This window comes from Corylus avellana, chromosome 3 (assembly GCF_965113065.1).
Source record: "Corylus avellana chromosome 3, dhCorAvel1.hap1.2, whole genome shotgun sequence".
Classification (NCBI taxonomy): domain Eukaryota; kingdom Viridiplantae; phylum Streptophyta; class Magnoliopsida; order Fagales; family Betulaceae; genus Corylus; species Corylus avellana.
Genome location: NC_142492.1, coordinates 3,311,030 through 3,447,286, shown reverse-complemented (window position 1 = coordinate 3,447,286; position 136,257 = coordinate 3,311,030). Strand labels below are relative to the sequence as shown.

General features: G+C 35.0%; 9 protein-coding genes and 2 pseudogenes across 16 annotated transcripts; 4 read left to right on the top strand and 7 right to left on the bottom strand.

Annotated features, from left to right (window-relative positions):
* Nucleotides 1-2,167: 2,167 nt before the first annotated feature.
* Nucleotides 2,168-4,154, bottom strand: LOC148586694 ((-)-germacrene D synthase-like; annotated as a pseudogene).
* Nucleotides 4,155-9,681: 5,527 nt separating this feature from the next.
* On the bottom strand, nucleotides 9,682-12,526 carry LOC148586693 ((-)-germacrene D synthase-like). 7 transcript variants are annotated; one of them, XM_088514078.1, is made up of 7 exons: nucleotides 12,362-12,526; nucleotides 12,000-12,231; nucleotides 11,023-11,395; nucleotides 10,721-10,939; nucleotides 10,456-10,591; nucleotides 10,063-10,311; nucleotides 9,682-9,975 (listed from the first exon to the last, which is right to left on the bottom strand). In XM_088514078.1, exons 1-7 carry the CDS (start codon nucleotides 12,524-12,526, stop codon nucleotides 9,682-9,684), a joined length of 1,668 nt encoding a protein of 555 aa, XP_088370204.1. The 7 variants fall into 7 exon arrangements, with proteins under 7 accessions (XP_088370204.1, XP_088370199.1, XP_088370205.1 ...); XM_088514073.1 differs by having other exon boundaries at nucleotides 12,000-12,264; nucleotides 12,374-12,526; XM_088514079.1 differs by having other exon boundaries at nucleotides 12,374-12,526.
* A 24,161-nt stretch (nucleotides 12,527-36,687) lies between these two features.
* On the bottom strand, nucleotides 36,688-51,660 carry LOC148586692 ((-)-germacrene D synthase-like; annotated as a pseudogene).
* A 2,330-nt stretch (nucleotides 51,661-53,990) lies between these two features.
* LOC132161853 ((-)-germacrene D synthase-like) lies at nucleotides 53,991-57,231 on the bottom strand. 2 transcript variants are annotated; one of them, XM_059572055.2, is made up of 7 exons: nucleotides 57,084-57,231; nucleotides 56,671-56,950; nucleotides 55,691-56,066; nucleotides 55,381-55,599; nucleotides 55,116-55,251; nucleotides 54,718-54,966; nucleotides 53,991-54,605 (listed from the first exon to the last, which is right to left on the bottom strand). In XM_059572055.2, the coding sequence occupies exons 1-7, from the start codon at nucleotides 57,210-57,212 to the stop codon at nucleotides 54,312-54,314; spliced, it is 1,683 nt and encodes a 560-aa protein (XP_059428038.2). In that variant the 5' UTR covers nucleotides 57,213-57,231; the 3' UTR covers nucleotides 53,991-54,311. The 2 variants fall into 2 exon arrangements, with proteins under 2 accessions (XP_059428038.2, XP_059428039.2); XM_059572056.2 differs by having other exon boundaries at nucleotides 55,691-56,063.
* A 4,751-nt stretch (nucleotides 57,232-61,982) lies between these two features.
* LOC132175347 (chitin-inducible gibberellin-responsive protein 1-like) lies at nucleotides 61,983-63,790 on the bottom strand. The gene has a single exon (XM_059587262.2). The coding sequence runs from the start codon at nucleotides 63,776-63,778 to the stop codon at nucleotides 62,582-62,584; it is 1,197 nt and encodes a 398-aa protein (XP_059443245.2). The 5' UTR covers nucleotides 63,779-63,790; the 3' UTR covers nucleotides 61,983-62,581.
* A 5,707-nt stretch (nucleotides 63,791-69,497) lies between these two features.
* LOC132175548 (scarecrow-like protein 21) lies at nucleotides 69,498-73,198 on the bottom strand. The gene is made up of 2 exons (XM_059587516.2): nucleotides 72,891-73,198; nucleotides 69,498-71,719 (listed from the first exon to the last, which is right to left on the bottom strand). The coding sequence occupies exon 2, from the start codon at nucleotides 71,589-71,591 to the stop codon at nucleotides 69,849-69,851; it is 1,743 nt and encodes a 580-aa protein (XP_059443499.1). The 5' UTR covers nucleotides 71,592-71,719; nucleotides 72,891-73,198; the 3' UTR covers nucleotides 69,498-69,848.
* Nucleotides 73,199-89,777: 16,579 nt separating this feature from the next.
* CRLK1 (Protein kinase superfamily protein) lies at nucleotides 89,778-94,780 on the top strand. Its single transcript, XM_059586360.2, has 8 exons — nucleotides 89,778-89,974; nucleotides 90,766-91,133; nucleotides 91,652-91,805; nucleotides 92,116-92,242; nucleotides 92,896-92,981; nucleotides 93,098-93,169; nucleotides 93,400-93,603; nucleotides 94,166-94,780. Exons 2-8 carry the CDS (start codon nucleotides 90,820-90,822, stop codon nucleotides 94,499-94,501), a joined length of 1,293 nt encoding a protein of 430 aa, XP_059442343.2. The 5' UTR covers nucleotides 89,778-89,974; nucleotides 90,766-90,819; the 3' UTR covers nucleotides 94,502-94,780.
* Nucleotides 94,781-95,466: 686 nt separating this feature from the next.
* RPL24 (Translation protein SH3-like family protein) lies at nucleotides 95,467-99,070 on the top strand. Its single transcript, XM_059586362.2, has 4 exons — nucleotides 95,467-95,658; nucleotides 97,468-97,506; nucleotides 97,951-98,181; nucleotides 98,593-99,070. The coding sequence occupies exons 1-4, from the start codon at nucleotides 95,554-95,556 to the stop codon at nucleotides 98,791-98,793; spliced, it is 576 nt and encodes a 191-aa protein (XP_059442345.1). The 5' UTR covers nucleotides 95,467-95,553; the 3' UTR covers nucleotides 98,794-99,070.
* A 2,023-nt stretch (nucleotides 99,071-101,093) lies between these two features.
* On the top strand, nucleotides 101,094-104,707 carry LOC132174529 (NAD(P)-binding Rossmann-fold superfamily protein). Its single transcript, XM_059586168.2, has 6 exons — nucleotides 101,094-101,247; nucleotides 102,574-102,741; nucleotides 102,846-103,066; nucleotides 103,143-103,302; nucleotides 104,229-104,436; nucleotides 104,522-104,707. The coding sequence occupies exons 1-6, from the start codon at nucleotides 101,094-101,096 to the stop codon at nucleotides 104,676-104,678; spliced, it is 1,068 nt and encodes a 355-aa protein (XP_059442151.2). The 3' UTR covers nucleotides 104,679-104,707.
* Nucleotides 104,708-107,652: 2,945 nt separating this feature from the next.
* Nucleotides 107,653-109,921, bottom strand: LOC132174713 (zinc finger protein-like protein). Its single transcript, XM_059586359.2, has 2 exons — nucleotides 108,634-109,921; nucleotides 107,653-108,455 (listed from the first exon to the last, which is right to left on the bottom strand). The coding sequence occupies exons 1-2, from the start codon at nucleotides 109,322-109,324 to the stop codon at nucleotides 107,824-107,826; spliced, it is 1,323 nt and encodes a 440-aa protein (XP_059442342.2). The 5' UTR covers nucleotides 109,325-109,921; the 3' UTR covers nucleotides 107,653-107,823.
* A 10,791-nt stretch (nucleotides 109,922-120,712) lies between these two features.
* On the top strand, nucleotides 120,713-121,940 carry RAT5 (Histone superfamily protein). The gene is made up of 2 exons (XM_059586363.2): nucleotides 120,713-120,996; nucleotides 121,431-121,940. Exons 1-2 carry the CDS (start codon nucleotides 120,808-120,810, stop codon nucleotides 121,644-121,646), a joined length of 405 nt encoding a protein of 134 aa, XP_059442346.1. The 5' UTR covers nucleotides 120,713-120,807; the 3' UTR covers nucleotides 121,647-121,940.
* The last annotated feature ends 14,317 nt before the right edge of the window (nucleotides 121,941-136,257 follow it).

The window sequence follows — 136,257 nt, the reverse complement described above, 5'->3', positions numbered from 1 at the left end:
ACTTCAATTCTGGTGTGTTTATTTATTGTTCTAATTATCATTTCCATTCTACAACCTCGTCAACTTAAAAGGTCAATCCAGGCCCATTACAAGAACCCCAAATCTGTAAGAAAGCATGCAATAAATCACCATACATATATATATATATATATATATATATATATAACAATCTACCAATTTTATATATATATATATATATATATATTGAAATGAAAAGAAACCCTCTGCCCAAGAACATGCATGCTTATAATTAGACATCGGCTAGCCTAGGATTATTAATTGGTAGATTGTTTTCAAAGGTATGGATATTGGGTGGGTCCTCTTAGAGTCACATTGTGCGGTTGAAATGGAAGCCAGCGAATTATAAATTTCTGATACTGCCAATTAACAAATTTCATTGGGGGCAAAATTTTGTATTTTAAGTAGGAGTGAAAATGCGGATGCAGATAATAGTAATATTTATATTTGCATTTGCAAAATGCGGATAATGATTTTTTATATCCGCATCCGCATTTGCATTATGCAATTACTATCCACATCTGCGCGTTTAATGCGAATATTATCCGCTATTCACATTGAGGTAATGAGTGTTTTGAGTAATGCTATAAGTCTTCTTAGAGTCCTCCTAGAGTCATTCCAAATGTGATGTGGCTTTTAAAATTACCGTTGAATTTGATATTTAATTTATTGACTTTTGATCTATTTGTGATTTTAAAAGCCACATTACATTTGAGATCATGACTTTAAGAGTACTCCAAGAAGACTTATAGCATTACTCGAGCATTTTAAACCTTGAAGTTGTCAGTCACTAATTATTGCTTCTAGTAAATACGAAAAAAAAAAAAAAAAAAGGCATTATTTATACTTAAACACTATTATTCATATCACACTTGCTAATCATTTTGCCAATAAATTTTCATCACATATATTATTTAATATTTAGCTTCAAGTAAATCTATAGCGGGTGACGAGAAAAAAAAAAAATTAAATGATAATAATAAAGGAATAACATATAAGGCAATTAAATCAGAACAAATCAGAAGAGTTTCCTAAAAGTGAAATCCTACAACATAATCCAGCAAATATAAGAAACATAAATAATATATATATATATATATATATATATATATATATATATATATATATATATAAAGAAATGTAGATGCAGATATTATCTGCATACCCTAAACCCGCTATTCGCATCCGCATCCGCATATGCAGATAGCGAACAGCGGATTGCAGAGAAGTGTGGATAGCTGATGCGGGCGGTTATCATCCTCCCACATTTTCAAGCCTAATTTTAAGCAGGCATAGAGAGGATTGGAGGAACGGACTCGCTTGATAAGAATAAAATTCATTTATGATAATTGATAATTAATAGTGATTTAAATCACCATATTGATATATATAATTAGGGTTTCAACCGCGTGCAACTACATAACATATCTCTAAGAAAATAAAAAGAAAAACTAGTCATTTTCAACCCCAATACTCTTAGAGGAATAGGTGGAGCTTTAAGAGTATAATAGAGGCACATTTTCCTTATTCTTGTACGAATGCATCCATTTCTGTAAAAAATTGTCCTTTTTTTTTTTTTTTTTTTCATAAGAGTTTCAATTCTACATACAAATGAAATTTTTTTTAAAATGTGGAAGTAAAAAATAAGAGGGGGGTGGGGATGGGGTGGTTAGGTGGGGGTGATAACTTATGGTGAAGGGTAGCAGTAGCTATACCCCTCAAGGAGTCTCCAGCCAACTCTCTTCTTGTGCTGCCTCACAAGGATTGATTGGCCTCCCTTACAGGAGAGGTGCGGCCAGCCCCCTTTGAGTTGGAATTGGAAGGAAGATCAATTTCATACAAAAGGCTTCTAACTGCAAGGAGTTTTGAGATTTTATATAAATATATAACAAGGCTTATAAAGGCTTTCCCAAAATCGATGATTAGTTTAGTAATTTTCTCAAATAATCTTCCTTTCGCCAATTATTTAATCCATTTCACTGTAAACGTCTAGGAGTGCCCGGTAACACACTTTCATGTACTCCGGAAGTTGATATGTGGCACCAATAGGCAATATCCCTCGTGTAAAGTGGGTTGATTTTATGAATTGACTTTTCCAATTAATGTAACAATGGAAAGAATAAAGAAATGGTAATAACATATGTGAACTTCACCCAAAATAGCTAAAATGAGAGAGTGTCAATCTCAACCTCTCGATTGCTTGAGTAAAGAGCTCAAGTTCTTCAAATGTGCCATGCACATCATAGATGTCATCAATAACGGAGGTCATGGCTTTGACTTTGGCTAGTATCCTCCTTGAAGAAATAATTAGCCTCAAATTAAAGCACACTCCCAATATCCAAAAGTAACATTCAACCATTCTGTCTCTAATAAACGGTAGCTTACTTGTAACATTTAAGTCTTTCCACCACCAATAAACATAGCCTCATAGAATCATATTAACATGATGTACTTATGTAAAAGCTTAAGCTGATAATAAGATGTAAATTTAATCTTTTAACAAATACATGGCTTGATACCTAACCATGTAATGTCAGAAAGTTCTTTCTGGTGCAATTTCTGCAATAGGTTAAAATCCAACTTTGCGAAGGTAAGAAGCACTTTATTATGTGAAGCATCTTGTTGGTAGATAGAAAAGTAATGTCTTGCCTCTAACCTTGGTAGTCCTTTGCGGATAGACTGCGTTAAGGCATGGCTTACTTGTGCTGCAAGAGGATCGAGGGCTTAAATGGGATGCTACTGACTCAAGATGCGTGGCAATAAAGACAAGTGCTTCGTCAAGTATATCTTCATCATGCACCCTGAGATGTGTAGCTTCATACAAGCTTAACATTCCTTGAAATTCCCTTTGTTGTCCTTAAAGTTGGCGTACATATCTACTTCCTGATCCAAGCATGCACATAAAATGAGTCAAGCATATAATGATATAGAAAAGAGTAATATATATTACTATTTACACAAATTTATTTTACTCATTTGATATAGACGGTTGTCATAACATGTTTTAAGGTGCTTACACTTCTGTTATTTTTAGTATCTTATATGGGAAGCCACTTAGACTATGCAAAGTCATTTATATAACATGAAGGTAATAAATCGATGTAAAGCGTAGCATTACTCGAAAAATTATGCCCTTGGCTCATGTTTGAGCTCATATTGAAGTATGTACTATGTTAAATGAAACACCGATTCTACATAAAAGTATTGTTTGTGCAGATTAAGTTTTCCTAATAGAAATGAAAGAAGAGTTGTCTAAAACAATAAAAAGAAACAAGCACTCGTGAAGGAAAAAAAAAAAAAAAAAAAAACATACCATGCGAAATTTAACATCCTTGTTGTCGGAGTAATTGTAACCGAAGAGCAATAGTGTAAAGGTCATCATCATCATCATCTTCATGGTGATCATAGTCAGGAAGAGTGTTGTGCAATTGTTTCAAAATTTGTTGAATCTCACTTTCAAAATGGAATCTAAGCGCTGAATTGCGTCAATGAATTTCAGTTTTTGTGAAGACTTTTCACCTGGAGCCATAAGCATCTTCCTCACTTCTTCCTTCAATTCCTCAACTTGTTGCTTTATTTTCTCATGATCAGTTTCTTGTACGAGCAAATTGAAGAATAAAAACTAGGACCGAGTAGGATAAATAAGATTAAAATAGTGTAAAAAATTATTATATGAAATAGAAAAGCTTAATGTTACTGTAAAGTAAAAAATTTAATAAAAAGTTTAATTGTGCATGAACATGTAAACATGTTAGCACATGCAGACGTACATATTGATTGATATGCATATATTTTTACCAAGAAGTCAGAAGCATATGTGAGGAAATGGTTAATTACCCCAAATGCTAGGATGAAAATTTGCTAGCAGTTAGGGATGAAGCAGTTAGAGCTGAAACTTGAACAGACATTTTCTGCTCTTAATATTTGAAGTAGCTAGGCTAGGCACCTTAAATATTATGTGCTTTCTTTGGGGGGCTAGTCTGAGAGAAAGGGTTTTACGTGGGCAGCTACTTATAGAAATACCCAAGGCGTCTAGATCGCACAAACTCGAATCATATACCGCGAAAACGAAATGATTGGCTTAGCTTCGAACCGACACTTCTTGTGGCTAAGATTGGAGGAAGAGCCAGAGACATACGCGGGAGGGAGCTAGAGAGAGAGTGATGAGTAGCTAGCTAAGTTGTTATACTAAATTAATGGCATTGAAATATCTTAACATATAAGATTTACACAAGAATAAAAAGAATCGTACATAATATTTGGTGATTATTTTGAGAATAATATATATATTTTTTTTAACTTTCTTTACAAGTTTTTTTTTTTCAGGAGAAAGTCCACTTACTTTCCTCAAACTACCACTCAATTGATAGTATCCCTCTAAACTTTCAAGTGCGACATTTATAGGAGTATTTTTTTCTTTTTACAAAATTTCAGGATTATTTTTGTCTTTTTGTTAGTCTAGAAGGGACATTGGTAATTTTTGTAGTTTTGTGAAACATTGTCAATTGAGTAGTAGTTTAAGGGGTATGCAAATTTTTCCGTTTTCTTTTATCTCCAGTTTAGGGCTATTCCGTTTTTTTATAAAGGCATGTCTATTATTTTGCAATTAGTTTTGGAGTAACAATAATAACAATAAAATTTCATTCTTTGAGTGTTATTCTCTATTTGCTTCTTTGAGGGAGTAGGGTCCTTTTTTTTTTAACCGTTATTCTCTCTTTCTGAATTTACTTTTAATCATTGTAGGGTTGGTTAAATGTTATCCTAAACTTGCGATGCTAGCAGTGTTCGAGAGTTTTCTCAGATATGTTTGAAATATTAAAGTAACAGAAACAATATAATACCTTATTGTCTTCTATGCATGAACTTGATATTTTTGAAATGAAGAGATATTTTGGAAATGGAAGTGCCAATTAGTCAAATGAAGTACTGCATGATGGATCAGCTAGATATTTTTGGACAGAAACACTTTCTAAATTTTTAGACAACGACCTGGCTTGGATTATTAATTCCAAATGTTACACTTTCTAATTTTTTTTTTTAAAAGTTAATTCTCAAATAATGTGTCATCTCATGAGATTTATTATTGTTAAAAATATGTCACCACCTCATGAGATGTTGACACAATATTTGAGAACCAATCTTTAAAAAAAAAAAAAAAAATTTTAAAAGTGCAACATTTCTTTGTTTCCTAAGGCCCAAATCTACAAGAAAAGCAGGCTTTAGCGACAACTCAAACGCTGTCGCTAACGACCTTAAAGTGGTCGCTAATGACTATTAGCGACCAAAACCATCGTCACTACGGTTGTTGCTGATACTCCATTGTTAAAGACTCATTAGCGACAACAATCATAGTCGTCGCTGATTAGTAATCACTAACGACGACAATTGTAGTCACTGATGACGCTAAAAGTGGTCACTTAAATACCTCACAATCTCCCATGAGATGGCTTGTCGTTGCTATTACCACATCATCAACGACGATAATTTTATGTCGTTGCTAATGACGATACACATCAGCAACGACATTGTCGTCGCTAATACTATGTTCATTAGCAACGACCATACTATGTCGTCGCTAATGGTAAACGCTGCTTTTATATATATATATATATATCAATTATGTCTTTGCGGGCTTCGGCAACTATTAGAAATGAAGACAAAAATTCTATTCACAAAAGATAATCAAATACATACAATGTCACAAGGGGCTTGCATATTCAACCTTAATGAAGGGATACAAGTAAGAAAAAAATTCAAAAACACCAATATTCTTTAGATAAGTTCCAATATGAACAAATTTCACTGTCGCTGAGTATTGGGCACGGAACAATCAAGCACATTTACATGCAATAACCTTTCGTGGAACAAGTTCAACAGGGAAAAAACATATTTGAGTTTATACGCTTTTCTCCCTTAACGGTTACAATCATACACATCAAGCTTGGTATGTTTTTTCTTGTTCCTCCTTCAAACGCTAGCACTGGCAAAAATGCTAATGTAGGTCCTTTGACTCCTTTTATGTCCACAAGGAAGTTCTGCTGCTGACAAGAAACCCTTTTTTTTTTAAAAAAAGGTTCTCATTAATTATGTCATATATATCTCATGTATCTGATTAAGAAGGCAATATAAGTGTTAAGCTTTTACTTATAATAATTAAGTCAGAACATGACAGCAAACTGATAATTAATGCAACTCTTTAATTAACCGGCATATAGAGATTAAATCGCCTAAAGACTACCACCCACAATGATATTCGAAAGATTCAACTTGTCTAACAATATGGAACTGTCCAGGTGCTTAATTAATACTAAAGTAACATAAAAAAAGAAGAAGAAGAAGAAGAAGAAGAAGAAGAAGAAGAAGTTAAGATTGCATTTTGCATTATCTGTTGAATTAGCATGCATTCATTAAGGCAACTCATAAATGGAAGACCTAACAAAAATAAGATACTGACTTGGCATTTCTTACCAACAAGTTTGATGTGGGTGTTCTCCACCAACCCATCTTGCCCCATTCTTCATAAATCCCACATAACTGCCATTAATAACCCCTTGGTGTTTAGTGATTGGAATTTTTCTAGTGTTGTGGATGATATCTTTCTTATTTTTTTCTACTTTTCAAAGTTGTATGGCTTTGAAAGTGTCACGTTGTACCAATTTTAGGGTACATTAGTTTGCTAAGTGGGCCGCTTCTAATTTTGTGTTCGGAAGCATTTCCATAGGATCTATCATTCTCTCTTTCATTAGGATCAAGAGTGGGAATGATTCTCCCTTGTAACATTTTCCCGCATTTGATAAAAAAAAAAAAAAAAAAAAACTCCTTTTTAAACATAAGCAGCCTGAAATTGCAATAAGTTTCAACTCAACTTAAAATGTACAATTTTTTTCCCCTCTACTACACATAAGCACTTCATCCTAATTAATAAGATAAGCCATGGTCTCATTTGGTATGCACATGGCTCCCTTGCACTGAAAATGGAACCCTGAAAACAGGATGGCCAGTAACAAACTAGAAAACTTGCATGATACATCTTTTTTACCTAGAAAACATCACAATCACTGCATAACAAAATTCACCAACTCGAATATTGAAAATGATCTTGGTCAAGTGATACCATTTAACATCTTTTGAGCAATAAAATGATTTCACCAGCAAAATCTATATAAGAGGTGGAAGAATGAGATTGTCAATGAAACTAGCTAGAAACTAGATTGATCTAGTTTCTCTATGTATATCTTATAGAAAATAACAAACAATAAAAAATGTATTCTGGATGATTCTTGGAGTGATAACCAAACACTAAAGAGAGTATTTTCAGTTGAAAACACTTTTCGTCCGAAACGCTTTAAGTCAACCTCAATACAACATTCCAAAACCTAAGGCCTTGTTTGGCTAGGCATGTTTTTGTTTTTTTTTCAAATTCATATTTTTTGATTTTGTAAACAGATTTGGCACAAATTCACAAACTCAAAATTTTGCCCAATGTTCTAAAAATCACACAACACATATGCATCGATTTTTTAAAAAATCCAAAATAAGAATGAAATTTGACTAATCCTAACAATACATCTGCATCGATTTCTTAAAAAATTCAAAACAAAAATAAAATTTGGCCTATTAGTGTGGAGAAAAGAACAAGCATAAACATATGGGAAATTAATTTATATACCTGACTTTTTTATTATATGAAAGGTGTAGTTGATGGACAACATCTCAATATTCCTGTCCTGCCCTAACAACCATATCTCTAACATCTGAGTCTAAAAGCAACAACCCTGTATATTTGCTCTTTTTCACTTATTCAACCCTCCAAAGGGAAAACGAATCTTTCAATCTACCACTATCAAGCAGAAAATAGTTTGAATGGATCTACATCCTAGCCTTCAGGCGTCAGCTCTGGCAGGGCAGCCTGTTGCAATTCTCCCTCTATATTGTGTAGATTAACATCCTTGAAAGCAGTAAAATGGTTTCATGGTACCACTTAGTTTCAGCATCATGTGAAGGAATGTATATGTTTATATATTTTAATTTCTCAAACCTCTTAAGATTAGTAAAAATTACACCCCTTCTCTGAGAAACCAAGAGATCAGAGAAACAGAAAAAGAAGAACCTCATCTTTCTATTCTTTATCCTTGGGACAAGAAGTGAAAAGACAACTAAAAGAAAAGATTCACCTATTCCATGTGTATACCAGATCCAATGAAAAAGGAAGTATATATCGCAGAAACAAAAAATGAGAAGCAGATGCTAACTGATTTCCCCATTTACGCCATAGGTCCCATTTCCATTAGATACTAGATTTGATTTCCCCATTTTCGGTTCTCACCCTCAAATCCCCAAATCAACTGAATATTAGCTATAATAACCAATGGATATGCCAAAGGGAGCATTAATTTCATGAGAGATAGAGAAACTTTCTACTCTGTAGCCATGGCTGAAACTTAGTCTCCCTATACCCTCTCCATGGCAGGGTCTCCATAAATAGCCATCTTTCTCAAATTGAGTTAGAGGATAGTTGAGTAAGACGAAATGAGAGAGAAAAGGATTTTGTGCGAAATTAGAAGCGCCAAGAAATCCAGCCTAAAATTTTTCGTTTACATCTGCGACAACTTTTATTGTCGCTAATGCCTTTGCTCAAAATTTATTTACACTTTTAGCGACAACATTAAGTGTCGGCGCTAATGTTCTATTATTAGCAACCACCACAATAGCAGTTGCTAATAACTTTATTATTTGCTACTAGTTGTCGCAAATAAGCAAAACCTCGTTGCTGATGCCTTTTTGTGGCTTTTCATGCATAAAATAAAATAAAATAAAATAAAAAATTATGCTTCAATATTAATGATGACATATCAGTGACCACAAAATGTCGTTATTGATAGCAAATTTTTCTATGACATTAGCAATAACCACAAAATATCGTCGCTGATAAGTACCATTTAGCGATGACTTTTGGGTGGTTGCTAAAAATTTGGTCGCTGAAAACTATTTTTCTTGTTGCGGTATAGCTATTTGGTGGGACCGGTTAGAGTCACATTGTGGCATTGTGCGGTTGAATAGGAAGTGCCAATAAGTGACTGACTTCTACAAGCCACCTAAATTCATCTGATACTGCCAACCAATTTCATCGTATTTGTACTTTAGGCATAGAATATGTGTGTCATTTCTGAACAGGCCCTTGTTCGGTGGTAATTAATGCTTTTGATCAAAATTTGTAAAGTCACTTAATAATTGTTCTCTGCCAATATTTATTCACGGACTTGATTAAATAAAGATACAACCAACATATTTTCATGGGGCCGTGATATATATAACGCCGGCTGGGCAAAAACAAAATTTGTTATTAAAATATTAAAAAAAAAAATTGCCGGCGTTCTCTTTTACTTCACCCATTTTGATGACTTCTACTTTAAAGCAAATTCAAAGAACATGTGTCAACAAGGACTCGATTCAAAAGGGAATCTAACACTGAGACATCTGAAGAAGATGTTCTCTTTTTATAGCAAATCCTACTACAATTAAGATACTTGAAAACACCCAACTTAATTAAACGACTTCCAAATTAATACTAAATAGATTATTGCAACAGTTTCCTTTATTCTTCTCCTAGATATAACTGTGTCAAATGCTTGCCATTACAACCCACCATGCAAGGGTTCACGCTTATAAAGGCACAGGATCGACCAGCAAGGAAGCAACAAAATCTTTGAGCACAATCTCAGCATGCGTGTACCCATCTGCATCCTTATAGACGACATCCATCACACGTGTAAGGTTGTGAATTCGCATCACAACGGGCATGGGGACAGTGGTTGGATAGCGACACTCTTCGTTTATATCTTTCCATGCATCTGAAATTTCTTTTCCGAATTCACCGATTGCTTCTTCTTCTGTAGCACCATGTTGTTTCGTGTAACATTCAACAGCCGAGGCAACATGTCCTCTTTTTTGCTCAAACTACAAAAACCAAATCTTTATGTAACATTCATATTGAATTGGTTTTTAGGATTACAATCATTACTAAACAGACATAACATATAATACCTTATGTGACACAATGTCGTCCATGAGTCGGCAAACCACGGCTGAAGCTCTTACCATTTTAGGGTCGCTGAACAACCACTCAAAGGAATCTTTTGTAACAATGTCTCCCATCCCAACCAAGGATGTGGTTGCTAACAAGGGGTATCCAGAGGTAACTAGTGCAATGCGCATATACTCATCCATTGTTGGTATGTGCTTCTTGTGGAACCATTTGGCTTCATGGAAGTAGGCTCTAACTTGATTCTTCATCTGAGACAAGCAAGCAAGTAAAATTAGATTACTATTATAACACGTACAGTAAACACTTTCTTGCTTTCTAATTATTTTTTTCTCGGCGTGACAATTTTGATTGGGCTATGAAAAATCTTCTAAATTTTTATGTGTGGTGCTTACTGCTTCTCTTGCATATCTAGCACGGTATGATCTTCCTTCACCTATTTTTTGATCCATTTCACTGAAAACATCTAGGAGTGCCCGGTAACACACTTTCATGTACTCCGGAAGTTGATCTATTGCACCAATATCCCACCTGTAAAGTGGGTAGATTCTATGAATGGAATTTTCCAATTAATATAACAATGGGAAGAATAAAGCAATGGTAGTGACATGTGAATTTCGCTCAAAAATATCTAAAATGAGAAAGTGTGTCAATTTCAACCTCTCGATTGCTTCAGTAAAGAGCTCAAGTTCTTCAAGTGTTCCATACACATCATAAATGTCATCAATAGCAGAGGTCATGGCTATCACTTTGGTTAGCAGCCTTCTAGCAAGAAGATATTCAGGCTCGAAGTACACTCCCAATATCCAGAAGTAACACTCAACCACTCTGTCTCTTATAAAGGGTAGCTCCCTTAAAAAGTTGCAGTCTTTCCACCACCTATAAACATAATTTAGCATTATTATATTGTCAATTTAGAGTTATGTACAAACTGCTCACACTTAACATGGTTGATAACTAACCTTGCAATTTCAGAAAGTTCTTTCTGGTGCAATTTCTGTAATAGGTTGAAATCCAACTTTGCAAACGTAAGAAGGACTTCATTATGTGAAGCGTCTTGTGGGTAGATAGAAAAGTAATACCTTGCCTCCAACCTTGGTAGTCCTTTGTGGATAGGCTGCTTTAAGGCATGGCTTACTTGTGATGCAAGAAGAGGGCTTAAATGGGTTGCTACCAACTCAAGATGTGTGGCAGTGAAGACAAGTGCTTCATCAAGTATATCTTCCCCATGTACCCTCAGATGTGTGGCTTCATACAAGCTCAACATTCCTTGCACATCATTGATAAGTGATTTCTTAAAATTCCCTTTGCTGTCCTTGAACTTGGTGAACGTATCTGCTTCACGATTCAATCACATAAAATGAGTCAGCCACCCCCTTGTTGAGCTTTCTGTAATTTGTTGTGGACTAATTAAGGATAGACCCAATTTGTTTTTGTCTTTGAGTTTGCTTCTTAAGAAATTTTTTATTCATGGGAAAAAAAAAAAAAAATAGTTACATTAGAGCTAGCCAAGCTATATATATTTTATGGTCCAATTCTCAAATGGGTTGGTGAAAGTAAGTCAGTGAAAGATAAGTAAATATGAAACCTGGGCTGAAGTTCAAGCATTCTTTATATATGTTGTATATATAGGAGTACGCTGTGTACATGTGAGTGTTTACCATGCAAAAAGAGAAGAAAAATGCCACTGTCTATAAGGAATAAGGGACCTTAGGTCTATAGAAAGGCAATAGAGACATAAGGGACCACTCTATAAAAAAACAACAGTATCACATGCATGGAATGTTCTCCTAGGATATTCAAGTATGTGCGATGTTAAATGCAACACCGATTGTTTGTGCAGATTAAGTTTTCCCAAATAGAAATAAAAGAACACTTTTGTTTAAAACCAATAAAAAGAAACAAGCCCTTGCAAAGTAAAGAAAAAAAATAAAAGTACCAGACGAACTATAATAACCATGTTGTCTAAGTAACCGAAACCGAAGAGCAACAGTGTAAAGGTCATCATCTTCATGGTCATGAGAGTCATGAAGAGTTTGCAAAATTTGTTGGATCTCATTTTCAAAATGGTAAGACACGCCTAAGCGATGAATTGCATCAATGAAGTTGAGTTTTTCTGATGACTTTTCTCCTGGAGCCATTAGCATTTTCCTCACTTCTTTCTTCAATTCCTGATGTAGTTGTATTTTCTCATTATCAGTTTCCTGTACGAGTAGATTGAAGAAAACAAATTAGTATATTAAATAGGAAAAATTAATCTAAAGCTTAGTTGTGCATGCACATGTAATTAAATATGTTGGCATGCAGATCCACACACTGAGATGCATATATTTTTACCGAGAACTCAGAAGCATATGTGAGGAAACGGTCACCCCAAATGCTAGGATGATAATTTGCAGAGCGGCGAGTGGTTTCTGGCACAGGATTTAGGGATGGAGCAGCTACTACCGAAACTTGGAAAGACATTTTCTTTTCCTAAACTTTAATTGAAGGTGTCTTTTAAGTGCTTTGAGGTGGCTAAGCATGAGAGAATGGTTTACGTGCTCATGTTATTTATAGAAGAAATGTTGAAAATAATTTTGGATGGTGCACAAAATTCTTTTAGTAAAATAAAAATAAAAAAATGCTTAAACAACTAGAAAAAACTTAAAACTGAAAAAAAAAATAATAATAATAATAATAATAATAATAAAATCAAAGGAGTGGCCAAATTGAAAGAAGAAAGAAAAAAAAAAATCCTTTTTATAAGAAAAAAAATTAAAAAAAAAAAAAAAAAAAACTATGGCCACTCTTTTATAGTGTGTTCCCCAACCTCCACACCTGGAATCCGATTTGATAATTCTAATAAATGATCTTCTGTGGCCTGTGGGTTATTTCATAGTTCATACTGTTAATAGAAGCAGCTTTTTCACGTGTCATCTCGATCGCTATCCTCACAAATAAATCTTCTTGGTATATGTTATTCACACAAAAAAAAAAAAATACTGCTTGATATATGTAATGTGGTTTCACTTTCAACCACGTGGACGACAGACTTTCTCATCCTCGCCTTGTGGTTGGAAATTTTCCGCTCTATCATAAAATAGATATATATTTTTTTGTTGTTGTCGGTGGAAATTTAGCTCCAAAATTACCAAAACAATGATTATGTATCCAAATTTTAATAAAATACTTAAGTAAAAACAAAATACTAAAATTTATAAAAAAAGAATAAAATAATAAAAAAAATAAAAATTAAAGCAGGGGTGTCGGACCAGTACCCCTTGGTAACTCGAAATGGTCCGGCCACCCACCAGGGGGTAGATCGGCCACCCTTGAGCCATTTTCGGGGGTGGCCCCAAAAATACTTCTTTAACACCCAAGTGGTGTTTTTGGGGGATGGCTGATGTTTGGTCGAACCACTCCTGAGTTGGTTCGGCCACCCCTATTATATTCAGTGGTGGCTAATTCACCACCCCTTGTTTTTTTTTTTTTTTTCAACTTTTCTGTTTTAATATTTAATTTTATATATGTTTAATTGTTTTTTTTTTTTTTTTCAAATTTTTAGGGGTATTTTTGTCTTATTGAAATTATATATGGATACTTTTGTCATTTTGCTAGTATTAGGGGTATATTGTCATTATTTTAAGAGTTTGGAGTGTAAATTGTCGCAATTGATAATTTGAGAAGTAGATTATTATTTTGGTAATAGTTTGAGGGGTTAAGTGGACTTTACTCATTTATTTTTCTACACCTAGTATTTCTTCCCGGTAGAAGCGGCTGCACACCCATCCTATGGGATTTTGGGTTTTGAAAATTATTCAGATTTTCTGCACCATCTGTACGTGCTCTATATATGTTGAGTGCCTGTTGAGATTGCAGTGCATTGGCTTGTGATAGAAAGACACATTGGGCTTTGACACTTTGGTGATTCTTTCTCAAACATCTTCCCCAGCACATTGACAGATCCCTACTTTCACAGAAAATACCAATAAAAATTGAACTTCAAGTACCAGTGAAGATTCCAAACAAAAAATCCAAAAATTCCAGTGTTCGGTGCACCCATCCTTACTTTCACAGAAAATTAAAACCCAAAATCCAATACGATGGGTGCGTCGCTGCCTCTACCCGGAAGAAATAGCAGGTCTAGGTAGAAAAAGAAAATAGAGAGAGAAAGAAAGAAAACGTTTAAACAGAAAAAGATAAAAGATGGATGGGAATTAGTGGAATAAATTGCCATTTGTTTTTTTTTTTTTTTTTTTTTGTACACGTTAGTCTAAATAAGGAGTAATTTGCCCTTAGAGAATCTCAGCCCTCAAACCAAACAACCGCAGGCATGAAAGCCAATTCCATTTACAATAACATTTAAAACTCGTTTTTTCTAAGCCATGGTCAAAACTGTAAAACCATTTAAAGATGATTTCAGTCCTTTTTTTTTTTTTTTTTTTATAAAAAACTGGTTTAAGATCAAACGGTTAAACAATAAATAAAGTTCGTAACATTACAACAAGAAATAGCTTAGCCCTACGTTGGTGGGAAGTACCCTCTGTTAAGCATTTTCTTTTCCAAAAATATTGAAATAAATATTTCTTTCCTCTGATCATAGTGAATTGCCGACCAACTAAATTCAAGATTATTAATTAATGATCATGAATTGATTATATCTTTCCTCTGATCATATCAGAAAATGAAGTGGTGCACCACAACTGATCGAAGGACATGCTAACTAGACACCAAATTCTAAATTTCTGAGATTGCCAACCAATTTTATCGTACGCAAAATTTGGTAGTTTAAGCGGTCATAGAGTGTGTTGCATTTCCGAACGGACACTTGTTTACTAAGAATGAAGGAAAAAAGAGAGACATACAATAGAGAAAGAGAGGGATTGGAGGAACGGGGGCCTTTGTGGCTTGGTAAGGATGAAAGTTATTTATGATAAACTATGATTTAGTTACCTTAAATTAAGTGATAGTTACTTAGTTTAAGACATTTATTTGTATTTAATTTTCGATTCATTATTTTATTCAGAGTTAACAATAAAAGATGAATTGGAGCTTATTTATGTGATAAATAGGTTTTACAGGACTCACCTCCTACACAAGGTTGCTTAATATTTATTCATGGTACAGCCAACATATTTTGAAGATTTCTACTTTAAAGCAAATTCAAAGAACGTACACGTCAACAAGGACTCGATTCAAAAGGGACTCTAAGAAGATGTTCTCTTATTATTAATGTGACCACAACCCATCAAGAATGGTCCCCTTTCTTGCTCAAAATGTATCCAACAAAACTACAAAATGGAGTAAATTAATGGCAGGAAGTATCAAGCAAAACTACAAATGCTACGTCTAGATGGTATCCTATGATAAGTATTTTCGTTTTCTAATATTAGAAAAATATTACGAATTTTTCTGGTGTTCTCTTGATCTTATGTGGATATTACTTTCTAAAAAAAAATATGAGAGACCAGTGTGATATATTTGTTCTACTTTTTTAGAAAACAATATAAACGTAACATCATGAGAAACTAGACCAAAAAAAAAAAAAAACAGAGTAACATTCCTCTCATCTAATTAAGAAAATATATATTTAATAAAGTTTCAAAAGGTATATAACTGAAATTTTCGAAACAAACAGAAATGCACTCCTTTCAAACTGCGCATGAGCTAGATGGTGAGATTATCATTTAAGTTTATCGTCCCAATTCAAGCACCATGATTATGAACATTTTCCACATGTTTTCGAGTTGCCTTTGCACCACTTAAAGGTTTGAGACAAAAATGTAAAATTCAATTTCAACCCTTAAAAAAAAAAAAAAAATTAGGATTAGTTCCGGTTTATTTGAAGTGAAGTATATCCCATTAGTAATATTGGAGGGGTAATTTTGTCCATCAAAAAGTGAAAAAACAAAAATACCACTCTAATATAACTAGATGAATTGGAGAGAATACGGTTCCAACTAAAAAAAGTACACAACACTTTAATCAAATCCAAATAAGAGAACCCATTAGGTAGGTAGGTACCCTCTGATGGTACGATAACAGCTATGGACTTTTGGCTTGCTCAGGGCTAGCTGAATGCCTAGGCAAATTAGACAATTGTCTAAGAGCATTTATATTTTGCAATGTACATTTTAGATAAAAATTAAATTTAAGGAGAAAATTTTATTTTATCAAATTTAGAGAGTTACTTTTAGAATGAATTAAACATAAAACTTCCTTTACTTTTCTTTACTTTAGTAAAATGTTGTTTTTATTAGTTTTAAACCAATCAAGGGAGAGGAGACTAAAAAATAAGCTTAAAAAATTAAATAACTTTAGCTTTTTGGCTCTTGAAATGTAAGGAGCATTTATGACAATAGTTAAATATAAAATAAGGAATGGAGCTTGTAAAATTAGTGTTTTTATAACTTTTGTTAGATTTTTTTACTTAAAAAAAAAAAAAAAAAAAAAAACTAAATATAAAGACCCCCTTGTGAATGCTTTAAGGCCCTTAATAAAATGGATCATTTTCTTTGATCAGTAACCCAAATATAGAGAATATCGTGTCAAAATCGAAATTTTCACCTGAGACTGCATATTGAACCACAATTTATCTTGCAAAATTTCATCAAACACTTATTAATTGATTACTCTTAAGTTGAAGAAAGTTTCATAAAAAAAAAAAAAAAAAAAAAAAACAAAGGTGCGTGATGTGGTATTTTTGTGACAAAAAATATCAATTATAAAAATAACCACTCGCAATATGACGAATGCCATAGGATAGGGCTATATTGAGGGTGTCGAACCTCAAGGACTACAGGGGTTTTATTATCAAAATTTGAAATATTAAAATTAACTTAATTAAAAAGAGAATTGATTTGATTTTCTTTAAAAGTAAAGTGTATGAAAATAAAAGAGATTTAAAATAAAAGAGAAAGTGTAGGGTATTGACTTCACCTCTATCCGCACAACAATGGCTAATTATAATTAATCCCAGAAATTCATTCTATGCATGTTATAAATAAACAAGAAACTACCTTATTAAAGAATAAGCATAATCTATCTTCGGTTGGCATGGATCGTTCACCTAACCACTAAGATGCGGTACGACCCGTCTTTCCTAGGTATAAATGATCAAATTCTTTAACAGGATACATACAATCAATGAATAAGTGTAACCCATCTTCGGTTGGCACGGACTGTCTACCTAAATTACACTAAACTAGGATGTAGTACAATCCGTCTTCCCTAGGCATGACCTATCAAATCCTATTGATCATATGTCAATTAAATCCATTGTATAACCATTATCCTCATAATCACAGAAAACAAGAATGATTTGATTTCAATAAAAGTAAAATACTTTTTAAGACGAGAAGAATTTCACAAATATTGATTTTGGAATTTAAGAACAATTGCATTTAATATGAAGAACAGAAATCAATTGTAGCAATCCTCATAGTTATACAATCAATATGCATAAATTGAAAATCTAGAAATTAAATACAATCAAACCATTGTACTTGGATAGGATTACATCAACACCCTACGAAACGGTTTAGCCGCTCATGATCTTCTAAGCTCCAAAAACAATTTTCTGATTTCTAGCTCTAAGAAGCGATGTGTCTGTTTACAATGTTTAGAGCCCTATTTATAGGGATTAGGAAAACCCTAAAAACCCTAGAAACCCTCAAAAAATCGGAGGTCAGTCTCCCAGTCCAATTGGGAGACTGAAAACCAAATCCACGCTGGAAAAGGATTGCTGCAGTGCAATACATGCCTGAGTGCGCTCGATCCGAAGTTTTGTGCGCTCGAGCTCAGGAGTAGCTGCGCTCGATCCTAGATCCAGAATGCTCAGCTTTTTGCCATTTTAAGCCCAATTTTCAATGGTTTGTCAAATAAGACATGAAACACAAAAACAAAACAAAATCAAACAAATAACAATGCTAAGGAATTAACATATGTAAATTAAGGGGCTTGAATGTGCAATATTCGGCGCTTATCACACCCCCCAACTTACATATTGCTAGTCCCTTAGCAATACAAACAGAAAATAAAGTAAAAAATAAAAAGATAAATCCATCTTTCGTGGGATGTACGGTTGCATTTAGCATATGCAACAAGCCTTTTAAACCCCTAGGAGTTCCCTAGAGGACGAGTGAAGTCTCGTGAGAGTTTTCCAGAATGATACCCACAAACATTTTCATCATTATGTCATTCAAAAGGATAAAGCATCACAAAAATAATGGTTCTCATTCATTAGCAAGCTTAAAATTATAAACTCCATCTTCAAAATTTCAAAGAATTTACAAGTCAAATCACTTACAAATGGCAGATTGAGATACACAAATTTCAATTAGTGCAAAGTGAACTAACACATAGTCATGAGGCTTCAAAATAATTTCAATATGAATGAATCACCATCTCAGAATTCATTGGATTTCATATCAAATGAAACAACCAAGGCATACATTTTTTTTTTTTTTTGTAGGCTTTGCAATGCTTAGCTCCCATAAGCTTTCTAGTTGACCCATGTATCGAGTGTTAAGTCAATGTCTCCCAAACCAAATGGTTTTAGGGCATTAGGTGTGAAGACACCCCTAAGGACTTACTAACTTGAGTCAAAAAGGCTAAGAAGCTAAGCTAGCCATTTTATTAATCAACCCAAAATTTTCATTTTTTGACACGAACACTCACTACTTAATGAGGCAAGAGGTCCGGTTACTCAGCGAAAAATTCAAACTTGATTTTATTTTATTTTTATAGCATGCCAAAGTTATTCACCCAATATGTCACCCAACAGAATTCAAGACATTGAAAACAAACATAATTGGTCTCAAAATTCATACCTCACAAACATGTGCTAGTGTGCTCAAGATAGATTTAAATTGAAATAAGAAGCATCTCATGTTGCCGAAAGTAAGTAACAAGACTCAAAATTCCTAAGTCATATGATCGTGTGTTCATAACTTTAAGCCTATCAATGAAATTTAAACCAGAATCAAAGCTCAACCATATGCTTAAGAATGACATAACAACAAAAATGGACCGTGTTTTGTTTTTCCATACCCCCCAACTCGAATCATACATTGTCCCCAATGTATGTATAGAACTAAAGAATAAGATCAAGAGTATCGGAATACCTGAATGAACAGGTGGGGGCGTATTATACCCTCAAACTTGAATGCAAAAACACGTCCTAAAAAAGGTGATACTCCAACCAAATACCAATCAAGTGCATACATTGTTGTAAAAATATAATCAAATAATGAAGCAATAATGGATAAAATAAGCCTGGATGGAGATCATATACCCTGGTGGAATGAGGAGTCAAGCCCACAGGGCCTGCGCTTGATCCTATAAGGTATTTCTCAATGTAAGTCCGAGTCCCAAAGGCTCTTACCTCGATCCTTCAGAAGTCCAAGCAAGCTCTTCCATGCCTTCTTCTTTATGATCATGTAGCACTCCACAAGGAAGAGGATTCCTCTTAACATCCCGAAACTGCTTCTCTCAGCTAATAGGTCTTGAGGCTCCCCATGGCTATGTTCAGGGTGTTTGTCCTGAACTGGTTTCATGATCAACCTCTTGTCTTTATGGGAGTTCTCAAAAACTGAGGTAGCCATGAAATTTACCAAAAAAATTTCCACCCCAATGAAATCCACTTCAGCAACCTTTGAATGAAATATGTCCCCTGTAGGGTTGTCATCAGGTGGTGGAATACTTGAAGTGAGAGGCATAGGCTCCGGTGGGTTGCTCCATGATTGAACTTCAGATAGAGGATCAGGAGGTGGGTCTTCAATAGTTTCTCCAATGTCATCCAAGAAGAAACATGCATTCTGATCGGGTGCATTCTGGAAGGCATTGAAGATGTTCAATCTGATCTTCATATTCTCAAAAGAGATCTTCATTACTTTGGTCTGGCAATTAATGCATGCATTGGCTGTGGCGAGGAAAGGACGCCCAAGGATGACTGGAATCTGCTTCTCTAGATTTAAGACCAGTTCTGTGTTCAGAACTATAAAGTCAACTGGATAGTAGAACTTGTCCACCTTGATAATGACATCTTCCATAATCCCACGGGGTTTCTTGATCAAGCGGTTAGCCAATTGCAAGACAGTACTTGTCGGTTTCAATTCCCCTAAGCCCAGTTTCTGATATACCGAGTATGGAAGCAGATTAACACCAGCTCCTAAGTCGAGGAGAGTTCTCTCAATCGCAGTGTTTTCGATGACGCAGGAAATTATAGGTGCTCCAGGGTCTTTGAACTTTGGAGGAGTGTTATGTTGAATCAGAGAGCTTACTTGCTCAGTGAGAATGACCTTCTTGGGAATGTGCTTCTGATTCTTCCTCTTTTGAGTGCACAAGTCCTTGAGAAATTTCGCATAGGCTGGAATTTGCTTGATGGCCTCAAGGAGTGGGATGTTGATTTAAACCTGCTTGAAGGTTTCCATCATGTCTTGTATCTTCTCTCCTTGTTTCCCGAAGTGGGAGGGTGCCTTAAGCCGCTATAGGAATGGGGCCTTAGGCTCATATGGTACCTCAGGAGTGAGGGCGGATGATGAAGATGCCTCGATGCTAACTTGTTTACCCTTGTCCTGATGCAGATTTTGTGGGGCCTCAATTTGCTCATCCTTCTTTTCTTCCACATGATTGTCAACCAGTCTTCCGCTTCGCAATGTGGTGACAGCTTGGACTTGCTCTAGATGAGGTGTGCTTTCTTCTACCATGTATAGTCCCCTAAGGTTGGTCACTGTCTGACTTGGAAGCTTTCCTTCATCCCTCCTGTTGAGGGCATTGGCAAGTTGTCCTACTTGAGCTTCTAGCTTGGCAATGGATTGGGAATGTGAATTTACTATTTCCTCTTGAGATTTGACTGTCTGGTTTATCTCGCCCGCCATCTCACTCATCATTTTTAGCATCCGATCCTTAAAATTAGAATCTGAGGGAGCTGGTGCGGCCTGGTATTGCTGCTGTGGAGGCCGGTAAGTGGAATGAGGTTGGTAAGGCTGAGCATGATTGTGTGGCCCTGGGGCTGAGTTGCCCGAATTTGGATTCTTCCATGAGAAATTTGGATGATTTCTCCACCTGGGGTTGTAGGAATTGGAGTACGGATCATTACCCGGTCTAGAGAAAGCTGCATTAACCTGCTCATTAGCAATATCAGTATAATGTTCAGTAACATGGCAGTTATTTACATGATGCATAGGATTAGAATAGAATGAGCATGATTCAGGTAGTGTGTGCGTGTGAGCAGCATTAGAAGCAAAACCAGCAGTCATCCATTGGTCTAGCTTCTTGGTGATAGCCTCAACTACTTGGTTGGCTTTGTTTGGGGAATGGCCTACTTCATACAAACTCTCTATCTTGAGTGCTTTAGATGCTGGTGCTCTTTGTCTAGTGGAAACCTGCTGGAGAGAATTGTTACTCAAATTTTCAAACATAGACCATGCTTCATCTTCGCTTTTTAACATGAATGTTCCTCCACATGATGCATCTACCATTTTTCTATTGGACTCGGTCAAGCCATCTGTTGATCAAAAATCTACCTAAATTAATAGGTAAATATTTGTACGTTTTACCTGAAAGTGCACAAGGTCAACATAGTAGTATATGGTGCAAGTACAGGATCATTCCCATGAGGATTGCTGAATTTCCGTTTAAAAATAATTTCCTTAAGTAAATTAGAGATTGAGTTGATAATAATAAAAAGAGTAGAGCTTTGATATACACCACTAATTATATTTAATTAATATGACAATATGACAATGCTTTGATCATGTTATGCATATCTAATGTTTGCCAACCTAAGGGCATGGGTTTATACTCCTTAAGCTATAGACTTTCCTAAGCAACGAGTTAGGCATGGGTGTATACTCTAACTCTTTTCTTTCCTAAAGGATTTAGCATGGTATATACTAAGTTGTTCTTTAGAAAAGCATTGGTTCTATGAAAATCGACAAACACACGAGGCCTAGGGCATGGGTGTATACTCTCGGTTCCTCATGTTAATTAACCCAAGAATCGCGGTGTGGATTCTTTTGTTACTTACGTTAAGCCCAGGACTCGGTCATCTAAATTGATCTAACTAACTAGTCCATACCACATGCATATGTTGATCAGGCACACATATATGAGGAATTCATGCAAACAGGTATTAATCAAGTTAAATAGCACAACAAGATCATCACAAGGCGCCAATATTGAAATATTAATCTAACATAATTAGGACTTCAATCTAGCCCTACTAAGTAAATTAGCTACACATAAAGTTGATGTTAAACATCTTCATAAAATAAAGGAAAAGAAAAGAAAAAAATAAACCCGAAACTTGAACTTGAAGAGCTCCTCTTCTTCTCCTTTTTCCATCCCTTATTCTAGAGGCTTAAGGGTCTATTTATAGGCTTTAGAAATCTTAGACAAAGTAGTAAACCAAGGGAATTCGTAGGGTTTTGAGACCTATTACAAATTAGAATTGGAAAACCCTAATATGGAAATATTGTCAATCCAACCGCCACTTGATAAGTCTCCTGCGCACGGGTGCGCTCGATCGCAGCCCGTGTGCGCTCGATCTAATGTCTGTGATCGTTCCTTCTTTTGGCATGCGCTTGATCGCTCCTGGCCTATTTGCCGCTATGTCCTCTTGGGTATTGCGCTCGATCCCAGGTACCATGTGATTGATCGCAGTACCAGGGAGCTCCAATTGTCTTCATTTCCTCTTTTGAGCTCAAATTACCTGGTTTTACTTCTTTTTCTTCCAAAGGCCTGTAAAAGTATGAAAAACACAAAAATGAATTAAAATGACCTAATTAAGTAAAACCAAAGGAATAAAACATGCAAGATAAAGGCTGAAAATATGAATATTTTAGCACTTATCACACCCCCAAACTTACATATTACTAGTCCATTAGCAAAACAAAACTAAAAACAAGAATGGAAAAACAGAAAACAAGAGATAAATCCATCTTTCATGGGATGTACGATTGCATTTAGCGTATGCAACAAGCCTTTTAAACCACTACGAATTCCCTAGTGGACGAGTGAAGTCTCGTAAGGGTTTTCTAGAAATGTTACCCACAAACATCATGCAAGAGTTCATGTTATTCCCAAAAGTTAAAGTATCACTTCAAGATTATAATTTTCATTCATCAGCAAGTTTAAAAAAATGAACTCCATCTTCACAATGACTTGGAATCTCAAAGTGCAATTACTTAGAAAGGACATGCTAAAGCATCACAAGTTCGAAAATTGTGTACAGTGAACTAGTACAAAATTATGAGGCTTCCAAATCTTTCTAATATAAAATGTCTCCTTATCTCAGAATTCACTGAAGCTCCTATTAGAATGACACACTGGCATTTTTCTTTTTCTTTCTTTTTTCTCTGGTTTTTTTTTTTTTTTTTTTTGGGTCAGGGTGTGCAATGTTGGTTCCCTTAAGCTTTCTATTTGACCCTTGTAGCAAGTGTTAAGTCAATGACTCCCAAACCAAGTGGTTTTAGGGCATTAGGTGTAGAGACACCCCTAAGGACCTACTAACTCGAGTAAAAAAGGCTACAAAACCAACTAACCATGACATTGATCAAATTCAAATTTTTCACCTTTTGACGTGAACACCCAATGCTTTAAGGCAAGAGGTCCAGTTACTCAGTGAAAAGCTATCAATGATCATTTATTTCATATCTTTTTTTTTTTCTTCTTCTTCTTTTTTTCTTTTCTTTTCACTACTATATATTTCATAGTGTCATCTAATAAGTCATCCAATTTCATCCAAGATGCAAAAACACACATATCAGACCTCATGTCATACCTCACAGATTATGTGCTAATGTGCTTGTGTGATCAGATGAAACATGTGATTTTTCAACTGTTCTAAGCAAGTAACCAACCTAACAAATTCACTCATCAGATCATGTGTTCAAAATTTTAAACTCACTGATGAATTCAAGCCACAATTCTTTTAGATCAACTTAAAATTTTTAGACCAAACATGAACATGCATAAACTTTCTTTTTTTAAAAAAAAAAAAAATAGACAAACAAACACAAAAACAAATAACATGAAATTGGGACAAGGTGTGTGTAAACAACATGTGTGCCCATACCCCCAAGCTTAAATGACACATTGTCCCCAATGTGTCTAAGCAAAGGAAAGAATGTACCCGGGAGATGATCGACATAGGCTTGGAAAGCATGGCTTATAGCATACTCCCAAACTTAAATTGAAGCACACTTTGTCCCTGCAGAAGAATAAAACACACAAACAAGTAAAAAGGAACAAAACGAAAATGAAATAAAAATTGAACAAAACAAAATAAACAATAACTATGGAATGCTGCCAAGTGTGCTCGATCGCCCATGTTGTGCGTTCGATCGCACTAACAGAGTGCGGTAGGCTCACATATGGAGACCTACACTCGATCACATGTGTGGTGTGATCGATCGCAGTAACAGAATGGAAAAGAACGATATAACACAAAAACAACACCAAAAAGATACTAAAGGAAAGCACAGCAAAATATAAATCAAACAAAATAAATAAAGCCAACAACAAAATAAAAGGATATGCTATGGGGTGCCTCCCATGAGCGCTAAGTTTTACGTCTTCAGCCAGACGATGGTCCCCTCTCAGTGTTGTCTAGAAGTAGATGCTCCATTTTGGATGGATTTGAGTGTTAAATCTTCATCTCTGGGTACCAATTTTACTTCAAGATATGGCTTGACTCTGTGTCCATTGGCTTTGAATGACTGGTCGGTCTGGGGGTCGTGAATTTCCAAGCCTCCATGAGGGAATACTTGTGTAACAATGCAAGGCCCAGACCATCTTGATTTAAGTTTTCCAGGGAAGAGTTTCAATCTTGAATTATAGATCAAAACCTTTTGTCCTACTTGAAACTCCTTCCTGATCAGTTGTTTGTTATGGTATGCTTTGGTTCTGACCTTGTAGAGCTTGGCATTCTCATATGCATCATGCCTTAATTCCTCCAGTTCATTTAGTTGGAGCTTCCTCTTGTCACCAGCTTGCTTCATATCGAAGTTAAACTTCTCGATGGCCCAATACACTTTGTGTTCTAATTCCACTGGTAGATAACATGCTTTCCCAAAAATCAATTGATATGGAGACATGCCGATAGGTGTCTTGTAAGCAGTCCTATAAGCCTATAGTGCATCGTTTAAGCGCAGTGACCAATCCTTCCGATTGGGGTTCACTGTTCTTTCAAGGATGCTTTTGATTTCTTTGTTGCTGATCTCCACTTGACCTCTGATTTGGGGATGATATGGAGTGCCAACCTTATGAGTAATGCCATATTTCTTCATCACAGAAGTAAAAGCATAGTTGTTAAAGTGGCTTCCCCCATCACCAATGATTGCCCTAGGTGTTACAAATCTAGCAAAGATGTTTTCCTGCAAAAACTTCACAACCACTTTGTGATCATTAGTCCTTGAGGGGACAGCCTCAACCCATTTAGACACATAATCCACACCCACAAGAATATACGAATAACTGAATGAGTTAGGAAATGGTCCCATGAAGTCAATACCCCAAACATCTAATAGTTCTACAACTTGAATATTTTGCAGTGGCATTTGATTTCTGGATGAGATGTTAGTTGTCCTTTGGCATTTATCACAAGAGCTGCAAAACAAGAAAGCGTCTTTAAATATGTTAGGCCAATAAAAACCAGATTGTAATACCTTAAGTGCTGTTCTCTTGGCCCCAAAGTGTCCACCACAAGCAAACTGGTGACAGTACTGCAAAATACTCAAGTGTTCATCTTCTGGGACACATCTTCTAATGATTTGATTAGGGCAGAATTTGAATAAATAAGGGTCGTCCCAATGGTATTGTCTAGACGTAGATATTAACCTCTTCCTTTCTTGGCTAGACATATCTGGAGGAAAGACCTTGGCAGTGATGTAATTCACTATATCTGCATACCATGGGAGTTGGATATCAACTGCAAACAACTGCTCATCTGAAAAATTTTCATTCAGTGGGAGCTCATCTCCTTCCTCCTTACGGAGTAATCTAGATAAGTGATCTGCCACCACATTCTCACTGCCCCTCTTGTCTCTAATCTCAAGGTCAAACTCTTCTAGTAATAATACCCATCTAATCAATCTTGGTTTGGCATCCTTCTTAGTAAACAAATATCTCAACGCAGTATGATCAGTGAATACAATAACCTTAGAACCAATTAGGTACGACCTGAACTTCTCTAAAGCAAATATGACAGCTAATAATTCTTTCTCAGTAGTAGAATAATTTAGCTGGGCATCATTTAATGTTCTAGAAGCATAATAAATGGCATAAGGTACCTTCTTAATTCTTTGACCCAAGACTGCTCCCACGGCAAAGTCACTGGCATCACACATGAGCTCAAAGGGTAGGCTCCAATTAGGTGCTCCCATAATTGGTGCAGAAGTGAGCAGCATTTTTAGTGTGCTGAAGGCCGCCATGCATTCTTTGGTCCAGTCAAACTTGGCTTCATTCCCAAGCAATGCACAGAGGGGTCTAGAGATCTTGGAGAAATCCTTGATAAACCTTTTATAGAATCCGGCTTGTCCAAGAAAACTCCTTACCCCCTTGACTATCAGAGGTGGGGGAAGTTTGGAGATGATATCTATTTTGGCCTTGTCCACCTCAATACCCTTGCTTGAAATAGCATGACCCAATACGATGCCTTGTTGAACCATGAAATGGCATTTTTCCCAATTGAGCACTAAATTGCATTCTTCACACCTCTTGAGAACATTCTTCAAATGGTGGAGACATTCATCAAAGCTAAACCCAAAAATGCTAAAGTCATCCATAAATACCCCAATGGTTTTCTCCACCATGTCTGAAAAAATGCTCATCATGCATCTTTGGAATGTAGTTGGGGCATTGCACAAGCCAAATGGCATCCTTCTGTAGGCGAATGTGCCAAAAGGGCATGTGAAGATGGTCTTCTCCTGATCCTTTGGTGCTATTGCAATCTAATTATAACCACTATATCCATCCAGGAAGCAGTAGTGGCTATGGCCAGCTAATCTCTCTAGCATTTGGTCAATGAAGGGTAATGGAAAGTGGTCTTTTCTTGTTATCTTGTTCAGTCTTCTGTAATCAATGCATACCCTCCACCCAGTGGTTACTCTTGTGGGTATCAGTTCATCATCTTCATTCTTCACCACTGTGATCCCACTCTTTTTTGGCACTACTTGGACTGGACTAACCCATTTACTACCTGAGATGGGATAGATGATGCCCACATCTAGTAATTTTAATACCTCTACCTTGACTACGTCCTTCATATGTGGGTTGAGTCTTCTTTGTGCATCCCTGGTTGGCTTTACTTCATCTTCAAGGAAGATTTGATGCATGCACTTAGCTGGACTTATTCCTTTGATGTCAGCAATGGTCCACCCCAAGGCGGTTTTATGTTCTCTCAAAATTCTCAATAGCTTTTCTTCTTCCTCACAACTCAGATTTGTAGCAATGATGACTGATAGTGTCTTGTTTTCTCCCAAGTATGCATATTTTAGGTGCTCCGGCAATTGCTTCAATTCCAGCTTGGGTGCATGTACAATAAAGGGAACAAGAGAGGTGTTAGTGGGCTCAAGAACTTCAAAGGGATAAGTATACTTACTTGAGTATTTTGGAGAGGCCTCAAGGTGATGCACTGTTTCATTGATGTCATCAGTAACATCTTCAGGTTTTGGCTCAATATCTTGCCTTGTGAAACTATGGGTGAGGGTGGCCTCCAATAATCTTTATGTTGGTCCTACAAAACTGTCTTACCGACATCTTGGATCATACAAACATCAAAACATTCTAAATCTTCTTAAGGTAATTTTAATGCATTGAATATTTTGAACTCTATTGTCCTACCGTTTACCTTCATGCTCACAATACCCTTCTTTACACTTATTGTAGTATCAGCAGTTCTCATAAAGGGTCTTCCTAAGATAATAGGTAAATGTGATGGCATAGGAGATTCTTCCACATCCAACACAATGAAGTCAGTAGGTAGAATAAATGTACCTACCTTTACCAAAACATCCTCCAGTATACCTCTTGGTCGTTTGATGCTTTTATCTGCCAATTGCAAGGTGATAGAGGTTGGTTGAAGCTCCCTCAATCCTAGCTTTTCATATACAGTGTGAGGCAACAAATTCACCCTTGCTCCTAGATCCAGTAGCGCCTTTTCAAAAGAGTGGCCTCCTATCCTGCAAGGAATGGTAAAACTACCTGGATCTGTTAGCTTTGGTGGTAATTTCCTTAACAAGACTGCACTAACCTTTTCTGTTAAGGCCACTGTCTCATACTCCTGAAACTTCCTTTTGTTAGTGCAACAATCCTTTAAGAATTTAGCATTTGACGAAATCTGTTTAATTGCATCTAATAAAGGAATGTTGATTTCTACTTTTCTCAAAGTTTCAAAGATATCCCTGAGTTGCTCTTCTTTCTTTGGTTTGATTACCCTTTGAGGAAAGGGGGGGTGCATTTACCTTCTTCATTTTATTTACCTTAGACGTTGATGGTCCTTCTGGAGTTACTTGAGGTGGCTCTTCAGTTCCAATGACCTTGCCATTCCTGAGAACGGTGATTGCTTCCAGCTGCTGATGATCCCTTGGATTGGGTATTGTCTGGGCTGAAAATTCTCCCTGCTTCGTCTCACTCAGCTCCTTTGCCATCTGACCCATTTGCACTTCCAATTTTTGTATGGCTTGCTCAGTTTTTGTATTGACTTGTTTTTGATCAGCCATAAACTGCAGTTGTGAAGTCACCAATTGTTGTACAAGATCCTTCAAGTCATCCTTCTCTGGCTCTTGAGCTGGTGTGTCCTACTGCAGAGGTGAAACTTTCTGAGCAGTCATGGCCTTGACAATCATTTTCAACTTCTTTTCTACAGTAGACATCTGATTTTGTATTTCGCTATTTTCGTCATTCTTGTCTTTGCTCCTTACATCTTGCCTCCTTCTGGATGGGAATTGTTGAGTATGTTCACTCAACCCCTCAAAGATCCCTATGGCTTCCTCGCTGCTCTTATCCATTAGCATACCTCCATAAGCTGTATCAACCATCCCTCTATTAGTATCATCTAAACCTTCATAAAAAATTTGTACCTGATCATCTTGAGGAATGTTGTGATGTGGACACTTTAGAAGCAAGGTATTGAAGTGATCCCAGGCTTCAAAGAACAAATCTCCGTCTCGTTGTTGGAACAATTAAAGTTCCCTTTTAAGTTGCATTGTCTTCTGGGCTGGGAAAAACCTCTTCAGAAACTTGGTGGTCAATTCTTCCCAAATATGAATGGACTCTGCAGACAAGGAATTGTACCGCAGTTTAGCATTATCTTTCATGGAAAAAGGAAAGAGGACTAACCTGAGTCTTTCTGGAGTTAGGCCTTGAACATGCTGCAACTTGCATAGGTCAAAGAATTCCTTAAGATGCAAGTTGGGGTCCTCAGTAGCTGTGGCTCTGAAGTAAGTCAATGCATTTAAGATTTGGGGAGAAATATAATAGCTGTCATTCACCTCTGGTTGATATGCTATGCAAGAGAGTTGATGGAGGTTTGTTGGCACATATGCCTGCTTCATTGGTCTCCTCACCCGTAGTGGATTTGCTTCTAAGGGTCTTGGCCCAATTGGATTTTCTTGCAAATCTTCCATTTCAACTTTTTCTTCTTCTTTGTCTCTAGGTCGTTGTCGAATTGTCTGCTCAATTTCAAGATTGAGTGGAAGAACGGTTAAGGCTTGAGATCGACGACCTTGCATGAACTAGATTACTTCCTCAGTTAAGCAGCTTCAGTACTGCTTGGTCCAAATGCTCCATGGAACTGCGCTCGATTGTAGGTTGGTGCGTTCGATCGCACTTGGCTGACGATTGATCGCAATCACAGAATTCCAATCCGCAACCTGAAACAGAAAACAAAAAAGTTAGGGAAAACACGAAATTCTTTTTGATTTTTTTTTTTTTTTTTTTTTTTGCTAACACTAAATTAAAATTTGAAAAATAAAAATAACAAAACTAAGGGAAAATAATTTTTAAACAAAAATTCGCCGCAATCCCCGGCAACGGCGCCAAAAACTTGTTGATCAAAAATCTACCTAAATTAGTAGGTAAATATTTGCACGTTTTACCTGCAAGTGCACAAGGTCAGCATAGTAGTATATGGTGCAAGTACAGGATCATTCCCACAAGGATTGCTGAACTTCCGTTTAAAAATAATTTCCTTAAGTAAATTACAGATTGAGTTGATAATAATAAAAAGAGTAGAGCTTTGATATCTACCACTAATTATATTCAATTAATATGACAATATGCCAATGCTTTGATCATGTTATGCATATCTAATGTTTGCCAACCTAAGGGCATGGGTGTATACTCCTTAAGCTATAGATTTCCCTAAGAAACGAGTTAGGCATGGATGTATACTCTAACTCTTTTCTTTCCTAAAGGATTTAGTATGGTATATACTAAGTTGTTCTTTAGAAAAGCATATATTCTATGAAAATCGACAAACACACGAGACCTAGAGCATGGGTGTATACTCCCGGTTCCCCATGTTGATTAACCCAAGAATCGCGGTGTGGATTCTTTTGTTACTTAAGTTAAACCCAGGACTCGGTCATCCAAATTGATCTAACTAACTAGTCCATACCACATACACATGTTGATCAGGCACACACATATGAGGAATTCATGCAAGCAGGTATTAATCAAGTTAAATAGCACAACAAGATCATCATAATGCGCCAATATTGAAATATTAATTTAACATAATTAGGGCTTCAAGCCAGCCCTACTAAGTAAATTAGCTACACATAAAGTTGATGTTAAACATCATCATAAAATAAAGGAAAAGAAAATAATAAACCCGAAACTTGAACTTGAAGAGCTCCTCTTCTTCTCCTTTTTTCGTCCCTTATTCTAGAGGCTTAAAGGTCTATTTATAGGCTTTAGAAGTCCTAGACAAAGTAGTAAACTTAGGGAATTCGTAGGGTTTTGAGACCTATTACAAATTGGAATTGGAAAACCTTACTATGGAAATATTGTCAATCCAGCCGCCACTTGATAAGTCTCCTGCACACGGGTGCGCTCGATTGCAGCCTGTGTGCGCTCGATTGCATGTCTGCGATCGTTCCTTCTTTTGGCATGCACTCGATCACTCCTGGCCTATTTGCTGCTATGTCCTCTCGGGTATTGCGCTCGATCGTAGGTGCCCTGTGATTAATCGCAGTACCAGGGGGCTCCAATTGTCTTCATTTCCTCTTTTGAGCTCAAATTACCTAGTTTAGTTATTTTTCTTCCAAAGGCTTGTAAAAGTATGAAAAACACAAAAAAGAATTAAAATTGCCTAATTAAGTAAAACCAAAGGAATAAAACATGCAAGATAAGGGCTAAAAATATAAATATTTTAGCACTTATCACCATCATAGAAACACTACACTAGCTGGCATTTTGGGACAGCGTGGTGTGGACATGATCTAAGCAAGCTCTGCAGCCTATCCCAAGTCTCATGGAAATCTTCTCCCTCATATTGGGTGAAGTAGTGATAGCTCTCATAGTGTCATTGGTCATTCTTGCTGTAATTGAGCCCAAGAAGTGATAGAGTTGGGTGTTAAGGACTGGAACCAATGTTTAGCTTTTCTCTTGAGGGAGAAAGGAAAAAGATGCATCCTTAGGGCATCCTCAGTGAATCCATTCATTTTAGTAGTATCACAAATTGCTTCGAAATTACTGAGGAAGTCATAAGGATTTTCAGTGCTAAGCCCTAGGAAAGAAGGTAAACTTTGTATAGTGTTGGGCTTAATTTCATAATGGGTTGCCGTAATTTTCGGTAGCCGAAGACATGTGGGAGTAGTTTAAGTGGTAGGAAGATAATGATCTTGCAAAGCTACGTGGTTACCGTCTCCCATGGACTCAGTGGAACGCTCTTCTAGCAAATTAGGGGTCCTTTGGTATCTAATTTGTCTAAGAGTGCGTTCAATTTCAAGGTCGAAAGAAATTAATGGAAAAGACAAAGAACGGCGACCGAGCATAAACAAAACAGAAAATAAAGAAAAACTAAGCTAAAACAGAAAAGTAAAGCTCACAACGGCCCTTAGATGCGCTAGGGTTTTGGATGCAGGCTGCTGCAAGTGCGCTTGATCACACGGCAGGGTGCGCTCGAGCGTACTACCGCAGATGGGTGCGAGCGTAGGCGTGGAGGGATCGAGCGCTGCTAGCTTGATTTCTGCTGAATTGCGTCCATGCGCTCAATCGCACGTGACCTGCACTCGATCGCAGTCACAGAGAAAGCAGTTACGGACCTGTTTGAGAATTCTAAAAAAAATAAAAATAAAACACAAAAACATAACTAAAGTTAGCAACGGAAAACAGGAAATTAGATTATTAAGCTAAAATTAATCCTTAAAATTTGACAATAAAACCGTTAAGCAGTCCCCGACAACGTCGCCAAAAATTGATGTGGTATTTTTGTGATAAAAAATATCAATTACAAAAATAACCACTCGCAATAGGACAAATCCCGTAGGATAGGGCTATATTGAGGGTGTCGAACCTCAAGGACTGCAAGGGTTTTATTATCAAAATTCGAAAGATTAAAATTAACTTAATTAAAAAGAGAATTGATTTGATTTTCTTTAAAAGTAAAGTGCATAAAAATAAAAAAGATTTAAAATAAAAGAGAGAGTGTAGGGTATTGACTTCACCTCTATCCACACAACAATGGCTAATCATAATTAATCCCAGAAATTCATTTTATGCATGTTATAAATAAACAAGAAACTACCTTATTAAAGAATAAGCATAATCTATTTTCGGTTGGCACGGATCGTCCACCTAACCACTAAGATGCGGTACGACCCGTCTTTCCTAGGTATAAATGATCAAATTTTTTAACCGAATACATACAATCAATGAATAAGTGTAACCCATCTTCGGTTGGCATGGACTGTCTACCTAAATTACACTAAACTAGGGTGTAGTACAATCCGTCTTCCCTAGGCATGGCCTATCAAATCCTATTGATCATATGTCAATTAAACCCATTGTATAACCATCATCCTCATAATCACAAAAAGCAAGAATGATTTGATTTCAATAAAAGTAAAATACTTTCTAAGACAAGAGAAGAATTTCACAAATATTGATTTTGGAATTTAAGAACAATTGCATTTAATATGAAGAACAGAAATCAATTGTAGCAATCCTCATAGTTATACAATCAACATGCATAAATTGAAAATCTATAAATTAAATACAATCAAACCATTGTGCTTGTATAGGATTACATCAACACCCCACGAAGGGGTTTAGCCGCTCATGATCTTCTAAGCTCCAAAGACAATTTTCTGATTTCTAGCTCTAGGAAGCGGTGTATATGTTTACAATGTTTAGAGCCCTATTTATAGGGATTAGGAAAACCCTAAAAACCCTCAGAAAATCAGAGGTCAGTCTCCCAGTCCAATTGGAAGACTGAAAACCAAATCCACGCTGGAAAAGGATTGTTGTCGTGCAATACATGCTCGAGTGCACTCGATCCAAAGTTTTGTGCGCTCGAGCCTAGCTGTTATGTGCACGAGCGAAGGCATGTGCTCGATCCTTGGCCGCAAACGCTCGAGCGCAGGTGCGCTCGAGCTCAGGAGTAGTTGCGCTCGATCCTAGATCCAGAATGCTCAGCTTTTTGCCCTTTTAAGCCCAATTTTCAATGGTTTGTCAAATAAGACCTGAAACACAAAAACAAAACAAAATCAAACAAATAACAATGCTAAAAAATTAACATATGTAAATTAAGGGGCTTGAATGTGCAACATTCGGCGCTTATCAATGCGGAAAATGCATAACATAAAAACCCTTAAGCAAACTTGCATGGGCTAAACTATCCTTTTGAGTGACTAGTGTCAAAGTCTCTCATGTTCTTATGAGGAGGATTAGTGCAAGAAGAAGACGAATTACTACTACTTTCAAACGGCGTCGAAAATCTTAGAGCTTTTAGAAGCTCTAAGAACCGGAGATACTTTGACACTAGTCACTCAAAAGGATAATGCAATCCATGCAAGTTTCCTTAAGGGTTTTTATGTTATGCTTTTTCCACACCTTTGTTTTGTTTTGTTTTTTTTTTTTCAACTTAAGAGTAATCAATTAAGAAGTGTTTGATGAAATTTTGAAAGATAAACTGTTGTGAAAATTTCAATTTTCACACGATATTCTCTAGATTTGGGTTACTGATCAAAGAAAAGGAACCATTTAGCAGAGATGCAGCTCCATAGACGCACACATATGATTAATTCCGGGTGATCGATCTCATTCCCCACAATGCACGGTCAACCAAACTCCGTAATGCGTGCACTTTGTCAGTTGATTCTCAACCGTCTAAAATGTTTCGATGATCTAATAGCCGTTGGATGATATTAATGGATGACAACTATCAAGGTGGACACGTCTAGGATTCTCTCAACATGAATCACATGGTGAAAACAAAATGATACGGACGTTTAAAAAAAATAATGGTGGGAAGCAGTAAGCATTTTGTTTTCCTAATTTATATTGAAAGATATGTTTTGTTGCCCAAATATATATAGTTATATTCGAAAGCAAGTGATGTGAAAGTAACCACGCATCTTTATCGTGGAAATACATATTTGCAAATAAAGTTTCAAAATTTTTAGAAACAAATAGAAATGTGTTCCTTTCAAACTTCCGATGAACATTTTCTTCGTGTTTAATTTGTGGTCTCAATTCAAGCACCATAAACATTTTCCTCTTTCAAATTGCCTTTGAACCACTTAAAATGTTGTTTTTCCTAGGTTATGATCAGTACGAAGAAAAATAAGTGAACCTGCTGAGAGCTAGGCATCGATATCATATATATATATGGATCAGGAGCACAATCATTTTCCCATGTTTTTTATATATTAAAGTGAATTGCCGACCAGCTAAATTCAAGATTATTAATTAATGATGAATTTATCATATCACAAATATCTTCCTTCTGATCACTTTTTTTTTTTTTTTAATCTGCCCAACACCTTAAGATAAACAAAAAGCAATAAAACTTCGTTGCTCATGGTCTAGCTAGCTAAGATGGCCACAAATAAGATTTGGAGGGACGAAACTCAAGCTTGTATCTGTGATATTGTTTCGATCGAGCATTCCGCTTCATCTAGTGGTTAATGAAAATCAAATATTAGTAAAAAAAAAAAAAAAACAATAAACCAATGGGAAACCTACTGCGATAATTGGACCTTATGCCTTCGTGTTCTATGCAAATTAATGCATGATCCATGTGATTTAAAAGCGAAAAAACTGAAGGCCTAAATTAAACTTCTCTTTCCAACAGTATTTATGTAATAATCCCAAATACTTGGTATGCATGTGTCGTTTAAGGCTAATATATACGAAGAGGTAAATTATTCAATTATTTAATCAAATACTTTGACACTTCTTGTCACATGTGAAGCTCAAACTCCCAATTAAACACGTGAAATATTTAATGTAAATGGCAGGTGAATAGATGGAGTCAAGCTTCGAACTCAAGATTTTTGGCTTTGATATCATGCTAAACTACTATTTATCCCATAAGCTAATGCTGATATGATGAAATAAATTTAATTATTTAATCAAATACTTTAATAACAACCAGCTTGTGACAATGCTTGTAAACTAGAGTTGTGAGGAAGACATCCATTTTCTTACTATTCTCAAATGTCTAAATTATATGCATGATAGAGAATGAAAACAATGTAATGGCTGTTAGCACAATTCAAAGCGTAGCTCTTTCTTGCTTCTGTCAAAGTATTGATTAAATGATACATTTCCTATAATATTAAGATTTTAGGACAAGTAGTGGTTTAATTAATGTGCTGAATTCACATGTAAAATATTTAATTAAAATGAAAAGTAATTGATGGTGCCAGGGTTCAAACTCACGACTTCTTGCTATAATACCATGTTAAATCACCACTTACTTTTATGCTAATGTGTCTTAATATATGAAAATTTTAAAGATGGGTATATTGATCAAAACCAGAACCATTTATTTTCTATAAAAACACATTCTTAGATATCGTATGATTTTATAAGAGATGTTTTCGTTTTTTTTTTTTTTTGGGGGGGGGGGGGGGGGGGGGGGGAGGGGGAAATCCAACATAATCACTACAAAGCAATTACAAAGGTTGCAAGATTTTTTTTTTTTTCCCTTTATTTCTTTCTCACGCCACACAAACTCTCTTTTTCCTATGCTCATGACATCTAAGAATATATTCTAAGAGATTCGAGGTACCCTGGACCTCCAAGCAAACTGATGCAGTTTGTAGGATAATTTATCATACTTTATTATTCCAAGCAATCCGCTAAATAACCTTACAAACTGTCCCACATAAGGATGGACTCTTCCTTAATTAAGTGATAATTAATAACATTAATTACGTGACAACATAGATAACTAGATGACAAAGAGACTTGCATAGCTAACTAGATAACATAAGAGACATGATAACATCCAAATACTAATGAGGATAACATCCTCTTATTAATTAACTGCTGTCCATCCCCAAGTATAACTCTTCCTTGTTGCCGTTTGCTTGTCTTCTTAGAATCCTGCGCACGCCTTCCCACTACTGATACGTAAAACATTTCAAATTCTTGCTATTGCAAACCATCCATGTAGGGGTCCATGATCATAAGGGCACAGGTTCAATGAGCAATGAAGATACAAAATCTTTGAGCCCATCCCCAGGATTTGTGTAGTTATCTTGGTCCTTGCATATGACATCACTCACACGTGTAAGGTTGAGAATTGGCATCACAGGGGGCATGGGAATGGCGGTTGGGTAGAGGCACTCTTCATTTACGTCCTTCCATGCATCTGTAACTTGTTTCCAAAATTCTTTGATTGCTTCTTCTTCTGTGGCACCATGTTCTATCAACATTCAACAGCCGAGGCAACGTGCCCTCTCTTTTGTTCAAACTATAAGTATTGAATCATTATATTAGAAGGGTGTTACATGTTTAGAATATTGAAGAAATCAACTAAGGGAATTTTGAAATTACAATAATTGTGTATAGAAATAAAATAATACCTTATGTGACATCATGTCATCCATGAGTCTAGCTATCACTGATGAAGCTGTGACCGCTTTAGGTTGGCTAAACAACCACTCGAAGGAATCTTTTGTGACAATGTCCCCCATTCCAACAAATGATGTGATTGCTAATAGTGGGTAGCCAGAGGAAACTATTGCAGTATCCATATATTCGATAACTGTTGGTGTGTACTTCTGGTGGAACCATTTGGCTTCCTTAAAGTAAGATCTAACTTGATTTTTCATCTGAAACAAAGCAATTTACAATGGTATTAATTAACTAGTATAGATCACAACATACTCAACACTTTCTTTCTTTTACATCTTTTCTTTTTGGACTGGGGGATAAGGGGGTGGAGGGTTCCTCAAATAAACGACGTTTTTAAATTTGTCTTTATGATACTTACGGCTTCTCTTGCATATTGGACGCGGAATAATTTTTCTTCAGCTATTTTTTGGTCCATTTCAGTGTAAACGTCCAAAAGTGCCCTGTAACACAATTTCATGTATTCAGGAAGTTGATTTGTGGCACCGGTATCCCACCTGTGAAGTAAGTAGACTTGGTGAATTAACTGCATGTTCGAATTAATGTAACAACGAGAATAATAAATCAATTAATGATAATAGATTGTAAATTTTCATCAAGTGTGGCAATTTCAACCTCTCGATTGCTTCAGTAAAGAGCTCAAGTTCTTCAAGTGTTCCATACACATCATAAATCTCATTAATAACGGAGGTCATGGCTATCACTTTGGTTAGCAATCTTCTAGCAAGAAGATATTCGGGCTCGAAGTACACTCCCAATATCCAAAAGTAGCACTCAACCACTCTGTCTCGTATAAAGGGCAGCTTCCCTGCAAGGTTCAAGTCTTTCCACCACCTATAAACATAATTTAGCACAATCATATTGTCAAACTAGAGTTATGTACAAGCTGCCCACACTTGCAACTTTGACATGGTTGAATAACTAACCTTAAAATTTCTGAAAGTTCTTTCTGGTGCAATTTCTGCAATATGTTGAAGTCCAACTTTGCAAACGTAAGAAGGACTTCATTATGTGAACCGTCTTGTTGGAAGATAGAAAAACAATACCTTGCCTCCAGCCTTGGTAGTCCTTTGTGGATAGGCTTCTTTAAGGCATGGCTTACTTGTGCTGCAAGAAGAGGGCTTAAGTGGGCTGCTACCGACTCAAGATGTGTGGTATAGTGAAGACAAGAGCTTCTTCAAGTATATCTTCCCTATGCAGTCCACCTTGTTAGTCAGTTTATAACAGCGCCATGCTCAGTTCATTATGCGGCTGTTCTTCGCATCCTTCGCTACGTGAAGGGCACCTTGTTTTATGGTTTGCATTTCTCTTCTCATTCATCATTAGACTTACATGTATATTCAGATGCTGATTGGGCAGGTGATCCCACTGATCGTCGTTCCACCACGAGTTATTGTTTCTTACTTGGTGATTCTCTCATCTCTTGGCGTAGCAAGAAACAATCTGTTGTTGCCCGCTCTAGCACCGAAGCTGAGTATCGTGCTCTTGCTGACACCACTTCTGAGCTCCTCTGGCTTCGCTGGCTCCTACATGATATGGGTGTTTCTCAGACCTCCAGTTCTCGTATCTTTTGTGACAATCGAAGGGCGATTCAAATTGCGCATTATGATGTATTTCATGAACGTACTAAACACATTGAGATCGACTGTCATTTTGTGCGCCATCATCTTTTACAGGGAACTCTTCGTCTCTGTCCCATTGCTTCCTCTGATCAGTTGGCCGATGTGTTCACCAAAGCACATCCACCTGGACGGTTCCGTGATCTTGTTTCCAAACTCAAGTTGGCATCTACATTACCACCTTGAGTTTGACGGGGATGTTAGAATATAATAAGAATATATTCTGATTATATTTTGATAATCACCATAATTGCTGATTTGATATATTTTTCCTGTATATACATTGATATTATTCTATAATATTGTCCATTAATTTCGTGATTATATTTCCTATTCTGTCTGGCCTTATTCAACTATAAATAGGCCTCATTGCATACAGTTCTAAACACACAAAAATACAATATTCAGTTTATCCCTATATTCTCTAGTCTTCTTTAGTTATTTTAACAGTTAGGAAGAGTGTTGTGCAATTGTTTCAAAATTTGTTGAATCTCACTTTCAAAATGGGATCTAAGCGCTGAATTGCGTCAATGAATTTCAGTTTTTGTGAAGACTTTTCACCTGGAGCCATAAGCATCTTCCTCACTTCTTCCTTCAATTCCTCAACTTGTTGCTTTATTTTCTCATGATCAGTTTCTTGTACGAGCAAATTGAAGAATAAAAACTAGGACCGAGTAGGATAAATAAGATTAAAATAGTGTAAAAAATTATTATATGAAATAGAAAAGCTTAATGTTACTGTAAAGTAAAAAATTTAATAAAAAGTTTAATTGTGCATGAACATGTAAACATGTTAGCACATGCAGACGTACATATTGATTGATATGCATATATTTTTACCAAGAAGTCAGAAGCATATGTGAGGAAATGGTTAATTACCCCAAATGCTAGTAGGGGTGCAAAGGCGGGCGGTTTTTAACCGCCCGCTAACCGCTAACCGCTATAACCGCCAACCGCCTAACCGCCTAACCGTTTAACCGCATTAACCGCTAACCGCCTAACCGCCATAACCGCCTAGCGGTTAGCGGTTAGCGGTTATTGGGTCTACTAACCGTAACCGCTAACCGCTAACCGCCTTTTTATATAATATATTTTTATAATTATACATATAACATAATCACTTGATCATTAAATCACAATTTTTTTAAAAAATAATTAAATCACAATTTGAGTATTAATATATTATCACTATAATTTATATGATTATATCATATAATCACTTGATCATTAAATCACAATTTTTTTAAAAAAATAATTAAATCACAATTTGAGTATTAATATATTATCACTATAATTTATATGATTATATCACATGAGATTGATTATTAAATCATTTGATTATATAATAACAAATTATACATATATAATATGACATAACTCATAAGTATACTAATTCATACTAATACAACAATTAAATATCTAGAGACTTATTTCCAATGTATGTTATAAACCTATAAGTCTATATAAGTCTACATATGTATATGAATAATATAAATGTATAATATCAATAGTTAATCATATGATTCAATGACAATTCAAATACTTTATTCAAGACTTCAAGTGAATCATATTATTAATGTACAATGATGATATGATTCGTATAATATCAAATTAAGTAATTGACATTGGATTAAACAATGGCCAATGTGTTACTTATAAACATAATTTAAGTATTAATGTATTATCATTATAATTTTAGTAATTTATATATTATCACTATAATTGATATGATTATATCACATGATGACTTGATCATTAAATCATGTGATTATATAATAATAAATAATACATATATAATATGACATAACTCATAAGTCATAAGTCTACAAGTTAATCATATGATTCATGTACAATGATAATCACAATTGATTCAATTGAATTAAACAATATGTTACTTATAACTACAAGTCTACAATTTAATTAAAGCATTATTAGATACTTTAGGAATTTAGTTTTTAGGAGTTTGAACATTACCATTTACCATTAGATATTAAGTTCAATTCAAAGAAAAAAGATTATAAGTAAATATGATAAGAATTTAAATAATTAATCATATGAATCATATGATATAATTTAATGAGACTATATGATTATATAATATCAAATTAAGTAATTGACATTAGATTCAACAATGTGTTACTTATAATCACAATTGAAGTATTAATGTATTTTTTGAACATTTTTTAGAAAAAGAAATTTAACCATTTTTTGAAAGAAAAAAAAAAAGAAAATTAACAATTTTGAACAATTTTGAATTATATATATAATTGCTTATAGTTATATTATATGCATATTGAATAATATAAATGTATAAGATAAATATTTAACTATATGATCCAATTACAATTCCAATACTTAATCAATTATTCATGTACAATGACAATGACAATGTGATTCATATAATATCAAATTAAGTAATTGACATTGAATTAAACAATGTGTTACTTATAACTACAATTGAAGTATTTTTGTTTGTTTGTAAGTTTATAAGATCAACACTTAATTATATGATCCAATGACAATTCAAATATTTATAGCAATTGGGCCCAAGAAGATATTAAAAATACAAGAAAAAAAATGAGGGTAAAAAAAAGCCCAAAAAAAAAAGCCCAATTTTAAAAAAGCGGTTAGCGGGCGGTTATCTATTTCACTAACCGCTAACCGGCCACTAACCGCTAACCGTTAACCGCTAGGCGGTTAGCGGTTGCGGTTAGTGAAATTTACTAACCGCTAGGGCGGTTACGGTTAGCGGTTATTGCCACTAACCGCTAACCGTAACCGCCTTTGCACCCCTAAATGCTAGGATGAAAATTTGCTAGCAGTTAGGGATGAAGCAGTTAGAGCTGAAACTTGAACAGACATTTTCTGCTCTTAATATTTGAAGTAGCTAGGCTAGGCACCTTAAATATTATGTGCTTTCTTTGGGGGGCTAGTCTGAGAGAAAGGGTTTTACGTGGGCAGCTACTTATAGAAATACCCAAGGCGTCTAGATCGCACAAACTCGAATCATATACCGCGAAAACGAAATGATTGGCTTAGCTTCGAACCGACACTTCTTGTGGCTAAGATTGGAGGAAGAGCCAGAGACATACGCGGGAGGGAGCTAGAGAGAGAGTGATGAGTAGCTAGCTAAGTTGTTATACTAAATTAATGGCATTGAAATATATTTACATATAAGATTTACACAAGAATAAAAAGAATCGTACATAATATTTGGTGATTATTTTTAGAATAAATTTTTTTTTTTTTTTTTACTTTCTTTACAAGTTTTTTCTTTAGGAGAAAGTTCACTTACTCTCCTCAAACTACCACTCAATTGATAATATCCCTCTAAACTTTCAAGTGCGACATTTATATGGGTATTTTTTTCTTTTTACAAAATTTTAGGATTATTTTTGTCTTTTTGTTAGCCTAGAGGGGGACATTGGTAATTTTTGTAGTTTTGTGAAACATTGTCAATTGGATGGTAGTTTAAGGGGTATGCAGACTTTTCCGTTTTCTTTTATCTCCAGTTTAGGGCTATTCCGTTTTTTATAAAGGCATGTCTATTATTTTGCAATTAGTTTTGGAGTAACAATAATAACAATAAAATTTCATTCTTTGAGAGTTATTCTCTATTTGCTTCTTTGAGGGAGTAGGGTCTTTTGTTTTTTTAACCGTTATTCTCTCTTTCTGAATTTACTTTTAATCATTGTAGGGTTGGTTAAATGTTATCCTAAACTTGCGATGCTAGCAGTGTTCGAGAGTTTTCTCAGATATGTTTGAAATATTAAAGTAACAGAAACAATATAATACCTTATTGTCTTCTCTGCATGAACTTGATATTTTTGAAATGAAGAGATATTTTGGAAATGGAAGTGCCAATTAGTCAAATGAAGTACTGCATGATGGATCAGCTAGATATTTTTGGACGGAAACACTTTCTAAATTTTTAGAGAACGACCTGGCTGGGATTATTAATTAGAAATGTTGCACTTTCTAAATTTTTTTTTTTTAAAGTTAATTTTCAAATAATTTGTCATCATCTCATGAGATTTATTATTGTTAAAAATGTGTCACCACCTCATGAGATGGTGACACAATATTTGAGAACTAACCTTTAAAATAAAATAAAAAAATTTTAAAAAGTGCAACATTTCTTTGTTTCCTAGGGCCCAGATCTACAAGAAATGCAGTCTTTAGCGACGACTCAAATGCTGTCGCTAAAGACCTTAAAGTGGTTGCTAATGACTATTAGCGACCAAAACCGTCGTCACTACGATTGTTGCTGATACTCCATCGTTAAAGACTCATTAGCGACAACATTCAGAGTCGTCGCTGATTAGTAATCATTAGCGACAACAATTGTCGTCGCTGATGACGCTAAAAGTGGTCACTTAAATACCTCACAATCTCCCATGAGATGGCTCATCGTCGCTATTACCACATCATCAGCGACAACAATTTTATGTTGTCGCTAATGATCGATACACATCAACAAAGACATTGTCGTCACTAATACTATGTTCATTAGCAACGACTATACTATGTCGTCGCTAATGGGTATATCATCAACGACAACATTGTCGTCGCTAATGAATGCCGTCACTAATGGTAAGTGCTTCTTCTTCTTCTTTTTTTCTTTTTTTTTTTGTTTGTATCAATTATGTCTTTGTGGGCTTCAGCAGCTATTAGAAATGAAGTCAAAAATTCTATTCACAAAAGATAATCAAATACATACAATGTCACAAGGCTTGCATACTCAACCTTAATTAATGAAGGGATACAAGCGAGAAAAAAAAATTCAAAAACACCAATATTCTTTAGATATGATAAGTTCCGATATGAACAAATTTCACTGTCGCTGAGTACGTATTGGGCACGGAACAATCAAACACATTTACAATAACCTTTCGTGGAACAAGTTCAACAGGGAAAAAGCATATTTTAGTTTATACCCTTTTCTCCCTTAACAGTTACAATCATACACCTCAAGCTTGGTATGTTTCTCCTTGTTCCTCCTTCAAACGCTAGCACCGGCAAAAATACTAATGTAGGTCCTTTGACTCCTTTTATGTCCACAAGGAAGTTCTGCTGCTGTACATCATAAATGTCATCAATAATAGAGGTCATGGCTATCATTTTGGTTAGCATCCTTCTAGCAAGAAGATATTCAGGCTCGAATTACACTCCCAATATCCAGAAGTAACACTTAACCACTCTGTCTCTTATAAAGGGTAGCTCCCTTGAAAAGTTGCAGTCTTTCCACCACCTATAAACATAATTTAGCATTATCATATTGTCAATTTAGAGTTATGTACAAACTGCTCACACTTAACATTGGTTGAATAACTAACGTTGCAATTTCATAAAGTTCTTTCTGGTGCAATTTCTGCAATTGGTTGAAATCCACCTTTGCAAACGTAAGAAGGACTTCATTATGTGAAGCGTCTTGTTGGAAGATAGAAAAGTAATACCAATTGCCTCCAACCTTGGTAGTCCTTTGTGGATAGGTTGCTTTAAGGCATGGTGCTGCAAGAAGAGGGCTTACGTGGGATGCTACCAACTCAAGATGTGTGGTTGCGAAGACAAGAGCTTCTTCAAGTATATCTTCCCCATGCACCCTAAGATGTACCGCTTCATACAAGCTTAACATTCCTGTCACATCATTGATAAGTGATTCCTTAAAATTTCCTTTGTTGTCCTCGAACTTGGTGAACATATCTGCTTCACGATCCAGGCATGCACATAAAAAGAGTCAGGCGTAGAATGACATAGAAAATTACACATTGGCTCATGTTTGAGCACATATTTAAGTATGCAAGTAATATGTAAAATGCGACACTGATTCGTTCTACATAAAATTAAAGACCAATTATGGAAAGCTATTTTATTTGGATAAGATCATAGTAGTACCTACTCAATCGCTAAGGGCCGCACAAAAGATGCCTAGATAATAGAACTCACAAGCATTCCTTCAAGTTCGACTTAGCCATAGTTTGACCCAGTTCCACTACATCAATGAGAACTTAGGTGGTTTATACTAATCAGACATGGAGATTCTCATTGTGGAATTCAAACTTATATCTTAGTGAGTACCTATTCATTTTGAAGATTTTCTTGGATCAATATTGAACCAACCATCACTCTGGATAGTGATTCTACATAAAATTATAGTTTGTGCAGATTAAGTTTTCCCAAATAGAAATGAAAGAAGACTAGCTTGTTTAAAACCAATAAAAAGAAACAAGCATTTGCCAAGGAAAAAAAAAACGCACCACATGAAATAGAATAACCATGTTGTCTAAGTAATCGAAACCGAAGAGCAACAGTGCAAAGGTCGTCATCATCATCTTCACGGTCATCACAGTCATGAAAAGTTTTGTGCAATTGTTGCAAAATTTCTTGAATCCCATTTTCAAAATGATAAGCCACGCCTAAGCGCTGAATTGCATCAATCAAGTTCAACTTTTGTGAAGACTTTTCACCTGGAGCCATTAGCATCTTCCTCACTTTTACCTTCAATTCCTCAACTTCTTGCTTTATTATCTCATGATCAGTTTCCTGTACGAGCAAATTGACAAATAAAAAACTCCGATCGAGGAGGATAAATTAATAAGATTTAAAATAATAAGATTTAAAAGAGTGTCAGAATTATATATATATATATATAAACAGGAGCATATACCGTTAGTATTATTGGAACAGTAATTTTGTCCCTAAAAAAGTGAATAGACGAAGATACCTTTCTAATATAACTAAATGAATTAGAAAAAATACTCTTCAAACTAAAAAAAGTATACAACACTATAGCCAAATCCAAATAAGAGAACAATTTAGGTAGATAGGTACGCTATATTAGTACGATAACATCTATGGACCACATTCGTGTAATATTGGACTTTTGGCTTGCTTAGGGCTGACTGAATGCCTAGGAAAATTAGACAATTATCTAAGAGCATTTATATTTTACAATGTACTTTTTACATAAAATTTAAATTTAAGGAGAAAATTTTATTTTATTAAATTTAGTGAGTCATTTTTAAAATGAATTAAACATCAAACTTCCTTTACTTTTCTCTACTTTAATAAAATATTATCCTTATTAATTAGTTTTAAACCAATCAGGAGAAAGGAGACTAAAAAATAAGTTTAAAAAATTATATAATTTTAACTTTTTGACTCTTGAAATGTAAGTAGCATTTATGATACATGTGAGACAAAATGTGAAATTCAATTCGAATCCTTAAAAAAAAAGGAAATATAAAAAAATAAGTTGCATTTTTAATACATTTTGATAGTTTTTGAGGCTACTTTAGTACCTTTTGAACATTGAAGGTCTATATTACAAACGACTGATAGTTTGTGATGTTTTTTATATTTTTTCCATATATTTTTTTATTTTCCGGAGCAAGATAACAAATAAAACTAATAGCAATATATCATGCACAATTAATAACAATCTTTGAAGCCCGTATAAGAACTAATGGCTTGTGATTGCTTTAAGCGAGGCCCGGAACGTAGCTGGAGCAAATCCACCGAAATTCAGCCCATTTTGCATCTTCTATTTTCGGGCATTGAATTTTTTTTTTTTTTTTTGGTGAGTTAATTTAATTAATTGATGTACAAGATTTTTCTCTGCTGGTAAAAAAACACCGGCCCATTTACTGGACGTAATTTTACATTTTTCCCTTTTGATTATATACCAAAGAGTATGATTGAAATCTGATTAATTAAATCTAATAACATTAATCAATCGTGATAAACGAACTCCCATTCATGAAAAGGACTTTTACTTTATCATATATTTTACCAGATGCAATGGTGATTATTTTCTTTTGCTTCTTATGGTGTTCAGGCTCGCATGAGTCAAATCTTAAATCTGGATATTGTTGACATTTATTGGATTTGTTTGATCATATAGAGACCAATTATGATACTCAAGTTCTAAAAGTCTGTATGCGCCAAAAACTAACAGGAAAGTGGACTCCAGAGGCATTTAATGATACAAAAATCTCACTAAACAAGTAATGACGTTTGAGTAATGCTGTTTACTAGTAATGGTGTTTGAGTAAACGGCATTAACCTTCCGAACATAAATTAATTTCCTGACATGCAAACGACATTAATTTATGCCATTTAAACAGTAAACGACACTAAATACATTAATGTCGTTTACTGTTCAAGGCTTCAAGCAACATCAATTTTAATGTCGTTTCAATAGTAAACAGAAATAAATTTTATGACATTAACCCTTCAAATGTCATTAAATTATTTTATATATTTAAAAATTATTATTATTAATTCATTGTTTTTACGGTATATATATATATATATAAACAACGGTAAATATATTATAAGTTCTTGAGTAGCGTCAAAACTGTAAAATGTCTAAATTTTTTTTTTCAAATTTTTACTCCCTTGGTCAATCTAAATTGAAATAAAATCTCTACCGTTCGGAAAAATAGATGTCAATCTCATTGAAATGTTACGTAAACATATTAATTTTTTATTAATTAAATTTAACAATTAAATCTTAAAAAAAAAAAAAATTGAAGGGTGGCCAGCGGTGGGCTGCCACCATGGCCACCCCATGGGCTGGCTAGGCCTTTTGCTTGATGCTAAGCCCCTAGACCATCTTTTTCCTAATTGAGACGTTCGACGATGAAGGAGGCCGCACCTCCGGGCTTGGCCTCGCCGGCTCTTCTCCGACTCCACCATTTCCAGAAACACAGTTATCGTGAGATCTTTTCGAGAGAAACACACACGAAAATGATTTTCAAAAACAAACAAATCTCCGAAAACAAAAACACTTCGCCGATTTCAATTACCCGAGCGAGCCTTTCTTGGAACCGGGATGTTCATCATCTCGTCGGCGACCTTCCACTGCCTTGAGCCTCTCGCTGGCGGGAAGTTCCGGCGGTGGTACCTAGAATTCTTCTTCTTCTTCTTCCCCCACTCTCTTTCGTGCTTTCCTCTCCTCCTTCCCTGTTAGGCGGCTTAGGCCCTCTCCTCTTTGATTTTCACCCCTTTGATCTTCTTCTTCTTCCCCCACGCATCGAAGGCGGCCAGGGGTTGGCTCCTTCTTTATTTTTTATTTTTTATTTTTGTTTTAGTTTTTTAATATTTTGATCTTTTTTTAATTATTGATTTTTTAATAATTTAAAAAAATTAAATATATTTATTTTTAAAAAAAAATTTAATGGATATGTTTGTCTTATTGAAAATTTTATAGGTGTAATTGTGTAATTTTACTAGCATTGGGAGGTGTATTGTCATTGCTTTAGTAGTTTGGGGAGTAAATTGTTGCAATTGATAGTTTGGGAGGAAATTATCATTAAGGTGTATATTGTCATTGCTTTGGTAGTTTGGAGAGTAAATTGTTGCAAATGATAGTTAAGGAGGAAATTATCATTAAGGTGGTAGTTTAAGGAAGTTAAGATGACTTTACCCTTGTTTTTATTTTACTAAGGGTAGTATAGTCATTGGGGGTGGATATTAATACTGTTTTTGTAGTTTGAAGGGGACATTGTCACAATTAAAAGTTTGGAGAAACATTGTCAATTGGATGGTAGTTTGAGAGAGGTATGTAAATTTTCTCTATCTATTAATTTACAGCATCTAATACAACTTTGACATTTCAGCTCATTTTACCAAATAGAATAAACACAAAACACTGGATCATCCCACCCAAAACCAGACTCAATACCACAAATCAGACTGTTCAATCAACCAAAACTAGATCTTCCCTTTCTTGCAATACACAAAATACCAATCTCTCTATGCCGACAATAGCGTCACTAAAGCCACAAAATCCAAGAACCCCATTAGAATAGCAAGCGTTGCAGTTAGGGGTGTTTGCGAGCGAAGCCGCTCGCTCGCTTGGGATTGGCTTGTATAAGCTTAGCTCATGCTCGACTCAATTATTAAATGAGGCGCTTTGTGAACACAAATCCTGGTTCGAATATTAAAAGAAGCAAGCTCGACTCGGCTTGGTATAAGGCTCGACTCACATATTTTTTATTAAGTAACAAATAAGAATATATAGCCAATATTACTCAATAATAACAAATATACTACATGACTTATATATATATAAATTTTTTAACAAAAATTTAGTGAGCGAGAGTGAGAGAGTGGGAAATAAGAGTTTGGGTGAAAAATGAGAGTTGAGGCAGAAGATGCGTTGTGAATGGTGAGGGAGATTGAGAGAGAGACGTTGAAAAAATATTTTTTTGTAGGGAGCGTTGTTCCACTGCAATCTGACTACAACCTGTTAACTTGTCTCGCATTACTAAGAAAACACAAATTCCCAAGTTTGTTTATCTATAAAATGATGCATATCTCTTCGAAACCAAGTATCTTGCTGTATTGACTCAGACTCCATACTCCGACTAGCTAGACTAAGCAAATGCTCATATGCAAGCTAGCTTCTTAAACCGTTTAATAGTACTTGAAGTTTAAATTTATAATAATAAATAAAAATAAAAACATTAAATATAAGAGCCAGCTCGCAAGCTGGCTCGACTTATTATGAGTTTGAGCTCGATTTTTTTGCTTGTTCTTGAGCTCAGCTCAAGCTTGAGTAAAATTTAAACGAGCAAAGCCCAAACAAAGGAAGCTCACTCAGGGCACGACTCGTTTACACCCATACTTGCAGTACACAAAATATCCCTCCCTTCTCCTTTTCTTGCTAGCCTTGCAGTACACAACATACCCCTCTCTTCTCCCTTTCTTGCAGTACACAAAATTTCCACCTCCCTCTCCACCGACTACGGCGTCACTGGAGCCACTGTGGCTTCGGAATATGCTGTTACCGTACACAACAATGATGAACAATATATAATCGAAAAGAGAAAGATTAAGAGGGGTTGAGACACAGATTTAATATGGTTTGGTAATATGCCTACATCTACAGATAATGCAACTGTATTTTGCTATTAATGATTTAGGGTTACATCATAACATATATATATATATATAGGAAAACCCTAAACCCTAATTGTACAGACATATTTTGAAAATTTCCAAAATACCTCATATCGTACTTGGCCTTCCACTATGTTCTAATATGAGCCACTAGTTTTAATATAATAGCAAGCCACAAAACCCAACAACGCCATCGGAATAGCAAGCCTTGCCGGCTTCTTCCTCTTCAGAAACGTATGCCGTTAGGAAGATTAATGATTTAGGGTTACATCATAATATATATATATATATAGGAAAACCCTAAATCCTAATTGTACAGACATATTTTGAAAATTTCCAAAATACCTCATATCGTACTTGGCCTTCTACTAGTATTCTAATATGAGCCACTAGTTTCAATATAATAGCAAGCCACAAAACCCAACAACGCCATCGGAATAACAAGCCTTGCCGGCTTCTTCTTCTTCAAAAACGTATGCCGTTAGGAAGAAAGAAAATTTTCTCCATCTTATGTGTGATAAAGACAGTGGTTTTGTGTTTGTGATTAAGATTGTGGTTTTGGTGCCCAGCAGAGGAGTAGGGTGGAGGGTGGAGGTGATCCGGTGATTTTGTTGAAGGGAAAAGATGGGTTTGCTAATCCTGTATTTTTCATGCTTATTTTATTCTGTTTTAAGTTGATGTGCTCAATTTTTATTGAATGCTGTAAATAAATAGGTTTACACCATAACCTGATATCAGGAGCTTTCTTTTGAAAATCTAGTGTGAGGCCATTATATATATATATATATGTTGCAGAGGTCAAGTGCGCAGCGTGGGTAGAGAGAGGCGTGGGGGCCGGGTGGGAATTTCAGGAGAGAGAGGGGGGTGCATTGGGAAGGAAATTAAATGAGGTACAGTGGGTAGTTGGGGAAAAATACACAAATTTTAATGTTGTTTGTGCCGGTTGTACAGTAAACAACAATAAAATTTGCATTATTTATCGTAAAACCGACACAACTTCAAAATTTAATGACGTTTATATATTAAACGTTATTAAAAAAGTATGTCATTCACTGTACAAACGGCATAAAGTTTTAAATTTATGTTGTCTAAATAGTAAACGGTGTAAAATGTTTTAAATTTATGCCATTTGTACGGTAAACAACATAAAAACTGTGTTTTTGCGCTGATTGAGTGAAACGACATTAAAAAAAAAAAAAGGGCATAAACTTGACAACAAATATGGATGATCTTTAAGAAGACTTTGGGCCTGGTTTTTTTAATTAAGTTTAGGAGCATATTAATGTTTTCAAATCTGTTGAGATGTTTTAAGTTTTTTTTTTTCGGATAGCGGTTATTGGCTAAAAACGCTAATCGTGACGGTCTAGAAGGAAAGAAAAAATTAAAAAAATTAGAAGAAAAAGCCAAAACGACGTCGTTTCTATGGTACGATAATACCCTACTACATACGACAACATTTATAGATTTTTATATATATTTAAATATAAAAATGACGTTTTATTCATATATAGGTATATAGGCGGTTAACAGTTTTTCCTAACCGCCTTCAAAAGAGATTAGCGGTTAGCACGATTAGTGTTTAGCGGGTGGTTAATAATCGCCTGCCTTTTCACCCTTAGTTTCTATAATGTAAAAATGCAATACAAGAGAATCCTAACTGCTAATAACCGCCTTTTCGCCCCCTTATAATTGGCTCAATTCTCCATTCCAAGATTTCGTCACCATAGCACTCAAAACCTCTGCACATATAATAAACAAATAAGGTGATAACGGATCACCTTGCCTCAATCCCTGTTTCGGCTTAATATGCCCACATGGTTTCCCATTCACCAAAACTGCATATTGAACTGAGGTGACACACATCATCATGAGTTGTATCCATCGCGGAGCAAAACCCATCCGACACATTACAGCCTCCAGAAACCTCCATTCCACCCGATCATAAACTTTGCTCATATCCAACTTGACCGCCATGAAACCCTTCTTCCACGTCATCCGTGTATGCATTTTATGAAGAGTTTCATATGCAGCCAACACATTATCAGTAATTAGTTTCCTTGAAAGAAAAGCACTTTGGACAAGCAAAATAATATTGGGCAGAATTTTTTTCAATCTATTCGCAAGAACCTTGGAAATCAACTTATACATAACATTGCAGAGACTTATTGGCCTAAAATCAGTGACACAAGTTGGATCCTTCACTTTCGGATAAGAGCAATATTAGTCAAATTTAAAAAAGAAGGCATACTACCAGAGTTAAGAGTACCAATGATAGCTTGACAAATATCCTCCCCCACAATACTCCAATTCTTCTGGAAAAAATCGGCAGTAAATCCATCCAGACCCAGAGCTTTTAATGGGGCTATATTGTAAGGGCACCGACAACTTCCTCAACAGTAAAAGCTTGAGGCAAAGCAATATTCATAGAATGAATCTTAATTTTGGGTTGCTTTTGTGATAGTTTCTATTGCCGCCAGTGAGAGAGAGGGGTACAGACCGACATCGTCTTCGGCGGCAGGTTGGTGGCTAGGGTGGTTTTGGAGAAAAATATGAAAAGTTTATTCTAAAAGGTGTTTTGTCTTAGGTATTCTAGAAAAAAAGATTAGGTGGAATACCATATTTTTGTTATAGTATTCCACGCTGATGTGTCGCCTTCTTATTAGAGGGCACAAAAGCCTTAGTTTATGTCAAAACCCTATAGAAGTAATTCTCATATATAGTGCGTTTATTTCATTTTTGTGCAAAAAAAAAAAACAGAATAGAAACTCTTTTGAAATACTAAAGAGATAATTAAACATTAAACCTGAGAGGATTTATCTGATCGCGTTAAATGCTGAATGCAATATTATTAGGTAATTATAAAATAAAAAGATTTTGTTTATTTTGCACTGTATTTGATTCTGTCTAGGGTTTCTATTTAATTGAAAATTTTGTTGCTTGGATTTATCTTTGTGTATCTATATATAAATTTTTCACGACTGTAAATGGATTATATATTTTTATGTTTGTTTCTCTAGAAAGTTTCTTTGTATTGAAATATAATAGGTATCACACCAATAAGATTTTATGTTTTAATTCATTTGAATATTTTATTGGATTTTTTTTTTCGGTTTTGTGATTTACTCAAATTTTCTAGCATTTTTTGAAAGTGTTGAAAGAAATTTATTTGATTGAATTAAATATTGAGTTATGTGTTTTATTTTGTATTAAAAAGAAGAGAGAAGATTTATTTTATTTTATTTTACATGTTAAGATTTTAACATGTTTTGATTTCATTAGCAAAAATAATCTTTATTAGTAAAGAATATATAGGTATATATTCGATGTCTAAACCAAATTAATGTTTTGATTAAGCAAAATTCAAGTTTTCCTCTTGCAATTATGAAAAGTAAATTTCATAATACTTAAGAAAAGTGCGATTATAATATTTTTAAATTTTATAATTAAATTGTGGGTGAGGCTTAGGTGCGGTCCAACTAAACTAACGCAGATTGCGGTAGTTAAGTTGGACCGCACCTAAGCCTCGCCCATCATGCTTGACCAAAGAGAGCTACTACTATTAATGGGTAAAAAATACTTTCAATGCATAAATTATTATTTTAATTATGTATGTGAGTTGTAATTTTTCGTTTTAATAAGGATTATGTTATCCTTTTTTATTAGGATTAATTAGGTCTTTCTTTTTCAATTAGGATTTGTTAAATTAGGAGTTGTCTAGCCTATATAAAGGCATTTAGTCTTTGTTAATTTTTAATTCAGTTTGAACTATCAATTAAATTTAAGCTTTTTAGAGTTATTTCTTTGGTTGCTTATTAATTTGAGGCAATTAGGGTATTTCTCTTCCATATTTGTTATTTTCTCTCTTCCTGAATTTCCTTTCAATCTTCAATTCTTAATTTCTTCTGTTATCATACGCTATCAGAACAATTTTAGTTCTGCTCAGCGTCAACTTTTAATACCTAAAAACCTATACCAAACCAAAAGTTAGTATGTTTGGTAAAAAATTTCAAAAGTACTTATTTGACTTTTTTACTCTAAAAATGACAAAAACTCATTTTTGAAAAAAAAAAAAAAACTTAAAAATGAAGCTTTTAACAAAAAATACTTTTTGACTTAAAAACTTTATTTATCAAACACAATCTCAAACATGATTTAATATAATACAATCCAATGTAGAAGCTATTCAATCTTCTAGAACTCATAGTAAACCAACTCACAATAATTGATGAAGAATTAAGAAAACACCATAACCGAGATAAGAAGAATGGGTCTGCTTTAGGCAGCCCCAAGAAGGGGAAGAAGAGAAATAAGAGTGGAGTCAAACCGCACACAAGAGAACATAAATTTTATAACTTCAAATTCTGATTATTTCATTGAGTGTATATCGACTAAGATACACTCATAATTTGACAATGAAAAGGTAAAACAAAACAAATCCTAATTGGAAAAGGAAAACCCAATCCCTAATGGGAAAAGGAAAAACCCAATCCTTATTGGAAAAGAAACTAAAAAAAAAAAACACATGCATAAATGAAACACCAACATAAGTGTCAGTGCTGGATCAGCTACGCGTTTCCTTATCAATCAATTTATTCTATTTCCTTGGCATCACAACCCACCATGCATAATTGGCCCATCATCAATGCCTATGAAGGCACAGGATCAACGAGCAAGGAAGTAACAAAATCTTTGAGCACAATTTCAGCATACGTGTACCCATCTTCATCCTTATAGATAACATCAATCACACGTGTAAAGTTGAGAATTCGCATCCCAACAAGCATGGGGACAGTGGTTGGATAGAGGCATTCTTCATTTATATCCTTCCAGGCACCTGTAATTTCTTTTCGGAATTCATCGACTGCTTCTTCTTCTGTAGCACCATGTTGTACCGTGTAACATTCAATAGCCGAAGCACAGTGCCCTCTCTTTTGCTCAAACTACAAATAATAAATCTTTATGTCATAAGAGTATCACATGTTTAGGACATTAAAGTACTTGAATTGATGAGTTTAAGCTTACAATTATTATTACACATAAATAACATAATACCTTATGTGACACAATGTCGTCCATGAGTCTACAAACAACTTCTGAAGCTCTTATCATTTTAGGGTTCTTGAACAACCACTCGAAGGCATCTTGTGTAACAACGTCTCCCATCCCAACCAAAGACGTGGTTGCTAACATGTTGTATCCAGTGGTAACTAGTGCAGTGCGCATATACTCATCCATTGTTGGTATGTGTTTCTTGTGGAACCATTTGGCTTCTTGGAAGTAGGCTCTAACTTGATTCTTCATCTGAGACAAGCAAGCAAGTACAATTAAATTAATATTATAACACGTACATTAAACGTTTTCGTGCTTTCTAATTTCTTTTTTTTTTTTTGGGGTGACAAAGTTTGCTAAGGTTGTGAAATATCTTGTAAATTTGTATTTGTGGTGCTTACTGCTTCTCTTGCATATCTAGCACGGTATGACCTTCCTTCACCTATTTTTTGATCCATTTCACTGTAAACATCTAGGAGTGCCTGGTAACACACTTTCATGTACTCCGGAAGTTGATCTATAGCACCAATATCCCACCTGTAAAGTGGGTAGATTCTATGAATGGAATTTTCCAATTAATATAACAATGGGAAGAATAAAGCAATGGTAGTGACATGTGAATTTCGCTCAAAAATAGCTAAAATGAGAAAGTGTGTCAATTTCGACCTCTCGATTGCTTGAGTAAAAAGCTCAAGTTCTTCAAGTGTTCCATACACATCATAAATGTCATCAATAATAGAGGTCATGGCTATCACTTTGGTTAGCATCCTTCTAGCAAGAAGATATTCAGGCTCGAAGTACACTCCCAATATCCAGAAGTAACACTCAACCACTCTGTCTCTTGTAAAGGGTAGCTCCCTTGAAAAGTTGCAGTCTTTCCACCACCTATAAACATAATTTAGCATAATCATATAGTCAGCTTAGAGTTATATATGTACAAACTACTCACACTTAACATAGTTGAAGAATAACTAACCTTGCAATTTCAGAAAGTTCTTTCTGGTGCAATTTTTGTAACTGGTTGAAATCCAACTTTGCAAACGTAAGAAGGACTTCATTATGTGAAGCGTCTTGTGGGTAGATAGAAAAGTAATACCTTGCCTCCAACCTCGGTAGTCCTTTGTGGATAGGCTGCTTTAAGGCATGGCTTACTTGCGATGCAAGAAGAGGGCTTAAATGGGTTGCTACCAACTCAAGATGTGTGGCAGTGAAGACAAGTGCTTCATCAAGTATTTCTTCCCCATGTACCCGCAGATGTGTGGCTTCATACAAGCTCAACATTCCTTGCACATCATTGATAAGTGATTTCTTAAAATTCCCTTTGATGTCCTTGAACTTGGTGAACGTATCTGCTTCACGATTCAATCACATAAAATGAGTCAGCCACCCCTTGTTGAGCTTTATGTAATTTGTTGTGGACTAATTAAGGCGAGACCCAATTTGTTTTTGTCTTTGAGTTTGCTTCTTAAGAAATTTTTTATTCATGGGAAAAAAAAATTGTTACATTAGAGCTTGCCAAGCTATATATATTTTATGGTCCAATTCTCAAATGGGTTGGTGAAAGTAAGTCAGTGAAAGATAAGTAATTATGAGACCTGGGCTGTAGTTCAAGCACTCTTTATATATGTTGTATATATAGGAGTACGCTGTGTACATGTGAGTGTTTACCATGCAAAAAGTGAAGAAAAATGCAACTGTCAATAAGGAATAAGGGACCTTAGGTTTATAGAAAGGCAATAGAGACTATGTTTCCATAAGGGACCACTCTATAAAAAAACAACAGTAGCACATGCATGGGATGTTCTCCTTGGATATTCAAGTATGTACGGTGTTAATTAAATGCGACACCGATTGTTTGTGCATATTAAGTTTTCCCAAATAGAAATAAAAGAACACTTGTGTTTAAAACCAATAAAAAGAAACAAGCACTTGCGAAGTACAAAAAAGAAAAAGTACCAGGCGAACTATAATAACCATGTTGTCTAAGTAACCGAAACCGAAGAGCAACAGTGTAAAGGTCGTCATCATCATCATCATCTTCATGGTCATGAGAGTCATGAAGAGTTTGCAAAATTTGTTGAATCTCATTTTCAAAATGGTAAGACACGCCTAAGCGATGAATTGCATCAATGAACTTGAGTTTTTCTGATGACTTTTCTCCTGGAGCCATTAGCATTTTCCTCACTTCTTTCTTCAATTCCTGAAGTTGTAGCTGTATTTTCTCATTATCAGTTTCCTGTGCGAGCAGATTGAAGAAAACAAATTATTATATTAAATAGGAAAAATTAATCTAAAGCTTAGTTGTGCATGCACATGTAATTAAACATGTTGGCATGCAGACCCACACACTGAGATGCATATATTTTTACCGAGAGCTCAGAAGGATATGTGAGGAAACGGTCACCCCAAATGCTAGGATGATAATTTGCGGAGCGGCGAGTGGTTTCTGGCACAGGATTTAGGGATGGAGCAGCTACTGCTGAAACTTGGAAAGACATTTTCTTTTCCTAAACTTTGAAGGTGTCTTTTAAGTGATTTGAGGTGCCTAAGTATGAGAGAATGGTTTACGTGCTCATGCTATTTATAGAAGAAATGTTGGAAATAATTTTTGATGGTGCACAAAATTCTTTTTGAAATAAAATAAGGAAAAGTTCACATACCTCCCTCAAACCACCCACAGTGGGTACTAGAGGTGGTTTCGGCCACCCCCTAGGCTCCATGGGGGTGGCCAAGCCTAGACCACCCCCAATTTTTTTTTCTTTTTTTTTTAGAAAAAAAAATACATTATTTTTTAATTTTAAAAAAATAAATAAATAAATTTAAATATATGCCACGTGTCAACATTTGATTGGTCCACGTGGATTTTCGTTTAGTCAACTGACAGAGAATTAATTTGGTCTATTATCAAAACCACAGGGACCTCCTGTGATAAAAATCAAACCCTAAGAGAAAAAAAAAATAAAACAACAAAACCCCAAGGGGTATTTAGTATTTAACCCTTTTATCTTATTGAGAAATATACAGATGCATTTTTATCTTTTTGCTAGCTTTGGGGCGGATATTGACAATGTTTTGGTAGTTTGGAATGGACATTGTCAATTGAGTGGTAGGTTGAGGGAGATATGTGGACTTTACCCAATAAAATAATAACAATATGAAATTAACAAAAAAATAAATAAATTACAAAAGATGAAAAGTAGAGTATGAAAATATCACACAATGCTATAAAATGACGCAAGAAGGTTATCATTAAATGTTGATTCTGTAGGAAGTCAAGCAAATCAAATAAATGCATGAGGACTTTGTAGTCATTTAATGCTATGTTTGTTAGAAGTCACACATTGCCTGGATATTAAGGAGATTGTCCATTTATAAGGTGAGGGGAAACCTCAACTCTTGAGTTAGCTTTTGGATTGAGTTAGGTCCTAGACACATTTCTAACATGGTATCAAAGCCTAACCCAATTAATTTGTTGTGGTCCACCGTCACCCATTGTCACACGTGTTGGCTTGGATGTTCTCCCGCCACACGTGAGGGGGCGTGTTGGAAGTCCCACATTGCCTGGGTATTAAGAAGATTGTTCATTTATAAGGTGAGGGAAAACTTCAACTCTTGAACTAGCTTGTGGGTTGAGTTAGGCCCAAAACCCATTTCTAACAATGTTGTAGGCCAGGTGGCTGATTTTTGTACTTGGCTTCCATGCCGTATACGAAACTACAGTAGATATACGGTAGTTTGGTTTAAGGGCTTAGATAATAAATACATGTGGACTTTGTAGTCATGTAATGCTATATTGTAGGGTGGCTGATTTTTGGCCCCGGCTTTCATGCTGACTTTTGATTTTTGTGGTAGTTTGGTTTGAGGGTTGAGATTCTCTAAGCGCAAACCACCCCTTAATGAGACTAACATGTACGAAGAAAACAAATCACCACAAAAAGAAAAAACAAGGTTTAGCGACATGGTTACTTGGGGCATTTTTGGCTAAAAAAACATCCTTATTAATTTCGTAACGCTTGATTAGGAGCACTTGGGACACGCCGGTTTTTATGGCGACTAGAATTTAAGATTGAGAGGTTTTTTTACGAAAAAATGCCTCGAAAAGGGGACGTTTGGAATAAAGCGCCCCCTTTTTTTAAAGGGGGCGCTTAGTTGTGAAAAACGCCCCCTTTTTTAAATGGGGGAGCTTCCTAGGCATGCGCCCCCTTTTTTAAATGGGGGCACTTCCTAGGCAAGCGCCCCCATTTAAAAAAGAGGACACTTCCTAGGCAAGCGACCCCTTTTAAAAATTGGGGTGCTATTTTAGTACCTTTTGGAGCTACTTTAGTACCTTTTGAACATTTAGAGTCTATATTGCAAACGACTGATAATTTGAGGGGCTTTTTTATATTTTTTTATTTTCCGGAGCAAGATAACAAATAAAACTAATAGCAATATATCATGCACAAATAACAATCTTTGAAGCCCGTATAAGAACTAATGGCTCGTGATTGCTTTAAGCGAGGCCCGGAAGGTAGCTGGAACAAATCCACCGAAACTCAGCCCATTTTGCATCTTCTATTTTCGGGCATTGAATTTTTTTTTTTTGGTGAGTTAATTAATTGATGTACAAGATTTTTCTCTGCTGGTAAAAAAAAACACCGGCCCATTTACTGGACGTAATTTTACAATTTTCCTGGCCTTTTGATTATATACCAAAGAGTATGATAGAAATCTGTTCTAAAATACGACAATCTAACTCTAAGCGTATCAAATGCTTTGCCATTACAACCCACCATGCAAGGGTCCATCATCCATGATATATATAAAGGCACAGGATCAACAAGCAAGGAAGTAACAAAAGCTTTGAGCACAGTTCCAGCTTGTGTGTATCTATCTTCATCCTTATAGACGACATCAATCACACGGGTAACGGGCATGGGACAGTGGTTGGATAGAGAATTAGTTAATTTGATTAATTAAATCTAATAACAATCAATCGTGATAAACGAACTCCCATTAATGAAAAGGACTTTTACTTTATCATATATTTTACCAGATGCAATGGTGATTATTTTCTTTTGCTTCTTATGGTGTTCAGGCTCGCATGAGTCAAATCTTAAATCTGGATATTGTTGACATTTATTGGATTTGTTTGATCATATAGAGACCAATTATGACACTCAAGTTCTAAAAGTCTGTATGCGCCAAAAACTAACAGGAAAGTGGACTCCAGAGGCATTTAATGCTACAAAAATTTCACTAATGACGTTTGAGTAATGTTGTTTACTAGTAATGGTGTTTGAGTAAACGGCATTAACCTTCCGAACATAAATTAATTTCCTGACATGCAAATGACATTAATTTATGCCATTTAAACAGTAAACGACACTAAATACATTAATGTCGTTTACTGTTCAAGGTTTCAAGCAACATCAATTTTAATGTCGTTTGAATAGTAAACAGAAACAAATTTTATGACATTAACCCTTCAAATGTCATTAAATTATTTTATATATTTAAAAATTATTATTATTAATTCATTGTTTTTATGTCACTGGAGCCACTGTGGCTTCGGAATATGCTGTTACCGTACACAACAATGATGAACAATATATAATCGAAAAGAGAAAGATTAAGAGGGGTTGAGACACAGATTTAATATGGTTTGGTAATATGCCTACATCTACAGAGAATGCAACTGTATTTTGCTATTAATGATTTAGGGTTACATCATAACATATATATATATATATAGGAAAACCCTAAACCCTAATTGTACAGACATATTTTGAAAATTTCCAAAATACCTCATATCGTACTTGGCCTTCCAATAGTGTTCTAATATGAGCCACTAGTTTCAATATAATAGCAAGCCACAAAACCCAACAACGCCATCGGAATAGCAAGCCTTGCCGGCTTCTTCCTCTTCAGAAACGTATGCCGTTAGGAAGATTAATGATTTAGGGTTACATTATAACATATATATATATATATATATATATATAGGAAAACCCTAAATCCTAATTGTACAGACATATTTTGAAAATTTCCAAAATACCTCATATCGTACTTGGCCTTCTACTAGTGTTCTAATATGACCCACTAGTTTCAATATAATAGCAAGCCACAAAACCCAACAACGCCATCGGAATAGCAAGCCTTGCCGGCTTCTTCCTCTTCAGAAACGTATGCCGTTAGGAAGAAAGAAAATTTTCTTCATCTTATGTGTGATAAAGACAGTGGTTTTGTGTTTGTGATTAAGATTGTGGCTTTGGTGCCCAGCAGAGGAGTAGGGTGGAGGGTGGAGGTGATCCGGTGATTTTGTTGAAGGGAAAAGATGGGTTTGCTAATCCTGTATTTTTCATGCTTATTTTATTCTGTTTTAAGTTGATGTGCTCAATTTTTATTGAATGCTGTAAATAAATAGGTTTACACCATAACCTGATATCAGGAGCTTTCTTTTGAAAATCTAGTGTGAGGCCATTATATATATATATATATGTTGCAGAGGTCAAGTGCGCAGCGTGGGTAGAGAGAGGCGTGGGGGCCGGGTGGGAATTTCAGGAGAGAGAGGGGGGTGCATTGGGAAGGAAATTAAATGAGGTACAGTGGGTAGTTGCGTGAAAAATACACAAATTTTAATGTTGTTTGTGCCGGTTGTACAGTAAACAACAATAAAATTTGCAATATTTACCGTAAAACCGACACAACTTCAAAATTTAATGACGTTTATATATTAAACGTTATTAAAAAAGTATGTCATTTACTGTACAAACGGCATAAAGTTTTAAATTTATGTTGTCTAAATAGTAAACGGTGTAAAATGTTTTAAATTTATGCCATTTGTACGGTAAACAACATAAAAACTATGTTTTTGCGCCGATTGAGTGAAACGACATTAAAAAAAAAAAAAGGCATAAACTTGACAACAAATATGGATGATCTTTAAGAAGACTTTGGGCCTGGTTTTTTTAATTAAGTTTAGGAGCATATTAAGGTTTTCAAATCTGTTGAGATGTTTTTTTTTTTTTTTTTTTTTTTTTTTTTTTTTTTTTTTTTCAGATAACGGTTATTGGCTAAAAACGTTAATCGTAACCGTCTAGAAGGAAAGAAAAAATTAAAAAAATTAGAAGAAAAAGCCAAAACGACGTTGTTTTTATGGTAATACGATAATACCCTACTATATACAACAACATTTATAGATTTTTATATATATTTAAATATAAAAATGACGTTTTATTCATATATAGGTATATAGGCAGTTAACAGTTTTTCTTAACCGCCTTCAAAAGCGATTAGCGGTTAATACGATTAGTGTTTAGCGAGTGGTTAATAATCGCCTGCCTTTTCACCCTTAGTTTCTATAATGTAAAAATGCAATACAAGAGAATCCTAACCGCTAATAACCGCCTTTTTCGCCCCTTATAATTGGCTCAATTCTCCATTCCAAGATTGTTGAAGGCCATTAATAGGCATAATTGTTATAAGAGAATCCCCTTCTAGAATTAGAGGCTTGAATCCAACTCATGAGGAGGCTAACTCAATTGCTAAAAAAGTTGCCTTATAAGCTTCTCCTTTGTTGTTAACTAGAATTTAACTTAGAGGTAGAGGCTGCTGCTATCAGTACCCTTACAGAAGAATCACTGATCACAGCGGCAATAACTGAGAAAGAAGGCCTTAAAGCAACATCAAAATTTGCTTTGATATACCAACAATTCCAGAAGAATCCAATTTATCCCTACAGACATATCAATTCCATGACACACAAAATTATTCAATGCATCCTCCATTGGCTGATGTTACAGCTTATGATCAAGTACTTCTGCAGCATGTGGCAATGTCAATACATTACAGAAGTGCTTATTTCTGTGGCTACCTGATCAATTTATCATTGCCAGGCAGAAGCCGAGATCAGGTTCCTGTCCCTCCAGCCCAACAGCAAGGCCTCATCCTTCTCCACAAGCATATAATGTTCTGAATAACACCTCAGCAGGCTCTTTATCACACTGTTGACATAAGAGCTCAAAGGGTATTGGCGGAACCCCGCCATTGTCAATCTAGATTTCCATTTGCCAAACAGTTCGTGGCGCTCCACCCTTTCCTTCCCCTCGCAAGCAATGACATTCACAATATCCCTGGCCACACAATGCTGCTCCACATTTATCCGATCCTTGTTGTCTCTTGGCATGGTGACATCAATGGACTCAAACAACGCCAAGTAGTATTCTAGAGCTTCTACAAACCTATGGAAGAAAGGGGCTGTGTTTGTGTTTGATTCTTGCTCCACCAAAGTGACAACCTTTGGAGAAAGTGACTTCACCATTCTCAGAAGCGCATCCCTCGGATTACTCACTTCAACACTCTCATCTGGGATTTGGTGGAGCTGCAGAGGGAAGTTTACAGCCAGAGCCTCCCCAGGCCTTACATTGAGGATATCCCTTGTAACATCTTGAGCAAAAACTGGGATTCCATGAAACTCAACTGGGATGTTAAATTTCTGAGAAATTGCTGCCAACCGTTTCTCTACTGCCTCCAAACCATCTCCACGGGGATAATTGGAAACAGGGTCATCAATCCCTGTAATCCGCACATGGGGAGGCCCTCCATGTCGAGCTGCGAGTGCTTCAACGAGAGTCACCCACTGGGTTCCCTGAGCAATCTGAAAGTCTATGATGTGGATGCGGTGCTCGTTTTTGCATGCATCAGCAATGGCCCCATTGGCTGCCATGTAACCAAATTTTATGTAGGGGCAGATTTCTGACAGGATATGCATGTAGGAAAGCAAGTCTTTGCTTTCAGGTTCTGTACGCTTAAGGGCGCGGTAAATGTTGGCGCCCGATGCGTTCTTTCTTGCCACCAGCCCTTCAACCATGTAAGCACCAAGACGCTGGATTGGTTCTCCTGTGATTGACACATCATCTCTAGCCTTTTCAGTCAACCTTTCAAAAACATCCATTCTGTTATCGGACACAGCTTTAGCACATTCAATCAGCAATTGCTTCAGATTCCCTGTGGGAAATTCCTGGCTCCATGATCTACAACTTTGCCCTGCTTTCTCTTGTTCATCATCATCATCAGACCCCATTAAAGCAGTCTCTTTTTTCTTTCTATCTTTCTTTCTTTTTTTTTCTTATGAAATAATGAGAATCTTTTATAAACAACCAAACTCTTTCCAAACCTGGGTTAAGAACAAAATCAAATCCAAGCAACTAACTTCTCAAACAAAGAACAGACAGCTCTATATCAGAATTGTGAAATAATGAAATAATGTTTTGTGAAAATAATGTTTTACTTTCCGTATATTCCATAATTGTGAAGAAAATAACAGTTCATATTTCCGTATCATCCTAATTTCAATTGAAAGATTCTCAGTGGAGCTGAACAAATAAGAATTTAAGTAAAAAAAAAAAAGAACAAATATGAATTTGGAGTAAAGCTGAATAAATTAAGCTGACAGAGACAGGGTTGTGCCCTGAAGTGTGACAATTCATCATTATATTAAAGATATTAAAGGTGACAGGCTCACAGCTTGGGCCCGCGAACTGTGTGGAGCTGAGAGGTGATTTACTTGAGAGGTCATCCACACATATTGTTGTTGTAATGGTATAATTAGTGGACAATCAAATCAGGATAACACCGAATATCTCATGAATTCGGTTATCAAAAGAGCTCATCTCCTGTAAGGGGCATTGTTGGAAAAATTTGTCTCGTTGCAATGATTAGCCATGATCAATATAAAGTTTGTTCTAACAGAAGATTAAGGTAATTAACAAAAGAACAATATCTTTGATTCTGCAAAGAGAAACATCTTGAGAAAAAATTTTCTGATTTAATAATAATTCAATGAATGAGTTTTACATAATAAGTTAGCTTATTTATAAAAAATAAATACTTATAAAGAAAGTAAACATAATCTGTTTACTCCAAATAACAATACTAAACTTAATCGTAGTATGAAAAAGAAAATAATTAAAACAAATTTAACTCTATTAAAAAATAAAATAAAATCTTAATATAAAAATTGGCAATGAGCGTGACAATCTTTGCTTATGTATTTTTATTATTTAAGAATGAATAAAATTATGATGAATTGGCGCTATTTAATATTAATTTTGATATTTTTTTATTTTTTTTAAAACAAAAATAAATGTAAATATCATCCTACATCAACTTTGCGGGGATACTATTATGCAAGGGCGGAGGGAGGAGTCGAGAGGGGTCAAACGCACCCCCCTCCCGTCAACCTCCAAAATTTTTCCTTGTTGCAATAGAAAATCCACCTGATGTCATGGTTGCCCACCCTCAACTGCTAATGAGGGGCGATCGACATCCACTCATCAAACATCAGGGCAAACGATTCAAGCAGGACGTCTGGAATTTTTTCCGCCATTGTTACAAGGTTTCATCCATTTAGGTTTAGGTTACATGAAAAGGGGGAAGAAGACAATCACAAAGATGACACTTTTATTAAACTCACCGTTTAAATAACTGTGATTCATTTGACTGTTGGTGGACCACACAATCAAGACAGTAAAATGTGTTAGTGGGCTTAGAAAATAAAATCTAGTGGACCAACTTACAAAACAAAAAGCCTATATATATATATATTTTTTGTGAAGTCAAAAGCCTATATATATATATTTTTTTTGTTCTGAAGTGAACAAAAGCCTATATACTTTTTTGAACAAAAGCCTATATACTTTTTTTTTTGTTCTGAAGTGAACAAAACCCTATATACTTTTCTTTTTTTTTTGTCAAATCCTTAAGGTGTCAACTTTAAAAACAAAAGCAAGAATATAATTAAGGTCTCAATCTAGAAGAAAAGGCCGAGCAAGAGAGAAAGGGCATTCACATTGAAAAGTAAAATTACAAATTGCTATTTAGACTTTAGCAAGATTCTAAAGTTGTTCATTCAGTTTCTCAATTTTTTTATTTTTTTTTTCCGAGCCTTCAACAATTCAGATCAATTGCTTTTTCGTAAAAAATTTCAAGTGTGTACTTAAACTTTAATTTTGATTAAGCTTTTATATTTAGATTGCTTATTAAATTAATTATTTAATATTGATTAAGCTTTTAAAATCATCAGTAAATCAAAATTCAATAATGATCATCTCAAGTTTGATGGTGATTTTAAAAATTACATCATATTTGAGAGTACTTAAAAAAGACTACGTTACTCAATTCTAAATGAGCTCGTATCGAGATAGGTTTAACAAATCTGTTAATAAAACCTTGCGTAACGAAGAAAATAAAATAAAATAAAACTTTGGTTACCATCATAATATTAGAAATCAAATCTGAAGACCATCACAAAATAAATTGTATGTTACATTTATAACAATAATTTAATTTTGTTAAATTATGTATTTATTTCATTAGTTATTATTTTTTAAAAAATTTTTAATAAGTTTATGTTCAATTTTAGTTTTTTTTTTTCATTCATAGAAAAAAAAAAAAAAAAATCTTGACCCCCTAAACCAAAATTCTGGTTCCGCCCCTCCTATTATGCATGTTAATCATAGAGGGATGTCCATGATTAAGTAGAAGGGATGATTTTCTACTAATAGTACGCATGTTAATCATGGAGATGATGTCCATGATTAAGTAGAAGCAGGGCCGGCTCAGGCCCTAGGCGAGTTAGGCCCTCGCCTAGGGCCCCCAATTTAATAAGGCCCAAAAAAAATTTTTTTGAATTAAAAAAAAATTTAAAAAAAAAAAAAATTTATTTTGGACCCAAAAAAAAAAATTGAAGGCCCAAATTTTTTTTAGTAGGGCCTAAAAATTTTTTTATCAAAATTTAAGGCCTCAATTTAATAAGACCTCAATTAATAAGTTTATTATAAATTTTAAAAATAATTCAAAAAATAAATTAAAAAAAGACAAAACATTAAAGCCTTTTGACATCATTAAGGCCAATTCCCTATAGCTGACGCTACAGTACCCTAACCCTGACGCTACAGTACCCGACGCTACAGTACCCTATACATGCCTACCTCATTCATTCATCATCATGGCCATTGGCCTCTCTCTAGAAATTTTTGTTTTTGATGAAAATATAAACATTAGAAGAAATAAAATATTATTATTTATTTTTTATTTATTATTTAGTCATATTGAAAAAGTCAAAAGCCAAAAATATAAATTGCTGTCACCATGGGCATTTTAAATATCAGTCTCTATATTTGCCACTTTACCTCTCCTCTTTGCTTGCACTTTTCTGAGTTTTTCTTCTCTACCTATCTCATCATTTTCTTTTCCTCTCCGACTCCGAGTGACTAAGTCTCTTGTCCTATCTTCAAGAACTGCTTCATAATTCCTTTGCAAATCAGGTTTTATTGTTCTATTTTTGTCATTTATTTTATTATAGTCATAATTTATTTTTGATAAATCGTGTTTGTTTAATTTGTTAGTATTCTTAATTAAACATGTCTACTAGAAAATATGCATCTGGATATGAAAAACTTAAAAAAAAAATAGATAAATTGATTGAATCTCAAAGAGGAGCTCTAAATAAATTTGTTATTAACAATAAACAAAATATTGAGGATAATTTAGGTGAAAAACTCATAAATGAACAAAAAACTCTTCAAAAAGAATTAGAAGATAATGAAAATGTTATTGATGTATCTAAATCTATTGCTACAAATATTTATGATCCTGGCCAATGGAAAAATATTGATGTAAAATTAAGGGATTTGTTAGTAGAAAATGGTCCAATAAGATACAATACTATAGATTTTCCTAAAGATGAGAACTCTAGGCATTTTTCTAATACATATTATATACGAAAATTATCAAATGGGGAGCAACATAATAGAAAATGGCTAGTCTATTCAAAAGATGTAGATAGAGTATTTTGTTTTTGTTGCAAGTTGTTTAATTCAAAACCTAATAGAATGCAACTAGCTAATGAAGGGACTAATGACTGGAAAAATCTTAGTGCTAAACTAAAAAGTCATGAAACAACCAATGAACATATTACTAACATGAATGATTGGATTGATTTAGAAATGAGATTGTTAAAAAATAAAACAATTGATAAAAATGTCCAAGAACAAATTAATAAAGAGAGTAGAAGAATTTAGAAAAAAAGGTATTAGAAAATCTTGAATATAAAAATTTAATCAGAAATTTTGCATCTCAAAAAGCGAGTAGAAGAATTTATATATATAAAATTGTTACTTAAAAAAAAAAAAAAATTAGGCCCAATTTCAAAGTTTTGCCTAAGGCCCCAAAATATATTGAGCCGGCCCTGAGTAGAAGGGATGATTTTCTACTAATAGTATGCATGTTAATCATGGAGATGATGTCCATGATGAAGTAGAAGGGATGCTTTTCTACTAATAGTATGCAAGCTATCAACTGAAAATTTTGAAAATGACGAGGAGTTTGAACTAGTGGCCATAGTAGCTAGAATAATTTGGCTCCACATAAATGCAGCTGTCTCTGACGGATAGATCTGACCCACCCCGAGTATAATTCAGATATGCCATGATTACTTGTTCAATTCAAATGTTAGATTAGTTTTGACATGGACTGATTATTGCCACAAAGAAGAAGAAGAAGAAGAAGAGAGCTGAGATGGGCAATTTTCTACTCAAGATCCATTCTATTCTGCCCATGTCTTTCCATTTTCTGGTTCTGTTTGCTGTTTTTTTTAACCTTAAAAGTAAAACCAAAATTGGTTTTGGATGGTAATCATTTTTTGGGTCAAAGGAATAAGCTTATTGGTGGGTTTTCAGCTGCTCCATTCTTTGAGGATCCTAATATAATTACCAAAGTGAGTGATGATGGGTGCTTGTTATATTCGATCTCTTTTTTTTCTGATTTGCATGACACAAAACAAAGCAGGAGTTGAATTTGCTCGTAATTGGGTGCATGGTCATTCCTATGATAGGGATAACATCCATGTGAGCCAACAGAGACACAGACAAATTTGGATTGGACTTGTTGCGAGGTACAAAGTACGGAGTACAGTTAATGAAATAATTTAGATTCTGGAAAATGATTGATTGTGATGTGGAAGAGGGGTAAAAATCAGACATGCATGCCCCAATTCATCCTGAAGTTAAACTCAAGTTCCACACTTGAGTGTTGTGATACAATGTATGGAGTCGAGATGCCAAATTCATGAGTAAATATTAAATATATTTCCATGGTTGAAGTTGGTGCTGCTAGCTTACTACTAGATTTGGTGTCATTAGCATCTTCCTCACTTTTGCCTTCAATTCCATGCTTATTTTATCATCAGTTGATGTACGAGCAAATTGAAAAGACATTTTATTTCCTAATAATTTAATGTGACACCTTTAGTGCTTTGAGGGGCTAGTACGAGAGAAATGGTATTTATAGAAATTCTCTAAGCTTGAATCACATGGTGAAAACAAAAAGATTGGCTTAACTTCACTCCAGTGACTTTAAATAAAAATAAAAATAAAAAATTGGTGGGAAGTACCCCTCTATTAAGCATTTTCTTTTCCTAACATTGAAATATATATGCACCTACCAAATCAGACAAACAAAAACAAATATTTTATATTCTCATTTCACTTAAATTTTATAGGGTTGTTGATATGGCGGCACACCGTGCATGCCGGTCAATTGTTACTTTCTTTTACTGTTAATAGCTGATATAAATACTGATGAGCATGAACCAACCAGTTATATGACACTCTGATTATTGCATCCAACTTGGGCCGCTTTTGTTAGCAAGTGGGCATACAAGCTAGCTTACTGAAATACAACATATTGTAATCCAACATAGGCTAGATTGGGCTTGTGAGATGTGTTAATTTGGGCTGAAATGAAGCAAAATATGTACGCCCTTCATATTTGTATACCAAAGAATGTTATAGAAATTTGTTCTTTATCTCAGAATCCTCACCTACTGACATAGACTACAACTCTAACATACAACAAAAGATCTATAGAAACATTAACACTGGTGAGGAATATCTATAAAATAAAAGCTGCGATAGCCTCAGTGGTGTCACTGGTATGTGAACATTAGATCATCAGCAAAGTCAGCTATTGGATCGCCACAAGATTATTCAATGTATCCATTGGCTGATGTTACAGCGTATCACCTTCTGCAGCATGTGGCAATCTCAATACATTATAGAAGTGCTTATTTCTGTGGCTACCTGATCAATTTATCATTGCCAGGCAGAAGCCGAGATCAGGTTCCTGTCCTTCCAGCCCAACAGCATAGCCCCATCCTTCTCCACAAGCATATAATGTTCTGAATAGCACTTCAGCAGGCTCTTTATCACACCGTTGACATAAGAGCTCAGTGGATATTGGTGGAACCCTGCCATTGTCAATCTAGACTTCCATTTGCCGAAGAGTTCGTGGCGCTCCACCCTCTCCTTCCCCTCGCAAGCAATGATATTCACAATATCCCTAGCCAAACAATGCTGCTCCACATTTATCCGATCCTTGTTGTTTCTTGGCAGGGTAACATCAATAGACTCAAACATTGCCAAGTAGTACTCTAGAGTTTCTACAAACCTATGGAAGAATGGGGTTGTGTTTGTGTTTGATTCTTGCTCCACCAAAGTGACCACCTTGGGAGAAAGTGACTTTACCATCCTCAGAAGCCCATCCCTCGGATTCCTCACTTCAACACTCTCATCTGGGGTGTGGTGGAGCTGCAGAGGGAAGTTTACAGCCAGAGCCTCCCCAGGCCTGACATTAAGCATATCCCGTGTAACATCTGGAGCAAAAACTGGCACTCCATGAAACTCAACTGGGATGTTAAATTTCTGAGAAATTGCTGCCAACCGTTTCTCTACTGCCTCCAACCCATCTCCACGGGCATATTTGGAAACAGGGTCATCAATCCCTGTAATCCGCACATGGGGAGGCCCTCTCGGTCGTGCTGCAAGTGCTTGAAGGAGAGTCACCCACTGGGTTCCCTGAGCAATCTGAAAGTCTATGATGTGGATGCGGTCCTCGTTTTTGCATGCATCAGCAATGGCCCCGTTGGCTGCCATGTAACCAAATTTTAAGTAGGGGCAGATTTCATACAGGATATGCATGTAGGAAAGCAAGTCGTTGCTTTCAGGCTCTCTACACTTGAGGGCTCGGTAAATGTTGGCGCCTGATGCCTCTTTTCTTGCTACCAACCCTTCTACCATGTAAGCACCAAGACGCTGGATTGGTTCTCCTGTGATGGACACAGCATCTGTAGCCTTTTCAATCAACCCATTAAAAAGGTCCATGTTGTTATCAGATAGAGCTTTAGCACATGCAATCAGCAATTGCTTCAGATTTCCTAGGGGTAAACCCTGCAAAGACGCTTCCTCCATCATTTTGTGACGCTTCTCTATACGAACAACTTCACCGGATGGCCTATGCATAGGAACAAACGATGCCCGAGGCTGAGACACATGTACGCCTTGAGGTTCCTTGCTCCATGACCCAGAACTTTGGCCTGGTGTCTCAGGTGTGCTAATTTCCCGTCTGGTGACTTCTTCATCATCATCAGGCCCCATTAGAGCAGACTCTAATTCCAGTAAAGCGTGTTTCATGTTCTTGCTACAATTTGCATCCTGTCTGGAAGAAGACCCAACAGTATAGAGCTGTAGACTGTCTTGACGACAGTCTACAGGAGGGCTTAACCGATGAAAATAACTGTTGGTTTCAATTGAAGAGTTACAGGAAGGGCTGACTCCTGAGAGATTTTCTGTGGAGCTGTGCTGCTCCTGGCTGTCACTTAAAGCAGTGAGGGTATCACAATCAAACTGAGTCAAGAATGGCAAATTAGGTGAATTTCCTATATCAAATTTGAAGGACTCAAGCAGTCTATTAGGTATTGATGGAACAGTGGGATAAGAAGATGTGAAGGATAGGCCCGCACCAGTGACTCCAAGTCCAAAAAAGTGGTGCGAGTCCATGCTATGGGGTTTGCATTAGCTGATTTATGTAAAAGCAATTCTTAATACTGGTGCAGCAGATCAGAAAATAATCAGCCTTGGCTCTTCTCCAAAGAAAAACAACCTCTTTTACCTTCAAGATTTTCAATCTGAAACACCAAGCAGAGAAAAACAGGTAAGCTCTTCGACATATTTTATGTTAAAAAATATATATATATATAATAAGACAGCAGTTAAAGCTCTGATTCAAACTTTGACACCATAACAAAATTCAGAGAGCTTCCATATACTAACAAGCAGAGAGGAGAGAGAGAGAGTATGATAAACAACAAAGCTGAAAGGCATATCTAAGGCCATATAGTTGATGCAAAAAATAGATTTATCCTTGTAAGATGAACTATTCAGCAGAATATTTAATCATGGGTGTCATGACATGTATGTTAGCAAAAGAAAGGGGACATGCCGCCAACCAATTGAACGTCCCAGCTTACGTATAAGAAACAAAGAAATCATAACAAAACGAAAGTCCAAGACTAAGAAAGAAATTTGCTGGGGGAGGGTCATTTGATGTATATCACAGTCGTCCTATCCTATACTTGAATATTTGTATATTCATACCCTGGCAAACTAGAAAATCATCACCGAAGCACGAACTTTCTTGCCTAAATGTTTTCTTATTTGGCACCATAAATACCCCATAAAGAATTTTGCTGTAAAGCTTCAAGATTTCAGGTGACTAATAATTTCTGTCAAAAACGCCTACAGTGAAATCTGTAGCGAACTTCATGGTATGATTCTTTGAACTTACAATTTCAGAAATGAAATGAATATCAAACTTCCCTATGTGGTGTTTCCAACAAGTTAAATTGAGATTCATCCTAAAACACACTTACACACTGAGACTCGATATTCAGGGTTAGCAAGAGGAACTGACAAGTGCAGGATAGGAAATGAAATATAACAACAACAAAAAAAATATAAATACAGAAAATCTACACGAAAAAAAATACTATGCATTCTGAGCCAACTCGCTCAATCAAAACCCAATTCTGAGTATCACACAAAGAGTCTTTCCCCATCTTAAAAACACTTAATTTCAACCCAAATACGCTCAAAAATCCCCTCACCCCCTGTTTGTTTTCCCAGAAATTGTATAAAAACAACTAAAAAAATCAACAAGGATTACCTCACTTCAACCTAAGCTTAAGATTTACTGATCTCCCACAACACAAACCAACATACAACCTTCACAAACAAATCAAACAACAACAACAACAACAACAACAACAAAAACATAAAACATAAGACATACTAAATTACCTTAAATTTGTATTGCATCAGAAAATAGTGTGATTTTCGTGTCTGGGTCTTCGCTGGTGCTTTGGTCAAAGAAATTTTCCGTTGATTTGTGTGTTTCGCTTTGGGGTTCAAAGAATTGTTTCAGAAGCACAAGAAGCGGAGATTGGATGCTATTTATAGGAAGAGAAGGTAGGAGCTGAGGCAAGTATCGTACGGACGGTAACGGTAACGGCGAGAGAGGGAACAGGGGTCGTTGATGTACTGCGCGCGTTGACGGAGCCTTTGCACGTGGGATTAACGGCCGAACCCGCCGACCATATTTTACCTCGTCCTATGGAGAACATTCCTCGCGTTTTCTAGTTTGTTTTTCCAATTGCTATTTGGGGTAGACCGTACGTAGCACGCGGCTCTTAGGAGAGTACGTAGAACATGGGCTTGACGAATACGTAGGAGTTACCATTTTTTTTTTTGTTTTTTTTTAAGGGGAAATTATTACAGTTTCATTAATTGATGGAAGATCACAAGCATAAAGTTTTTACATTACAAAGTAAAAGCTCTGAGAAAATCATAATTGAAGCTGTAATGTTACAAGTCATAGATACATACATAACAATCTGATATTCAATTAATGTTTATTTGTTGGATTAAAATATGATTATAAAATTATAAAAAGTCAATTATAATTTAATATATTTAATTAAACGAATTAGATTCATCATTTCTAATTCGTTAATTTTATATTATATTTGTGTCGAGTAAAACATGCCAAAGATTGACAATCATAAATGTCAAGTGTTAAGTTCGAATCACACTGATGTATAAGTACAAAAATATATAAGGTCAACTTTAACTCATCTTATTTAATTAAATAAGTCAAAATCTCTTAATCATAATTTACTAATATCTAGTAAATTTATATTCAATTTACAGTCATATCAAAAATAGATAACCCTCAAATAAGAGACAATAGTGTTAATATTTGACCTGTGTACAATTTTTTATTTTTTTTTTTTTTGTGTTAGTAAATGCATTGTATGGCTCCACGGCAAGACAACAAATCATTTTTACAATCATAAATTAATTTGTTCAAACATTAACTCTATTGGGAAAATCGATAATTAATTGGTTACCAATTTTTCATTGGCCTTTTATGCGAAAGACAAGTTTGGAAAGAAAACACATGAGAACACACACCAATCACACACGTACACAAAGAGTTTACGTGGTTCGGCAATATGCCTACGTCCACGAGGCGTGATCCGGTCTCTTTCTTTACTATTGAGAAATATTGAGTACAATGGTACAAACTTGAACCGCTCAAGTTTAATATCTCAAACTCAAGCCTTTAACCCCTTGTACACCACACTCAACTATCCCTCTCAAATATCCAGTAAAGAAAAACTCTTTACACTTTGTAAATGTCACAAAGTGCTCTCACCAATTTGGATTTTCCGGGTCCCCACTTAACCAAGGACTGCATATCCTTTTATAGAGGCTTAATCACGAAAAATAAGAGAACAATTTTTATTCAATTGCAGCTGGGAAAATGAAACCATCATGAATACAAAATTTTTTCCATGATAAAGATAAGCATTGCAGCCCACATGTTTATCCACACATGTTTTCTCTAAAAATATCCAATTCCAGTTGTTCTTGGACTCCTTTTAAAACTAACATTATCTTTTTATAGATAAATAGGACTTAAGCCCACCAACTTAAATATTGATATTTTTCAACAATTATCTTCACGCTTGTTGACAATTTGAGCCATTATCAACAGACTCGACCATAACATATTTTATATTCTATATCATATTCTAAATGTTGTGTAATGATGAATTGGAAAGTTACTGAACTCAAATACTTGATCATGGTCATAATAATGAATGGATTAGAGAATAGTGGCTAAAATTTCTTTTGATTTTATGTAATTGTAAACAATCATCCCACAATCCAGTAAATTAATAGCTCAATTTTATATAGAAAAGTGCTAAAGAGCCAAATAAATGAACTAACAAAAATTTTAAAACTGACGTGACAAACTGTGAGTAGCAAACAAGAGAGAGAAAATTGCTTTTTTTTTAAATTTAAAAATTATTGCCATGTTAATTTTTTTTAAAAAAATTAAATTTATTTATTTGGCTCCCTACCACTTATCTTTTATATAATATACCATGAATGTGGATGCATAATATTTCAATATCACATAAAAGTATTAGATTAGTTTTTGTAACATTTATCACTACTTTGGGAAATGCAAGTCATAATAATACAATGAGTGATTAATATTATTGAAACTTTTATGTAATTATTTTTAGTACACACCTAATATATAACTTAATACGTGGGATGTCACACGTAATATTTTAAATGTCTCTATAATTAAAGAAATTCACGTGATTAAATATTACTCTTAAACAATAGAAAATCAGATCACGCATGACACTTTTGCTTAGCTGGACACCATAAACATTTTCATCTCGTATTTTTCGTGGAGGAGTTTTTTAATCAATTTATATAAAAATAAATAAATTTATTCCTACACGCTGCGACGGATGGCGTGGGTCCTGCAGCTCTTGCGGCTCAATTCGATACACCGTGATGCGATTACGTCACGTGACTCACACATGACATAGCCCTGACTGAGCCGTCGCTCTGCATTTTAAGTCGGCGAAGTGACACTACTGGAGCAATTGGGCTGACACGTGGAGATAAGAACCTTTGTCCTTTTGACTATTTTGACCTGACGTGGCACGCGTTTAGACCGTCTACTTGAAGACCAAAAAGGAAAGGACTTTTTTTCTGATTTAATCAGGGACTCCCAGGCTCCCAGCCCATCGTTTTAAGAGAAAATGCTTAACATGAGGTCTGGGTTTTGTTTAATTACTGTTTGTGATAATTATTAACTCCAGAATTTGAGGATAATCTCGAATAAATCTTGAATTTTAAATTCCCATCTTTAGTTTTAAAATTTTTACTATTTAATATAATAATATATTTCCATGTGAATCTTATGCGTTATTTTGATATATTATGTAATTATCTCTAGATTCTCATCTTGCTACAATAATAACAACAATAGTAACAAAAAATTACCAAATGAACAATAATTTTTATTTTTCCTTTCTTTTTTATTGTTGAAATGTATAATCTACTTGCTCTTCTTTTAGAAGAATTAATGTGCTTTTTAATCTCAACGAGTGAGGTCGAAATATTAAATTGTAATTAAGATAGAATCAAAGTTCGAGTTCGTGATCTTTGTTTTAATACTATGTTAATTTATTAATTTGGATAAATGCAATATCAGTTTATGTGATTAGCCTAAATAACAAATTGCTCCGTACAATTAGATTTTATTACTGTAGCACATCAACATCTAAAAAACGAAGCATCGGAGAAATAAATTTCCTAGATATCAATGGTTTTCTAGAATTCAAAGTTGTTTATGGAATTACTCTTTTTTGACCGCTAAGACTTTCAATTTGTGTTGGCTTTGTTAGGTTTGGATATTTAATGCTTCTTTGTTGCAGATAAAACATCAAACTTGTCATATATTTAATGCTTCTTTGTTGCAGATAAAACATCAAACTTGTCATAGAATTTCATTTTCTCATGATTTTTGCCAATCCAGCATCGTCCCTCTTGAACACAATCATCCTCGTCATCTTCATCAGGAGGATGATTTTACATTTATCCCTTGTTAATTATCCCAAAATTGTAAGTTTATAAATGTTTAGGACCAATTCAAAAAATGTTAATTTTATTATTTAACTAATACTTTATAAATGGAGGGGGTTTACTAGAATTATCCTAGAGGGAGATGCTGCTTTAACAATTCTCTTATCTTGTATTTTCCAAAAAATAAAATAAAAAATAACGTGGTCTCTTAAGTCACACTCAAGGAGTAGATGTCCCGAAACATGGCAAGCTTAACGACGAAGAAAGGCGGTAGAAATAGAAAGCTACAGTAGTGAAGTACAAATGGTAGGACCCCGATATTACCGCGGCCGCCGGCTGGGTTTCGGCCAACGGGAGCAGCTTAACTGGCACACAAAATGTAACAGCGTTAATGTACCGTCGGTCGGGATGTGACCCCACCTGATGTTTATGTAAAAATGTAAGCGTTGAAAGTATTTTGTTGACTTTCTTCTCATTCTCATCATCAATCGTCATCACAGTCGTCATTTTCAGTCTGCGTGATCTCTTAATTCAAACTTCCTCATCTTGGAATAATCTTAAAAAGAAAAAAGTCGTACCCATCTAACTTATTAATCAAGACGAGTCAATCTAAAATTGGAGAGCATTTTTTCAAAATAGTTTGGACTAAATTCTTTTCATTCCGCGTATTAAATTGACATACTTGCTTAAAATATATAATTTTTATATACATATTTTAAATAATTAATAATGCATGTCCAGGGGTAGAACTAGAATTTATGGAGTGGGGGATGAATTTTTTTTTTAGATACATTAGGAAAACAGATTATAAATACAAAAGTGCATCGATACATATAATCTCTGTGTATGTGTGTTTGTGCGTATTTATATAAAATAAAAGCATATAAGTCTTAAATTTAATCTTATAACATCACAAACATATAATAATATAAACAAATAACAAAATAAACTAAACATGATTTATTGGGTCCAAGAAAAATGTAGAAAATGTCTACATTTTCCCATGTCAAAACCGTTTACTTTAAAAATATATGTCAATTTAATAGTTTAAGTTTAATAAATCTTATTCGGCCCAATTTAAAGAAAATTTGGGTGTCCCTAAATATTATTCGTTTTTTTTTGTTTTCAAAAAAAAATTAGATTAAAATATTTTTATTTTTTATATCATATCATTTACTTTTTATTACTATTAAAATAAAATAAAAATCACTGCAAAATAAAATTTTTACTTTTCAATACAACTTTTTCACTTTTCTATATATACCAATAAAAAATAAAAAAGTATAATGTCTTGGTGTTTGACAAACAACACATTGATCTTACTCTTTTTTCTTTTTTTATGAATTTGGTTATCAAATATTCTCACGGCTAATTATATGGCATGGTAATGTGAGTTGCATAGCCTTGATCTAGACCTTTGCATGCACAGCAGCACATGCATGAGGCAAAGCATGTTAATTAATGCATAACCATTCAGACAAAAATTTACAATCGAATACTAAATTATATATGAAATGAGAAATGTTATATATCATACGTTTATTCTAGCTACTTTTATCTCAGTACACTAACATGGTGGAGGCCATCTCTCTCTCTATATATATATATATATATTAACGAAGGGGCCAATGGCTAATTCAAAAGCCTTTTTTTTCTTTTTCTTTTTTTTTTTAAGAGGGAATCTTTTGTATTTTATTCAAAATAAGATCTAGAGGCTAGAGCATAACAACTCTAACATCCCAGAGCATAACGTTTTTACATAACATAACCCAAAGCTACGTTAATATGACATCATAAATACAATCAATAAAATCTCACAATAAAAAACTATCTATGACAGCAGTCTACGCTAATTCATACACAACTTCTCTTATAGAACTAATTTGCTCTTGCTTCTAAAAGCATATTAGATCTAAGACATGAATACCCCAAATTTTCTTAAAACTTTATTTCACTGGCTGTGAGAGATAACCCATCATACCCTAATTATCGCTCCTTAGTTGAGGCCAAGAGCAAAAACGAAAATACATAAATAGAAACAAAAAATCGCAAAACACCCCACTCTTATTGGTGACATAGAAACTGGATCGGCAATCGGTGCAGTCAGACCGGCGCGTGAGACTGTGGAGGAGCAGATCTAACAGACTGAAATTGTACTAGTGACAATGTCAATGACACGCAGCACGTGGGACCCATGCACCAGCTCGTGGCCAATAGATTAATGCATGATGGTAGACGGTGGGAAGAAGAGTGGCCCGTGAGCACAATCAACGGTAGTATGAATGGATGGAATTGATAAAGAAAACTAGATTTGATTTTGAATAAAATAAATCTAGAAACCCAATTAAATCAGGTAAGATAGCGGTGGACAGGAAAGATAAAAAAAGAAAAAAAAAAAAAAATGAATGAAAAGTGGAGGGAGATGGTAGTAAAGGAGAAGGGGAGAGGAGTGGCAATAGGTTTGCAGCGCTCTTTAACCTATTATTCTTGTAAGGTTTCTTATAATGGAATTATATTCTATCATGTCAGCATAGTAAAATAAAGATAAGATAACAGTAAAATTTATTTCTAAACCACATGATATATACAGACAAAGGTGAAAGGATGAAAGCATTTTCCCCTGCCAATTGCAAAAATCTTGGTAATGATTGATTGTCATTTGCCACGCTCTTAAACGATATAATTTTGCAACTTCAAGCAGAAAGAATCGCATTTCTTTTATCTAATCATCAATTAATAGACAAAGCCTTGAACTTGAAGTGCACGTCATGATTTTCCTCTCGTCATCATGACATAATAGAAAGATAAAACTTCGGCAAAACCTTTTTTTTTATAAGATAAATTTTTTGTGTTTTTGTTATAAAAAATAAAAAATAAAAAATTGTTTGTAATTAAAAGAAAAAAAGAAAAGCGTGGAAGCTCAAGAACATGCACCTGGATAAAATTAGGAACAAAGTTATGTTTAAGGAATGTTTCACACTTATAAAAAGATATAATTTCGATAGAGAAAGAGGATGTTGATGTGTCCGAATCGATCAGTAACTTTATGTTTTAATCATGCAAAGGCAAAGCAAAAATGAACTCTAAAAAAGTTGTAGTGGGAGTTTCCTAATTCACACGGCCATGGGCATTTAATAATATGATTCCAGCTATAACCATTCACCACCTTAAAAAGTTAATAGTAGAAGAATTTTTACTTGGCTAACTCCCACAACCACAACATCCATGATGGTCCAATCCAATGTGTCATTCTTGGAAAAGATGCCAAACTTTTTATGTGATAAATGCCGGTGGCCGGTGGTACTGATTGTTTCCAATGTCCTAGGTCATTAATAACAATTATAAAATTACATCACATCATAGTAAAAAAGTAAAAAATATTAAAAGAAAATCAAGCTATGTTTGTTTTTAATAGATAAAAGAAAAAAAAAAACGTTTTCCAATTAAGCATAAGATGTCGGTAGTGCGAATGATAAATGTTTTTATAACATAGTACGACATTATGGATAAGCATATTGCATATTGTCCTCATCGGGAAAGAGTCACGTACACACTTATATGAAAATAAAATATAATTTAAATTTATAAAATATATTATCTGCCTTTCACCTGGAAAGATTACAAAAGTTGCAGGAGAAAATGACGCGGAAGACCTGTACCTGTACGCACCTCTTAAATTGTGCTTGCGAGTTGCGGCCGACTACTGGAAGCTTCTTCAAACTTTTGAGATGCTTACTTAGTTTATAATATTTTTATGTGCCTGTGTGATATATTTTTGATAAACAATGTTAGATTTGTATATTATAATAATTAAAATGTTGATATTTAAAGTTATATAAAAGCTCTAGTAAGGGCCGGCTACACTACTAGGTGAGTGAAGCGCTCGCCTAGAACTCCCGAATTAATAAGACTAAAAAAAAAAAAATTTATCCAATTTTTTTTTAATAATATATATATTGTAATTTAAGGCCCTTTTTTTTTTTTTTTTTTTTTAATTAGGCCTAATTTTTTTTTTTTTTAATAAAAACTTAAAGCCTCTAATCATGATAAGTAAGTAATTTAAAAAATGCCTCAATTTAATAAGGCATCAATATAATAAGCCAATGATAAAAATATAAGACCAATTAACCAAGAAAAACAAATATTCTTATACTTAAAAAGAGCATATCTACGTATTCATCCGAAATTATTTAATATTGAAAGATCATTTTAATCCTATCTAATCACCCACTTTCTTTCATTTCTTTTTCTTTCTCTCTTTTCTTCTCCACTACTAATAGCCTCCCTTCTTATTTTCTTTTTTCTCTTTCCTTAGTTTCACTTAAAACAAACCATGATGTAAAGAGATTAAGAGAGAGAGAGAGAGGCTAGGCGAAAAAGATAAACATGTGTATCAATGAAGTAAGGATTAATAAAAATAAAAATAAAAATAAAAATAAAAAAAAAATTGTAATGTTATTTCTGTGCTTGATTTTTCTTGTGGGTTTTGTATGAGTTTTTGTCAATTTTTTTGGTGAGTTTTGTTTGAAACATGTGTATCAAAGAAGTTAGGATTCATAAAAATAAATAAATAAAAATAAAAATAAATTTTTTTTTTTTATTGTTGTGTTTATTTTTGTAAAGATTAATAAAAATGAAAACTCTAAATATAATAATAATATTAAAATAAATATTATTTAATTAATATATAAATATTTTTTTAAAAAATAATGCCCTATTTAAAAGTTTCGCCTAAGGCCCCAAAAAACACTGAGCCGGCCTTGGCTCTAGTATATTCCTTTTGAGGACAATAGTTTTTCGGGCTATTAGTTTTAGATTTGTAGCAAATTTTAGAGAATCATGTCTCTAGTCCCTGTCTGGTAATTGATTTCAGGGCTTTTTCATCTCTGCTACAAGTTTATTTTCAAACGCAATTTTCTTTACTACATCTACCATAGTGACAATTATTCTATATGACTGAAAACTCCTCCACATCGATCAATGATTTACTCTCAGAAAAGAACGAGAAGAAAATAAAAGATAGACCCGAAATCCAATACCGTTACTCTTAAGTATTCGTATAAACAAAACCTTAAAAAACGACTAAACTTTCGCCCCATAGATTGCTACTGAACTCAAATCTAGAGAAACAAACCCAAAAGCGAAACACAAAGAAACAGAAAAATACATGAGAAAATAAATCAAAAACAAAACCCTACATAATAGAAAACATTGACGGACAGCGGGGCGAGAGCCGAGAGGTGGCCGGTGGGAATACGCGTGTCATGTTGGGTCTGGCATAAGGAATTATATCTATCTTCCAAAGATTTTGAGCCGAGAACTTTTATAAATCCGAAAAGAGATAGAAAGGAGGGGAGAAAGACCCATGATGGCGTCTAGATCTCACTCCTCTCTTTGGCGGCTATATTTTTAACATCTTAATTCTGAACTAATCAAAATAACATCTGCGTTAATTTTTTAAGTAGCCGGATGAGTACGACCAAGAAGGGGGTCAGAATACAACTACGACAGTATTCAAAAGGGTCGTCGTGGACTATACCAACAACATTATATTAATATAGCAGTATTAAATTTCTGAAATGCATGGACGTGATTCGTGAATGGAATGGGGGATTTGGTCAAAGAATTTTAGTTAACTTTTGGGTCTTCAAAGAATTTTCTCGGGTCTTGGATGAAAGTTAAAACAACTCCACGTGTTTCCAGCAATAATTACATAAATTTGTCAACAACACCAATGTTTCTTTCTCGAAGAACTTAATCCGTACTTGTCGTTTGGAGCAGAGAAATTTATCTAAACGGTTCGTTTGGTTAAAAAAAAAAGAAAGAAGATGATTGCCAAACACCAAAAAAATTAATTAGGCAAAATTTAATTTCTTAATAGTCACATGGGAAATGCAAGGTGGGAACTGGGAAAGCTTTAAAAAAAAAAATGCTGTAGGAATATCCACTCGTGATTAAATTCACAATAAATTTGTCCATATTGCCATATCATCTAGGACCCACAATGATCGGATGTGTGGCCCAGATTGATGCAATACCAAGCATTTGTGATCAGGCAGCTGGCCGATGTAAGTCAGACAAGGCCACAAGGGCCTCTGATCCTGACAAATGCACATTCGTTGTAGCCTGTAGGACTGTTGATATTGTTGACTTAAGATGTGATTGATTTTCTATTTTTTATTTATTTTATTTTGTCTTTTTATGGGAATTTGGGTTGAAATTCAAACTAATGAAATTGTTGGAAATTTTCAGACCCTAATAATTGTTCTTGAAAAATCATTGGTATTTGGCATTAAGTCACGAAGAGGACGCAACCCCTCGTGAAAGTCGGCCAAGTCGTGCCTTGCCAAATGCCAAGTCCTAGAGTGCACTCATGACTCACGTGGTTAAGAATATTTAAACGCAATGAGATTTTTAGTATGAGAAAATCTTTTATTAGGATCATCTTCGTAACACCCTTTTTATAGTTTTTAATTAATGACCGACATATAAATAAAAGCATAAAAAATGTACAAAAATAAGTTGGACCAAAATAAACTATATTTTAGGATGATCAAATCCATAAACGATTACCTTTTTACATTTAGGTTTTAGTTTTGAATCAAAAAACAAATTTTGAAGCATTAGAAACGAGTTTTGAGATATTAAAAACGGGTCTTGAGGTGGGTCATGGCCGTCAAGGTTTGAGGCGTTCACCGCCTGCCATACCCGTGGGTCTGACTTGGGTCTTGCCGGTTACAAGTTTTTTTTTTATCTGATTTAGTGTGATTGCTCTCACTTTTTTTTTTTTTTTTTTTTTTTTTTTGCATTTTTCTTAAATTGATGATTTGTCAAATAGTAATTAGAGGCTGCAAAATAAGTGTTATCAGGATGGACATGATAGTAGGAGCTCTCGTTTGATTAAGCATAGTTTTTTGTTTTTAATTGATATTTATCTTTAGATCATGTATGTCTATAAAAATCACATGCTCTATTAGACATACATATAAAAATCATAAGTTATAAGAACAAATGAGTTAAAAGAAATTTCCACAACATAAATTAAAGGAAAGCAACACTCTCCACGACATTTATGCTGTGATCTCTAGCCAATTAAACTACTTCTTAGAGACAATATTACACATTCTTAAGTGACTCTATGATGTGACAATGAAAACCACCACGTAATACGATGAATCTCTACCTAAGTTTCAGATCATAAATTTTTTCAAAAAACTAAGATGGAGATAGATGCTTTTATGCACATATGACATTATTCATGCTACAACAATAGGATATATCCATCATCCATGGATTGAATAAGGAAATTTGTTTTATGGGCCATGCATGCTTGATTTAGTCATATAGAAATCCAGGGAAGCCCATTCTCTAAATACCAAAATCAAAGTTGATTTGGGGCCAATAGCCTTTCAATCATATCCATTATTATTCTACATGCCAATGATGACACCAAAGAAGATGAGAAGTGCTTGTTGATTTTCTCTAGCCTGTCAAATGCATTGCCGACCTCTCTCTCAATAAATAAATAAAAAGAAAATTTTCAAACTTTATTAATGTTATTAAAAAAATATGGGTTTTTCACCTGATCAAGGGGCACATGATATTTTTGTAGATTAAAGTGGAGGGAATTTTTCCAATTCAATTTAAAGAAAAACTCTATCTAATTGAATTTTGTCAAAACTAAAATCCCACCTTCTAGAGCATCTCCAACACCATTATGTAAAATAGCTAATTCTCTATTTTAACTTATGCTTTTTCTATACATACTCTAATAATTTTTTTATTCTTTTCTATTTTATTTTAAATGTTATTTCATTATTTTTTTTTTTGGTTACATTCCTCCCAAAACCCTATTAGACATTGTGAAAGAGAAAGAAAGACGAAAGGAAAAAATGAAAGAGAGACAATAAAATATTTATCTCGTGTGCTAACTATTTACTGCAGTAAAAATTGTATTATCTAATTTGTAACTATTTTTTTGGAAAGTAAAAACTCTTCATATTAATTAAAAATAGCTAATATGAAGATTTTAAGATTTTAAGCTATATTGATGGTGATGCTCTTAGAATACTGAGTACATGCTTGGATCAAGCACACAAGAAGGCTTCTAAGTTTTGGGGCATCCCATATTTAAGTTGGGTGAATCTAGGCCCATATCAAGCCCAAGAGCTATTTGAGCCCAAATGAACCTCAGACGTTCCAAATTGGATAATAAACTCGCCGAGGAAACCTGTCCCTGTTTAAGTTTTTTCTTAAAAAAAAAAACAAAAACAAAAAAGAAAATCCAGATGCTATTGTGCGTGGGGCTCAAAGAAATTACACATGCCTTCATATATAGTTTCCTTCTGTCCAATTTATTAAATTGATACATGTTCAAAATAAATATAAAAATTAAAAATACATATACTAAAAAAAGAGGAAAAAATCCACTTTACCCCATTGAAATTTTTTAATTTAAACCTTCCATTACTAATTTCAGTTAAATTAGACGAAATTTTTTTTAAAAAAAGCATGAGGGTAATTACGTAATTTCATAGATTTCCATCCGATTTATCGGAAATTAGTGACAAAATGTTTAAATTGAAATTTTTTGAAACATTATGGGGTATATTGCCAATTTTTAAACTTTGAGGTTCAAATTGAAAAACTCCTGAAACTTTAGGGGGGTAAAGCGGATTTTTCCCAGAAAAAAAATCACATACATGTTAATTAGTTTAGTAAATTGAATTAGAAAAATTTCTTCCAAACTATTTAAAAAAAAAAAAAAAACTTAATAATCATATCCTTAATTAATTTGAGTGTTTTTAGTCATCAATCTATTTTATCATGTCATTTGGGTTTTCAACGAATGGTTGCTTCTCAAATTTCAAAAGGAATGAAAACGTTACACTCAACTTTCATCATTGATATTAGACTTATTAGTATTTTTCTTTTTTTGGGTCACTTTCCTTTGCAAGGATATTATATAGCATTATTATCCCATTATATATGTCATCACAAGAAGGGATTAAAATACCTCAATATTGAACCAATTGAAGGAACTTTCAAAACTTGCTCCATTTTGGAAGGCTTTAAGATCTTTCTCTACAATCTCGATCTCACTTAGCTATTTTATTTCTTTAGTGATTCACTAGAACATGCATGCAATTATGATATGAAAGTCAATCGAGAACAAGTATTTGGATCTATTATAACACACCCATGCATGAATGAGACATTTAACTTTGATCTAATATAAATGGTAAGATATTATATATCTGTTTTTGTGAGCCAATTGGCTACAACTCTTACACTAGTTGTTTCCAATAGTTGTGGGGGTGTTGGGGGCTGGAGCTGGTTTGGCAAGGACCCAGTTGATCATCATGCCTAGCTACTAGATGGAGAGAGAACAAATGCACATGCTCCCACATGTTCATATCACATGCCCCCATGGACCCGGCTAAAAGGGCAGGGCTTGCTTCATGCTCGTGCCACAATTAATAGTATCTTGGCCTCCAAGATAAATGTGAGCACAGTCAATGGGGGGAGAATACAATGCAAATGGAACTAAATCAACCAAGGCATGATTTCATCATGTTGGGGGAGTGGTTACTTATTGGTGATGATCCACTCCCCTTCATCTTTTTGTAGGGTTTTAAAAAAGTTATAAATAATAGTAGCAGTTTTAAGAGACTCTTTAACCGCATGATCAGTTCATCTAACCTCTCAAAGTTATAACAAAATGTATGTAATTTGTTGGCAACTGCACTTGTTCAGATTCCCATGATTGTTACAGCCAATTTTAGTTATGTTTCTTTTTTTTTTTAATTATTATTGTTTAAGCAAACAGGAAAGGGAAATGGGGACAGGACAATTACAACATATCAAAAATATATATAAAAAGGGCTGAGCAACTCAACAATAAGCCACAGTACACTTATATTAGTGCTGGTAAATATAAAATAAGAGAGAATGTGTCAAATGAACGACACAGTCCTATGAATTATTGGTATAGCCTCTGAGAGAATTGGTCGCCTTAATTGGCGATTTGAGGTAAGAGAAAGATTTCTCAATTCTTCCAAGAGGTACAAACCTTGAAAAGTCCCTTAACCTGTATTGAACCTCTGTTTCATAACACATCGAAAAGAGAACCACAACACCAATAATGGCACTAATGGAGGTCTGATCACAGAGCTACTTGCGAAAGTCACTAGCCCAATGTCCAAAGAAAACCTCAAAACCATCTTCAACCAAATCTGGTAATCACAATAGGCAAAAATAAAAACCAAATATGGATATTTGGTGTGAGAGAGAGCGGAGAGTTGAAGAACAGTCACATGAACCTCAAAACAACAGAAAAGGTGGTGGTGAATCCACCGCACCACACAAATGGCATTGGTGTTTTGTTTTTAAATTTTTTTTAATATGATCTAATGATATTATTGTCATTTTGAGTTATGTGTCTCGCACCGGAAGGACAACACAAATAAGATGATAATTTGAGAGAACTAATTTAAGTGTTAGGCATTATAAGAAGTAGGACATTATTATGAATAAAGCATTATGTTTCAATTTTTTCGTCACCATGCAAAAGAAGCATCATGCATGTTGGGAGAGTGGGGTTTTGGGGCAAACAAGTGGAGAAGTTTGAGACACACACACATAATGAAAGCCGACCCTCTCTCTCTCTCTCTCAAACCCAAACAGGAATTTATTTTCAGGAAAATGAATCCTATTTGCAAACCTTTTCCAGTTGGAGGGTATTGCTGGAGACAAACACAACCGTTTTCAACGCACCTAAAGTCCCCTTTTTATGCTTTTGTTTGCCCTTATTTGACCGTTTTGCCAATAATCACTAATCACTCCCTTAGCTTTATTATTTAATTGTATGTCATGGGGAGTTGGTAAAGCTAATTAGGGTGATCCAAATACTTTTCTCATTTCAAACCTCTTTAATTACTTTTTTATTTTATTTTATGGTTCTTCGGTTTTTGCTTTTACGGCCCCCAAATTGCATAAAGTAATAAATAATTAGTAGAATGCTTTTCTTGAACCACTCTTTGGTATCCCCGCCCAAACATTCCTCCATTTACTCTCCCCCACAATATTACTGAATTGACCCCCCCATATGTTCAAAGATAAAAGTCCTCATTACTCATTTGCCCTCCCATTACCTCTGTTCTGGTTTCATTAATGTTATACATCTTTATATTATTATTTATATATATATATATATATATATATCCACTTGCATTGATCCATCCGTCGTGACCTCCACCATGCCCACGTGGACCTTCGGTAGGTGAGTATTTTTCACGACATTTTCCTGAACTCTAAGATCTGTAACATTTATATGACACTTATGATATGTGACATTTTTTTTAATAAATTATGAAATGTTATAAAAAAAAAAAAAATGATGTAATGAATCATCATTATATTTCAATGAACAGATCAATTACTTTCTTAATAGTCCACAAATGTCATGTCTTTAAGGAGCAGCTCAATCAACTGAAGATCACGTCTCATGAAGCGAAGATCTCTTCAAATCCCACTCACTCCTTTTGTGTAAACATATCTACAAAAAGAAGATAAAAAAAAATAGTCGTCCTACTCTTAGATTGTCAAGTTTAGATAAGTTAGTGCATGTTTCTAATAACCTTATCTCTAATTAGGTTGCAACATTTTACCCACTAAATCCAGTTTGTGACTTTAAATGTGATTTAAACAAAGAAAATAAGTATGGTGTACACCATGTAATATATTATTTAACCACCAATTAAAAAAAAACCATTAAAGGTCAAACTAGTAGATGAGATGGATTGAAGTTTTGATGGTTACAATTTGATGCGACATAGTATTAAATAATAATTAATTTATGTTTGATTTTCAAACTCTCAATCTTGGATGCTAATGACAAGGATCAATGTCATTTTCATCAGGGTCAGATGTGGGGTTCCCCCCTTGCCATCACCTTAATTTTGCTGCTTTATTTACTATTACGTTTAATTTTGTATTAGTCCACTAGATTAGGGTCATTAGGTGTGTTTCTTGTAATGAAAAAAAGGAAAGAAATACCAGATTAGGTGTGTTTGGTGCTTTGTTGATAGTTGCTCTCTACCATTCTCAAAAATTTCGTACCTATTAACCGCCAGTATCAGTAACTACAACATAGGCTTAAAAAAAAAAAAAATTGATTGAACATTGATGTGTCGCTATTGTGCTGCATTGGGGCATAAAATCATAATCATTATACATAATCTTAGTTCAACTCCATTGCACCAAATATCATAATCTTTCATAGCTTTCTTGCTACATTAACAAGTCCATAATTCAGTGACTGAAATTTAATACATCCCCATATGACTTATACACGACTCATGGGTGTTCTAATAATTGCCATCTTTACTAAACTCTTTTATGTCACCTATCAAATATAGGTAGAGATAGATTAGATTTTGATAGTTTATAAGGTCTAACATTTTATGATTATCAGTGTATCATTTGGTATTAGAGTCAGGAATCATGTCACAGAGAGAATGACTTATAGGATAGAGTGGACCACCAAATAGATATAGAGTCCATTTAGCCCCAAGAGTTTTGTAGGTAAAGTGTTCGTTTTAAAATAAAATTTGCGAAAAATGTCTCGTCTAAAAGTCCATTTTTAAAAAATAGCAGTTTGAAAACATGAAAAAATATGCTTGTTCAAATCACAGACAAATAGGTATGTTTTTTAAAACGTACGATTTTAAATGTCAAACCACAATATTTTACCAAATGCTTAAATTGCGATTTTTAAAAATTGATTTGACTTATGTTCGGTTAAAAAAAACAATACAACATATGTTTTGTAGTTTTTCAATGGTCCAAATTTAATTTTACTATCATTTAAAAAAAAAATTAAAATTAAATCTTGACCATTAAGACAAATATTTTTAAATCACACGTTCTAAAATTATTACTTTTTAAATTACACGTTCTAAAATCACAAATCCAAGGGGATTCTGTAGAGTAACTGAGTAAGCTACTGAACCCCACATTGCACCAACCACGTCCGCCCACTAGACCATTCAGCCTCGGCGGTCGGCGCCCTACCCAAATCCCACGTTGTAGCAGGGCATATTCGTCAAATCAGAAAACTAAGAGGGTCATTTTGGGAACAGAGAAATTCTCCCCCTCCGAGGCGCCCTTTTTTATATTTTTTATATTTATTTTTTCACCATGCCAAGTGCCAACGGCGAGTCACGGAACGGAGGTCGGAAGATTTAAAAAAAAAACTCCGAGTGTTTTTGTTGTTTTCATTAATATTCTTTGCTTCCGAATATCAAAACGCCCTCTCACTTCTTCACTTCTTCTCTTCGCTTCTTCGCAAACACTTTTCTTCGTTTTGTTTTCGCTTCCAGAAAACATGTAACTGCCTCAAACAAACGTTGTCGTATGATCAGCAGGTAAAACCTCTCACTTCTGTGAATGGCTTCACAGAGATTTTTTTTTTTTTTTTTTTTTTTGTATTCTGGGTTTGGTTTTTGGGGTCGATTCGTTTGTTTTTATGCATTGATCCGTTGGTTTTTTATTGCCTTCTGCTTGGTTGGTGAGAAAGTAAAAGCTGAGTTGGGAGAAAGGACAGGGAAAGAGAAGAACAAAAGGAAAAAGTGTTCCTCAGCTTTGTCAAATGCTTGGATTAGTGTGAACTCCTTTTAACTATTTACCCCTTTTTTCCTAGATATTGATCTTGATCTGCTGCTCTACATTTGTTGCAGTTCAATTTATAAATAGAAAGTTTGAGCATCAGATAGTACCTGTTTGTGTCAGATGGTGTCTCTCCTTCTAGTAAGATTTCATAAACGAAAAAGCAGAAATCAACTGAATGTTTATTTTAATGAAGTCAAAGTGAAACTACTTTCAAAGATATGATTTATTAAGGAATTATTTGGGTTTTTGGGGTAGTCTTTAACTAATTTCAATTGGGTTTTCTTTGTACTAGTCATGGCGTGCTTGAATGGAACTTTTCAATAAGACTTTTCTGTTTGAGTATTATGATGTTCTTTTGGCATATTTTTCTAGAGTTTTGTTTTGTCAATATCTTCATTTGACTTCTTGGATGGCTAGGAATATCAAACATAGCGTCTGCAGCTTGACTTCTCAATTTCTAGTTTTATGGTTAGAGAAGGATAGATTGTGAGTCGCATGGCATTTTCTATATCTATTACTGTTGAAAGATTGATGAGCTAATTTGCAGGTTGGTCAATGAATTGGACGATCCAATAGGGAGTAGTGAAGCACGGAAGAGGAGATGAAAGGGGAGTCTTCTGGGTTGATCATCGGGATTTCAATAGGGGTGGTGATTGGGGTGCTTTTGGCTATTCTTGCACTCTTTTGTATTAGGTACCATAGGAAGCGCTCACAGATAGGGAATAGCAGTTCTCGGAGGGCAGCAACTATCCCTATCCGCGCAAACGGTGCTGATTCTTGTACTATATTATCTGACTCAACCGTTGGTCCGGACTCACCTGTGAAGTCTGGGCGTAATGGCATGTCCGTGTGGCTCGACGGATTTAGGAGGAGTAATGTGGTGTCAGCATCTGGAATACTTGAGTACTCTTACAAGTATGCTTTCCTTGAAATTTTATGAATCAATACAACATAGTTTTGGAAGAGATATTTTCTTATTGTTATCATTCCTCTATATTTGTCTTCAGATTTTTAAGAATGAAATGTCAAGATCGTCCAATGTTTATAGAAGTAGTATTTTGGCTTCATATTACCTTATTTTTGGTGCCCCCGAACGGGTTGCAAATTTATCCTATTTGGGAAAATGTTGATTATGCTCAAGGGAGAGATCTTTCGTGTCTTTTCAACTTATTCAAAAATAGTACGATTACACGATAATCAACGAGTTCAGTTTAGCTCCCATTACACCATTTATCATTGGAACAGTTACTAGAGGCTTCATTTTGAGATATGCTACCATTTTTTTTTTTTTCTGTGGCTATCAATAGAATTCATAATCACTTGATCTCTGAACAAGTAGTAGCTGATTTGCACACCTAAGTTTCTATACCTTCTTTCTTTTTCTTTTTTTCTTTTGCTTTTTACTTAATTTTGGCTTAATGCTATTCATGCAGGGATCTGCAGAAAGCAACTTGTAATTTTACAACTTTAATAGGACAAGGTGCATTTGGTCCTGTTTACAGAGCTAAGATGTCAACTGGTGAGACCGTTGCTGTTAAAGTGCTTGCAACTGATTCTAAGCAAGGGGCAAAAGAGTTCCAGACTGAGGTAGTGATGGTTAATGGGTTGTATTTTTGCTATCTTACGTACCCTGCAACATATATTAGGCTGTGAAGTAAATTTGGCAGGAAATTTTGGTAGAGGTGTGGGAGCTTGATGAAATTTAGGAAAGCGAGACTACGGGAGAAATTTTTAGGAAAGAGTATATTGAAGGAATATTGATATTTAAAATTTTTGGAGAAATTAGCAGATTATAAACATGAATAAGAAATGTACTCCAATCTTCTAGAAAAACTTTGCCTTTGTGTATGCAATCACCAATTTGAATGTCTTATGTTTCATCTTTAAACATACTCAGGTAATGTTATTGGGAAGGTTGCATCACAGAAATCTCGTGAATTTGATTGGATATTGTGAAGAAAAGGGCCAGCATATTCTGATATACGTCTATATGAGCAAAGGCAGCTTAGCATCTCATCTGTACAGTAAGCTGTCTACCAACAATATATATAAAAGATTATAGGAATTTACTATATCTGAAAGTAGTATTTGACCAGACATGCTTTGTGTGTCACATTGCAATGAAACATTATATGTTAATTGATGTCAATTGACTGTATTGGAGTTCCTATAAATGCATAATTTATGTGTCTCTGGAATGGGTGAATTGTAGCAATTGAAGAGACGTCTCTCCACTTATGTTGAGGTCATCATGCTCATGCAGCCAAATTTTATGAGAATATATGTATTGGATAATAGTGAAAGAATGAAGTTTACTCTTTTTCCACTCAAATGAATTAGTTCTAGAGTTCATCAAAGTTCCACAGATTCCCAATAAATGACTCTAAAGAAAATTGAAAACCTTATACAGAATTATTCAATTTCCCTCCCGTAATTACTGGACTGAGGTACTAACTTTGAACTTTCATAGTAGTATACTTTGTCATCTGAACAAGCTTCAATAGTTCAATCTTGAATTCAAGTTGCTATAATGAATCTTATATTTTATTGGTTGAACTGACCTTGTAATGGAAGAATGGCCAAATCGAGGTTAACCACAGAAGGTTGATGCTCTGCATTTTGATCTTTTAGTTGTATACAATTTTGTGATAAATAGCATGCTTTTCTTTTTATGCAGGTGAAAAGCATGAACCATTGGGCTGGGATTTAAGGGTTCATATAGCTTTAGATGTTGCAAGAGGCTTGGAATATCTTCATGATGGGGTAACTCCACATCTTACATGTGTACTAAATGATGGACTTTTGTCTTTGAGTGTGCATACGTACTGATGTATATGATTTATTTAAGGAGCTTATTTGTTCTTCATTTGTCACTTCAGGCAGTTCCTCCTGTAATACACCGAGATATTAAATCTTCCAATATTCTGTTGGATCAATCCATGAGAGCCAGAGTATGTCTCTTTTCTTGATTGTGGATTATGTTTATCTCCAATAATCAAATTATTTTTCTGTGTGAAGAGTACCTTTAAATTTAAGCCCCTGAAAGACAATCTTGAGTTCTGGATCATATGAATTAATTTATTTGTATTTGTTGAAGATACGAGTCTATTTATATACCTTAACCAATATTTGGTGAGGTTGCCTCTCATACTATTATAGCTGGTTATGTTGGATCAAGCAGGTTGCTGATTTTGGGCTTTCAAGAGAAGAGATTGTGGACGGACATGCGGTTAATATACGGGGTACTTTTGGGTATCTTGATCCTGAATATATATCTACAAAGACTTTCACCAAGAAAAGTGACGTTTACAGCTTTGGAGTCTTGCTCTTTGAACTTATAGCTGGCAGAAATCCTCAACAGGGTCTTATGGAATACGTTGAGCTCGTAAGATCTCTCTCCCTCTATTTTTCTTTTCGGAAGTAATGCAAATGAAGCAATAAGAAAGTTCAAGGAAGATTACAGTGGTGGCTACAACAATAATAGTAATTTTAGCCAAGGAAAAATATGGATGGAAGATGCATAAGAACATAATACTGGAAGAGCAAGAGTGATTAACATGAATTACTAGAATCATGGTTATGATCCTTCAATTGTGTTTTTAGAATAACAAAATACTTGAATAAGTGAAAATGCACAGATTGTTAGAGAATGATTGAATAAAGCTTAAAGCCAAGGTCACAATAGTTTTATCTGAACCCAGAGGGAAAACTTTTTTAGAAGTGTAATTTCCTAACAAAGAAGGATCATTGCTGGCTTGTGTTGCATACATTTCGTTTCTTTGAGTTCAAATGAAGAAGCAATATAGGACAGAGGGTGAGTTAGATTGGCTTTTCAACTCGGGTAATATATTAGGACATCTCAAAATAGAATGGAGTGCAAAAATATTGGGACAATGTATTCTAATTTATGATTGACAATCTAATGCCTTTTGTTATATGATGAGTAGGCAGCGATGAATACGGAGGGGAAAGTTGGGTGGGAGGAAATTGCGGATTCCCGTCTTGAAGGGAAATTCGATGTGCAAGAGCTCAATGAAGTGGCTGCTCTTGCATACAAATGCGTCAACAGTGTGCCAAGAAAGAGGCCTTCCATGAGGGACATTGTGCCAGTGCTGTCGCGGATCCTCAAGTCAAGACATAATAGGAAGCATCACAACAAGTCCCTATCTTCCATAGCAGATGAAGTTTCAATTGATGTTGACCAACCAGAGACCAAGACTCCAATCTCTGAACACAAAAGAGAGGAATCTATGGATAGCACAGCTGACACCTATGAAGTATAGATGATGGTTTTTTCCATTTGTTCATTTGTTTTGTTCCTTGGTTTTTTGGTTTTGCTTTTTAGCTTTATGTGCAGTCTGAAAGGAGTTAAAAGGCTAGCAGATCTGTCGTAGTTCTGATTTCTGCTTGAGTGACTTAGGATTCAGAATTTCAGATCATGTTCCTTGTAATTTTGTGCAACTTAGTTCAGTCTTTTATCTCTTTTTTTCCCCTTTTATAAATATTTTTTTTCTTGACATGTCCTTAGGTCTGTAAATTGAATACTTCAGAAATCAAATGAAGGTAAAGAACATTTTCTGTAAATTTAATACTCGCACTTATTTTTTGTGTTGTATTTAAGAGACTTCATGCCTGGGACTTCTCTCACAGTGATTGGATAGCCTCTACTATTAATCATCATCATACTTTCTTTTTTTAACATGTCTACGCATGGGGAGAAAAAGGAAGGAGGTTTCGAATCATCATCATACTTGTCCGTGAAACAGCACACGGTTTTTAATTTACAGACCTAGGTAACTGAATAGTCCATAATTTAATTGGGTAGGTAGGGTAAACAAGGATTCGCAATAATTAGCTAATCAAATTGTTAACGGGAGAGAGCTCAATTCAGATTTACTTGTTCAAATAAATTTTGAGATGTTGTGTTAGCTATCCGGACAAGTGGGTGTCATATGAGATCTGTCTAATTAACTGTTCAAATTATTGTGAATTTCAATTCAGATGAATTTTATATGGGCTCTCTTATAATTGTTATACAAATTACTAGTAGATTTCAGTCCTATTTTTTAATATATGGCCTTCATTAATTATATATATATATATATATATAATTTCACCCATTTATATTTTCCAAAATGGGTTTTGAGTGGGAGAGAAAGATAGAGCACAAGTTGGGTCATGTCAACGAGGCCCAATTTGGAGCCCCAAACCGATATATATTTTGCGCAAGGTAAAATTGTCTTTTTGCTTCGCTCGATTATCCATATGACATTATCAGGACCAAAGCAATAGAGCTCGCAGCAAAAGCCACAGAATCGTAGAAGAAGCATTGAAAATGGCGGCCGTGGCTGCAATTCAGAGCTCTATGACCTCTCTTTCCCTCTCCTCCAACTCCTTCTTGGGTCAGCGCCTCTCACCGCCCACTCTCTACGCTGTGCCGGTACCTTATCCCATTTCTCCTCTAAGCCTCTTCTCAAATTTCTTGTGCTCATTTTGGTTTTATTTTTCTCAAATTATTGTTCTTTGTTGGTAATATATAATGGGTACTTCAAGATTGTAGCTTTTCTTCTCAAATTTCTTGTGCAATGTAGCTTTTTACTTTGTGCTAGTTCTTAGAGTTGCCACTATGGTTGTTTTCTCATGTTCTATTTCTTTACTGGTAATATTGTAGTGGATCGTTTGAAAATTGGTGTTTGTTTGACTTCTACACCTCAAACCTCTTTTATGCTTTATGTCGTTTAACTCATAATGTGTTGGTAGTTGAAATCCCAATTTGGTTTTATTTCATATTCCGGTCCTTTATTAGTTATATGGGGGCGGTTCTAGCAGAAACTAGTGAAACTATGCTTTGTTGGTCTTTGAGTCAAAACCCACAGGTTGGTCACTTTGTGTGTTTGTGTTATACGTGGATTTGTAGATATCTATTGGGTTTTGCACAAATTAATGTACTGTTCCTTTTGTTTGTATGAGAATTGCAATCGAGATGTTGTACTGGTTACATTAATTTCTCCCAATAATTGAAACCATGATAATATTCAAACAGGTTTATTAGAAAGAAAAAGAGGATAGTATCCAAAGGGTACTTCTACAATTGGAAGAAGTTGTTTTGGTTTGGTCTTGTCATATTTGGGCTCTTTCTTGAAGATTGTTGGACAGTTTTGCAAAATTTGAAGTTTTTGTTAATAAATAAATTTGAAAGCCCATATGTAAGGACAAATTGAAAGTCTTACAAGAAGGAAGAAAACCGGTCGTATAATTTATCCTATTTAGGAGGTCTCAATGTAGGTTTTAATCAGTAGAAATTATGGCTTAGTTGGAGCATTGGGCATTGATCATTGATCATCTAATGCTCTCTTCATTTTCTAAGAATGTCAATGTGCTTAGGCCTTGGCTGCAGGTGGTAAATGAGTGAGTGGGGCTTGGTTTGCTGTAGGTTCAATTGTAAATAATCAAAAGAAAAAGAGGGGAAATGCCATTGTGCTAAGGCTCTATACACAAGGTGCCCATGATTTAGTATACTTTGGTAGATTATGTGGCTGCTTTCCCAGGCTTACTGAAGTGGAAGTCGCTGCAGCCCTTTGCCAGTTTTGTTGTGTACTCATTGCAGTTTACATTTGAACCATCTGGGGAAATAATTGCTAGGTGAATCATGGTGTCTGCATTTACATATCTGTGCCCAGCATGGATACTGTCATCCTGCCATCCAATTTTGCCTTTAGTATTTAACAGTGGCCTGGGCTCATGTTTCTGATTTGTTGGGCCCCTTTTGACTCACTTTTTTAACCCTCTAGGCCTGATAATTGTTCTGTTATCAACTTAGCTTACTGACGGGAAGGTCATCTGTAGATATTATAGGGTGACTTTAATCACTTTCAGATCTCATTGTCATTGGTGATAATGCTTCCTGGAGATCAAAGAGAGTAATGACCAGAATTTTGCAAGACTTTAGTGCACCCTGACAATTTGAGAAGCCAAAAATTTCATAAGAGCTTCGTATTTTCTGTTTTTCTTTCCCACAAAGTTGGATATACGAATCCTATAACTAAAATTTCATCTGCAATGGAAAACAAAGAAAATGAATCATTTTTGGTGATTATAGATCCTATTATACTTGCCATTTTAATTTAGAGTATATCTGAATCTAACAGGATTGTTTTTATGTCATTTACCTTGTAGTTAGAATTTGTAACACTCCCCCACCAAAAGTGGGATCACTTGATAACATCTTTTCTGTTTGTTTCACATGCAGGCCAAGCCAACAGAGAAGCCATGTCTCATTTTAGTGAAGGTTAGTATTATGGCTCCTATCCTCATATGTTCTTGTTGATGAGTTGTTTCTCTAGTTTTTAGAAAATAGGATGTACGTTTTGCACCAAAAAACAGAAGAAAAGAAATTGGATTTGACCTACTAAAGGGGTAGACACAAAATTGTTTGAAGCATTCTACTATATCCATTATTTGTGGCACTTAATCATTTAGGGAAATTTATTTGACTGTAACCTATTGGTGAATGCAGAAGGAGATGCATAAAACTTAAAACTTTTAGTTTGGCAAAACCAAGACAAGGTCTTGGTGTCATTTTACATGGGATGGGTTCAATTTATTTTTGGCCTCTCACCGAGGTTATGGGCCTACCGTTGATATAGTGTTTTCTTTATAAATAATCTTTTTTTTTTTACAGGATTGATATGTCATCTAATGTTCTTATTGGGTCTCTTTATTTGCCTGGCAGCTCAAGCGATGGGAGCGGAAGGAATGTAAGCCAAACAGCCTTCCAGTTCTACACAAAATGCATGTTAAGGTGGGAGATACGGTGAAATTAATATCTGGACGTGATAAGGGCAAAATTGGTGAGATTACTAAGATCTTTAAGCATAACAGCTCTGTGATAATAAAAGATATAAACTTGAAGACGAAGCATGTGAAGAGCAAAGGAGAGGATCAGCCAGGCCAGATTCTTAAGGTTATTTTTACTACTCCATTGAAAACATGAATTCATCAATTGTACTTAGTTATTAATATACACTACTGCATTTCTACAAAGTTACACATGCACCTAGTAGGACTTGAACCTACGACCTCACCTTTCACCTTGCTACAAAGGAAGGAAGTACCATTTGAGCTCAAATGCTGATTGGCAAATAGATATATTAATATTAATATTCCTCACATCCTATTGTTACATTGGATGCATAAGGTGGAAACTGAGTACCTAGTGATCTTAAAACTAGGATTCTTGATACTTTGATTTTCCCGTTGTGTTTGGCAATTTATGGACAGCACAAATTGATATTCGTTTGAATTTTATTGATGTATACGGTTTTTTATTTGCTCGTTGCCGATCACGAACATATGTTTTAATTTGGTATTCCAGATTGAAGCGCCTGTCCACAGCTCGAATGTGATGCTCTACTCAAAAGAACAGAATGTAGCAAGTCGGGTGGGTCATAAAATCCTTGAAGATGGTAAACGAGTCCGTTACCTGATAAAAACTGGAGAAGTAATTGATACTGCAGAGAACTGGAAGAGACTAAAGGAAGATAAAACAAAAACTGAAGTAGTTGCTGCTTCTTAGAAGGCTAATTCTTTACTTCACCACTTATTTATTATCTGAATCTCTAGATGTATTCCTGACCTGCTTTTATCTTCATTTGTCCAAATGTTTCGTTACTACCTCTTTGTTGATCCACATACACAAGAGCAATATTGTTTTTCTCCATGCTGTATTGGTTCTACCATCTAGGGCAAATTGGAATATGGAAACCCTAGCCTAAAAACATTTAGGTTGAATAGCCTTGTAGTTCATGTAGTTAATAGACAAGCTTGTGCATGTTCTCTCTTTTTTTTTTTAATCTTTTCCATGCATTCAAAGTGAGAATCCTCTATATTTTTTTGGGTTGAGTTCATATGATGCAATTTGGGATAGGATGATTTTGGGACTTTCTAGATATATATTTTTGGTGAGATAATAGAAGACTTGGTCTCTGGGTCAAACCTTTGACCTCCACTTGTGAAGAGAAGGAGAAATACCATTAAGTTGCAAAGGAAAAAAAATAAAAAATAAAATAAAAATTGCAGTACATTTTCTGTTAAACGATTTTAGATCTAATTTTAAAATTTTCACAAGTGGAGGTCAAAGGTTTTACTCGGCAAATGGCATAAAATTATTCCATGATATATTCCTTTTGCTATTTCTTTTCTAAATAAATAATTAAATGAGGAAAAAAAAAATCATCAAGATCTTTCAAAGACAGAGTACGTACATGGGTCATATTGGGGCCTGTTTGGGCTATAATGTGACCTTACGATCACGTCATGGGCCATGTATTCACTTTATAGCAAATGATAATGGTGGTTAATATATATATATATATATATATATATATATATATATATATATATTTTTTTTTTTTTTTGACATGTTCACACAAGAAAGGGGAGGAAGATTTGAATTAGTGACTTTTGCTTTATTAGGCGTGGTTTCAGCCGATTGAGCTACCTCTTGGATATAATGGTGGTTAATAATAGTTGAGTGTCATTTTTTTTTTTTGACATGTTCACACAATGGAAGGGAGAAGGGAGATTCGAACTAGTGATCTCCACTTCATGAGGCGTGGGTCACAGCCGATCGAGTTACCCCTTAAGAACAGTTGAGTGTTATAGTTAGCAAGGTAACTTTAACAATTAAATCCATTTATACAACTTGATATGGTAGCCCATATGATATTAAATAATTAAATTTAATTGTAAATTACATTGGAGTGCCCTATAGACTTATACTTCAGTTTGTAAGTTCATGTGATACTAACCATATTAGACACTAGGTGCATGTTTGAGAATTTGTTGGTAAATAGAGCTTTTAAAAATAAAAACAAAAACAAAAACAAAAAATTAGTGTTTTTTTTTTTTTTTGGGTGTAGAAAATGCTTTATTTTTAAGCAATAGAGCTTTTAAAAATAAAAAGAAAAACAAAAAATTAGTGTTTTTTTTTTTTTTTTTTTTTTTTTGTAGAAAATGCTTTATTTTTAAGCTTTTTTTTCTCAAAAGTAGGTTCATTTTGTTTGGCACAACATTTTAAATATTAATAGTAATTTTAAGTTCCCTAACGCAATCTCAAATAAGGCTCTAAACAATAAAATTTGAGTGTAACTGATGTGACAATGTCATGTAAACCGTCACATCAATTTGTAGTAAAATATATAGCACCCGAAACATTTTCCATATTGGTTTGAAAGTGTCCTGCATTGCAATCAATAAATGGTTTGAATTTGGACCTAGAATGATCAAAATCCCCAATTCTTCATATCATAATTATTAAAATAACTAAAAAAAAAACAAAAAAAAAAGATTTCTTTTCTATTTCTCCAGTAAATTTTCTTGTGTTGAGAGAAAGAAAGCCGGTTTGTAACGCATGAAAGTGATGCTATGGCTCATCACAATATCACATGCATGTGGCACAAACGACATAGTTTAGAATCTTTAGGTACAACCATGCATGTGCAGAGTAGGATTCTCTTCTCTGATCAATTTGTCAGTTAATTTAATTTCCTGGTGGAATTCTCAATTAATTTCGAATTTTATTTAACATAAATTATGCCGACAGATTAATTAATTTGGAGATGTGAAGTCAAATCAAATCCCAAGGGTGATTTAGTTTGCAATAAAGTCGTGATTTTACTATAATAAAGAAAAACATATCAAAATCAATTTAATATTTAAGCTGTCTAGCTACGTACTGATAATGGTTTATATTAATTAATAAAGAAGTCTATATATTATAATTAATATATTCAGACTAGTAATTAAGAAGAAGTTATAAATCATTTCATTTCATGTACGTTATTTGTATTGACATCGATCGGAGAGTTGAAGGAAATGGAGGATTTGGAAGGGGCGGCGGTGGGGGGGAAAGGAGAGGAGCCGCCGCTGACATACTGTGTTACTGGTGCAACTGGGTATATCGGGTCTTGGTTGGTGAAGACTCTGCTTGAAAGAGGCTACAAGGTTCATGCCACTGTTCGAGATCCTGGTCAGTTGCTCTCTTTTTTTCTCAGATAACTCTCAAACTCATCATCTTTTGCAGATCTTTTTTTTTTTTTTTCTTTTTTTTTTTTTTTTTTTTTGGTTAATTTGCTTATATATATATATAGATGCTTTTTTAAGATGAAGATCGATCGCCTTCGTTGACCAGCAAATTTATGAAAATATAAGATTAAAAACAAAAAGGCTAATCGCTGAGTACGAATTTAATTTGCATCGTATAAGAAACTTGGTAAATTCTTTTAGCAATTATATCAACAAAAAAAAAAAAAAAAAAAGGAAGAAGAAGAAGAAGAAGAAAAGGAAGAAAAGTGAATTATGTAATTATATATACTAGGTTGAAAGAAATTCTTTCAACTCAAAACTGTAAAGTATCTATAAAGTTATAAACATTTAAAACGCACATTAAATTCTTAAGGTCATTAATAGCACTTTACTAACTTAGACTAACGCTTTAAATGTTTATAAACACTTGACACTATTTTAAATGAGTTGAAAGATATTTTCTCCAGATTAGTTTGAAAGAAATTTCTGTCGTATCTTATATATTAGACTGAGAATTTAAGGACTTTCTTTTTTAGGAACTGTTATAAAATAAATAAATAAATATCTTCTTTATTCTTTCAGTGATTTTTCTTTTGTTGATCTGAAAGCAAAAACAAAAATTTTAAAAGGGGAATTTAAAATGTGATTTGTATTGTATTGTCTTTATATATTACATGCTGTTTCTCCCAAAAAAAAAAAAGTTCTAAAACAATTTACACGTACGTTTACGGTTTATGCATTATTGTATTAATAAACTTTAAAATTAATATTCAATCTCTTTATCTTTCAATTTGACGACGTTAGTTTGTCTCAAAACTTTAAAATCAAGTAAACGGAAAGATAAATAACAAAAATATTAATAAACGTTTTAAACCACAAACCAAGAAAAGAAAAAAAAAAAACGCCACTCAAAATAAATTAACAAACATTTTTACTTACTTGGACTAAGATCAAGTTAATCTGTGAAGTAAAATATATATATTTTAAAAAGACTTGTGGCTTAATTATAATCCACAATTAAGTGTTCTTAATTATGCCTTAATTGCATGCACATACCAAAAATGTCCTCGGTTTGTGGCATGTCTCTGTTTGTAAAGAACGCAAATTAAGAGTGTCACGTATCTTCAATTATTGGTGTAGTACTTCTAGCTTGCGTTTTCGTGCACTCGGGACGCAAGCCTTATTTGCAATAATATGTTTCATCTTCTTCTTGTAATTAAGAGTAGTAGTATTAAGTAGACTGAAGTGCAAGCCACTCCTATTATCTCAGCCAAGTCATTATCACTACTGTCGCTGTGGACCAGCGGTGAGCGGTTGAGATTGTTCCGAGCTGATATGCAAGAAGAAGGAAGCTTCGATGAGGCTGTAAAGGGATGCAATGGCGTCTTTCACGTTGCTGCTTCAATGAAATTCAACGTTCATCCAAATGAGGACATTGGTAACATATCCCATGAGAAGTTGAGAACCAATTAATCCTTTCAGAAGCCCACAAGTTTGAAGGAATAGCAATTTAATTAACTCTGTTTCTTTTTCCTGGACTAGAGACTCATGTTCGATCAAACGCCATCGACCCTGCAATCAAAGGAACCTTAAACATCTTGAAAGCCTGCTTGAGATCCAAATCTGTGAAAAGGGTTGTTTTCACATCTTCCATTAGTACTCTCACTGCCAAAGACGACAGCTCTGGAAATTGGAGACATGTTGTTGATGAATCGTGCCAAGCTCCTCTGGATCATGTCTGGAATACCAAAGCAAGTGGATGGGTAATGCTTCCTCTCTCCCTCATGCATATATAGTCGTTCAAGTGCTCATCTGATGTATGGAATTTTGGGTTCATAGGTTTACGTACTGTCAAAGCGTCTAACAGAGGAAGCAGCATATAAATTTGCAAATGAAAATGGTATCGATCTTGTCTCAGTAATAACAACTACAGTGGCTGGCCCTTTCCTCACTTTGGATGTCCCATCAAGCATTCGAGTTCTCTTGTCACCAATCACAGGTGATTGCAATCATCTCTCTGTTTTTCATTTCATAGCATACATGAACAGAGCAAGGCAGCCCATCATGTGAGATGATACTAAGGCCCTATTTTGTTCAGGTTCTGATTTTAAACCATTCGAACACCTGTCCAAACATATGGATCCGGACAACCTCTCACATCTTGTATGGGATCCTGATGATGCTATAATACTCAACAATGCTAAAATGTCAAGTCAGATGTAGGTGTTTTGAAAAAGTGTGTATCTGAAATAGAAAAATGTGTCTTTTAGCTAAATATTTGTTGAGCCGTGTTAGTGTGCTTTCTGGCCCAAGAATTTGCTACCCAGTGATTTTTTCCCTGTACAGCAATGAGGTTCCTATAAGACAAAAACAGGTCAGAGAGTCTTCGGTTGTAGCCAAAGACTCTTTGATGCTTAAGTTAGCATCTTTATTTTAGGATAAGAAAGATGATGAAAATTCGCCTCTAGTTATCTATGAATCGGTGTGTGTGTGTGTATTGAGTAAGGTATGCAAGAAATGGAAGGAGTGAGGGTCGAGAAAGAGAGAGATGTGAGAGGGTGAGAGGTTTGCGAGATACAACGTGTATCTCTCTCTAGGTCTTTACTAGAGAGGCCTTGTGTGGTGGAAGGAGAGACTCTTCTTGTTCTCTCCTCTTCTATTTAAGAGAGTCAAAGTGAGACGTATATGTGTTATTACGTGAGTGGGTGGTGACATATTGTAAATAAGTATGAAATGGAGTAGGGCCCATTAAGGGTATTTTCTCCCCAACAAGCCGGATGTAAATGCTCTGAAATATTTGTTAACCCTGTATTGTGTTTCATGTTTTGCTCCAAATAAAATTTATTAGTTATTTTTCTTCAATGACACCTGAGTTCCAAACTTTTTTTAACAAGTCAAGATGTTTGGAATTGATGATCCATACAGGAGACCCTGAGTTGTTTAGTATATTATCTGCTGTGAATGCAAGAATGGGGTCGATTGCTTTGGTTCACATCGAAGATATATGCAGTGCCCACGTATTCCTAATGGAGCATGCTAAAGCAGAAGGGCCATACATATGCTGCGCCCAAAACTCTCTAATGTCCAACTTGGTTCAGCATCTAGCTGAGGAGTGCCCCTGCTCAAATATTAGGTAGCTCCTCACATTTGAAAGGTTATTAGGTTAATGATAAACGTACAAGGGGACTTGATTTCCTCTGATATCCTTATACATGCAGGTCTGTGGAGAAAGAAAGCAATCTAGTCCCTCCTGAAATATCTTCAAAGAAGCTAAGAGATTTGGGTTTCAATTACAAGCATGGAATAGAAGACATAGTACATCATACAATCACTTCTTGTTTAGATTATGGCTTTCTACCTCCTATTGCTAAGTAAAGGCAGATGCTTTTTGTCAGCTAACTGAACCTTTTAATTCAAAAAGCTGTAACATTGTTGGTAGAAATAAATGAAGAGAGAAATCAAGTGATCAAATTCAACTTCAATGTTTGGTATATGTTGCTTTCTCTTATCCTGTTTCTAAAATTCATAGACATTATTAATATGGACATCAACGTGGGCCTGATTGAGAAAAAGATAAACCTGATTTTTGGCGATAAACTGGCTTTGAAGGCGTTGATTCCGGTGCCAACTTAACCTATAACTAAAGGTTAGTATGGAGTTAGGGTTGGTCAGCATCAATGACCTGTTAATTAGTGATCTTAAACTTGTTTAATGCACCAGCAATTGAATGCCAACAAGATGCTTAGAAACCAAAGGCAGCCATATGATGTCTATGTCACCTAAGGCGGCTAAGTATAAATTAATAGAATATAACTTTGATTTTCTGCCAAAGCAGATTTTTGCACTGTCGGAAGAACTCTCATAAACAAAAAGTAGAATAGATAGAGTTTAGGGAGAAAGGGACTCTTCCCTTATTTGGGGATGGTCCCCCTCTTTTATCTTAAATTCCTTGTTTAACCACCTAATGGGCCTATGATTTTGGAGGTTTTTAGGTTTTTTAACCTTTCTAATGAGTTGGCGTTCATGTGTCAATTGGACCACTTAGCTTATTTATGGCATCACCGGCATCAAATAATAATGACAGCTAATGATGTTTTGCAGCATAGCAGTAACAAGAAGATCTGGCAAGAATATGATAATAATACAAGGAAATCATTCCATATACCAGTAGTTTGAAAATTATTGCAGAAAGGTTACATTTGGGCTATGCAGATTTCGTTAGAGAATTAACAAAGTTCTATGGCTTCTATGTGAGACTAGCTAGATGAATTTTCTTGTTTCTCATTGAGCTAAAAGTAGGAACATATTTCAGTTATAGCCAAGGCAACTCTGAGCTTTCTCACTATCCCATTACATTCTTACTTTCAAGGGTAGTTTATATGGTAGGTATAAGAAAAGGACATGCCATTCTAGTGATCTACAAATGTAACCACGCTATGAACATGGTTAGTTCATTCCAGGAAGTAAGAAATAGACTGTTATCTGCTCGCGCCAAGAAGAGACAAGAACAATGTAGGTAAAGCGCCAATTATAGACGTGCTATTATTTTAAAAAGACTAGTCAATCTGAAGCTTTTCTAAAATCACTTATAAAACTCATTCTCATCTAGTAAAGAACCAATGTAGGACTTAATACCCATAAATGCTTTTATAATTCACCGACTTTTGTAAACTATTCATCTTCCCAATGTGGAACTAGAGTATTAAAAACAATCTGTTGAAAAAAGATTTAAGACTGCAATTCTCATACACTTATTGTATAAGAGTCCTGGTTTGAATGCTTCCTATTGAGTGTCATTCATACACATTTATTCTGTTAATATATTTGTTTGATTTAGCCATCAATCCCAAGGAGATGTCTGCATTAAACATTTCTAATGTTTCCTAGTCAGTCAGAAGATTAGTAAAATCTTTCTATGACACAGCAATGGCAGCCCACCAGATGAAGTGTCGAAATCAGGAGTGATGGCATCTGCACTAAATATCTTCATTGTGTTCATCTGCTTCCAAACTACCCCCATTCATACATTCAAGACTGAACATGCATATCAATTCAATTTTCCCAATTCAAATTTTCAGACCAAGTGTTATGATGGGGTGGGTTAGTGTGTACATTTATGAGGTGCATGTGCCAAAGAGCTTTAAATGCTGTCCAGATGTTCCAGCAGGGGGGAAAAATGACAAACCATACACGGGTGGATGCCCTTACAAAGCCTTTCTGAAGTGAAGAACAAAACTTACCCTTTTGAGATTCGAGAGAGAGAGAGAGGGAGATGGGTCCCTGATCTTATCCCAAATTTTGGCTGTGCTCCTCCCCTCCACCAAGCTCCAATGGAAAGCAAACCTGGGAATCAAGGAGTATCAGAGTATTTACAGGACAATCAAATAGCGATTGAAATAGAAGAGACAAAGATATATGCCGGCTGGGCTGTTAATCCTTGATTTTTTTTTTTTGTCTTCTGGTTTGGACTAACCTTTGTTTGAAGCATATCCCTCCCCCACAAGGACCACATGCCACATGCCCCTTTCACCCTTTAGTTTGGAAGTATGCATGCTGAAGAAAAATACAAACATGCCAAGAAGAGTCTAAATTTTCTTCACCCACCAATTCTCCCTTAAATTGCGATGCATCCATGATCCTCCTAGCTATATAACTAAAACAAAGTCCTAGTTTGAGTTCATTAGTTAAACTGATTTTTCTCGTACCCCGTCTTTGTAACTATACGTGAGTTATTCATCATACCAACAATAAAATAACAAGAACAACTTGTCTGTTTGTCTTGCATTTTGACGCATAAAAATTCAAGCTGGCATTCTTTTTTTCAAGAGTCTAGAAGGTTTTACAATATATTACATTGACTTGATAAATTTTGATCACCATTTAAATTGATTTCCAAGCTCACACTTCTAAAAAAAACTGCATCAATCTGCGCAGCCTGACACTACCATGTGGATTTGAATAATTCAATGAATATCATAATCAAAGACTCAAATTGTTTCATAAAATTCAAATCATCTCGAATGGTTTTAAATGAAGGCATCTTTCATTTTTATTATGCCATGATCTCTCCATACTGAAATATAAAAATCTGCCGTTCTTGAATATTTCAGCTCCTATTCAAGTACATGTTGTTAGACTTTTGAGTTTTGACACTAAAATTATCTTTCTCAACAACCCAATGCTAACTACCCTTCATGCAAATCTTATATGTAGCTGCAAAAGTGATCAAATTTCTGCAGTTTGCTATTAATTTCTGCATTAAAAAAAACAGCATTCAATAAAGATGAAGAATGGTAGTACAACACAGCGTGATAAATGAAATCGTAGGAAGAGGTGGGTACAATTAATGTAAAGAAGTACAAATCTTGAATATATTGGCAAGCAACTAGAGGCTTGAAAGAAGAATCAAAGTCCTTCACAACAAATAAAGTGAAAAACCTCCAGAAGCAAAAAGATTTGAAAAACCTAAAGGGATTCACAAAGCTTAAAAAGGATAATGTAAAAGATCTATTATCTTTCTTCAGGGTTTGCAGATTACCACAAAGCAAGGAAGGAGAGCTCTAGGATTGAGCAAATAAAGCTCCTCAATATTTGAATAGAGACCTACTTTACCAGCCAATGAATCAAATCCTGTTTGGCCAGCCATTTCTTGTATGTTCTCCAAAGGCCTATGAACTCTCCCAGCAATCACTCTGCACACAATCAATGCTTTTCTAACAGCTGGGTTTTCCTCAAGAATTTCAGTACATTCAAAAGCTCTTCCGCTAGTGGAGGTGGTGAAAACGCCTATTCCACCCTTGAGCTCCTTCTTTGCAGAGAACCCATTTCTTATGATTCGACAAACGCAGCATTTTTCCCATGCACACAGGCTGGAGGAGCCATTTAGACCAAGAGAGCATGACAGAGTTGTGCCATAGAACCTCAGAAGCTCATTGCCATCGGCGAGGCACCGAGGGTGTTTCTTTGGGAGTTTGCTGGCTTTGATTTTCACCATCTCCCTATATTCTTCGAATCGAGCAAGAGTCCTTTGCATATTATGAACTTTAAGAACTCTCTCAATCCTCCCACAATGGTTCTCAGACTTTAACCAGCTCGTCCGGCATATAATTTCAACAATTTTCCTTGATGAGTCGCCTTCCACAAGTTCAGTAACTGTAAAAGAGAAAATGTAGTGAGACACCAAAATCTCAAGAAAACATTTGTACTGAAGAATCTCAAATACCCAATTCCAATTAAAAAGGTTTGGGAATTGGGAAAAAAACGACAACGAATTCCAGGAATAAAAATTACCCTCATGACTGAAAATTTGAAAAGAGTGTTTCTTAATTACCAGCATGCTTGGAGAGATGATGAGCTTCAGCAGCTTCCCATTTGTTAAACTGCTCTCCACATTTATGGCAAGTAACCGTAGAAGAACCATTAGGCTCTGTTTCAAGAGAGACCCTATTGCTTGAATGAATTCCACCGCCACCAAAAACAGCAGAACCGCCTAATCCAGACCCTTCTCTATCTGACACAATAAACGGAGACTTCCTTGGTGGAGTTGATGTTGTCCTAACAGAAGGATTAAAGTAGTGCATTGTAGGGTGCCCTCCAGGGCCAGGAGTCCCAGGCCTTAAAGTACCCACAAAGGTTGAACCGCCGCCACCACCACCACCGCCGCCGCCTCTGCCATTGTTACCAGTAAAACCACCACCACCACCAATCCCCTCGTGGAAACCACCAAAACCAGTGATTTTGAGCTCACACCTTGAGTTACTCAAAATCACTTCGTGGGTTATTGGGTTGAGGAACTCACTGCTCCCAATAGATCTTGGACTGCAACTTGGTGGCTTCTCCAAATGTCTCTTGCTTCCATGGATGACATCTTTGAGATTTGCTATAGACCTTGAACACCCTGACCTTCCTGCTTTTCTAGTCAAGATTGTGCCCAATTGCTTCCTCGATTGTGGGTCATGAACATCTGATGGCTCTGATTTGCAGTGTAGAGACCTCTTTAGAGAGAACCACACTGTTGGCATAGTTTCCTTATTTCTCCTCTCCTACCTAATTAGCATACAAAGCTTCCCAACCCTTCAATTTTTTCCTCACTCTTCATTCTCAAAAACACATCCCTTTCAATTCCCATTTACCATTCTTTCCACCATGGAAAGCTGAAACAAACAAACAAAAACAAAAAAGCAAGATAGCAACACTTTCTCTACAATTTTTTTTTTCGTCTACTTTAGCTAGAATACAGAATACCCACTTGACTGAGATTTCCTTCCCATTTTCAGAAACCAACCACTCCAAACCAAGTACTCATGCAACACCCAGAAAAGAAGAAGTGAAATTTTCAAGTGCCATGCTGTGTTAGGCACATGAAAAATTTAGATATTTTCTCTGATATATATATATCCACGAGGCTGTGAAGGAGGAAGAAAGTGAGAGAAATTGACTAAGAACCAGAAACCAAAGCGCCCATTTGATTAAGATATTGAAAATTCAAGAAATGTACATTCTTTGGCTCTTGCGGAACATGACAGCCAACTAACAAAAACATTGTTTAGTGACGCCAATAAATGCTAGTTACTGAGGAAGGCAAGCAGTAAAAGACGACTTAAAGAGACACTCATTACACATATCTCAATCGAACTGAGGTGAATCCTCAAAGGAAAACCTGCAGGTTGCTTCAGATTTTACTCTGGTCTGAGAGATTCTGTGGTAAATACAGCTAAAGATCTTTTATATTATTAACCGAAGTGATTTGCTGTCCGATCACCATGCCCCTTCTATTCTACTAAAGCACAAACTAACATTTGATGATTGATTGTGGCCCTCTAGGTGCACTTTTGGGGTGCATGTTTTCAATCTTTGCTATTATGAGGGGAAAAAAAAAAATCCACACGTAATACTTATATGATTACGTTTTCTTTGCTAATGCTTTTTCATTTTTTTTTTTTTGTTAAAAAAAAACAGAATTTAGAAAACATTAACAAATCTTAGTCAAAACAAATATATGTTTGCTTGGAACACTTTTAAGTTTTTAGTCTTTAACATTGGCGACATACCAAGAATTTATGGTGTCCTTTATAACCTTTATCAATGAAAGCCTTCATCTCCTCTCCAAGCAAGTTTATGACGGTCTAATAAATGTAACATTCCTTGCAATGATAAAATAATAGAAATTTTCATCAAAGTTTCAATTTTTGCAATTCACCCTCACAAAGTTTCAATTTTTTTTTCAATTCGACCAATATCATCACAAAATTTTCATATTGCCCCTGATTTTTTTATTTTTTATTTTTTATGAAAACGAAAACAAATTTGGGGGTGCAAAAATGACAAGATGACCAAAGAGCCACCCCGAATTTTTTTAAAAATTTTTTTTTATAAAAAATAAAAAAATAAAAATTAGGGGCAATATGAAAAGTTTTGAATAAAATTGGTTAAATTGCAAAAATTTGAAACTTTGGGGAGGTGAATTGCAAAAATTGAAACTTTGGTATTTGAATTGAAAAATACTGTCAACTTTAAGGGGGTAAATTATAATTTTTCCAAAAAGTTTTGTATATGCTACTGTATGCTTTCATATATGAAAGTCTAGGTAGCAAAATGGCTTAAAACATTTAGTTTGAAAAGTCTGCAAGAGAAGTGAAAATGGCTGAAAAGTGTTAAATATAACTATAAAGTCTTTTTGAAATAGCTGTTGGAGATGCTCTTATGCAACTAATATAATCTATTCTTCAAGTGAGTTGACAAAAAATCAGTGCAAAACTTAAGCGAAAAATACCAACTTATTTAGGTGTTAAAAAAATTTCAAATCTATATCCCCCTAATATTTAAAACTAGATTTTAACTAACATGACCTAAAGTTTTATGTTCTAACAAAAAAAAAAAAAACTATGTTCACTTCCCTTTAAGTATGTTTAGGGTTTAGGGAAGATTTAGAGAAGATGGCTAATTAAGTTTGCTCAGGAAGAAGATGAACATAAAAAAAAATCCCCCTTTACTTCCGAAGTTATCAAAATGAAAATGAGAAATTGAGAGAAATGTGAGGCACCATTCCAAAAGAGCACGGATGGCAGGTTTATCATTTATTTGCATTTAACACAAAATACTCAACAGCAACTGCCCTGCCCTTCACTGTTTGTCCCGTGACTCACAATTCTCAGTGTCCGGTCAAGTCTTCCCTTTATGTATGATTTTTATATTATAAGTATTTGTGAGGTTTATAAATCACTTAGGATTTATGTGAAGTTTATGTAAGTTTATAGATTTAATAGTTAATTAATAAGATAAAATGAGCTAAATATGAAAAAAAAAATATTAACCCCTAATAATTTTTTACATAAAATAATGAAGAATGCTAGTGCTCTCTTGGTGTTCTATTGGTGTCATTTGTCTTAGATGAATATTATTTTCTAAAAACTAAACTGCAAGAGAAATAAAGGTCAATACAATTTTTTTTTTTTTTTTTTGTGTAAATATCTCAATTCATTAAACAAGAAGATTTACATGAAACAAAGTTTCCAGAGGGTGGACAACCCAACTACAAACCCAAATCGAAATAAGCAGTGCTAGTGAAAATGGAAAAGAAAAAAAGAAAAAAAGCCAAACACCAACCAGGAAATGGGTGTTTTATTGACCCCGAAAGAGCCAATAATTTCCCGGTCCTCTATTCCTTAGGCAGAAGCCAAAGATTGGGCCGCATAAAGCGGTATGGGCAGCATAACAGAAGAAGATAGATGTAACCCAATCCAAACCTCAATCAAGCTAAAACAACCCATGTGAGGGGGTTAAGAGGGTGGAAGCACTACTAATCCCATAAACGAATCAGTCAAACTTTCTAAAAATCAATTCATAACTTGATACCATCTTGCAAGTACCAATCCAACTCTAATTTTATTAACCAATCCATTCAATTATATATTATCATTTACAATGCACATTTAACCTTCAAATTTATATGTATTTATCATAAGGGTGATTTAACAATTTATTTTTTTTTTAAAATATGGAACCTAGTCTAATACGTGCCAACTGCCAAGCGTCATCCCTTGCATATATATATATATTTTTAATTTTTTTAATAATAATTTATTGTCATTCTATTAACCTAAACATTAATTTTTAAAAAATTTAAACATATTGAATGACACTTATCACTTGTTATAATAGGTTGAAAAAAATTTCTTAGAATATGTGTCTAAAAAATATTATAAATAAGAGTTTAATTACCACCCCTCTCTCACTCACTCACACACGCACATGATAAAGAGTCGGTGCATATAGATGTTTTGCATTTATTTTTTTTCAACGATAGCAAAGGTGAAAACATGCACCCAACTTAAAGGACCATAATCAAAAACAGTAAAAGGAGAAAGATTTTCGGATAATAATCATTTTAATTACTAATTACTCTGTGCGTCTTACTTTTTTAATAATATTAAAAAGATAAATGGATGAATGACCTCAATAAGACACGTGTGCTCATGTTTTATTTGTTTGTATAACGTTTTGTAGATTTGAAAGGGTTTTTCTTATTTATTTATTTATTTTTAAGAATGTTTTACGACGAAATTGTCTGCACGTTTTGAAAACTTCTTTGGACACCCCAATGAAAAAATAGATAACGAAAGCGAAAATAGAAATAAGAGACAACCTTTGGTGCACACTAATATTAGATTATTTAGTATTATGATTAGGTTATTAGAATTCAACTTTATTTAAATTTGAATATTCTAACTTTAAGTTTCATCTACTTTTTTTTTTTATAATAAAATCTGATCTCATTCAAAAGAACATCAAAGTCGGAGATCTACATAACAAGAACTAAATGCTCTAAATTGACTAAAACAAAAATACAATTAGGAGTTTCTTCAAGCCAAACCTTGTAAAAAAAAAATTTTGCTGCCTCATTTGCTAGTCTGTGTGCCGCCATATTTGATTCTCTCTTTACATGGCACACCTCCCGGCTCCTGAAACCCTTTAATACTACTTTGGCATCATCAATGACCTACCCATAACTATAGCTGCTTGACTCCGTCTCTGAATAACCACGTGTTGTGAGTCCCCTTCAAAAATCACTTCTCTCAAACATGTGTTATGACTAAATTCCACCGCATGGAGAGCAGCTATTTGTTTCTATTTAAAGATCATTTGGTTGTTAATGAAAAATCAAAATTAAAAAAAAAAAAAAAAAAAAAAAAATTGGTGAATTCTGGTATTCTCTTGTCCTAAGTGAAGTATTTTAATCATGATAACCTAATCATAATGTTAAACAATCTTAATCCTAATGAGTTATTTCAACTCAACCCCTAACCCTAATCTTATCCATGTCATGTATCATCTTCATAGTCCATAGATATCACTTAAACTAAGCCTTAATTATTCCATTGTTGTTAATAATAATAATTGTTAATGCACATGTAACATAATGTGGTGCTTGTGTGCAAGACTAGAGCATGTTGATTTGAAATTTTGAATAGATAATTAAAAACATTATTTTGCTGGCAACCAAAGACTAATATGATTGATTAGTGGGTTAGAAACTTCATTAGATGCCAAGTGCACCAATTGATAAATTTTGTCAAATCATGTGCACGAATTCCAAGGCCATTAGCATACATGGAGGGGCCATTATAATTTAATAGATCAAAGACTTTCATATGCTTAAAACAGAGTAGGGCCTATTGCACCAATTACATATTTACAAAATCATTTATTCTAACCAAACGGTAAATTCAAAATAAATAGTAATGTTAGATATTATATTATTAATTTATAATTGAAAATAGGTTTGTTAGAAGTGTTACATCATTGTTGGGTGAATGTAAGCATTTCTCAAACTCTCATTCATTTTCAACCATTTTTTTTTCAAATTCACAATTGAATATGTAGGATCCAATGGCGAATTTTAAAAAATAGATGATGGATGTGGGTCATTCATTGTGGATTTTAAAAAGAGAATTATTGTATCTACCATTTTTTTTTTTCTAAATGGTTTGAATTTGCAATAATGTTAAAAATGATATTTTTATCCCATAATTATTTTACACGTGGCAATCACAATCAATATTTGGATGAGTCACTATTTTTTTTGAAATAACTACGAGACAAAAATATGGTATATAGCATTTCTCTCAAATTCTTCTTCATCCTTTATAAATAATTGATTTTCTATTTATTATTTTATTAGTAGTAAAACACGTTGTAAAACAATGACCCATTAAATAAAAAATAAACGACATAAATATAAAATTCTAAGAATTTCAGTAAATTCAGATATTTCGAATGTGACAAATGGGCATTGAATTGAGCATCATCGCTATCATTTCCAATCGTGTAAAGTTTCCTTTTTGGCCGACTCATGTTTGAGTGGTCACAAATGTTTTCCTTTGAACAAGATTGGTGGATAATTAAGATAATTAAGTGGATAATCCATATTATTCAGATAATTAAGTGGATAAATTTTAAAAAAGAAAAATGATAAAATGTGATTTACTTGTTCCCGATTCCCCAAACCTTTGCATTCATTGAAGGTGTCCAAAGTAGAGTTCACAGAAAAATATGAGTGCATAGGGTTTAGAATTTATTTATTTATTTATTTTTTGTAAGTTGTAAATGATTTTTAACTCGTCCTTAAATTGTGGATTAAAGTAAAACAACAATAATGAGAAGGCAGGAGAGTGGTGGCCGGTGGGCCTTGTTTGGGGAGGCAGAGCTCATTATTAGCTTTGACCACTAATCTCTATACGGAGTACCCTTTTAACTCATTTTTTGAACCACCAAAAGGGTGGTGAAATAGAGGTATATAGAAAGAAAATTGGGATTACAATTTTCATACTTATTTAGGCCATTTTTTTAAACTACTTTTTTGTCTCTATTCTGTCATTATACCATTAAAGATGCTCTTCAAATTGGATTATTATTATTATTATTATTATTATTTTTAATTTTGTCGATTAAATTAATATGTGTTCTTAAAGTTTGTCATTCTTGCATAAATTTAAATTTTATTATATAAAAATACACGTGAAAATTATATAATAACATGTATTAGAGTAAAGTAGATTTATTTATTTTTTATTTTTTTAACTCAATTGGAAGAAAAACACCGAAAGCATTGAGTCCAAAGACAACGATATCAAAGGGTGTACAAAATTTCAATGTTGACACTTCTTTTAAGGTTTTTGTATTTAGTTTTTGGTGCAACAGAAAATAATAGTCAATAAAAATATTTTTGCTATGACCGAAGAAATTTGTTTAATTTTCGTAAAATATATATATATATATATTTTTAATCTCATGCTCAAATTCCCGCAGTTCACTAGACCACGGCCAAAACGCCGACAGATCACTGCTAAAACTCAAAATTTTAATTTTAATTTTTTTTTTTTAAAAAAAACAATGTGAGAAAAGTACACTTTACCCCCTCAAAGTTTGGGGCAATTTTCAATTCGACCTCTAATGTTTCAATTTTTGCAATTCTACAAAATTTATCCCAAAATTCCCATATTGCCCCTAATTTTTTATTTTTTATATAAAAAAAGATTGGGGGTGCAAAAATGGGCAGATGGCCAAAGGGGTGGCTACGGCCACCTTGATTTTTTTTTTTTTTTTTTTTTAATAAAAAAAATATGGGTAATATGAGAATTTTGGGATAAAATTGGTCAAATTGCAAAAATTTAAAAATTTGGGAGGGTGCATTGCAAAATTAAAATATTGAAGATTAAATTGAAAATCGCCTCAAACTTTGAGGAGGTAAAGTGTAATTTTTTCAAACAATATAATATATTAAATGTATCAAAGAGGGGTTGCTTGCCCTTACTAAAGTGGGTAGGAAAAGGCATGAAAGAAGTAACTCAGTGAGAGGGGGGGGCCTCAAGAGGTGGATATGTATGTATGGTCGTGTATCCATCCATGAATGCAAGCACATGACGAATGATGATGCCTTGTAGGTTGCTATTCGGCATTCTTCCCCAAACCCTTGGCCTTTATAATCCGGACGAAAGCTCTGACTTGGCAACCCAATTGTAGACTTCTCTCTGCCCTTTTCAAGGCAAATACCACACACGAAATCCAAGAAATCTTTTGAATGAATGCCATGAGTTAATAATGGCCTTTATATGTTCTAGAATATCTTTTTATCATGCAATTTTTATGTCTTAATAATCATTATTTTTAATTAAATAATTTAAATTGTATCAACTCAGCATAAGATATGTTTAGAAGGCTTAAGAAAGAGAGAGAAATCAAATGGAGCATAAAAATACCTAATCTATGTTGTTTGGATAGTATCTCTTTTATAGTGAGAAAATCTTGAATATGGCACTCAGAATCTCTTAGATCATTGTCATGTAATGGAGGGCTGTTCAATGAGTTTTTTATATTAAACAGGTTTTAAGTTTGAACTTTATATTGAGTGAGTCGGGTTGTTAAGCCTAACCGGACAACCAAGCTCGATAGTACCCTTAAATGCCCATGTGCAAAAATTGAACAAAAGAAATTTGAAAGTTTTGACCTAAAAACCATCGGAAATGAGCTCGACGGTGGTGGGCTTTTGGGCCGATGTTGAATTATCCAACAAGATACAATAACTTTAGAAAGTGAGTAGCCATAAAAAGTAAGATAGTAAAATTTAAATGATTTAATTGAGATTTACCCAACCTCAGAGTTAGGTAAAAAAATCTGACATATATTAATCTCAGATATTAATTTTACTGAACCCATTGACTGCAAGTTCGAACCAAACCGTGAGTGCCGAAGTAAATGGATGATTCCTTTAAATTCCCCGCCACCTCTCTCACACGTCACACCCACGAGAATTTTGGCGGTGGCTCATGAAGTTGTTTGAACTGGTCTAGTGAGCTAGGTCCAGGTCCAGGCCCAGGCCCAGGCCCACACTATATGAGTTCTTCTTGTGGCTAATGAACATTTTGAACTGTTTTAGTTTGCCAGGCCCAATGTATCCATTAAGAATGTGACCACAAGTTCAGTTCATTTGATTTTCTTTGAATACGGCTCGACCTTATTACCAAGTTTGATAATATGTTTAAGTTCTATTCATTTATTTTTTAAATGAACTTGATATTTTTTACGAATTACTTAATTAACTTATTCAATATGTACTCATTATAAACTTAAAATAATATTATAAAAATAAAGTTATATGAGCTTATACAAATTTGACTCGTTTAATAAATGAAGCGAGCCCAAGCCCTTTTGCGAACAACTCTATTCATTTACTATATACATGATGGGCCAACCCCATTAAGAAGAATCTAGCTTTTATGACATGACGACCCTTAACGAATATCCGCCCTGAGAGAGCTTGTTAAAGGGCTCATATTTCTCCACCAAGATGGACAATGGATTGCCACACCTACCTACTTGTGAGCATGGAAGGTCCAGTGGACCTGATATTGTACGGCCATTATGGGTGAGCTTGATGGGCCCAAAGACGATATGGCATGTGATGCAGAAAGAAGCTTAATTAGTGTAAATGTGTAATGATCTTCAAAAAAATGAAAATAAAAATAAATATAAAGTCTCTAATTACAATTACATAAATAAAATTAGGCCAAAAAATAGGTCTTCTAGTTTGTACAATAGTGGTTATGAGCATTAACAGTATGTTTGGGATTGCGTTTAAGAATATAACTTTTAAGTAAAAAAGAGCTTTTGGGCAAAATGTTTATTTTTAAGCTTTTGCTAAAAGTGCTTTTTGGTCATTTTTAGGCTTTTTGAACCCTTAAAAGTGATTTTAATTTTTTTACTAAACGGATACTTTTTTTTTTTTAAAACGAGCTTTTTGAGTGTTAAAAACATTTTTAAACTCTTCAAATGCAATGCTAAATAGGCCCTAAAGCTGATCTTCTTGGCATTGAAGTTGAATTTACCAAAAATAAAGTACCCAATTACTCTTTTTACATATTAAATAATAGTGGTTATAGACATCAGAGTTGGTCTTCTTGGCATTGAAACCAGCCATGAAATTTAAAACAAATTGATGGGGTTTATAATCATTACAACACCTTTAAGAGCTTGTTTGCATTATGTTTTTTGTCTGTTTGGTGGGGGTGATCTCACTGATCTATTATGGCAAGAATGCCAAACATGAAGTCAATAGTGGAAAAAAAAAAGAAAAAGAGAAAGTAAAAGTAGTTGCATTGGTAATGACAAGCATAACACTTCACAAGATTCTAATGTCACAAAAATTAAAGTTACTAGAAAATATAAATCAATAATATAATGTATTCTAAATATAGAAGTTTCTCTTAATCTATTTTTTGAAGACAAAAGTCGCACTTCATCTATAAAAACATTTTTTAGGGGTGGCAAAATGGGTACCCATACACGACCCGATTAGACCCGCGGGTACCCGTTACACGATTAGCCTATACCCAGACACGACCCGTTTAGCTAAACGGGTAATCGGGTTTGACACGATTATGACACGAAAATAATCGGGTAACCCGACACGACCCGTTTTACCCGTTTAAAATAACCGGGTATAAATGGGTAGACACGACCCGACACGACCCGATTACCCTAAACTATAATTTTTTTTTTTTAAAAAAAATTAAAATTCAAAATTGTAATAATAATACTAATACATCAATATAGTCAATGCAAAAAATTGAGTTCTAACTTCTAAGAGATTAAAGGTTTTAATAAAGGATAAGAAAAAAAAATAAAAATTGGAAAGTGACCGTAATTGACAAATTGTACTCCAAAATAAATTACTAAACTCATAATTTCACCTAAACTTAAAAGTTAAAAGTTAAAACAAGTAAGTTCATTTATTAAAATAGTCTACTTATACCAGCTAAACATCTAAAAGATGCCTGAAACACCTCCAATTTTAGGGTCTTTTTGGTAGGGGGCTAGAAAAGTAAGAGGAATGAATAGGAAGGATGGAAAAAAAAAATTAGAAAAAAAATGAGGAAGGGATTGTTTTTCTTATACAAACTTTTGTTGGGAAGGATGAAAAAGTATCTTGTAACTATTCATAGCGATTACCTTGACACCATTCAAACTACTTATTCATGTCATTTTATCTCCTGCTTTCCTCCTATTTTTGCTGCAACTAGATGGTGCCCCACTGCCCGTGCGTGAGCTGCTGCCGGGTCCAGAAAAAAACCAAGAAAAATAAAACCGGGTTGGCGGGTGACGGGTCCAGGAAAAAGGAAAAAAAAAACCGGGTCTGACGGGTCGACCCGCCAGACCCGCACAGTAATCGTGTCTGGCGGGTCGACCCGCCAGACACAAAATTTCCGGGTCTTAATCGGGTAGACCCGATTACGACCCGAACCCGATTAGCCCAAACCCAATACCTATTTTTTCGTGTCGTGTTCGTGTCGGATTTGCGGGTCGTGTCAAAATTGCCGGCCCTAACATTTTTCATCTCTAAAGACAAAGATGTCGAAGATGAAGAATAAAGACATTCTTCGTCTTCGAAAGGGGTAAAACTAGTATTTGAGTTTGCAAGCGGTAAAACTAAAAAAATTAAAAATTTGGGGGAGTAAAAAAAATTTAATTTTTAAGGGCTTATAGGGGTGTTTTTTGTTTAAAAAAAATTAAAGAAAACATGGTGGCTTGGAGGGTTGAACCATGTAGTTCCGCTCCTCATCTCCAACGTTCTTCAGCCTTGAATGAAGAACGACGACGTTGTTTGTCGACTTTGACTTCTGCCAACTTCTACCTCCGACTTGTTAATGGTGAAAACTGACGGAAATGAGTCAATAACCTTCAAGGCTTCAACGAAAAATATGTAAGAGGTTGTCATTAATGAAGGATAAGACGCCCATGCCTCTTCAAGTAGAAGAGAAAATGATATATTTACTAAATTTTATTTTTAAAAGTTGATTTTTAAATGATGTGACACATTTTTCAAATAAAAAATATAATGAAATAAAAATATATCACTTAGGAACTAATTTTTTTTTTTTAAAAAATTTAGTAAGTGTAGCATTTTTCTACGTAAAATTAGACGTTGCGAAGTTCACTAAACTTAATTTAATTTATTTTAATTTTATTCCTTTTCATGTATCGTTACTTGAGTGCCACGTGGGATCTGGATCCCTTCCGTCGAGTGCCACGTCCTTTTCTGGCTTGTTCACTGGAAGCCCAGTACCGGAGGAACCGTATGGAAAATTTGAAGTTCAAACTCCCATTAGATAATTACAGAAACGGCACTGGGGGCAGTTCCGTCAATTCCAACTTCCCCAAAGCTGACATAGATTTTCATTCTAGTCACGCAACCCCAACCAGAACCTGCGCAAAGGCAAAGAGGTGAACTTATAAATCTCCGCCGTTCCTCCCCATCCTAATCCAACGGTTATCATACTCGATCCGCGTACTGTAATCCCATTGGCCTAATTTTAATTCCCACCCACTATTTATACCCAAACCCCGTCTCATTGTGGTTCATCTTTATCTCTTTCCCTCTCTAGCCTAACCTTCCCTCTCTTATTTCTATACGTCTCTGTGACCCGGTGTTAATTAGTCCTTCAAATCAATGGCGGGTAGGGGCAAAACTCTCGGATCCGGAGCCGCCAAGAAGGCCACGTCTCGGAGCAGCAAAGCCGGCCTCCAGTTTCCTGTTGGTCGTATCGCCCGGTTCCTGAAGGCCGGCAAATACGCCGAGCGTGTTGGCGCTGGTGCTCCGGTCTATCTCGCCGCCGTCCTCGAATACCTAGCCGCGGAGGTATAATCTCTCTTCTCCATCTCTCTCTGTCTAAGGTTTCAAGTTTTGTGAATGACTTTGTATGGATTTTTTAAATACATGGGTATGCAACTTTTCGTTAGATCTAGGGTTTCGAATTCGTGCAAAATATTCTGCTATTTTATGTAGATTTTAGTATTAATGAGTATGTGTACGAAAATTCTTTGAAAGCCCCAAAAGGACTTCATGGAGATGATCTTACACTCTGTTTTAATTGCTCTTCCCTGTAATTATAGGGTTTCGGTTTCGATTTTCTTCAAAATGTTGTATTTTTTTAGAGTATGATGTTTTTATTTGTAAAAGCTGAGAGATCCATTAAGTTTTGGGGTATAATCTACGATTTTGATTTTGTTCGTGTTTTGTGAATTCAGGGTTTGTAATTTGCGCCTAATATTCACAATTTTGGGTCTTTTCAGGTTCTTGAGTTGGCTGGAAATGCAGCTCGGGACAACAAGAAGACCAGGATTGTACCGCGCCACATCCAGCTAGCGGTCCGAAATGACGAGGAGCTGAGCAAGCTTCTCGGTGACGTGACGATTGCTAATGGTGGTGTCATGCCCAACATCCACAACTTGCTCCTGCCGAAGAAGACCGGTTCCTCCAAGGCCTCTGGTGCTGACGATGACTCGTAGATTGAAGTGAGAGAGCTGGGAATTGCGGCATTGTACGTGTTGGAATTGGATTTAATGTCTCTTTTTAATATGGTTTATAGTTTTTGTTAGGGTTCGAGTTCTCTGTGTTTGTGGGGGTTGTAGCACATGGAGGTGGTAGTTAGGGTTTCAGGTGGTAGTGAATGTGAATAGAATCATCATCTTCTACTAGTTATAGAAGATATTGTTGAATTTTATTTTATCTTACTTTTCGGATTGATAGCTAATGACATTGATGCGACGTTTAAATTCTAACATTTCCTTTTTCTCTCTTAAGAGTCTTGTTGTGAAGTCTTTTTTTTTTTTTTTTTTTTTTTTTTTCTCGCTTCAAAGTATGTGAACGTGAGTATGCCATTGCTGTTTCTGAAAGTTGTTATGGCTAGTGATCTTTGGTTGTCAAGTGCTTGCTTAATTGAATCTTGTTTTTGAAGGTAATTTTGGGTGGAAATTTGAATTTTTAGCAATTTTCTATATATATAAATAGCTTGTAATTTGGATATAAAATGTGAGAGAGCTTTTTTGGTGGGTTATTTGAAACTTATTGGGACAAGTGAGTTTTTTTGCATCTATTTTTTGTTATTTGTATCTACTGTTTGAATTTGTTCTGAGTTACTAGTAAATCCAAATTGGAAAATTGATGGTATCTTGCATTTTTGTGGTTTTAGTGAAACTCCACCATTCAAAAGAAAATTTGAGACAGCCGTGTCTGAGAGATTGACTGGAAATCTAGTGTTAAATATGATATGCATATATGAATCATTGCTTGGTTTACTACAAGCTTTTGCGTTGCACATAAGAGTGAACATGCTACTAGTTTTTCTTCTTTTGGCCCAAGTACATGCAATATATTGGGGAACGAGGATAGTGGAGGGTTATTTATTACCGACGTAGGAAGTGGGGAATTTGAGAATTTCTGACATCCGTCAATAAAGTGTTGAAAGTGCTAGTATTTACCATTTGAAATCGAAAAACCCTCCTATGCGGTCATGCTGCAAAAGTAGAGTTTTGCAGCAACCAATAAAATAAAAGAACGACACCTCACATAAAGGGGAAAAAATGCACAAAAAAAAAACCTACTCCCTAATGCACCTGATTTTCAACTAAAGAAGAAAGAAAAGAGAAAGAAGAGAGAAAGAAGAAGACTAGACCCTCGGTCGGCCTGGATTTGGCCACCCACCGAGACCCATGGTTGGGTCTCGCCGGCCGTGGATCTGTTGAAATGTTGGCCGCGTGGGTCTTGCTCCAGTGGGTTTGATTTTTTAGTTTTTTTTTGATGGGTCTTGCTCCGGTTTGGGTTTGGTTTTTTAGTTTTTTTTTTTGGTTTTTCACATGGCCCCAGTGTTGTTAGTGATAGCATGGTTTCGGTTTTAGGGTGATAAAATCTCAAAAAGGGTTAACCTTTTCCTCTAGGTTTTAGTTTTGAATCCAAAATTGAATTTTGAAACATTAGAAACAAGTTTTGTGGCATTAAAATCGATTTTTGAGACATTACAAACGAGTTTTGAGGCATTAGAATTGATTTTTGAGGCATTATAATCGATTTTTGAGGTTGGGTTCGGCCGAAAATTCGTTGGAGAAGGTGACCTAAAGTCGTCGGAGAGGTGACCCACGGCTGGGTCACGGCTAGACCAAGCCGTGGGTCACGGCAGACCCAACTGTTGGTTCATGGTAGACCTAGCTGCTGGGTCACGCCTAACCCAGCGATTGGGTCTGCCGTGACCAAGCCATGGGTCACGCTTGACCCAACGGTGTAGGTGGTTTGGTTCTTTGTTATTATTTGGTATTTTGATTTCATTTTGTCAAAATAAGCTTGGTGATATGTCACCTTGTAGTTGGATGCTGCAAAATACACCTTTTGCAGCATGACCACATAGTAGGGGCTCCCTTTGAAATTAGGGTGGGTGCCAAATATGGAAACATGGGTAGTAGTTGTGGGAATGGCGATATTGAAGCCATAAGCATTTGTTTTTACCTAATTAAAAAGTGGGGGATTAAAAAGTAGGCGATATTGACCGCATGCGTGATTGATATTAATAGGATTGAGGATTTTGATTTCGAAAGTAAAACTCTTTTCTTATATATCTAATAACTTTGGAGATTTTTTGAGGCCATTGAATCACCACCACTAATGGAAATTAGAGTCATGAGCTTCTTTTTATTTTTATTTATTTTATTTTATTTTTTGTAAGTAAATAAGAAAAATGTTAAAATGATTAAAACATTGAAAATGTGATGAGCTTCCTAACAATAGACTTAAAAAGAAAATTAAAGTGCGAGAAATATATATATATAAAAAAAGGGGTAAAGATATTGACCACGCCTGGCGTGCATCAACAGTGATGCACGCCAGGCACAAATTTTTTTTTTTTTTTTTTTTTTTTTTTTTTATATTATTTTTTTATTATTTTATTATTTTAATTTTTTTGAAAAAAAAAAAAAAAAAATTTTGTGCCTGGCGTGCTTCACTGTTGAAGCACGCCAGGCGTACTCCCAATCACGACTCTAAAAAAAGTAGGAAATGGGTCATAAAATGACCTGATCCTCTCAATAAAGGCCTTAAAAAACGGTTTAAGCACCAAAACAGAAAAACTTCGAACTCCTACAAGGTAGTAACAACAACCAATAGAAGGAGGCTGTTGAAAAAATACTGTAAAATCATCAGGATCCGAAAGGAAAGTTCACCCCATGTTCTGGTACAAGAACCCAAGTAACAAAAAGGTGCAGAAACATAAAGATAGCAAAATAACGTAAAGAACTGCATCTTCAACAGATGGCGGGGTAGAGGTGACCGGCGTGTGAGGAGGCGGATGATTATGGGAAGCTGGAATTAGTTGCGGTGAAGTGGCACGTTGGAGGCAGGGTATGTCGAAGGAAACTAGATTGGTTTTCTTTGAAACCCGATCTAAAAGCATTGAAAAAACCAGCTATCAATGCGAAGGAAAAGGTGGAGAATGTGGTGAAAAGATAAAGTCCGGCGCAGAGGTGGAGCCTTGATGTACGTTGAAGTTGGGAGTTTGGGTGAGATAAGTAGCAAAAGTGGGAAATTCTAGCTTCCAATTCAACGAAAATGACTCTAAGATTCAGGCCGGTCTAGTTGCCTCCAATAAACCTTGGCACTTTCAATCACACAAGTAAAAAAAGGACAGTTTAACATGGAATATATAGAATTTCTTGTTGATTACACGTCCCAATCGTTACAACTTATGAAAAAAAAAAAAAAAATCAATGGATGAATGCTTCAATAAAGAAAGGAGCACATTAATTTGCATCCTATTCTTTGCTCCTAATTGACTTGAAAGCTCCCCCATTAAATGTAGTTTCTCCGTCTGATTTGGACCAAAAAGAAAAGGCAAAAAAGGAAACCAAGAAAAAACGATTCTATTATCAAACCCTACATTTATCTTAGCTAGATTGAAGCAGAATCGTCTCTTGGATTCTCTTCACCACCAGCTTCATCTTCACCTTACCTTCTTCACCATCTTCACCATCTTCACCATGAACCTTATCCTTTATCTTCTTCTCCTTCCCCTGAGAGACGCCATCTTTAGCAGAGTCTTCGAATGGACGTTTATTTACGAGTGTGAGAATGATGGTATTTGCCTTTTTTGTTTGTTTGTTGAATCAGAGCAATGAGCTTGATTTACTTGCAATGTATGTTACTGTGGAACCGAGTTTTAATACAGCGGGCCGGATCACTTGATTCCAACCTTTACTGTGCCATAGCCTTCGTATTAAGTTGGGAATTCTAGTTTCCAAATTCAAAGAAAATGACTCGAAGCTTTGGCACTTTCAATCACAAAAGTAAAAGAACGACAATTTAACATGGATGACTCCAGTGTTGAATATATGGAATTTCATGTTGATTACACGTCCCAATCGTTACACTTTATGAAAAGAAAAACAAAATCAATGGATGAATGCTTCAATAAAGGAAAGGAGCACATTAATTTGCATCCTATTCTTTCCTCCTAATTCATCTAATTGGCTTGGAATCTCCAGCATTAAATGCAGTTTCTCCGTCTGATTTGGACCAAAAAGTTGAAGAAATCCATAAACAAAAGAAGAGGCAAGAAAGGAAACCAAGAAAAAACGATTCTATTATCAAAGCTTACAATATTTATCTTAGATTGAAGCAGAATCGTCTCGTGGATTCTCTTCACCACCAGCTTCACCATCTTCACCATCTTCACCTTCACCTTCTTCACCATCTTCACCATCTTCACCATGAGCCTTATCCTTTATCTTCTTCTCCTTCCCCTGAGAGACGCCATCTTTAGCAGAGTTTTCTAATGGACGTTTATCTGGTGTTCCCAAAGACAGGCGGCCGGGAGTATCCAATTTCTTTGAAGCCTGCAGACTCTTGGCCTTCAAATCAGGAGGAGTGTCTGCTTCTTCTTCATCAGAATTGAGAAGATACAAGCTGTCCATAAGTATGCGAGTAACTTGTTCCCATGGTTCTGAGTTCGTAGCATTAGCAGCACTGGGTTTAAGGACGGGGCCTTTTCTTGCGATGGAAGTTTTCTGAGCACAAGGTGGTAGAGTGGCTACCTTTCTTTCATCTCCTCCTCCTCCTCCTCCCGGTGGTTCTTTAGAGGGTTCTTGGAGGTTCTTATCTTGTTTTGAAGTTTGTCCTTTGATAGCAGAAATGGGAAGACCCAATCTGACAAAAACCGCTCGAGTAAATTGTTCCAATGTTGGGTCTCTGTTCACAGCATTAGCAGCATATCGTTCAAAGAAAGGTGGAGTGGCTACCTTTCTTTCATCTCCTCCTCCTCCTCCTGTTGGTTCTTGCGAGGGTTCTTGGAGGTTCTTATCTTCTTCTTCTTGTTGATCTTCTTCTTCTTCTTGTTGCTGTACTTCTTCTTCTTCTTCTTCTGCCAAGTTTTCTTGCAATGGAGATGTTCCGCTTTGGTTTGACATTTTTTCACTTCGAGAGAAAAGGGTTATCAAGGAAACATAGTTAGTTTTTGCTAAAAGAAACGGTGCCAAACAAACAGGGTTGAGCCAGGCTATATATATATAGACAACAAGGATCAGAACCATATGGAGCACGGATCGATCAAGATCTTAATGGATCATTTTATAGTAATTAAATATTTTTCTATGTTAAAAAGAGTTTTACTTATTTTGAAATATTACCGAGGCAATTCTAAAAGACCTTTTTTACACTTTTGAAGTTACAATTATTTTTTGGACAAGTTTATTCTCCTAAATGCAGTAAATGGATACTTCGCGTTTCAAATGAAATGAAAATGAACCGTTTCCGTTGAAAATTCCTTTTTTGCTTCAATATATGCCAGAAAATGCTACACATACTCGACTTAGGAGTGTGAGAATGATAGTGTGTAATATTACTCTTATTGGCATTAGAAGTTTCCAAAAATTTCTAATGTCACTTTTGATGGGTCAAACTTTCGAACCGAGCCACCTCCAAAAAAGTTGGCTAAAAACATTCGGTGGAACCGCATTGTATGGGCTTTTTATAGGCTTTGTTGGTGTTAATGGGCTTTGCTAGCTCATTTATTAGTATCAAGGAATCAACTAGGGAGAGAAGAGGTTGGTAACTACTAAAATATTACACTTGATGGAAGTAAAGTGCACATTTTGGAATATATGTTGTCATTTTTATTCTTTGGGTCTACTGGATTTTGCCTTCTTTTTTGTTGTTGTTGAATCCTTGGTGATCATAATGCCTTATAAACACTTGATTGAAGTAAACTCCGCGTTACTTAGCTATGGTAAACCTCCCCTTTCTCCAAGAAACCATTGAAACATAAAGCTTTTTCCGCTAAGAAGATAAAGCGCCACTAGAGATCCCCGTTGACATTGCCAGACTTGAGACACTAAAGATTAAAGACCTTATCTTACGCCGTGCAGTTGACCTCGTCTTGCGCACCTAGGTGAAGGCATTGCCTCGGGCATGACCCAACAAAGAATACTAATTCCACAAGATCATCGAGCCATGAGCATGGAGGCTAAGACCTACGTACTTCATGCACTAGGCACCCTAACACCTACGATCTTGACTAAGCACCTGATGGTTAACTCTTTGCCTTCAGTACTGAAGGCCAGAGGCAACCCCGATTGCAAGTAAAAATCGGATTCTCAATGCCATACCAGTTGGACAAGTCGGCCATACTATCTAATGTATTACGACACATTCATGTGGGTATGTTATGTGTGCAAGAAAAACCGAAAGAAAGACCAAACATGTTGTCTTTAGTTCAAATGTTAAGCAGTGAGAGTTTATTACCTAAGCCAAGGCAGCTGGGTTTCTTTACAAATTCAATTGAAGTAAATCCTTCATCTAGCAAGCATACAAGTTGTTCAGCAAATGGAATCTCCATTACATTGTTGGAAGCACGGTAAATATCATCAAAATGAGAGCAAAAATCTGAGTTATTTTTGTTTTAATGAATTTATGTGATATTGGTTTTGGCTTAGTGCAAGGGTACACCTACTTTATTCATGTTGTTTATTCATCTAGTTGATTGGTTTTTACTCACAAGACTATAAATTTAGATCTAATTTGTCACCAGAAACGCAGTTCAAAGGTTGCAATTGAAAGTTTTGATTAAGCATATGCCAAAACATGCTCTTCGGAAACCTCTTGGCCTTGTTTTACCAAATGATGCTGTGTCTTCTATTCAAATCAAAGCTGAGTAGCTGTATTAAAAGTTAAAAGGTTAAATATTATTTCCATACCTGTAGTTTGCATTAAAATCAATTAGTCACCTGGATTTTCAAAAATATTACAAATAGTACTTGTGTTAAGCCAATAAACCTAATTGATACCTCTGTCAAGATTCCGTTAAGCTTTTTAACGGAACACCACGTCACCCTTACACATGGGCGCCACATGGCGTGGTATCTGAGTTTTTGGGTGCCACGTCATATATATATATATATAAAATCCAAAAAAAAAAAAAAAAAAGAAGAAGAAAGACGCTGGGGTGGCCGAACCACCCTATAGGGGGTGGCCGGCCACCCCTTTTGGCCTGGGGGTGGCCGAACCACACCCATGGCCTAAGGGGGTGGTTCGACCACCCCGTTAGGCCAAACCCTTAAAAAACATTTGTCTAATATTATTTGAGGAAGGTTTCTAGGGTTCTCTGTCCATTGCTGTTGATGGGTATGACTCGTAGATTTGCACTTCTTTTGTGGGTTTGGTTTGTTTTGATCGATTTCATGCTCCTTCATCATTTCTTTGTCCAGAAGACCTGAAGCATCAAACTTCCTCCCACCTAACTCTTTCTCTCACGACACATACTCTGTTACACATGACCGCCATGTTTTCACGAAGGGTCAAGGTTTGGCCCAGCCAGCCCCAGACTATAGGGTGGTTTGACCACCCCAGCGTCTATAGGGTGGTTTGACCACCCCAGCGTCTATCTTCTTTTTTTTTTTTTTTTTTTGGATATTTTTTTTTAAAATGATATGGCACCTAAAAACTCTCGAGTACCACGCCACATAAACTTAATGGAATATTGATAGAGGTACCAAATGGGTTTATTGCCTTCCTACTTGTATCATTTGTGATATTTTTGAAAACACAGGTGGCTTTTTTATTTTGGTGCAAACCATAGGTACTGAAATAATATTTAATCCAAAGTTAAATACCTAAAACATCTCGCGCTTTCGTTGTTGTCTTTTATCGGCAATAGCAATAGAAGATGTGGCAGGAGGGGATGGTTGAACCACCTGAAATGGCGGTGGGGTACTTGTTCGGCTACCAACCATTTGGTTAAAGGGTTGGCCGACCATCCCTTGCCATTAGTGTTAATGTGAAACAAACAATTTTATATTTATCCTTAAAAACAAAAGTAAAGAACTGAGGCAGTCAAAAATAAGAACACAATCTGCATTAGTTTAGAAGACCCAAAAATAAAATACAATAATTAATGAATTTCCACAAGCATTTACCATCGGTGCAAGAAAATAAGAAAGAAATCCTGAACACTATTTAATTAAACATCTACGTAAATTTAGATAATGATGATGACCTGCTCCAATTATCCCTCAAATTTCAGAGGCTTCCAATCTTCTTCTCTACTTTGAGAAGTACCCCATATCTTATGCGCCAAATTGAATGCTATTTGATCGCGAGGATCTGCAAAATCCACAGTCGCACCCTTCCTTACCATATTGGTTAAGTATTTCTTCCTCAGCTTCCACACTACATCAATTAATCCATGTTTAGGAACATCCACTTGAAGCCAATTGGCGATGAAATCATCAAAACAACAGGAATGACAAAATGGGTATCTCCCGTTTCTTGTGTTGCAGTCAATGATGCCATTCAAGAGTCCAATCTCAAAAATCAACATCTGTCCAAACCCTGTGGATATAACTTCCTTTATTCGGTTCTTCAACCTTATCCTCCATCTTTTTCTCGTTTATACTCAAACAGATCCTCCTCTGTCGGGGACGTTTAGCTGCATAATTTTCTCCTCCTTCTTCAACCTTATCCTCCATTGATCTCATCCTTGCCAGACTTACTTTACGAAGATCACAAGCGTGTGCTTCTTCGCCAGGCAAGCTGGCAAGGAAGCGACGAACAGCAGGGTGCGGGCTCATCATCGCGGAATGGAAAGATGGTCGAGGAGTTGTTTGGCCGTGTTCTTCTTCCTCCCGCGCCATTACGTCTTCTTGGATTGGAGATCTTTTACTCCACTGAGAAGAAACAGAGAGAGAGAGCGAGAGAAGGGGGATCGGAGGGGGTGTTTATATCGAAACGAAGGCAATGCTTGAGAGACTTCTGAACCCAATAGGAACACAGAGTTTGCCTAAACATCAAAGACTGGAGTTTCAAATATTCAGATAACTACAACCGACTATTGATTGAAATTCAGAGTAATGCTATATAAGTCTACAACAGAAACAGAGATAGACATAAAACAGAGAGATTTATGTCTATGAAATTTATTAAACTTTGTGGTTTCTAGTCTGATTTCTCTTGTTTGACCATAATACTCTTTAACATGTTCAAAGAGTATATATGTTTGTTCTTAGTTGACCCCTAATTAATGAAATTTATTAAATGGATCCTAAAATAACGACACCAATAGAATAAAATATTAGAAAATAGTAAGTAAAACCGTTTTTTTTTACATGTTAAAACAAGAAGGGGAGGAAAGATTTGTATTAGTGATTTTCGCTTTATGAGGCGTGGTTTCGATCTGATTGAGTTACTCCTTGGAAAGAAGTAAAACTCTATTTTGACACAATATATAACAAAAGCAATTAATTTATTCTTAAAATCAAGAAAAAAAAATATTTTTTAAGGTAAAGTCTACATACCCCCCTCAAACTACTACCAAATTGATAATGTCTCCCCCAATCTAACAATGTCCTCCCTTAAATATTTATCAATTAGACAAAAAACCCCATTAAATTCAAAAAAAGAATTAATTAATTTTTTTTAATTGTATTAAGGGTATTTTTGTTATTAGGAGGGACATTGACAATTTTTGATAGTTTAAGGAGGGACATTGCTGCAATTAAAAGTTTGAGAGGATTATATAAAATTTTCCTTATTTAAAAAAAAAATAATGAAGTAAAGAAACTTAAGGTCGTCTAAAATGAGTAATGATATACTCTTCACATTAGCATGACATTCTAAATGAGCGCGATTTGAAGATTGATGAAGAGAAAAAGTTGAAGAAGATTTTGTAGTTTGTACGAGAATGAAAGGACATGCACATTTTCATTCATCCAAAAAAGAAAAAGATGATGAAGAAGAAAGAAATGACATGCACAACTTCTGCACAACTTCTGAGCGCATGCAATAAAAGCTGCAGACCATTTTGCATTGGAAGAAGCTGAATCAAGTCAGTCACCATGTGCATTAGATGACCCCAAAACAAAATAATGGATTTCCAAAAGCATATACCATGCATCACTGCAAGAACGTGTGTATCTCAGCCAAAATTATATTTTCTCAGCAATTTACAAAATGACAAAGAAATAGTGAACATGCACCATCGATTAATAAAGAAATAGTGAAATACGATTTTGGTCAAAACGGAAACAGATCCATCTTGATATTTACGATTAATAAACAAATCAAATTTGTGTCAACTCGCATAATCCGTATGCGTGTAAAAAACAAAACCACTAGGTACCAACCAAGAAACCAGGAAATCGGGTACCAACCGGTAATCGGTTGGAAAAAATCAGTAACCGAGAAACCAGTAATCAGATACCCGGTTTTGATTCTGGTTTTTGGCACCCGGTTATAACCGGATATATAATAATAATAATAATAATAATAATAATAATAATATTTTATTTTTAATTTTTTTAGGGCATTTTTAAATATTGAATTTTTATGGCATTTGAAAATTCTAAAACGACTCCAAACGACACCTATTTAAATGTTTAGGTGATTCACAAAAATTAAGCGGAATAAGATTTTACCTAACAATTAATAATCAACCAAATACAGATATGTAATGAAAATTAAGAATACAGATATTTGGTTACGAAAAGAAAACCATTTAGAGAACTCTCTAAATGTAAAACCTCTCCGGAGCAGCCAAACCCAGGAAATCAATCCACTATAAGAAGAATAAGGAATACAAGAAGAATTACAAAACCTTTGCAATCTACTCTTCCTTGTACACGACAAGCGACCCACTTGACTTCTACCACAGTAGCCCTTTCCAGAACATCTGGCACAATTCTTCTATAAGATTTCCTTTTACCGGAACTCCGATTGGCTTCACGTATTTAATCTTTTCTCACATAAACTAGAACAATATCTCTCTCTAAGCTCTCTGTTTTTGCTCTCAAAATACGTACGTATAATAGGCAAAACAGATTGTTTAAATAGAAAATAAACTAACAAATCAGCAGCCATGTTCGGACAGGGCTAATCTGGGGTCCGGACATGGCTAGGGTTACATATGTGTAACCTAGTGATGTCCGGACATCCAACTCTTGTGTCCGGACAACCCATATAAAAAGGGCTTGCTGGAAATGGGGTCCGGACCCAGCTTCTGGCGGTCCGGACCTCCTCTTCAAAATGTTGTTTCTGGAAATGGGGTCCGGACCTAGCTTCTGGCGGTCCGGACCTGTTCTTCTGTGGGGAGAAAACAACATTCTGAAAATACTGTCCAGTCTTGATCAAAAGCTCCGATCGATGGGCATTTGAGGTCCGATTGAGCTGAAATTTTGCAGGGACGTTCATGACACATGAATCTACATTATGAACGGTGGAGATTGGATTTTGAGCATTTTATATCAGTGTTTGAGCCTATGAACAGTAATCTACATTTTGGAACTGAATTAAGCCAACACAAGAACTAATAGCATTTCTAAACATTGGATTTTAAGGGCATTTTTAAACAATGAAGTTTTAGGATTACAACAAACCCAACTTATTAGGACAAGAATACTAATTGTGTTTTAAAAAAAATGGGCAAAAAAATTGTTAAATTAAGCATAAAACTAGACCCAATACTTTAAATCAGCCCAAAAATTAGGCCAATAATAAGCCCCAAAATGAATTTTTTAAAAAGAAACCGGTTATCCAATCCGGATAACTGGCTACTAACCGGAACCGGCCGGTTATTGTATAACCAGGTAACTGGGTACCCGGTTCCAGTTTTTCAAAATAACAAAAACCCCGATGACATTCTGAGAAAACAAAATTACAGATTACTCTAAAAAGATCAAACTTCCTTTTCATGACAGCAAGATGAGCAACTCAAAATTTTAAATAATTAAAAAATAATAATGTATAAGAAATCATGAAAACTTTCTACAAAACATAGAATTGCAAATTAAACAAATAATGTATAAGAAGTCATTTAATCCAAAATTGAATGATTATATTCTTGCTACGTTAAGAAGTATGCATTTTTAAGTGTGAGAATAATAGTATGTTTGTGCAACATTTTTCTTACTGAAATTAGATGCCTCAAAAACCTCCAAGTCAAGTCAATTTTGATGGGACAAACTTTCGAGCCGAGCTAGCTAAAAAATATCAAGAGTGGATCGGTTGTATGTAGAGATAGAGGATGGGGGTGGCCCATATAGGGCATGGCCTATCCCCAACTCATAAGGAAAAAAAATTGAAGGTAAAAAATAATAATTGATAAGGTATATATATATATTTTGCATATCGGCACCTAGCAACACAATTTAGGATTTGAAAAAACTGATAACCATTAACGGCATATATATCCAGTAACTGCTTTTTCACCTCTAATGTCAATAACTTTGAAATTTTCCTTGAGGCTATTGAATCACCACTACTGTGCTTAATTCACTTGTAATGTATCTTACTGTGGAACCGAGTTTTAATACAATGGGATCACCCGGTTCCAACCTTTACTGTGCCATAACCTTCGGATTAAGTTGGGAATTATAGCTTCCAAATTCAAAGAAAATGACTCGAAACTTTGGAACTTTCAATCATACAAGTAAAAAAACGACAGTTTAACATGGACTCCAGTGTTGAATATATGGAATTTCTTGTTGATTACACGTCCCAATCGTTACACCTTATGAAAAGAAAAACAAAATCAATGGATGCATGCTTCAATAAAAAAAGGAGCACATTAATTTGCATCCTATTCTTTGCTCCTAATGCATCTAATTGACTTGAAAGCTCCCCCATTAAATGCAGTTTCTCCGTCTGGTTTGGACCAAAAAGTTGAAGAAATCCAGAAACAAAAGAAGAGGCGAAAAAGGAAACCAAGAAAAAACGATTCTATTATCAGACCCTACATTTATCTTAGCTAGATTGAAGCAGAATCGTCTCTTGGATTCTCTTCACCACCAGCTTCATCTTCACCTTCACGATCTTCACCTTCACCTTCTTCACCATCTTCACCATGAACCTTATCCTTTATCTTCTTCTCCTTTCCCTGAGAGACGCCATCTTTAGCAGAGTTTTCGAATGGACGTTTATCTGGAGTTCCCAAAGGCAGGCGGGGAGAATCCAAGTTCTTTGAAGCCTGCAGACTCTTGGCCTTGAATTTAGTCAACTTCAATCCAAAAGGCATTGAAGCCTGCAGACTCTTGGCCTTGAATTTAGTCAACTTCAATCCCAAACGCATTGAAGCCTGCAGACTCTTGGCCTTGAATTTAGTCAACTTCAATCCCAAAGGCATGCGGGGAATGTAAATCATTTTTTTCCTTTGGTATGAGCGCATAGCCTTTGCAGCACATGTGTTCAGGATGGGGCCTTTTCTTCTGATGGAAGTTTTCTGAGCAGAAGGTGGTAGAGTGACTACCTTTCTTTCATCTCCTCCTCCTCCTCCTGTTGGTTCTTGAGAGGGTTCTTGGAGCTTCTTATCTTCTTTCAGGATGGGGCCTTTTCTTGCGATGGAAGTTTTCTGAGCAGAAGGTGGTAGAGTGACCACCTTTCTTTCATCTCCTCCTACTCCTCCTCCTCCTCCTCCTGTTGGTTCTTGAGAGGGTTCTTGGAGCTTCTTATCTTCTTTCAGGATGGGGCCTTTTCTTGCAATGGAAGTTTTCTGAGCAGAAGGTGGTAGAGTGATTACCTTTCTTTCATCTCCTCCTCCTCCTCCTGCTGTTGGTTCTTGAGAGGGTTCTTGGAGCTTCTTATCTTCTTCTTCTTCTTGAAGTACTTCTTCTTCTTCTTTTTCTTCTTCTTTTTCCAAGTTTTCTTGCAACGGAGATGTTTGCCTTTGGTTTGACATTTTTTCACTTCGAGAGAAAAGGGTTATCAAGGAAACAGAGTTAGTTTTTGCTAAAAGAAACGGTGCCAAACCAACTGGCCTGAGCCAGGCTTTATATATAGACAACAAGTCAGAACCATATGGAGAACGGATCAAGATCTTAATGGGTCATTTTATAGTAATTAAATCTTTTTCTATATTGAAAAGAATTTTACAATTGTGAAATATTGCCAAGGCAGCTAAAAACAATTTTGATTTAGAAGACTTTTTTACACTTTTGAAGATTCAGTAAACTAAAAGATAGTTTTTAGCTTAAAGCTTTTCTAAGACACAAAGCGAAAAAAAAAACGTGATGAAAATATAATCAATTCTCATTGGTGACATGTCGCTTTTCAATAGGTGGCATTTTTTTATGTTGTTCGATGCGAAAAAAGACAAAATTCACATATTTTGAAAATCCACACTTTCTTTGAAATTGTAAGGGTCTTTACCATCAAAAATGGTCTTTTTGCTTCTATATATGCGGGAAAATAAATGCTACTTCACATCCGAGGATATGTAGTTAGGAGTGTGAAAATGATAGTGTATGGAACATTTTTCTGATTGGAATTAGATGCTTCCAAAAATCTCTAATGTCACTTTGATGGGCCAAACTTTCGAACTGAGCCACCTCCAAAAATTAGGCTAAAAATATCAAGAGTGGACCAAGTTGTATGGGCTTTTTTTAGGCTTTGTTAGCTTATATATTAGTATCAAGGAATCAACTGAGGGTTAGGAAGAAGTTGGTAACTCCTAAAATATTACACTTGATGGAAGTAAAGTGCACATTTTGGAATATATGTTGTGTCATTTTTATTCTTTGGGTCTACTGGATTTTGCCTCCTTTTTTGTTGTTGTTGAATCCTTGGTGATCATAATGCCTTATAAACACTTGATTGAAG

Bases quoted from the DNA above. Each gene is read 5' to 3' on its own strand.
- LOC132174529 (XM_059586168.2), top strand. From the start codon at position 101,094: ATGGAGGATTTGGAAGGGGCGGCGGTGGGGGGGAAAGGAGAGGAGCCG. The intron at 102,742-102,845 runs GTAACATATCCC...TTCCTGGACTAG, and splicing joins TCATCCAAATGAGGACATTG to AGACTCATGTTCGATCAAAC. The intron at 103,303-104,228 runs GTGATTGCAATC...TGATCCATACAG, and splicing joins TCTCTTGTCACCAATCACAG to GAGACCCTGAGTTGTTTAGT.
- LOC148586693 (XM_088514073.1), bottom strand. From the start codon at position 12,526: ATGTCTTTCCAAGTTTCGGTAGTAGCTGCTCCATCCCTAAATCCTGTG. The intron at 12,265-12,373 runs GTGGATCTGCAT...CTACTCGTACAG, and splicing joins AAATATATGCATCTCAGTGT to GAAACTGATAATGAGAAAAT. The intron at 10,312-10,455 runs GTAAGCACCACA...TGCTTGTCTCAG, and splicing joins CTAGATATGCAAGAGAAGCA to ATGAAGAATCAAGTTAGAGC.
- CRLK1 (XM_059586360.2), top strand. From the start codon at position 90,820: ATGAAAGGGGAGTCTTCTGGGTTGATCATCGGGATTTCAATAGGGGTG. The intron at 91,134-91,651 runs GTATGCTTTCCT...CTATTCATGCAG, and splicing joins ATACTTGAGTACTCTTACAA to GGATCTGCAGAAAGCAACTT. The intron at 93,170-93,399 runs GTATGTCTCTTT...TGGATCAAGCAG, and splicing joins ATCAATCCATGAGAGCCAGA to GTTGCTGATTTTGGGCTTTC.
- LOC132174713 (XM_059586359.2), bottom strand. From the start codon at position 109,324: ATGCCAACAGTGTGGTTCTCTCTAAAGAGGTCTCTACACTGCAAATCA. The intron at 108,456-108,633 runs GTAATTAAGAAA...TCTCTTTTACAG, and splicing joins TCATCTCTCCAAGCATGCTG to TTACTGAACTTGTGGAAGGC.
- RPL24 (XM_059586362.2), top strand. From the start codon at position 95,554: ATGGCGGCCGTGGCTGCAATTCAGAGCTCTATGACCTCTCTTTCCCTC. The intron at 95,659-97,467 runs GTACCTTATCCC...TTTCACATGCAG, and splicing joins CCACTCTCTACGCTGTGCCG to GCCAAGCCAACAGAGAAGCC. The intron at 97,507-97,950 runs GTTAGTATTATG...TTTGCCTGGCAG, and splicing joins CATGTCTCATTTTAGTGAAG to CTCAAGCGATGGGAGCGGAA.
- LOC132175548 (XM_059587516.2), bottom strand. From the start codon at position 71,591: ATGGACTCGCACCACTTTTTTGGACTTGGAGTCACTGGTGCGGGCCTA.
- LOC132161853 (XM_059572055.2), bottom strand. From the start codon at position 57,212: ATGTCTTTCCAAGTTTCAGCAGTAGCTGCTCCATCCCTAAATCCTGTG. The intron at 56,067-56,670 runs GTACTTTTTCTT...TGAATCGTGAAG, and splicing joins TGGTTATTATAGTTCGCCTG to CAGATACGTTCACCAAGTTC. The intron at 54,967-55,115 runs GTAAGCACCACA...TGCTTGTCTCAG, and splicing joins CTAGATATGCAAGAGAAGCA to ATGAAGAATCAAGTTAGAGC.
- LOC132175347 (XM_059587262.2), bottom strand. From the start codon at position 63,778: ATGGGGTCTGATGATGATGATGAACAAGAGAAAGCAGGGCAAAGTTGT.
- RAT5 (XM_059586363.2), top strand. From the start codon at position 120,808: ATGGCGGGTAGGGGCAAAACTCTCGGATCCGGAGCCGCCAAGAAGGCC. The intron at 120,997-121,430 runs GTATAATCTCTC...GGGTCTTTTCAG, and splicing joins TCGAATACCTAGCCGCGGAG to GTTCTTGAGTTGGCTGGAAA.